Consider the following 144,179-nt stretch of genomic DNA (forward strand, 5'->3'; position numbering starts at 1 on the left):
TAAAAAAACGTGATTATTCCTGCTAATTGGGGGCAGCCATATTGTTTTGTTTTTGTGACTTCCGGTGGTATAGCTTGGGGTGATGTGACGTCAGCTCTATGCACAGTGTAAACAAACGCTCTAATTTACGACAAGGCACTTCGCTTTCATCAACTTGACTTGTAAAACAACATAAATGACTTGATAATATAATAAACTATTTAACTAAATATATTTCAATCTGCATTAATAGAATGAAATGGAGTTATAGTAGTTTACTCTTTTAAAAGATCCAAAGAAAGAAATGCATATTATTAGGCCTATTGGTAGGTTACGTTCGAGCAAAAATGACCACTCAGTACTGTGATAATTTTCTTCTCTTTGGGACTACGTAATTGGTAAGTTTTGTGATTTGAGATGGGAAAGTCTACTTAATCGAGGGTTTTACAGAATTACTTACAGTAATAAAGCAGGACGGCTGATAATGTCTATTATGATTTGAGGGGTGTCTGCGCAATTATCACATGTCTTTTTAGTGTGTCTAGACACAGTGTCTGGAGACCGTCTAAATACACACCTGCCAATCAGGAACCACAGGTACAGGCCACGGAAAGAACAGACCAATTAACCAAGAAAACACTCTGATTATTATTTTAGTACGTGGGTTAATGTATGTACAAAACATAAGACAGTTATTTCAACACTTTGACAATGGTGGTTTATTTTGAATTGAAAAATAATATATACTTGGTGCTGGCTTACTGGGATGGATATTATTACAGAACATTGCGATGCATCTGCAAAAATCAGTTACAAAATGACTGCGCCCGTTATATATAATATTATATTTAGCCTTCACATTTAAGTGTTTTATTAATTAACTATACGATTATACTTGTTGATATTAAGCAATAACGTGCATTATATATCGTTGACTATGTATACCAGACCAAATGCCTTAATTGTCCCCTCCTTTAATATCATAGATATATATATATATACATACATACATAATGCCTGTACAGCATATTGTGATGTTAGTACCATACATACCTGTACATAATGTCAGTACTATACATATCTAATGGCAGTACTAAACATACCTAATGTCAGTACTAAACATACCTAATGTCAGTACTATACATGTCTAATGTCAGTACTATAATGTCAGTACTATAGATATATAATGTCAGTACTATACATGTCTAATGTCAGTACTATACATGTATAATGTCAGTACTATACATGTCTAATGTCAGTACTATACATGTCTAATGTCAGTACTATACATATATAATGTCAGTACTATACATGTCTAATGTCAGTACTATACATGTATAATGTCAGTACTATACATGTCTAATGTCAGTACTATACATATATAATGTATACTAATGTACACGTTTAATGTCAGTACTATACATGTCTAATGTCAGTACTATACATGTCAGTACTATAATGTCAGTACTATACAGTACTATACATATATAATATATAATGTCAGTACTATACATGTCTAATGTCAGTACTATACATGTCTAATGTCAATACTATACATATATAATGTCAGTACTATACATATATAATGTCAGTACTATACATGTCTAATGTCAGTACTATACATGTATAATGTCAGTACTATACATGTCTAATGTCAGTACTATACATGTCTAATGTCAGTACTATACATGTCTAATGTCAGTACTATACATATATAATGTCAGTACTATACATGTCTAATGTCAGTACTATACATGTCTAATGTCAGTAATATACATGCCTAATGTCAGTACTATACATGTCTAATGTCAGTACTATACATATATAATGTCAGTACTATACATGTCTAATGTCAGTACTATACATGTACATGTATAATGTCAGTACTATACATGTCTAATGTCAGTACTATACATATATAATGTCAGTACTATACATGTCTAATGTCAGTACTATACATGTATAATGTCAGTACTATACATGTCTAATGTCAGTACTATACATATACATGTATAATGTCAGTACTATACTTATCTAATGTCAGTACTATACATATATAATGTCAGTACTATATGTCAGTACTATACATGTCTAATGTCAGTACTATACAGTACTATACATGTCTAATGTCAGTACTATACATGTCAGTACTATACATAATGTCAGTACTATACATGTCTAATGTCAGTACTATACATATATAATGTCAGTACTATACATGTCTAATGTCAGTACTATACATCAGTACTATACATAATGTCAGTACTATACATGTCATATATAATGTCAGTACTATACATGTCAGTACTATACATGTATAATGTCAGTACTATACATGTCTAATGTCAGTACTATACATCAGTCTATAATGTCAGTACTATACATGTCTAATGTCAGTACTATACATGTCTAATGTCAGTACTATACATGTCTAATATCAGTACTATACATGTCTAATGTCAGTACTATACATGTCTAATGTCAGTACTATACATATATAATGTCAGTACTATACATGTCTGATGTCAGTACTATACATGTCTGATGTCAGTACTATACATATATAATGTCAGTACTATACATATCTAATGTCAGTACTATACATATATAATGTCAGTACTATACACGTCTAATGTCAGTATTATACATATATAATGTCAGTACTATACACGTTTAATGTCAGTACTATACACGTCTAATGACAGTACTATACATGTCTAATGTCAGTACTATACATATATAATGTCAGTACTATACATGTCTGATGTCAGTACTAGACTTATCTAATGTCAGTATTATACATATATAATGTCAGTAGTATACATATATAATGTCAGTACTATACATATCTAATGCCAGTACTATACATATCTAATGTAAAAAAAAGTCATATATCCCACTTTATTTCAAATTTTCATCAGGGAAATCTGTCGACAAAAATAAAAATATGCACATAAAGCACTAGCACAAACAGAGTTAAAGCTGTAACACACACGCACACACGCACATGCACACACACACACACACAGCCACACTCACACACACAAACACACACGCACACATGCACGTGCACACACACACAGCCACACACACACACACACAGCCACACTCACACACACAAACACACACGCACACACAGACACACAACCACACACACACACACAGACACACACACATGCACAAACACACACGCACACACACAAACACACACATACACACACACACACACACACACACATGAACACACACACACAAACACACGCACACACACACAGACACACACATGCACACACATGCATGCACACGCACAAACACACACGCACAAGCACACGCACAAACACGCACACACACATACACACACACACAGCCACAGCCACACACACACAGCCACACACATGCACACACACAGCCACGCACACACACAGCCACACACACACACATACACACACACACGCACACACACAGACATTCACACACACACACACATAGCCACACACACACACACAGCCACACACACATACACACACATCCACAGCCACACACACACAGCCACACACACACAGCCACACACACACAGCCACACACACACAGACACACACACACACACACACACACACAGCCACACACACACACACACAGCCACACACACACACAAAGTACCTAATGTCAGTAATAAACATATATAATATCAGTATTGTATATACCTAAAGTCAGTTCTGTGTATACTTATGTTAGTACTACACATATCTAATGTCAGTACTGTTCACACCCAAATGAGTATGATACATGGCAGTCAGTATTAAACATACCCAAAACCAGTCCTATTCATGCCTAATGTCAATACTATCCTACTAAACATTAACTTTTCAAATGCTGGCACAAGCTTAAAACTTGGCACAGATAAGCACATTGGATATTCTTAAAATCCAACCAAATGAAATTCCCATATGGAAGTTATTTTTCAAGATGACCACTATATTATTACACCAATATCCATTATTCACATCTGTCATAATAATTAGTTGTCTCATGTTAGTGATCTCAATTTCTCTTTTTTATTTAAAAACGTGCAGAAACTAGCAATAAAATAACAACTGAAACAAAATAATAATCACAATGAGTTTTGTTGTCCTGACAGTGGGTTGACTGTGTTGACAGTGTTGTCCTGACAGTGGGTTGACAGTGTTGTCCTGACGGTGGGTTGACAGTGTTGTCCTGACTGTGGTTTGACAGTTGTACTGACAGTGGTTTGACAGTGTTGTCCTGACGGTGGTTTGACAGTGTTGTCCTGACGGTGGTTTGACAGTGTTGTCCTGACGGTGGTTTGACAGTGTTGTCCTGACTGTGGGTTGACAGTGTTGGAATGACAGTGGGTTGACAGTGTTGGAATGACTGTGGGTTGACAGTGTTGTAATGACAGTGGGTTGACAGTGTTGTCCTGACGGTGGGTTGACAGTGTTGTCCTGACTGTGGTTTGACAGTATTGTCCTGACCGTGGTTTGACAGTGTTGTAATGACAGTGATTTGACAGTGTTGTCCTGACCGTGGTTTGACAGTGTTGTGCTGATGGTGGGTTGACAGTGTTGTCCTGACAGTGGGTTGACAGTGTTGTCCTGACTGTGGGTTGACAGTGGGTTGACAGTGTTGTCCTGACAGTGGATTGACAGTGTTGTAATGACAGTGGGTTGACAGTGTTGTCCCATGACGGTGGTTTGACAGTGTTGTCCTGACTGTGGGTTGACTGTGTTGTACTGACAGTGGGTTGACAGTGTTGTACTGACAGTGGGTTGACTGTGTTGTACTGACAGTGGGTTGACAGTGTTGGAATGACTGTGGTTTGACAGTGTTGTCCTGACAGTGGGTTGACAGTGTTGTCCTGACTGTGGGTTGACAGTGTTGTAATGACAGTGGGTTGACAGTGTTGTCCTGACGGTGGGTTGACAGTGTTGTCCTGACGGTGGGTTGACAGTGTTGTCCTGACTGGTTTGACAGTGTTGTCCTGACTGTGGTTTGACAGTGTTGTAATGACAGTGGTTTGACAGTGTTGTCCTGACAGTGGTTTGACAGTGTCGTCCTGACTGTGGGTTGACAGTGTTGTCCTGACGGTGGGTTGACAGTGTTGTCCTGACTGTGGTTTGACAGTGTTGTCCTGACAGTGGGTTGATAGTGTTGTAATGATAGTGGGTTGACAGTGTTGTAATGACAGTGGTTTGACAGTGTTGTCCTGACTGTGGTTTGACAGTGTTGTCTGACAGTGGGTTGACAGTGTTGTCCTGACAGTGTTGTCCTGACTGTGGTTTGACAGTCTTGTCCTGACTGGGTTGACAGTGTTGTCCTGACTGGGGGTTGACAGTGTTGTCCTGACAGTGGCTTGACAGTGTTGTCCTGACTGTGGGTTGACAGTGTTGTCCTGGGTTGACAGTGTTGTCCTGACTGTGGGTTGACAGTGTTGTCCTGACTGTGGGTTCACAGTGTTGTCCTGTGGGTTGACAGTGTTGTCCTGACTGTGGGTTGACAGTGTTGTCCTGACAATGGGTTGACAGTTTGTAATGTTGTTGTTCTGACAGTAGGGTTACACTGGTTTATTTGTAGTTCGGACAGTAAGGATACACTGTGATGAGTTTGTAGTGTTACTGACAGTAAGGATACACTGTTATGAGTTTGTAGTTGTTCTGACAGTAAGGATACACTGATGAATTTGTAGTTGTTCTGACAGTAAGGGTACACTATGATGAGTTTGTAGTTGTTCTGACAGTAAGGATACACTGTGACGAGTTTGTAGTTGTTCTGACAGTAAGGATACACTGTGATGAGTTTGTAGTTCTTCTGACAGTAAGGATCCACTGTGATGAGTTTGTAGTGTTACTGTCATATTGCAGTGAGAAATGAAAGGAAGCCCAACATATAAGACCATGAGACCTCGATAATCCGGACTCCAGGAGTGTGGAAACCCTGCATTATGGACAGCCCAAATACAAAAATGCTACATTATATAAGTGTGTTCATTAATCCGGATATTCAGCTTCCACAACCGGATGGCCATTATCCAAAGTGTAAAAGAACAATACAGACAACTTGCTGACCATAACCAGATCTATGTATTCTGTTAAAACCGATCATTTAATTAAAAACAGTAGTTAACTTGCTCCATGTTTGTTTAGCCATGGCCAGTAAACACCAGAAGACAACCAACACATGCCAAAATGGCGATAAAAGGTCTCATGCCAGGATTTTGTATTAAAGGGGGGGGGGGGGGGGGGGGGGGGGGCAGTCACAAAATTTTAAAAAGAGCAATTTGAGTTTGTTGAAGGCAAATGAGCCACGGTTGGTAGGGGCGGTAGTTCAGGGGCATGTCCCTGGACAATTTTGAAATAAAAATACCCAGAGATGTGTTTTCAGGTAAATTTTAGTGTCATGTATAAAAAGTATGTCTTCTGTTTTGACGTATAAAAAGTATGTCTTCTGTTTTGACCTATAGAAAGTCTGTCTTCTGTTTTGACCTTTCGAAAGTCTGTCATCTGTTTTGACCTATAGAAAGTCTGTCATCTGTTTTGACCTATAAAAAATGTCTTCTGTTTTGACCTATAAAAAGTATGTCTTCTGTTTTGACCTATATAAAGTCTGTCATATGTGTTTACCTTTAGAAAGTCTGTCATCTGTATTGACCTTTAGAAAGTCTGTCATCTGTTTTGATATATAAAATGTCTGTCATCTGTTTTGACATATAAATAGTCTGTTTTCTGTTTTCAGGCAAATCAACGTGAACGGGTCATCTCTGAAGACATGCTCCACTTCGTGGCTGTCTCGTAACGTCTGTCCGATCTGTCACATGACATTCACACAACGCTGTACGCTACTGCGACATCAGCGAAGCGTGCACCAACGGCTACTAAGGTTTGCTTGCGAGTGCCGTGGCAAGAAATATAGCAGACGAGATGCCCTGAATCAGCATTACAAAAGTCATATTGCTAACCACTGTGGTAATGCAGACAAGATGCCCTGAATCAGCATTACAAGTCACATAGCTAACAACTGTGGTAATGCAGACAAGATGCCTTGAATCAGCATTACAAGTCACATATCTAACCACTGTGGTAATGTAGAAATGATCCCTGAACCAGCATTACACAAGTTACGTAGCTAACCACTGGTAATGCAGACAAGATGTCCTGACCCAGCATTAAAAAAAAAAAAGTTTGTTTTATTTAACGATGCCGCTAGAGCACATTGATTTTTTATCTTATCATCGGCTATTGGACGTCAAACATATGGTCATTCTGACACTGTTTTGAGAGGAAACCCGCTGTCGCCACATAGGCTACTCTTTTTACGACAGGCAGCAAGGGATCTTTTATTTGCGCTTCCCACAGGCAGGATAGCACAAACCATGGCCTTTGTTGAACCAGTTATGGATCACTGGTCGGTGCAAGTGGTTTACACCTACCCACTGAGCCTTGCGGAGCACTCACTCAGGGTTTGGAGTCGGTATCTCGATTAAAAATCTCATGCCTCGACTGGGATCCGAACCCAGTACCTACCAGCCTGTAGACCGATGGCCTGCCACGATGACCCAGCATTACACAAGTTACGTAGCTAACCACTGGTAATGCAGACAAGATGTCCTGAAGCAGCATTACACAAGTTACGTAGCTAACCACTGGTAATGCAGACAAGATGTCCTGACCCAGCATTACACAAGTTACGTAGCTAACCACTGGTAATGCAGACAAGATGTCCTGAAGCAGCATTACACAAGTTACGTAGCTAACCACTGGTAATGCAGACAAGATGTCCTGACCCAGCATTACACAAGTTATGTAGCTAACCACTGGTAATGCAGACAAGATGTCCTGAAGCAGCATTACACAAGTTACGTAGCTAACCACTGGTAATGCAGACAAGATGTCCTGACCCAGCATTACACAAGTTACGTAGCTAACCACTGGTAATGCAGACAAGATGTCCTGAAGCAGCATTACACAAGTTACGTAGCTAACCACTGGTAATGCAGACAAGATGTCCTGAAGCAGCATTACACAAGTTACGTAGCTAACCACTGGTAATGCAGACAAGATGTCCTGACCCAGCATTACACAAGTTACGTAGCTAACCACTGGTAATGCAGACAAGATGTCCTGAAGCAGCATTACACAAGTTACGTAGCTAACCACTGGTAATGCAGACAAGATGTCCTGAAGCAGCATTACACAAGTTACGTAGCTAACCACTGGTAATGCAGACAAGATGTCCTGAAGCAGCATTACACAAGTTACGTAGCTAACCACTGGTAATGCAGACAAGATGTCCTGAAGCAGCATTACACAAGTTACGTAGCTAACCACTGGTAAAGCAGACAAGATGTCCTGAACCAGCATTACAAAAATCACAGAGCTTGGATGACAGTAAATTGTCGTGCAGCTATCTATAATGCAAGTGTCAATCTGGGAAAGAGTTCGACCCGTACCCCTCTATATCAAAGGCTCTAAAGACTAATCCTAACCCTATCCCTAAAACTACACTAACCATTGAAAGGGGGGTACGGGTCAAACTCATGCCTCAATTTGAATCTGTATGCATAAATCAAAGAATGAAATTGGATTCTAGTGTATCAATTCCCCCCAACGTACAATTGTGTATCCCTCTCCCATATTATATAACCAACTCTTTCAACATAATTAAAACAATATGAGGGGTCAGATCCAACAGGCAAAAAACCAGATTCAGAGGCCATAGAAGCAGATCCCAGAGGCCAGAGAACCAGATCCCAGAGGCCAGAGAACCAGATCCCAGAGGCCATATAACCATATCCCAGAGGCTAGAGAACCAGATCCCAGAGGCCAGATCCCTGAGAACCAGATCCAGATCCCAGAGGCCATAGAAGCAGATCCCAGAGGCCAAAGAACCAGATCCCAGAGGCCATAGAACCAGATCCCAGAGGCTAGGAACCAGATCCCAGAGGCCAGAGAACCAGATCCCAGAGGCCATAGAACCAGATCCCAGTGGCCATAGAACCAGATCCCAGAGGCCATAGAACCAGATCCCAGTGGCCATAGAACCAGATCCCAGTGGCCATAGAACCAGATCCCAGTGGCCATAGAACCAGATCCCAGATCCCAGAGGCTATAGAACCAGATCACAGAGGCCATAGAAGCAGATCCCAGTGGCCATAGAACCAGATCCCAGTGGCCATAGAAGCAGATCATAGAGGCCAGAGAACCAGATCCCAGTGGCCAGTGAAGCAGATCCCAGATGCCAGAGAACCAGATCCCAGAGGCCAGAGAACCAGATCCCAGTGGCCATAGAAGCAGATCATAGAGGCCAGAGAACCAGATCCCAGTGGCCAGTGAAGCAGATCCCAGAGGCCAGAGAACCAGATCCCAGAGGCCAGAGAACCAGATCCCAGAGGCCATAGAAGCAGATCCCAGAGGCCATAGAACCAGATCCTAGATCCCAGAGGCCAGAGAACCAGATCCCAGAGGCCATAGAAGCAGATCCCAGATCCTAGAGGTTATAGGGCCAGAGAACCAGATCCCAGAGGCCATAGAACCAGATCCCAGAGGCCATAGAACCAGATCCTAGATCCAGAGGCCATAGAACCAGATCCTAGAGGCTATAGAACCAGATCCTAGAGGCCATAGAACCAGATCCTAGAGGCTATAGAACCTGTATGGATTACCCGAGAGGCTATAGAACCAGATCCTAGAGGCCAGAGAACCTGTATGGATTACCCGAGAGGCTATAGAACCAAATCCCAGAGGCTGTAGAACCAGATCCAAGAGGCTATAGAACCAGATCCCAGGGGCTATAGAAGCAGATCCCATAGGCTATAGAAGCAGATCCCAGAGGCTATAGAACCAGATCCTAGAGGCTATAGAACCTGTATGGATTACCCTAGAGGCTATAGAAGCAGATCCCAGAGGCTATAGAAGCAGATCCCAGAGGCTATAGAACCAGATCCCAGAGGCTATAGAAGCAGAGGCTTTAGAACCAGATCCTAGAGGCTATAAATCCAGATCCCAGAGGCTATAGAACCAGATCCCAGAGGCTATAGAAGCAGATCCCTGAGGCTATAGAACCAGATCCCTGAGGCTATAGAACCAGATCCTAGAGACTATAGAACCTGTATGGATTACCCGAGAGGCTATAGAACCAGATCCTAGAGGCTATAGAACCAGATCCTAGAGGCTATAAAACCAGATCCCAGAGGCTGTAGAACCAGATCCTAGAGGCCAGAGAACCTGTATGGATTACCCGAGAGGCTATATAACCAGATCCCAGAGGCTATAGAACCAGATCCTAGAGGCCAGAGAACCTGTATGGATTACCCGAGAGGCATGTCTGTTCATTCTATCATAAACAGCATACATCTTTAAAATCAACTTGTGTTCATGTTACATGTCTGTTCATTCTGTTATCTTAATATCATAAACAGCAAACATCTTTAAAATCACTGTTCATTCTGCTATCTTAATATCATAAACAGCAAACATCTTTAAAATCACTGTTCATTCTGTTGTCTTAATATCATAAACAGCATACGTCTTTAAAATCAACTTTTGTTCATGTTACAATTCTATTTCATTATCTAATTATTTGTTTAATATCTTAATGTTTGGTCCTACTGGCAAATTATTATTATTATTATTATTTAATTGCCACAAAAGTACTGGCTGATGGGGTGGGGGGATGACCAGGTGAATAACCAGTGAAGGGGGAATTGTCCAGAGACGAAATTTAACCATGTTTGTTGTCCAAATTATCTCAGCAATAAATACAATATGCAATTGTATTTCATCCAGTCCCACTTGAGCTTCAAACATACATGGGTTATCTGTAAAAATAAGTACTACATCTTTGTGAGAAACTAGGGGAGTTGAAAAAAACATACCATTTTATTAAAAATGGCCTACAAAAGGTTTCACTTTTTTCAGTATATTCTTTGGGGGAGGGATTGTAGTATTCATATTTGTGGGTTATAATTTGGTTGATATATTGCATATATTGTTTAACCATGTGCTAAACATTGTTGCCAATGGGACAAACAGCATTGTTTATAACAAAAGGTCACATTTATCACCAATGACAGCACTGGTAGCATTAACTGTGCAATGAACTTTGACTCGGTAAAATACTATTTGGTGTACAGCTATCTTCAGGGTTAGGGCAAATAATGATGCTTTAAAGATGAGCGACAGCAATCTGCAGTAACATTTAGCGTTGCTGTTGCTGCCACTATGTTATAAAAATTAAAACATGGGGATTTTTGTTCATTGACTCAAAGGTCCACAATCATGGCACATTATTAATACACAGTATATACAACAAATACATAAACATTACAGTATTAAAAATAAAAAAACAAAAATACCATCCCAGTTATTAATAAAGTGACTTTTTGTAAACCGCTTGTGGAAAACCCCCACTGCTCAGTCGATTTGACCCGCATCAGACCTGTGACGTAGCATCAGGTGTTCTCTTAGTAGGTCAACATGCCGACAACAGAGAATGCTTGTTCGAAAAACAGCTGATTCTTTACAGACGTTAGTTTGGACATTTTGGTCTTAACACATTTGTACATCTACTCTAATGGTACCTCGATTGGTGAGGAAGTGGTATATAAGCACGTTAACCTAGTTACCTACATGTAGTGTCTTAGAACTTATAGTGAACATTGTGGTATGTCCCGGTACTCCTATGAGACACGCATGCGTAGAGGAAAAACAAACATCCGCCCAAGTAGCGTTGCCTCTATGTTTACGTTTTTTATTCAAAATGAATAAATCTGATGTTTAAACACTAAACGTGTTCCTATATGTAGACAGGACACCATATCTGGCGACAAGGATGAACTTTACGTAATTGGTATGTGAATACAGTATCTACGCTACGAGCTAGCAAACGAACTGTTTTTTGTTTTTTGTTTGTTTTTGTTTTTTTGGTGGGGGGGGGGGGGGGGGGGGGGTTGGTTTTAAAAGTACAGCCACGCTAATTTGTGAATGTGTTTTCGCTGACGTCATGATGGCATCACTACCGCCTTTTGAGAAATTTGTTGTGTATGGTGAAGAAACAACAGCCGCCATCAGATGGCGTAAATGGGTAACAAAATTTGAAAATCTACTGTGTGCTTGAAATTGCAAATGATTCCAGAAAAAAAGCCCTGCTACTCCACTATGCAGGTGACGATGTTTTTTAAATATTTGACGCAATGACCGATGAACAGAAATGGATTGGAGCAATGACTGGCGGAGACAACCCTATTCCTAGGGAATATACCGTGCTACCGAAGTCCCTGGATGAGTATTTCACTCCTAAAAAGAACATTTCTTACCAAACATTTAAGTTTAGGCAAACACACCAGAAGGTAGGTGAGAGCGTTGATGCTTTTCACAGCCGTCTGCAAGGCATGGCAGTCCTTTGTGATTTCCATGATGTCGACAAAGAGATTCTTGGACAAATCATACAAGGCTGCACATCTACCAGAGTGCGCAGGAAAGCTCTGAAGGACAATTTAACTCTCAGGCAAGTGCTAGGTGAAGCTCGCAGTATGGAACTTTCTGAAAGCAGAGCAGCTATCATTTAGAATGTTGCTGCTGCTAATGTTATCTCCAGTGATGCTAGTGCCTACACTGTGAACAGTGAACATCATCGTGGTCGTCGCGGACAACGATATCATCACTCGTGTGGTTCCAATCATTCCGATGGTCGCTCTCTTCACAATGGACACTAACGTAGTACATGTGTGCAAATAGAACCGACTACCCGTGGTCCCAGTCATCGAGCCAACACTTATCGTCGAGGTGGTTCCAGCCGTCGTGGTCGTTCCAATCGTGTTTCCAGTGAGCACTTAACAAGTAATTCCTGTCATTACTGTGGATCTCAGCCTCACTCCAAGAATGACTGCCCAGCCAGAGGCAAGACTTGCTCGAGCTGTGGAAACATAGGACACTATGCACGTGTCTGCATGTCTACACCCATGGTAAGATGTGTCGATTTTTCATCATCTGTGTCTGATGATAAAGAGCATGTATTCTCCATCACTGACAAGATTGTCAACTCGCCAAAGATCACAGCATGCATCATGAACTGTCCCACTGACTTTGTGATTGATACTGGTGCTTCTGTTAATATCATAGGTCATTCTACATACGATGCACTCGCCAACAAACCCAGGCTTCAATCACCAGTGCCAAAGTTATATGCATTTGGCTCTAAAAATCCTCTTTCTGTACAAGGTTTCTTTGATTCAGAAATAAGCTGGTTTGGTTCTCCGAGGAAATCGTCTTGTTACCCCAGCAACTTTGCAACAGAAAGTCGTTGCAATAGCACATCAAGCACACCAAGGAATTGTTAAGACCAAGCAATGCATCGGAGAGAAGGTCTGGTTCCATGGAATTGACAAGTTTGTGGAAGACGCTGTCAAATTCTGTATTCCCTGCCAATCATCACGTCCAGGGCCTGCCCAACGTGAACCTCTTCAACCCACTCCTTTTTCATCTGAACTATGGAGTTCACTTGCCATTGACTTTGCTGGTCCGTTCCTATCAGGCGATTATTTGCTTGTTGTCATAAATGAGTATAGTCGATTTCCCGAGGTTAAAATCGTCCAATCCACCTCTGCCAAAGCTATGTAGAATAGCGTTCCCGTGCTACAAGCGGTAATTTAAGCACGTGTTGGCCATTATTTGCTATTCACGCCACGCTAGTTCGCTTTGTTACTAATGGCCATTATGATAGACTTCTGCCTACCAGATGCGCGCGCATGCTGATACGTGACGTCACTTCCCTAAACACATGGCTTCTCCTATAGTGTATGTACTGAAAACATTAGAATGACATCATGTATTTGTAAGGCGTCCTCGTTTTCTGAAAATATTTGGAACATTTAACGTAGAGTTTGCAGCGCTTGGGTAAAAGCAAAAGTAAGATTACAACTTTTTAGGCCTACTCGTTAGGCCAGTATTTCTTAATTTTTAGGTTTACGAACAAGAACTTTTGTGCACAAAGGTAGGAGGAAGGAAAAAAAAAAACCTGTTTGAGGTGTATCAGTAGGGGTGATTCCATTTTGTCGGTATGCAGTCAAAACGGCCCCATGATGAAACGGCCCTGAACATGCAAGTCAAAGGGCCGTTTTGACTTTTTCACTTTTTTAGGGCCGTTTTGACCAATTATTGTTAAGGCCGTTTAGTACTGGGGCCGTTATGACTACGATCCCATTTTGTCATCCCATCTCTGTATGAAACCGCGCGGTGCATAGAAATCGGAGCGAAATAGCGAATCGGACCGAAAGAAAGCGACCGAAGACGAATTAACAATTCGTATCTACAACGGTATATTTATTGACGAAATAAGTGTTATTTCTCACTGTTACCTTACAAAATGCGCCACAATAGACTAGAATAATAACTCTTTTTTTCTTTAGAGCTATTTGTGGAAGTCGGCGGCAAAAAAAAAAAGAGGTGAAAAAATACGTTTTCTTTTCTTTTCATTTGAGCAAAATATATGTCGGCGGGTTCGTAAACCGAATAATAAAAAAATACTGACCTTATTGGGAATAGCCTATAAGTATATAGTAAAATAACTACATAAATTAATGAATTAATAAATCTTTAATTTAATATTTAAACAAAATTAAAATTCTGTATCTTAATTTAGTATATTTTTAAACTGACCGTCGTATCTTATCAATACAGAAACACAGTTATTCTAATAGGTCTTTAATAGTTGTAGGCTGAAGCAGAAAAAACTGGAAAAAAAGATTTAAGGAAACATTAATTACATAATTTTGCTAATACGTTGTGTAGTGGTAGTCTCAAGAATAATAGTATTTCCAGGATACAGTCTTGAATGTCATTCGTGTTACACATTGTCATTGGTGTTACTTGTTTTGTCATTGGTGTTACGCAAGGATATTTTAGCTGTCATTTCTAAAGAAACTTTATTTTTGAAATTTAAATTGTTTATTTGGGAAAGCATATCTTCTACCTTTATGATTTTGATGAAATTTATTTTGAAGGACTCCATATTTTTAAATAATTAAAACTGCCACATTGTATAATTTAAGTCACGTACAGAATATCCGTGTGGAAATGCACAATTACACACTTGGATAGTTTTTAATTCTAAAGTTATTCCATATATGTTATTTAGGACACCCAAATAACACATACATGTGCTCTTGATCACTATAAACCAATTGGATCAAACTGCTGAAGTACCCCACTTGTCCGGTAATACCAATGACATAATGAGCTTGTTCATGGAGTGACACGTGCCTGCACGTGCAGGCCGATTACAGTTCTGCGTGACCAGATATAATTTTATGTTTCTTTGTTAATCTAGTTTCCAATAGTTAACAAATATTTATATCGTTTAATTGTTTTGTCTTGAATTTGTATTTTTGAAAAAGTGACGGTTTCTGTAGAATTACCCATATATCAGTAATTGCGTTCCATTCCCGGTTCAGAGCAATTTGTAGGTCATCGACATTAAGGATATGAGGATGGTTTTCGCGTACCCTACGGCCCAGTAGGTCCCATGCATGCTCAATTGGTCAGGGGACTTTGGTGGCCAGTTCAACACTTGGATGTGGTTCCGCTCAAGAAGATTAGTGGTTAGCCTATCGGTATGTGGTCTAGCGTTGTCATGTTGAAACAGAAAGCCAGGATGCTGCTGCAGGAATGGAATAACCACTGGTGTAATGATCTCGTCGCAGTAACGTTGAGCAATCATGTTTCCGTGAATGAAAACGAGATCTGTTTTACCTCCACCATGAATGCCGGCCCAGACCATGACGCTGCCACCGCCATATCGGTCATGCTGAATGACGTTGTCTGCGTCATATCGTTCCCCCCGTCGCCTCCATACACGACGCCTACCATCCGCAAACTGAACACAAAACCTGGATTCGTCTGTGAATAATGTCTGATCCCATTGTCTGCGTTGCCAGTGTTGGTGTATTCTGGCCCATCTCAGACGTTCCTGAATGTGACGCGCTGTCAGGGCGACGTGCTTGTAATCCAGCAGCATGGAGACGGTTACGGACAGTTTGAGCATGAATTCTAGTGCCTGTGGTTTGCTGCAAAGTACGGGCTAAACGAGGAGCACTTTCGAACCTGTGACGTCGAGATGACGTCACTAAATACCTATCTTCCCTTGGAGTAGTTAATTGTGGTCTACCAGAACGTGGTTGATGTCGCACTTGCCCAGTTTGGTGTACGCGTTGTCGGACTCGTGATATGGTACTGTCATGAACACGAAAGTACTGAGCGACGTCGTGTACGCGTTGGCCGGCGTTAAGCCGTCCCATTGCTTCATGACGTTGATTTTCCGTTAAGCCTGGACGGCGACCCATTATAACAGGATAAATTCTTCCTTTTGTTTTTGGATAATGTTGGTTCAGTGCATCAAAATGTGATTTCAATACATCCGTATTGCACGCGCTTCTGCGACAGCACGAGCGCACCGCGTTTGCACGTGCAGTACACATAGCTGCGTGCGATATGACAAATGGTGTTCTTTTCATTACCCAAAGCGACAGGGCATATGCAACTAACATATTACCAAGTTTTATCACTTTATTTTAATTTATTTGGAAGTAAGTCATTTACAAAAACTTGCTAAACTTTTTTGGTTAAGTATATATATATAAAGTTTGATGGGGTGGGGGTGGGTTCCCGTAGGCCCCCTCCCTACGCTACTGCAGGGACGGCGCATGGCCTAACAGTTTTCAAAGAGCCACTTTTGTGGGTTATATTTGTTGTATCTGTGAAAATGTCCTCAACTGAATTTGAAAGAAGAGTGTACCACTATATTTTACACTGCCGCCCCTGCTCTGGTACCCTCCCCGCCTCCTCCCCCTTTTGAGCTCTAGTTGAGCTCGTGCTCGTCGTGGTTTCTTGTTTGTTGTATCATGCGCAATCGTAGAACATGTGCCGGTGGAGATACAGGCTTGGACAGATATGTTTAAAAAATGTTTAATAATAATAAAAAATAATTGTCGTAATCCCCAGGGATGAAGTGGTCACTGCAGATCCTATCCCATCGTGATGGTCCTTTCCATTACGCACGGGTTCGGTTTAAAAAACACTTCCATGCAAACCCTGTGATTGTCGGTTTGTTTAAAGTTCGGAAAAACTGCTGCTTTGATACATCCAAACACTAAACAATGGTTCACCATATTTTTCATTTGAAAACTATCTCTAAAAGAATATTCCATCCATTCAATTCAATTCAATATAATAAAATTTTCGCGTTTTAAAAATACACGTGTTCCACCTTCCCAGTAAAATTTTTGAAAGGCTGCGAATCATGCTTTCATGTTATGCCGGTTAGCGCGTCACGGGGTCACGTGACTTGGCTCTTCGAGTCGAAAGGGTTTTGGCAAGCGATGGGAAAAACGCGACAGTTTATTGCGAATATATTAAAAACGGGTAAAATGTTTAAATTTTATTTATTAATACTTCATATATATTGTAAAAGGTATACGTAGATACCAAACAATAGTGAATTACGTTTTTGATAATAGTTGACCTTGAAATATCGCACTTCTGCAACTCGACGCGATCCGTTATAAACTGAAAGATGCGAAATAAAACACACACACACGTGTATGTATGTTTTTGCATGCAGATGTATGCGTGTATAGATGTATCACACACACACATGCTCTCTCTCTCTCCTAATTTAACAATCTTTAACATTTTAATATTCAAAACGACGAACAGGTCTTATATAGTTAAATAAAACAAATTAACCTGCATATATATTAATCAATGGTTTTATATATATATATATATATATATATATATATATATATATATATATAGTGTTGTTCTTTCTCAGTTTCATTTCTTTCACAACTCGTTAAGAGTTTGGCGCTCTCCCTTCTGGGTTATTATTATTAAAAAAAAAAAAAAAAATGAGGGGGGGGGGGGGGGGGGGGGTGGTTAATGGTTGGTACAATTAATGGTTATCACGTTAAGAATTTTTGTTTATATATTATAAATGTGAAATAAGTACTACGTAAAATTACACAGAAAAAAACTATGACCAAGTCTGAAGGGTTATTCTTGTCTACAAGCTTTTGCATGTTTGTTCGGGACCAGTGCAATAATTACGTAAAAAAAACAAAAACCCACGACCATCAACCGAGTACCCGTCATCCATAAAACTAACAGCTCAACCATTACGTCATCAGTGCCAGCTCTCACCAAGAGCGTATTTTTAGACTCAATGGACAGATGTAAAGCCACCACATCTACCTGCTCTCTTACTAAAAATTAATAAACTAGCACTAACCACCGTTCTGGACAGACATCTTATATAGCTGAGATGTCTGCCCGTGATGGCGTGTGTGAACCTCCATTGAATATAAGCATGAAAATAAAGTTGAAATGAATGAGATACCATACATATATTAAATCGGTGAAGGTTCACCATCAGTTATATCAACCAAATGAAATAACCAGTAGTCTTATTCAATTTACTGTACTAGCACAACAATGCTATACAACCCGAATCATCTCCTCCACTGCAGAATTGTCTTCCCTTGCCGGATGTATATCCATATTCGCGCATGGGCAGACTACTCCATTGTGGACGTACTTTTAACAAGCTCTGCAAACTTTTGGTTTTTCGTTGTTTTTTTTGTAACACGTGAAGTGCAATTTTGTTTATTTGTTTTCCATAGCCCTTACCAAAGACATACTTTGTTTTGGGGGATAATTGGGGTTACGAATTTTTTCGGAATGTCTGACACGGCCTCATCGGGCTCAACCGCGAGATTGACCGTGTGTGCCGAAGCCGGCTACGGCAAGCGGCTTCCCCGGTTCGACTCGAACTTGTTGTGTTGGTCCTGTAGGGCCTATTCTTTGGACCAACAGTGCAAGGTCTGCACGACATGGCCTTCGTCCATTTGGACGAAATTTCTATTGCCAGGTCCGGGAGGCGGACAGGAAGACGGATGTTCGGAAAGGAAAGGGAGAGAAGAGCGAGGAGGCAACCTCGGAGGTGCCGATGGCTTCCGAGAAGTCCGTGGGCACTGTTCGTGCAAGGAAGGGTAGTAGGCGTAAGAACGCCTCCTCTTCATACCGCCATTCGGATGGCGTTCCTAGTCGTTCAGTGACGCCGGCCGCCACCACTGGTTCATAAAAGTTCTCTGCTTCGGTTGCAGGGTGAAGCCGTGGGGACTCCCGTCAGTGCCTGTTTCCACCCATGATCGTTTTGGCGATGCAGGGGTGACGCAAGGATGGATGTTTGTTCCCGTCCCTGCCCTTTAGGGTCAGCCGCAGTCTTCGGTGCTGCCAGTTTTGAGGGAAGTCTCTTCTGAGGAAAATTTGCCTTCCAGTTCCGGTTCGGAGTCGGAAGATGTATTGGACGATCCGGATTGCTGAGCGGCGGGACTCGATGCATCTGTCCTGCCTGCAGAAGATTTCGATTATGCAATGGTTTTGCAATTCGTAAGTAACGAAGTCCGACTTGTATGTGCTGACGCTTTCCCAGCGAAGGTGGATGTTCCCACTTTTCAGAGCTTTTCTTTTGGGAATCAATCGCTAGGGATGGAGCTTGGTTTTCCGCTTGCCCAGGAGGCACACGAATCCTTACTGGAGATGGATACTTTGATCGCTGGGACCGATCGTATCATGGGAGCGGTGGTGGAGGAGTTTCCGGTGGCTTTGGCCATCGCAAAACTCTTACCCGATACGTAGCTGATGGGCCCCTCTTCGTATCAGACGTTGGGCGCATCTTTCCTGAACCATGCAGCAGTTGTTTCTGCTTGGGTTAAGACTGATTGTCGTCCGGCGTCTTTTGACACCTAGAGATGATGGAGAAGTTATCAAAACTTCTCTTTCAGTTGAGCAACCATCCAGGTACCTTCCTTTTTGGGATGGATAAGGCTGTGGAGTCTTCCCCTGATGGCTCGAGTTTGTTTTGCGGCTGCCGTGAAGGCGACTGGTATTGTGAAAACGTATTTTCGCAGCCGGTCAGTGAGGGAGACCTTGCTGTCTGGGTCGGACTTCAGTCTTGTCACGGATAAGGAGTCGGTCAAGTTTGTTCCCCTGCCCTAGCCTGGTAACGCTCGTAAGCGCCGTTCCAGTGCTCCTGCGTTTCGCCCGCCTTCCTCCAAGAAACCAGCTTTTCTTGAGGGGGGTTCAGAATCCTAAGGTTTCTGCTCCTACTTGGCAATCTGGGACGGCGCCATCCCCCGTCAAACAGAATCGTGCTCGTCTGAGGGCAGCACGTTTTTGGGCTACCACCAAGTGCTAAGTGCTAAGCCACCGGGCGACTGGCAACTGTTAACAGAGGTGCCCTTAGCAGACATTCCCATGGGCAGCAGGTTATGTCATTTTCTTCCACAATGGCGTCTCCTGCCAGACCTTGACCCATAGGTTCTGTCGGTTGTCAAGGAGGGATATCGGATAACCTTTTCACTTCTCCCCAGATGCTTCCAATGCCGTCGTTTGACAGGTGGGTTCTGGTGGAAACGATGATTTCTCGGCAAGGGTGCCATCCATCAGGTGGATTTGGACTCCCTGGGGTTTGTTCTTTTCCCAAAAGAAAAAGGCGAGTGGAGACCGATTCTCAACCTCAAGCCGCTGAATGCATTCGTGGTCGTTCTTTCCATGACGGTGCAGTCGGTCCGGGCTTTACTCCAGGTTGGGGAGTGGGCGGCGTCAATCGACTTGAAACACGCCTACCTGCATGTTTCGATTCATCAGGATTTTTGGAAGTTCCTGCGCTTCCTATTCGATGGCAAAGCTTACGAGTTTCAAGTGCTGCCGTTAGGATTGGCCACGAGTTATCTAATGAGCCTTACAACACATGGAAGCTTGATATCGCATATACACTTGTACAACAGATAGCTGCAAACAAAAAAGATGGCGGTTCGAAGTCCCTTTTTCAGCTACTACAGATGTCAAACCCTATAACAGATAGCAGCAAGAACTGCAGATCGCTGTTGCTAAAAAAATTACACCAAGCTGACGTAATTCAAGAGATAGGATAGGGTCCTATTGTTTTGTTTACTTAGTTTGGCGATGGAGCCACCACACATTGTTAACAAACCAGACAACAAGGCAGAAATCACACAAAGAATAAGACATACATTTTATTATTTGTTAAGTAAAATTACAATATCATGTACAAACTGTTCACGAACATACTTGAGAGGAATTAATATATGGTACAATATGTCCACAGAAATGACACTGGCAGAAATAATATAAAATTTGCATATATTACCTTTATCTTAATATTCAGTTTAAAAAACAGTAAGAAAATTTCAACTAAACAGCTATAAACAAGGCACAAACCAAATATGTAAGTTTAATCTAAAAGATACATGGCCTGATAAGACTGTTGAGGTGATTTTTCTAAAACACCTCCCTGAACATGTCCATCTACACTTCCCTCAACCCATTCTTCAACATGAACTAAAATATTCTTGTCTGAAGTGGGCATTTACACATTTCATGTTGTAGCCCATTATAACAACACTTAGGTGTGCTTTCCGTTGTGTATTTCCAGATTCTTATGCACAACTTGACATCAGCAGTGTACTAAACAACTTGATGTCATGACATTGTACTAAACAACTTGACATCATGACATTGTACTAAACAACTTGACATCATGATATTGTACTAAACAACATGACGTCATCAGTGTACTAAACAACTTGACATCATCGCGGTGTACTAAACAACGACGTCATGACATTGTACTAAACCAGACACCATCGCAGTGTACTAAAAAACTTGACATCATAACATTGTACTAAACAACCTGACATCATCGTAGTGTACAAAACAACTTGACATCATCGTAGTGTACAAAACAACTTGACATCATCGTAGTGTACAAAACAACTTGATGTCGTCATAGTGTACCAAACAACTTGACATCATCATAGTGTACAAAACAACTTGACATCATCATAGTGTACAAAACAACTTGATGTCATCATAGTGTACCAAACAACTTGATGTCGTCATAGTGTACCAAACAACTTGACATCATCATAGTGTACCAAACAACTTGATGTCATCATAGTGTACAAAACAACTTGACATCATCATAGTGTACAAAACAACTTGATGTCGTCATAGTGTACCAAACAACTTGACATCATCATAGTGTACCAAACAACTTGATGTCGTCATAGTGTACCAAACAACTTGACATCATCATAGTGTACAAAACAACTTGATGTCGTCATAGTGTACCAAACAACTTGACATCATCATAGTGTACCAAACAACTTGACATCATCGTAGTGTACAAAACAACTTGATGTCGTCATAGTGTACCAAACAACTTGACATCATCATAGTGTACAAAACAACTTGATGTCGTCATAGTGTACCAAACAACTTGACATCATGACAGTGTACTAAACTTGACCCCATCAGTGTACTAAACAACTTGACATCACTGCAATGTACTAAACAACTTGATGTCATCTAGTGTACAAAACAACTTGACATCACCAGTGTACTAAACTTGATATCATCATAGTGTACAAAAGAACTTGACATCATCATAGTGTACAAAACAACTTGATGTCGTCAGTGTCCCAAACAACTTGACATCATCATAGTGTACAAAACAACTTGACATCATCATAGTGTACAAAACAATTTGATGTCGTCATAGTGTACCAAACAACTTGACATCATCATAGTGTACCAAACAACTTGACATCATCGTAGTGTACAAAACAACTTGATGTCGTCATAGTGTACCAAACAACTTGACATCATCGTAGTGTACAAAACAACTTGATGTCGTCATAGTGTACCAAACAACTTGACATCATGACAGTGTACTAAACTTGACCCCATCAGTGTACTAAACAACTTGACATCACTGCAATGTACTAAACAACTTGATGTCATCTAGTGTACAAAACAACTTGACATCACCAGTGTACTAAACTTGATATCATCATAGTGTACAAAAGAACTTGACATCATCACAGTGTAGTAAACTTAATGTCATCACAGTGTACTAAACAACTTGACATCATCAGTGTACTAAACAACTTGATGTCATCACAGTGTACTAAACAACTTGATGTCATCACAGTGTACTAAACAACTTGACGTCATCAGTGTACTAAACAACTTGATGTCATTACAGTCTACTAAACAACTTGACGTCATGGCAGTGCACTCACAGTGTACTAGACAACTCAATGTCATCACAGTGTACTAAACAATCTGACATCATCACCGTCGACTAAACAATGCGACGTCATCACAATGGCCGAATCCTGTTACGGGAAAGTGTAGCGAAGAGGCTTACTGTGTGAAGTAGAAAGAACCATAGTGAAAGTTTAACCTGGGAGAGAGACCTCCACTTATTTACAAACAGTCATGATTAAACAGAGAGACCTCCATATAATTACAGACAGTCATGATTAAGCAGAGACCGCCATATAATTATGGACAGTCATGATTATGCAGAGAGACCGCCATATAATTATGGACAGTCATGATTAAGCAGAGAGACCTCCATATAATTACGGACAGTCATGATTAAACAGAGAGACCTCCATATAATTATGAACAGTCATGATTAAGCAGAGAGACCTCTATTTAATTATGGACAGTCATGATTAAGCAGAGAGACCTCTATTTAATTACGGACAGTCATTTTTAAGCAGAGAGACCTCCATATAATTACGAACAGTTATGATTAAACAGGTTGTGTCTTTTCTGACCATCAAACTTCTACTAATTTTGTAATCTATAAAATGAACGTTGGTGTACTTTAAAACCCACAGACTGAGCTTTCTTTTTAAAGCAGCAATGAATGAAATGCAGATACTAAACTGTTTCACACACTGAACAGATACATGTCATTTCCAAACCAATCCATGGTTTTAAATGTACCATTTTGTACACTTGCCGTAATTTGTCTCTGTGTCCACTGAAAAACTAGGCAGACCTCTGACGTGGACTCATTTTCATCTTGTTAAAGCAACATTCACCAAGACAGTTCCCATCACTCTGGCTTAGACCTTTTCTCATGTGGTTCTCCGTCTATAAGAAAAGTGACTGTAATTCATTTTCTCTTATGGTTATGTAAATGTTTTAAATTTATTTTGTTCATATGGTGCCTGTAATTCATTTGATCAAAGATTGACAAATGATTGCCACACAATATGTGTATCGATAATGTCCTTAAATGTAACCACCAATCCAGTTTTATTCATCCAGCACTTGCTTTATCACAAATCAAGTTAAATGCTAATACTTTAAATTTTATAAAACAATTAATTTCTGATTTAAAATTTAGGGTTAATCCAGTTTTTTTAAAAGAGCAGAAACAAATTAAATAAAAGATCATCAACTTACCTCCTCTAACCCTGACTTCATCAATTTAACTCCTCTAACCCTGACTTCATCAATTTAACTCCTCTAACCCTGACTTCATCAACTTACCTCCTCTAACCCTGACTTCATCAATTTACCTCCTCTAACCCTGACTTCATCAACTTACCTCCTCTAACCCTGACTTCATCAACTTACCTCCTCTAACCCTGACTTCATCAACTTACCTCCTCTAACCCTGACTTCATCAATTTAACTCAACTAACCCTGACTTCATCAATTTAACTCCTCTAACCCTGACTTCATCAACTTACCTCCTCTAACCCTGACTTCATCAACTTACCTCCTCTAACCCTGACTTCATCAACTTACCTCCTCTAACCCTGACTTCATCAATTTAACTCCACTAACCCTGACTTCATCAATTTAACTCCACTAACCCTAACCGTTATCATCAAATTTTATCATGTAAACATGACCCTAATTTATCATCAATTTACCTTCTCCAACCTTGAATTTATTATCAATTTACATCCCCTAACCCAGACCCTCATTTATTATCAATTTACCTCCCCTAACCGTGACCATAATTTATTATCAATTTACCTCCTCTAACCCTGACCATGACCATAATTTATCATCAATTTACCTCCCCTAACCATGACCCTAATTTATCATCAATTTACCTCTAACCCTGACTGACGTATCATCAATTTACCTCCTCTAACCCTGACTTATCATCAATTTACCTCCCTTAACCCTGACCCTGACCATAATTTATCATCAATTTACCTCCCTTAACCCTGACCCTCATTTATTATCAATTTACCTCCTCTAACCATGACCCTAATTTATCATCAATTTACCTCCCCTAACCCCCGACTCTAATTTATCATCAATTTACCTCCTCTAACCCTGACACCAACTTATCTTCAATTTACCTCCTCTAACCCTGACCCTAATTTATCATCAATTTACCTCCCCTAACCCTGACCCTAATTTATTATCAATTTACCTCCCCTAACCCTGACCATGACCCTAATTTATTACCAATTTACCTCCCCTAACCATGACCCTAATTTATTATCAATTTACCTCCCCTAAGCCTGACACTAATTTATCATCAATTTACCTCCGCTAACCATGACCCTGATTTATAATTAATTTACCTCCTCTGTGGAACGTCTTGCCATGTCCTCCCTGAAACAAAAGGTAGAGAAATGTTGACAAATGCTAAGTATCACGCAAATGTTACATCTGGTATAAGGTAGGTGTTATAATTGCTAATGAGGCTATCAGCATAACATTCCGAGTACAAACGAGAATTTTACCAATTTATTAGTACTGTATCAAAAAAAAGAATAATTGTGTGGAATTATATGGCTCATTAACTGATCCTGTGAATAAAGAAATAATCTGCTGCTAACATTAATCCTTGGTGCAACATTTCTTTGTGATTTTTCATCTCCAAGTCAGGCAAGGGCCCTATCCCTATCTTCTAATGTCATATTTCCATCTCTGATTCAGGCAAGAGCCCTACCCCTATCTGCTAATGTCATATTTCCATCTCTGAGTCAGGCAAGGGCCATACCCCTATCTTCTAATGTCATATTTCCATCTCTGAGTCAGGCAAGGGCCCTACCCCTATCTTCTAATGTCATATTTCCATCTCCAAGTCAGGCAGGAGCCCTACCCCTATCTTCTAATGTCATATTTCCATCTCAGAGTCAGGCAAGAGCCCTATCCCTAATGTCATATTTCCATCTTAAAGTCCGGCAAGAGCCCTACCCCTATCTTCTAATGTCATGTTTCCATCTTAAAGTCTGGCAAGAGCCCTACCCCTATCTTCTAATGTCATGTTTCCATCTTAAAGTCCGGCAAGAGCCCTACCCCTATCTTCTAATGTCATATTTCCATCTTAAAGTCCGGCAAGAGCCCTACCCCTATCTTCTAATGTCATGTTTCCATCTTAAAGTCCGGCAAGAGCCCTACCCCTATCTTCTAATGTCATATTTCCATCTTAAAGTCCGGCAAGAGCCCTACCCCTAATGTCATATTGCCATCTTAAAGTCCGGCAAGAGCCCTACCCCTATCTTCTAATGTCATATTTTCATCTTAAAGTCCGGCAAGAGCCCTACCCCTAATGTCATATTTCCATCTTAACAAGAGCCCTACCCCTATTTTCTAATGTCATGTTTCCATCTTGGAGTCAGATAAGATGATGAGTTCACCTGTTTGAACTTCCTCTTGGTTGAAAGGAAAACATGATCATTGTTAGCAGATAAGACAAAGAGTTTACCTGTTTGAACTTCCTCTTGCCCTTGTTGAATGGCTGGGTCCACTTCTTATTTCTGCCATGATGTTTTCTGCTGAAAATACTCTGCCAATGTTCTAGCTCTTCCTCACCTTATCAGCAGCCACAGAAAAAAAGAGCAGTTTTTATATCATCATATACACTTCCAATGCATCTCACATATATTGACCAATGTCCACTTCTAATATGTCACATACACTGACCACTTATGTCACAACATTGACCAATGTCCACTTCCAATTCGTCACATTGACCAATGTCCACTTCCAATGAATGTCACATACATGTATACTAACCATTGTCCACTTCCAATACATGCCACATATACTGATCATTGTCCACTTCTAATACATGTCACACATAATGTCCAAAAACGTCCACTTCCAATATGTTACATATACTGACCATTGTAAAATGTTTTATTTAATTTAACTTCTATTATTTCTCGAATGTCTCCAAATTATTGCTGTAACATGAATGCAATTCAAGCTCCTGTTACTTGTATTACTTTTTAACCTGAAAGATCAACGCATGCCCCTACATGGGTGGGGTGGTTGAGTGAGGAACTGGTAATCATCAAACCCTAAACCTGACGAACTTCAATGAAACTGGTCAAAGTTAAAGTGTGTTTTATTAAACGACATTGCACATTTCATCGGCTATTGGATGGCAAACATTTGGTTAATTTTGACATAGTTTTGGAGGAAACCCACTACATTTTTCTATATATTTGATATACCAGTCGTTCATCAAGCGAGAACTTTACCACTGGGCTATGTCCCGCCCCCTGAAACTGGTCAAACTGACCGTTTTCTTTAAAAGAACCACACATCAAGCAAGCCCTTTACCACTGGGCTACACCCTGACCCCTTAAAAGAACCCCTCAAGCAAACCACTGGTGACCCCAAACTGTCAAACTGACCGTTTTCTTTAAAAGAATCACGCATCAAGCAAGCCCTTTACCACTGGGCTACATCCTGACCCCTGAAACTGGTCAAACTGACCGTTTTCTTTAAAAGAATCACGCATCAAGCAAGCCCTTTACCACTGGGCTACATCCTGACCCCTGAAACTGGTCAAACTGACCGTTTTCTTTAAAAGAATCACGCATCAAGCAAGCCCTTTACCACTGGGCTACATCCTGACCCCTGCAACTGGTCAAACTGACCGTTTTCTTTAAAAGAATCACACATCAAGCAAGCCCTTTACCACTGGGCTACATCCTGACCCCTGAAACTGGTCAAACTGACCGTTTTCTTTAAAAGAACCTCACATCAACGAGAACTTTACCACTGGGCTACATCCCGCCTCCTGAAACTGCTCAAATTGACAGTTTCCTTTGAAAGAATTGCCTTAGTGCTTCTGGTCTATTAGATAAACTTTTAACAGTTCCAAATGACTATGACCTTTCCTTGCCATCATGGTACTGTAGGTGTGAATGAATGAATGAACGTATGACGACACCCCATCGGCTATTAGTACTGTAGGTGTGAATGAATGAATGAACGTATGACAACACCCCGGCATGAAAAATACATTGGCTATTAGTACTGTAGGTGTGCAGCTGAAAGACTCATCTGGTGAACCAATCTACGAAACATGAAAAACACCTATTAAGATCTACGAACACCACCCATTAAGATATCTTAAGAGTTAAAACTATTTCATCTACAATGTATTCAGAACGTATTCCCAATTATTAAGATGTATTCAGATCGTATTCCCAATTATTAAAATGTATTCAGAACGTATTCCCAATTATTAAGATGTATTCAGATCGTATTCCCAATTATTAAAGGTAGGGTCAAGTCAAACAAGAGCCTTATGTGTTGGAAAGATGCATACCTGGACCACCAACACATACTGACACTTTAACAAATGAAAAACGCGTAATTCTAGAGTTAATAAAAAAAACATGATTATTCCATCTAACTGGGGGCAGCCATTTTGTTTCGTTTTTATGACGTCCGGTGGTATAACTTGGGGCGAAGTGACGTCAGCTCCGTCCATCTTCTCTATGCACAGTGTAAACAAACGCTCTAATTTACGACAAGGTGCTTCGCTTTCATCAACTTGACTTGTAAAACAATATAAATGACCTGATAGTATATATAATAAACTATTTAACTAAATATATTTCAGGTTACATCAATAGAACGAAATGGAGTTCTAGTATATTTTATTTTTTTTAAATCCAAAGAAAAAAATGCATACTATTAGGCCTATTGGTAGGGCACGTTCGAGCAAAAACTACCACTCACGATACCAAAGTGATACTTTTCTTTTCTTTGGGACGACGTAATTGGTCAGTTTTGTGATTTTAGATGGGAAAGTCTACTTAATCAAGGGTTTTACAGAATTACTTACAGTAATAAAGCAGGGCGGTTGGTAATGTCCATTACGATTTGAAGTGTATCCATGCTGTTATCACACAATACCCTGTGATCTTCATAAAAGAGGCACGTCTTTTTAGTGTGTCTAGACACAGTGTCTGGGGACCGTCTGAATATACACCTGCCAATCAGGAACCACAGAAAGGCCACAGAAAGAAAAGACCAATTAACCAAGAAAACACTGATTATTGTTTCAGTATGTGGGATAATTTATGTACGAAACATAATACAGTTATTTCAACACTTTGACAATGGTGGTTTATTTTGTATTGAAAAATAGTATATAATTGGTGCTGGCTTACTAGGATGGATATAATTACAGAACACTGCGATACATCTGCAAAAATCAGGTATGTTTTGTTTCTTCATTTCGAAGACTAATTCCTGACATGACACATTAGGTATTACGTAACCACCAGCTCGCCAGAGGGCGTATTCACTGGGATGGTACAAAATGGCTGCGCCCGTTATATATAATAGCCGTCACATTTAACCATTTTATTAATTAACTATATGATTATACTTGTTGATATTAAGCAATAATGTGCATTATATATAGTTGAATATGCATACCAGGCCAAATCCCTTAACCTTCTGAGTACTGCAGGCGAGATATCTCGCCCGACGTCACGTCAGTTGATATACTGTACACTGTATACAGTGCATTCCCGAATTCATATTTCCCGCCGTTTTGCACACGACACTCACCGGAAATCGAAATAAAATAAAATAATATTTTTTTTTTTTTAAATGGTGGCTTTTTGTCTTCTTTTTTTCAATTGAAAATACCTTGAAATTTTGAGTTCAAAAAGTGGTTTTCGGCAAATATTTTGGCTTGACAACAATGGCGGCATGTCGCTGTAATTTTCAGGGATCGATAGCTGATTGTGACAGCTAATTTGATAATAAATTTGATCGTTTTACCAACAAATCGTAGTTCGGATTTTAAAATAAATTTTGTCCAGAAAACCAGTTATCGGGAATAATGGACATAAATACTGGACAGCTGGCCACAAATGCCCGTAAGTAAACGCAACTTTTTCGATTTATTGCCTAATTTTAATCACCATTAGCCGATCTAAAAACAATAAAAATTACAAAAAAGACATGAAAATAATACTTACCGATTCATATATGAACTTTATTTCATGTATTTATAAAACATTTAAGTGAATATATGTGAGTAAAAATTATAAACTTGTACCCACTCAATGTGTTTTTTGTTAAAAATTAATCCAGTAGTCTAAAGGTTAATTGTCTTGTCCTTTAAGATGTATTCAGAACATATTCCCAATTATTAAGATGTATTCAGATCGTATTCCCAATTCAGAACATATTCCCAATTATTAAGATGTATTCAGAACATATTCCCAATTATTAAGATGTATTCAGATCGTATTCCCAAATATTAAGATGTATTCAGATCGTATTCCCAATTATTAAGATGTATTCAGAACATATTCCCAATTATTAAGATGTATTCAGAACATATTCCCAATTATTAAGATGTATTCAGATCATATTCCCAATTATTAAGATGTATTCAGATCATATTCCCAATTATTAAGATGTATTCAGATCGTATTCCCAATTATTAAGATGTATTCGGATCGTATTCCCAATTATTAAAATGTATTCAGAACCAGAGTATGACAAATATTTTGAAAAGTCACTAGCCACAGAGCTAGTGGGTTTGTGAAAACCACTAGCCCACCAAGATAAAGCACAAGCCCAAATTCTTGATCAATTATAACTGGATTTTTATCGAATTTTTGTAAGATTACACATTTACGAGTATAACAGTAAAATGAAACAAACACTTAAATTATGTTGTAACTTTTAGTTTTGTTGTGTTGTACGTTTGGTCTTTTGTCAAGTGTGATCCATCGTCATTGTCCCGTTTTTGCTTTTGCCCTCCCCCGGGGAACAATAATTGATTAAACTCATGGTTGGTATCTAAAACCACTATCAAAATAATTAAATTTAAATGAGGGTATGACAGTGTGGTAGTGGGTTATACTTTTAGGGCCTACTATTCATGTCGCCAGGAATGGTACTGCCAATTGCTCAAATACAGGGCATTATCCCAGGTCAGACTGATATCAATGGAATAGAACAGCGACATCTAATCCGTTGTTAATTGGTGAACAAAAAAGGTATTATCTTGTATCGGCAGCTGTGAGACATTATCCAAATGTAATAGGCCAAGCCGAGTCATTGCATGTGTGGTTACCATTAAAGTAAATTGTTTTCCTGGTTGCCGATAACCATATGTAAGCGAAGTGTTAAATTAGAAAACAATAGGTAAATAAAACAAACACTGAAATTCAAAGCATGACTGGGGTTTACTTGATTGAGATTATCCTGTCGTCGCGATTGGTGATTTCCAAGTTCTTAGACTAAAACATAATTATGTGCGAGATTAACTACCACGTGACATGTCCAACCAATCAAAACACGCATGTCATTAGACTTATTTCCTGTGCCAGAAACTTGAAAGGGAAAAGTAAACAATGCATGCTGTAACTGTGACGATGTAGAGATAGCATGTTACTGCAGTTTCCAGACCTAGTTCAAGTGGATTATTATTATATACTGATGGTGTTGTTGATATTATTCTATGACATACGTCACAATCAAATTTATTAAACAAAATTTCAGCCGAGAGAAAAAGAAAGAAAATAAAAACCAAAACACGATCGAGCGATAAGCAGAGGGGGTGGTTTTGCGTTTCTCACTAGCCCGAACTTAAAAACCACTGGCCACGGGCGTCGGGCTAGCGGATTTGTCAAACTCTGTAAGAACGTATTCCCAATTATTAAGATGTATTCAGATCGTATTCCTAATTATTAAGATATATTCAGAATGAATTCCCAATTATTAAGATGTATTCAGAACGTATTCCCAATTAAGATGTAGTCAGAACGTATTCCCAATTAAAATGTATTCAGAGTTCCCAATTATTAAGATGTATTCAGATCGTATTCCCAATTATTAAGATGTATTCAGATCGTATTCCCAATTATTAAGATGTATTCAGATCGTATTCCCAATTATTAAGATGTATTCAGAACGTATTCCCAATTATTAAGATGTATTCAGAACGTATTCCCAATTATTAAGATGTATTCAGATCGTATTCCCAATTATTAAAATATATTCAGAACGTATTCCCAATTAAAATGTATTCAGAACGTATTCCCTATTAAGATGTATTCAGAACCTTTTCCCAATTAAGATATTTTAGAATTTATTATTTTATGACCATCACCTACGATGTATTCAGACTGCATTCCCAATTACTGACATAGTTTAGACTTATTCCCAATTATTAAGATGACATACGATGTATTCAGACTGCATTCCCAATTACTAACATAGTTTAGACTTATTTCCAAGTATTAACATAGATTAGACTTATTCCCAATTATTAAAGGGACATTCCTGAGTTTGCTGCAAATTTTAAAGATGTTATCGACTAACAGATTTTTTAACGACTGTAATTACATACCAAATAAATTTTTCTGCATAAAATATTAGTGGCTGTAAATTAAATGTGTTTCTGATCGTTCTAATATTTGTACTAGGTTAAATTTCATTTTATTTCCTAAAAATAATTTTTTCGTATGTACAAAATTATTTGAAGACAAAATCCAGTTTGGGCTTCTTACAAATATTGAGATGACCACAATAACAATAAACTGGGTAAACGACATTTCCGTTTTGAGAATGCTGGGAAAATCCCAGCATAAAATTGTTATTGAATTTTTTTATTTTTTTTTTAGCATTACTAATGCACCTGAATGTGTTTGAAAAAAATCTTGTGATTAAATAATTGTACCTTTTACGAAATATGGATTTCAAGTGAAATTACGGTAAAATATGCTATATTTATTGTTTACAAAGCCAAAACAAGGGTGCGAAAAGTGACTGTCGTCGACCTTAACGTAGCAGGGGAAAAAACCTAGCGGCCCCACTAAAAGGGGTGGGCGAATTTTGTAGATCCTCCCTGGCTATCAGGGGGTGCTGCTGACTTGGGTCCATATCTGAAAATGTTTGTAATGGGTCAAGGTGTATATGTATCAAATGCTATGCTTTTAACCCACTGGGGTACATTTGTAGATCCTCCCTGGCCACCAGTGGGGTGCTGCTGACTCGGATCCATATCAAAAAATGCTTGTAATGGGTTATTATGGAACACATTGAATATACAGACACTGATATTCTAAACAAAAAAAAGTATTTAATATGTAAGTTTAATCACAGAAATATTTTATTAGTCGGAAACATCTTACAATGCAGCAAAATCAGGAATGACCTATGATGTATTCAAACTGCATTCCCAATTATGGAGATATTGTAGACTTAAATATTGACTTCAATCTTATCATCGTTGGCCATTTTAGTTACCTTCTAGAACACGAAGCATGAGAAGACTATTATTGATTTCAATCTTATCATCATTGGCTTCGTTAGCCTTCTCCAGTGCCAGTGTGGCACCATTCTCTCCTTCAAACCGGACACGAGCCTGAAAAACATGCACCGAGATGAACATTTATAAACTCAATAAAATGAATTAAAGGCTAATAAATATCTCTGCCATTTTTCTTAAATATATATATACAGCTTCTTCCATTATTAGGTGTCAATGTTGTGGCAGTGTTCTTAAACATAATGATTTAATCAACAATTAATAGCAAACAAAATGACAAGTATCGTTAGAAAGTTACATAAGTGAATGTATATTTGAGCAGTTTTCATAAATGCTATGAAAACCCATCATTACTAAGACAATATTTGAAAGTCATCTGTGTGACAAGTTACTAAAACCATAGGACATTAGCAATGAATTACTAAAACCATAGGACATTAGCAATGAATTACTAAAACCATATGACACTAGCAATGAATTACTAAAACCATATGACACTAGCAATGAATTACTAAAACCATATGACACTAGCAATGAATTACTAAAATATATGACACTAGCAATGAATTACTAAAATATATGACACTAGCAATAAATTACTAAAACCATATGTCACTAGCAATGAATTACTAAAACCATATGACACTAGCAATGAATTACTAAAACCATATGACACTAGCAATGAATTACTAAAACCAGATGACACTAGCAATGAATTACTAAAACCACATGACACTAGCAAGGAATTACTAAAACCATATGACACTAGCAATGTACTAAGACCACATGACACTAGCAATGAATTACTAAGACCATATGACACTAGCAATGAATTACTAAGACCATATGACACTAGCAATGAATTACTAACACCAGATGACACTAGCAATGAATTACTAACACCACGTGACACTAGCAATGAATTACTAAAACCACGTGATACTAGCAATGAATTACTAAAACCACGTGACACTAGCAATGAATGACTAAAACCACATCACACTAGCAATGAATCATTAAAACCACATCACACTAGCAATGAATCATTAAAACCACATGACACTAGCAATGAATTACTAAAACCATATCACACTAGCAATGAATTACTAAAACCATATCACACTAGCAATGAATTACTAAAACCACATGTCACTAGCAATGAATTACTAAAACCACATGTCACTAGCAATGAATTACTAAAACCATATGTCACTAGCAATGAATTATTAAAACCATATGACACTAGCAATGAATTACTAAAACCATATGTCACTAGCAATGAATTACTAAAACCATATCACACTAGCAATGAATTACTAAAACCAGATGACACTAGCAAGGAATTACTAAAACCATATGACACTAGCAAGGAATTACTGAACAGTCTAAAACATTTGGGTATATAGATGAACCATAAAGCTTCTGATGCAAACTTATATAGTTTGTGAGATATGATCCAAAACACACACACACACACACACTTAATAATATTGAGTTAAACAATTATAAATATTTTAATTAAAAAAATTAAACTTAAAAAATTAATAGCAAAATTTAAAATGCACTGAGATAAACATTCAAACAAGCGAAGATGGGGGCTAGACTGTGGCAAGCGAAGAAGCGGGCTAGACTATGGCAAGTGAAGGAGGGGGGCTAGACTAGCAAGCGAAGGAGGGGGGCTAGACTGGCAAGCGAAGGAGGGGGGCTAGACTGTGGCAAGTGAAGGAGGGGGCTAGACTGGCAAGCGAAGGAGGGGGCTAGACTGTGGCAAGCGAAGGAGGGGGGCTAGACTGTGGTAAGTGAAGGAGGGGGCTAGACTGTGGCAAATGAAGGATGGGACTAGACTGTGGTAAGTGAAGGAGGGGGCTAGACTGTGGTAAGTGAAGGAGGGGGACTAGACTGTGGTAAGTGAAGGAGGGGGACTAGATTGTGGCAAGCAAAGGAGGAAAGCTAGACTGTGGTAAGTGAAGGAGGGGGCTAGACTGTGGCAAATGAAGGATGGGACTAGACTGTGGTAAGTGAAGGAGGGGGCTAGACTGTGGTAAGTGAAGGAGGGGGACTAGACTGTGGTAAGTGAAGGAGGGGGACTAGATTGTGGCAAGCAAAGGAGGAAAGCTAGACTGTGGCAAGCGAAGGATGGGACTAGACTGTGGCAAGTGAAGGAGGGGGACTAGACTGTGGCAAATGAAGGAGGGGGCTAGACTGTGGTAAGTGAAGGAGGGGGACTAGACTGTGGCAAGTGAAGGAGGGGGCTAGACTGTGGTAAGTGAAGGAGGGGGACTAGACTGTGGCAAATGAAGGATGGGACTAGACTGTGGTAAGTGAAGGAGGGGGCTAGACTGTGGTAAGTGAAGGAGGGGGCTAGACTGTGGTAAGTGAAGGAGGGGGCTAGACTGTGGTAAGTGAAGGAGGGGACTAGACTGTGGTAAGTGAAGAATGGGGCTAGACTGTGGTAAGTGAAGGAGGGGGCTAGACTGTGGCAAATGAAGGATGGGACTAGACTGTGGTAAGTGAAGGAGGGGGCTAGACTGTGGTAAGTGAAGGAGGGGGACTAGACTGTGGTAAGTGAAGGAGGGGGACTAGATTGTGGCAAGCAAAGGAGGAAAGCTAGACTGTGGCAAGCGAAGGATGGGACTAGACTGTGGCAAGTGAAGGAGGGGGACTAGACTGTGGCAAATGAAGGATGGGACTAGACTGTGGCAAGTGAAGGAGGGGGACTAGACTGTGGCAAATGAAGGATGGGACTAGACTGTGGCAAGTGAAGGAGGGGACTAGACTGTGGCAAATGAAGGATGGGACTAGACTGTGGTAAGTGAAGGAGGGGGACTAGACTGTGGCAAATGAAGGATGGGACTAGACTGTGGTAAGTGAAGGAGGGGGCTAGACTGTGGTAAGTGAAGGAGGGGGACTAGACTGTGGTAAGTGAAGGAGGGGGACTAGATTGTGGCAAGCAAAGGAGGAAAGCTAGACTGTGGCAAGCGAAGGATGGGACTAGACTGTGGCAAGTGAAGGAGGGGGACTAGACTGTGGCAAATGAAGGATGGGACTAGACTGTGGCAAGTGAAGGAGGGGGACTAGACTGTGGCAAATGAAGGATGGGACTAGACTGTGGTAAGTGAAGGAGGGGACTAGACTGTGGTAAGTGAAGGAGGGGGACTAGACTGTGGTAAGTGAAGGAGGGGGACTAGACTGTGGCAAATGAAGGATGGGACTAGACTGTGGTAAGTGAAGGAGGGGACTAGACTGTGGTAAGTGAAGGAGGGGGACTAGACTGTGGTAAGTGAAGGAGGGGGACTAGACTGTGGCAAATGAAGGATGGGACTAGACTGTGGTAAGTGAAGGAGGGGACTAGACTGTGGTAAGTGAAGGAGGGGGACTAGACTGTGGTAAGTGAAGGAGGGGGACTAGACTGTGGCAAATGAAGGATGGGACTAGACTGTGGTAAGTGAAGGAGGGGGACTAGACTGTGGCAAATGAAGGATGGGACTAGACTGTGGTAAGTGAAGGAGGGGGACTAGATTGTGGCAAGCAAAAGAGGAAAGTTAGACTGTGGCAAGCGAAGGAGGGGGCTAGACTGTGGCAAGTGAAGGAGGGGGACTAGACTGTGGCAAATGAAGGATGGGACTAGACTGTGGTAAGTGAAGGAGGGGACTAGACTGTGGTAAGTGAAGGAGGGGGACTAGACTGTGGTAAGTGAAGGAGGGGGACTAGACTGTGGCAAATGAAGGATGGGACTAGACTGTGGTAAGTGAAGGAGGGGGACTAGACTGTGGTAAGTGAAGGAGGGGGACTAGACTGTGGTAAGTGAAGGAGGGGGACTAGACTGTGGCAAATGAATGATGGGACTAGACTGTGGTAAGTGAAGGAGGGGACTAGACTGTGGTAAGTGAAGGAGGGGGACTAGACTGTGGTAAGTGAAGGAGGGGGACTAGACTGTGGCAAATGAAGGATGGGACTAGACTGTGGTAAGTGAAGGAGGGGGACTAGACTGTGGCAAATGAAGGATGGGACTAGACTGTGGTAAGTGAAGGAGGGGGACTAGATTGTGGCAAGCAAAAGAGGAAAGTTAGACTGTGGCAAGCGAAGGAGGGGGCTAGACTGTGGCAAGCGAAGGAGGGGGCTAGATTATGGCAAGCAAAGTTTATATAGTTGTCAAGTCATGCTCCTTCAGAAAATAAAAAAAATTTAAAAGGAGAAAATTTGCTTCAGCAGGGAGAACTTTCGACCAATGAAACCCTCCCCCTCCACATGTGCCTGAACTATATACCAAATATCAGTAATGTCAGTAACGTAAGACTTTTGTAGGTTGTGAGAAATGGACCTAATCCAAAAACGTAACCTTGAACTAAATGCCAATTAAATTTTAAAGAGATAAACATTCATAGGTGCAACTGGATACCAAGTTTCACTGATCTACGACTTATAGTTTGGGAGAAACCCGAGCCAAATGTGAAACCTTCATATTGGAACTAAACCCACAAGTAAATACCATTGCCAAAAAATTAAAACCCAGTTATTTGGATATGCCTCGTGCAACAAAAATATATTCAAGTAAGTGGTTTATACAATAAACCAAATTTACAATTTCATAAAGATAAACCCATTTAGGACTTCTTGATAATATATGCAAACCTGAATTTATCATTCTTCCAATTCTGCATATTTCAAGAAGATAAACCCATTTAGGACATCTTTATGATATACTAGTTAGTATGCAAACCTGAATTACTAAAATTAATTCAGTAGTCTAAAGGTTAAATACATTTTCATGCATGTTTGAAACCGTAGTGGTATATGAGCATGTTAATTTGTTTGAAAAAAACCCACGTTGAGTGGGTACAAGTTTATAATTTCTACTCACATATATTCACTTAAATGTTTTATAAATACATAAAATAAAATTGATATTTGAATCGTTACGTATTATTTTCATGGATTTTTTTAAGTTTTATGATATTTAAATCAGTTAATGTTGATTAAAATTAGGCCAAAAACTTTTAAAATAGCATTTACTTACGACATTTGTGGCCAGCTGTCCAGTATTTATGTCCATTATTCCCAATAACAGTGGTTTTCTGACTACAATTCATATCCCAATATTTTATGATTTTCGTTGTTGGTAAAACAATCAAATTTATTATCAAATTAGCTGTCACGATCAGCTATCGATCCCTGAAAATGCACCATGACGTGCTACCATTGTTGTTAAGCAAACATACTTGCCAAAAACCAATTTTTCAACTCAAAATTCCAAGATATTTTCCATTAAAAAAACAAAATTTAAAGATACAAGAAAAAGAGTTGTCTTCCGTTTCCTGTTAATAGATCGATTCAGGTGAGTGTCGTGTGCAAAATGGTGGGAAATATGAATTGGGGAATGCACTGTATACAGTGTACAGTATGTCAACTGGTGTGACAGGGAATGCACTGTATACAGTGTACAGTATGTCGACTAGTGTGACAGGGAATGCACTGTATACAGTGTACAGTATGTCGACTGGTGTGACAGGGAATGCACTGTATACAGTGTACAGTATGTCGACTGGTGTGACGTTGGGCGAGATATCTCGCCTGCAGTAGTCAGAAGGTAAATGTGTAATTTTACACACCAAAAAGGCTCTGTTGGGCAGAAATATCTTACAATTATTTAAAGACAATTACCACTTGCATAATGTATTTATTTAACAATTACCACTTGTATAATGTATTTATTTAAAGACAATTAGCACTTGTATAATGTAGTTATTTAACAATTACGACTTGTGTAATATATTTATTTAACAATTACCACTTGTGCAATGTATTTATTTAAAGACAATTACCACTTGCATAATATATTTATTTAATAACATTTATCACTTGTATAATGTTGCCTATTTATTTAACAAAATTCACCACTTGTATAATTTAGCCTATTTATTTAACATTTACCACTTGTATAATGTAGCCTATTTATTTAACATTTACCACTTGTATAATGTAGCCTAGTTATTTAACAGCATTTACCACTTGTATAATGTAGCCAATTTATTTAACAACATTTACCACTTGTATAATGTAGCCTATTTATTTAACAACAATTACCACTTGTATAATGTAGCCTATTTATTTAACAACATTTACCACTTGTATAATGTAGCCTATTTATTTAACAACCTTTACCACTTGTATAATGTAGCCTATTTATTTAACATTTACCACTTGTATAATGTAGCCTATTTATTTAACAACATTTACCACTTGTATAATGTAGCCTATTTATTTAAGAGCATTTACCACTTGTATAATGTAGCCTATTTATTTAACAACAATTACCACTTGTATAATGTAGCCTATTTATTTAACAGCATTTACCACTTGTATAATGTAGCCTATTTATTTAACAACATTTACCACTTGTATAATGTAGCCTATTTATTTAAGAGCATTTACCACTTGTATATATTTCTCGTTCCAGCCAGTGCACCACGACTGGTATATCAAAGGCTGTGGTATGTACTGTCCTGTCTGTGGGATGGTGCATATAAAAGATCCCTTGCTGCTAATTGAAAAGAGTAGCCCATGAAGTGGCGACAGCGGGTTTCCTCTCTCAATATCTGTGTGGTCTGACACCATATAACCGTAAATAAAATGTGTTGAGTGAGTCGTTAAATAAAACATTTATTTTTATTTTTTTACCACTTGTATAATGTAGCCTATGTATTTAACAGCATTTACCACTTGTATAATGTAGCCTATTTATTTAACAACAATTACCACTTGTGCAACCCCTGCAATGGATAATGCCATTGAGATTGCTGCAGTTTTTTTAATTATCTGCGGCATATTTTTTGCCATGGACTATATTGGATTTTTTTTCCAAGATGTATTTTTTCCTTACTGTTAAAAATAAAATATAATTTGTGAACTGAAAACAGATTAAAAGTAAATATTAAAACAGTAACTGCACTGTTATTATTAAGTATCTAAATCTCAAAAATGCATGTAAATTACTAGCAACGAGTTCCAACTAGATCATTGAACTCTGTTGACTGTTCACAACATGTGCATTGCAGGGACCACTAGATTGCATGGGGGTGACAGCTTGTATTTTGTTGAACAGTGGCTACGGCGTAGTATGGATGTCTTATTTTCAGTACAATGTTCAACATATACTTCTACTAGTCACTTGAAGTGTTACGGTCGGCCTGATGATGAGATATTTGTAGAGATACATATACATGTATAAAGAGAGATCACTCTGATAGTTTAATCAAATTTTCTCTGTAATTTATATTGACAAAATATACTAACCTTTTCTGGTGCTGAGTGGCCTAACCCAAAAGAAAAAAACTATACCAATTTACTTGGGTTTGGAAATGTTTTTTTATTTATTTAACAACGCACTCAACACATTTTATTTATGGTCATATGGCATCAGACATATGGTAAAGGACCACACAGATATTGAGACGGGAAACCCACTGTCGCCACTTCATGGGCAACTCTTTTTCAATTAGCAGCAAGGGATCTTTTATATGCACCATCCCACTTGGGTTTGAAGCGAGGGCATTCGGTCTTGGTGACAAATTTCCTAAATCAAATTATGTTATTAAAGCGGCAATATCCAGAATATTTTTATTATTTAAGCATATAGAACAGAAAATCCAATTACGTTTGGTGCATATATGACGCGGCACTCCGCACTGATTTCACTACGCTGGCTTATCCAGGTCAAAAACAAAGCCAGTATTTTGAAAGTGGGACACTTTTGACGGGCTTGTACCGACCTCGGTTTTCATTGGCTTATCACAAGTATAGAATTCCCCAACAAGAGATCACGTGAGATTTCGCAATTTTTGAACAAATTTAACTGTCTTGATTGAGGGGTCGTCTCATATCTCCAAAACATATTTATATCCATAGAGGTATGGTACAACGCCTTTCCAGGGATCGGTGGGTGGGGGATTTGCCTTGAAATTTTGACAGTGGCCAGCTGTTGGCATACGCGTTACATGTAAGGGGGTGTTACTAATTATGTAACGCTGTAGGGGTAGAGGAAGAGGGTACTGTGTTCGACTTACGTAACATTTTTCAAGACTATATGTTATTTTTATTCACTACTTTAACCATCGGCGGGTATATAAAATACCATGGTATGTGATATCCTGTCTGTGGGATGGTACATATAAACGATCCCTAGCTAAAAAAAATGGTGCGGGTTTCCAAGGCGCATGTGCAGGGATTTCAGCGGGGTTGGGGTTATAGACTGTGTTGAGCGAAATTTATATGGGGCCATGCTCCCCCCAAAACTACATTTCAATTTTTGTTTAAGCTTGGGCAAGTAAGAGTTTCGACCTCCAATACCCTCCCACTGCACATGCACTCGATTCCTCTCTAGATAAGATTATATGTAAAAATTACCAAATGTTAGACATCCAACAGCAGATGGAAGGAAGAATACAATGTTTTATTTAACGATGCACTCAACACATTTTATTTACGGTTGTATGGGGTCGGATGATTATTAAATCAATATGCTTTATCTTTGATGTCGTTAACCCCCCCCCCCCCATACTTTATCCTTTGCAAACAAAATAATATTTATTTGAATTTGTCGATTTTAACACGTAAAATTAAGAAGTGAAAACGTTCATTGTCTACTTTAGTATATTTTATTTTAAAAATATATACATGATTAATGTGTTACTAGTATACAAATTAAACTTTGAAAGTTCTACTAACACTTTATAAAATATCAATTCTGAAATAGGAAGGTACGATATCGATAATACATAGTCAAAATCAAACCGGTTTTAACTAAAGACTCTAGTACCGTATCCACAACCGAACGTTCTTCGTACAGCGCAAGATTTCTCTTTTAATTTTTTTAGACGAACCCTACAATTTGAAATCAGCACAATTTGAAACTGACAACAGGCTGTCGTTTGTGCTTTGCCGAGCTATGGCAGCACAGGCGACGAATCAAGCGTATACGTTTGACGATATCCGTTCATAGCGAACACACATGACTTTTTAAAAAGTGCATTTGAGCTTGTATTTCACATTTGTACATGTTATAATATGGTAACCAGAGAATGTAACTTTAAATAAAATGATTTTATATCGCATTAAATATATTCTTACATTTTGATGTAATATAATTAAAAATCAAGACTGAACTGGCACGTCACTGCGGACTAACTACGCTGTAGATAAATATATATACTCTTCAAAAAAAGAAACTTGACATTGGAAAATAATGCTATCGGCTTAATTTTACAGAATCAAAGACACTGCAAAGACAATCAAGTTAGTGAGTGAATGGTGATGTAAAAACACTATAAAACACGTTCGATTCGCATAAACGTAGCCATAGTCAACGTTTGTTGTACTGAAATGCACAAGTGCAATCCTCAGAGAAGCATGTGCATTATGAAGTTCTGTAACTTTGCATGCCGAACCCTCCGTTGGTGGGGTATAAAAGGCCGCATCAGCAGTGATTCAAACAGACTGCATAACAACACTGTAGGTAACACAATAATGCCAAGATTGACATCAGCTCAACGCAATAATGCCATTGGGAGACTGCAAGCAGGGGCAACTCAACAAGCTGTGGCAAGGCACTTTGGCGTCTCCAGACAGACCATCTCTGCTTTATGGGCATGGTACAACACCACTCAAAGTGTTAATGACAGGCCAAGGTCAGGCTGTCCTAGAGTAACCACCGCCACTCAAGATCAATAAATCCGGGTATGTCATCTTCAAAATCGAACCACAACAGCGACACAAATCCCTGGACTACGCAAAATTTCTGACCAGACAGTTTGTAATTGGCTGAGGGAGGCAGGAATTTTCCCTAGAAGACCTGTGTGACATAATATTTTGACCCCACATCACTTAGCGGAGTTAGTCAGGAGTTTCTGCAGCACCACAACGTCCAGACATTACCTTGGCCCGTTTGCCAGATTTAAACCCAACAGAACATCTATAAGATGCACTTGATCTGGGTGTGTGATGGAGGAACCCACCACCCCAGACACTTCCACAACTTCTTACGGCCCTGCAGCATGAGTGGCAGAACATTCCACAATGTGTTGTGCAATGTTTGATTGCTTCCATGCATCGCCATTGTCAAGCTGTCATCAGGACTCATGGTGGTCATAACCTATACTGACATTTTGCCCACCCCTATGTCACACATATGCCTGTGTACATGTTTCAGGTGGATTCCCAGAGATACTGTTTCAGACATATACAGAGTAATCCCCTTCCCATGGCGTCTTGATCTTTGGTTGCTTGTATCATGTCTACCAGGTGTTTTTTTATATTAAACTTTGAAAATCAATGTCAAGTTTCTTTTATTGAAGAGTATATAAAGTGTCATCCCCTTACAACCCTATTGTTGTTGACCGTGCATGTGTCATTCGCATGTTAACTGTTATGTCACTTTCAGTCGAGGAGTACCACCACTGGTATAAATGAATCTTACAGCATATTGACAAACGAAACAAATAACAAACTCATCATTCAGATTTACTTACAATCCAGACTTGCAAACATGTTAATGGTAAAACTGCAGTGGAAACTATTTTTCCACTGTATTTTGTTTACTGTGGTAATTTACTTAATTGTAGGGGTTGCTTGTGTAATGTATTTATTTAACAACTTTTACCACTTGCATAATGTATTTATTTAACAACAATTACCACTTGCATAAAGTATCTATTTAACAGCAAATACTCCAACCTTTTTGTCTCCCAAGTTGAAGTCAACCCACGCGACTTGGCCGAAGTCCGAGAAGAAGTTTCTGATGTCTTCTCGAGATGTGTTGTCTGCAATATTTTCAAGATCCAAAATTGCCCCTTTTGTTATTCGACCAAGAAGTTTCTAAAAATTGCAAAAACACAAACAGCCATAAACACCTGTGTTGGTATAAATAAACATCTGTCAGTATATATAAACACTTCTGTCAGTATATACATGTGTATAAACACTTCTGTCAGTATATATAACACTTCTGTCATTATATATAAACACTTCTGTCAGTATATATAAATACTTCTGTCAGTATATACAGTCAAATCCGCTTATTTGGATGTGCCTCGTGCAACAAAAATATATTCAAATAAGCGGCATATTCAATAAACCGAAGGTACAGTTTCGACATACGATATACCCAATTAAGACCTCGTTGATTTATGCAAACCCTAATTACGATTCTCCCAATTTGGGCCTCATGACATGTGGAATTTTCGTCAAAAACCGATAAGTATTTTGTGTTAATAAAATACCGATTCCAAGTTCCATATTGTGACTCTGTTGCCATTATCAAGTTTGTCTATAAACTTGATAAATACAAGAGACAACAGTTAATGCCGTTTGTACGCCTAGAAGCAGAAGTGACTAAACATCTAATGACCCAGATAAAACCACCGGAAGCTCAATTAGACTGGCCACAGTCAAATAATTAAAAGGCCGTTATTAACTTCTTGATAATTAAATGGCCATTATTAACTTCTTTGTACATTTGTAAATCAAGTGCAACAAAGACCCCACCCCAACCACCCAATATAATCTTGAATAAGTAGTCATTTCCATGTTCTGTATTTTACCAGGACGTCTATCTGACTATTATCTGTGTGCATTTGTAACTGATTTGACAGGTAAACTAGACTGGCCAAAGTCAAATAAGTGAAAGGCCGTTATTCAATGTAACAGAAGGAAAAACACAAACACAAACGCTAATATTGGGCCCGATATTGGAATGTCTTTTTGTCTGGCGACGGAAAACCATTCTGATAAGGCCTTCTCCACATTGGCTGCTTTTCCTGTTCTCTGTCTTTTTCGTTCTGGGTTAGCATTGGCTAGATACTGGGCACATATCTCGTCGTATTTCTGAGCCAAAGATAATCGTTTCCTTTCCGTTTATTTGCCATGTTGACATTGTGAAAAAAAAAGAGTTCTTGTCAATATTTATAGCCAAAAGATGATTAATCCAACTTGCTAAGAAAATCTCCTACAACTTACCTTTTGTCGGCATTTAACAATTTAAACAATAATCACCATAATCGGTCACCCCAAATGGGGCCTCACATTGTGAGCTGCAGAGGAAAAATCACGTGATCAAAAGATCCCGCTAAAAATAACACTAGTAGCAAACGGCTTTTGTTTGTTACTGTCACCGACAATTCATAGAGAAAAATATCTGACAAGTGTTTATTTATGGATTAAACATACACTGCTTCAAAAGTGGCCGACATGAGATTAAGGGATGCCTGCTTACGAAACGCACATGGCCGCCAACAAGGTGGGAATGACCGACTTTAATCCTTGATTGTCCTGCATTGTCTCGGCCATTGGGTCACATTTGAGATGAATCTCAGAGTTCATGGATTAATTACGATGTAATTAGGAAATGTATTGATTAATAACGAGTCATCCGAAATAATTTAAGAAACAAGAAAACAAGTTTGTTGTAAGTCTTTTTCCTTTTTTTAAACAATGAAATTAAATAAAATTAAAAGTATTCATTTTTGCATGTACGATAGTATGGTATTACGTACGATCATAAATTAAAAAAAAACACATCAAGTAACACAAACTTTCCTATGTTTTACGTGCAATTGCCATTCGGCAAGGATAATTTTATATTCAAATATCCGAAAACACGTTAAAAAAACACATCCAATTAACCGTTGGATTTTGTATTGTCATAATGGCAAATGGTTCCGTGCAGGACAAACATATTCAAATATCCGAAATATTCAATAATCCGACATCCAATTAAGTGGATTTGACTGTATATAAACACCTGTCAGTAAATATAAATACCTGTCAGTATATATATATAAACACCTGTCAGTGACTCAATATATATATAAACACCTGTCAGTATATATAAACACCTGTTAGTAAATAGGGAATAACTGATTACTGTCTTAAGATATCGGCTTTATCCTGCGATGGTTAGAATGGCAAATGCAGCGAGGCTCTACCGAGCTGTATTCGCCATTTGACCTGAGGTCTCGGCATTAGGTTTATTGACATTTAAGCAAACGTACTTGGGTGACACTCCATGATTGACGTATGTATTCATAGTCATCAGATAAAAACATTTCAATGGCAATTTGACACTGAAAGCTGTCCAGCGTTCAGAAAACAAAAAACATTAGGCATAACTTTATTTTGATGTAAGGACATCCATAATGATGTCATTCGAGTTTGACGTCATTTCCATTCAAAAATACACCACGCCACATATTCTTACGTCTTGAATATCTAGTAATGGTGGACTGGAATTAAAGTTGCGTGTACAGTTTACAAAAACATGTTGCATTAAGGTTGAGCTTATATGATAAAGAGATTATTACCCTCGTGTATTTTGTTATCGTTAATATCATATATTAGGAATAAAAATAATGTATTATGCGGGCCTCTGGCGTGTAAACTGTACACGCAACTTTAGTCACACCTATATAAACACCTGTCAGTATATATAAACACTTCTGTCAGTATATATAAACACTTCTGTCAGTGTATATAAACACTTCTGTCAGTATATATAAACACCTGTCAGTATATATAAACACCTGTCAGTGACCCAATATATATAAACACCTACCAGTATATATAAACACCTGTTGGTATATATAAACACCTGTCAGTATATATATATATAATTACAAACTTTCCGAATTTATACGATTTACTGTATTCTGATTGGCTGACGTCACTAAAAAAACCCAAGCGTTATCCTTCCATAAACCTCATAAAAATATGTCATCACGGAAGACCCAGTTCGGTGATCGTTTTAAAAATAGAACAAGGAAGTGACCTGTTTTCTCGATTAAAAAAATAAGGGAAACTGGATGAGATATTCATGTTATAAAAACAAAACAAATTACAATATATTTTGTATTTGTTTTTAGTCTGTTAAAAAAAAACCCCAAAACATCCAATAGTGAATCCAGGTGAAAACCCCCTTCGGTCAAAACCCCCTCGGTCAAAACCCCCTCGGTCAAAACCCCCTCCAGTCAAAACCCCCTGCAATAAATAGTCAGACGGTCAAAACCCCCTCTTATTATTATTGTTTGGTATTTATAGTGGTAAAGTTGGTATAATATTAACATAGATGAATAATTGTTTTAATCTCTTTTGAATAATTATCTGAAATATATTTATTTATGTTGTTATTTAGTGTATGTTACACTACATAGACTTTAGGCTTTCAGTGAAGCTACTCATAGACTTAGAATTGTAGTTTTTACAAAATGTTTGATCTTAGAGATAGATGTAATTGGGAAGCCTAGGAAAACTACTTATATAATATAATAGTATAATGAAAGAACTTGATAGTAATTTGCAATATAAGGAAAGAACATCATAGTAATTAGCAACAACAACAACAACAACAGCTTGATCTTGGCTAGCTGCTGCAGGGATTAATGTAATTGGGAAGCCTTGAGAAATCCTTTAAATAATATAATGAAAGAATTTGATAGTAATTAGCAATCTCTGTTACTTATGTGATCTTAGCTATTGAAGGGATCTTAGCTATTGATGGGATTAATGATTGAGCAGTTATTTTTGAACATGAAAGTAGAGTACATGCAGCAAATGTCACATGGGATGCTACAAGAAAATGGTTAGGGTCTGGTCTATTAATCATTCATTCTGTGAACAACCATGGAAGTGATACAAAATCACAAGGGTGGTCAAAAGCTTCTGCATGAAGGATATATGTATACCAAAAAGAACAAGTCTAAGTCTACAGTGCGATGGGAATGCTCCAACAGGGCTTCCTTTTCTTGCAAGGGAGCAGTGACCACAGATATTGAGATCCAGACAGTGATACACACTGTCCAACACACTCATGATCCCAATCCCGACTCTGTTGCAGCTAGTAGGCTGAAAAACACCATGAAGAACGTAAGTGGTACATCGCGGGGTACGCCAACCCAGATAGTCGTGGATACTACAGCAACTGCTACAACTGATATTTGTGCTGCTCTAGGCAACCCAGAAGTTGTGAAACGTACACTACGTCGGGAGCGTGCCAAGCATCTTCCTAAAAATCCACAATCACTTAATCATTGAGGATCAGTGGATTACGACTGGAGGTGATGATCCACAAATGTTTTTGATCTATGACAATGGTGTGGATTCGCCCAGCCGTATGTTAGTGTTTGCGACTGAAGAGGGACTAACGCATCTGGCTCGTTCGGATGTCTGGTACATGGATGGAACATTTAACTCTGCTCCGCTCCTGTTCCATCAACTGTTTGTCATTCGTGCGCCGCTCGGAGATTCATCGATCAGCTGTGTCTATGCATTTCTCTCAAACAAGAGCCAATCCACATATGAAGAACTGTTACAATCCATCGAGAATAAGTGTCAGGTGCTTGGTTTTCAATTAGATCCATCAACTGTGATCACCGACTACGAGTTAGCCATCATCAACACTGTCAGTTCAACGTTCGGCCCACACACTAGAAGTCATGGCTGCTTTTATCACCTGACACAGAGCACGTGGAGGAAGATTCAGAGTCTGGGACTTGTACATTTGTATCGGGAGAACAGTGACGTAAAACTTTTCTGTGGCATGTTGGATGGTTTGGCATTTTTGCCAACAGGTGATGTTGTGTCCGGTATCCAATACTTGAGGGAAAACACACCAGAAGGACTTGAACCACTAATCGACTACTTCGATAACACATACGTCTCTGGTCAGTTTCGCCGTATCCAGCTACCAACACAACCAAACGGCATTGTTCCACCCATCAGGATGCGTCGATCGCCTCCAACATTTTCTCCAGAACTCTGGAATGTCCATGACATCACACTAACTAATGGATCTCGAACCAACAACGTGTGTGAAGGCTGGAATAATGCCTTTGCCAAGCTTATCGGACATGCTCACCCAACCATCTGGCGTGCCATAGACAGTCTGCGAAAAGACCAGGCAATGGCATCCACACTGTTACTGCGAGACAACAGGGGTGAGCCCCCAGCAAAACGTGTTCACCGTAAAACAGTCAAATTGCAGTCTAAGCTCTTGAATTTGTGCACAGCCCGCCGAGATGGTGCTAAGTCAATGGAGGATACTCTCAAAGGCATCGGACACTGCATCAGATGGAAATAGATCTAAATGCGATCTAATGGATTATGACTTATACAAAAGTCTATGCAATCAAATGTTATAATATGCAAGTGTGAATAAATATTTTGGGTATTAATTATTTTGTCATTTCTTATAATTATTTCCTAAATAAGGGGGTTTTGACTGGAGGGGGTTTTGACTGGAGGGGGTTTTGACTGGAGGGGGTTTTGACTGGAGGGGGTTTTGACCGAGGGGGTTTTGACCGGAGGGGGTTTTGACCGGTCACCTCCAATAGTATGTATACATATATTCCTACGCTTATTTACAGAACATGGTTGACGGTAAGAACGAAAGAAATTATTTTTGAGTGTTTTAAGGTACACTTCTTGTACTGTTTGTAATTATAAGAATTGTTTCTCATTTTTTAGGAATTTATCGATGTATAAAAGTCACAACTGTAGTATAAAATTTCGTAGCGTATATAAAGATCTGTCAGTATACACAAACACCTGTCAGTATATGCAAACACTTGTCAGCCCTCTATATATATATGCACAATAATATATGTAAATTCTTGGGTCTAATACAGCGATTTAATACTATTATACTAATTTATAGTATTTATCTAGCTTGCTATCCATAATATGATAATAATCTACCAGTCAATTATTCCATTTACTAGAATAATAAATGCTTGTTCATTGAAGTTTATTTGTACATACCAAAAAAATTACCTTGCTGCAAAAGTCAGTTTTAAAATATTGCCATCAGCAGACTTAATATTGCCATCAGTTTGTTGTGGGGTTTTTTTTAATTGCTGTTGGTAAAACATACTTAAGTTCGAGCCCTGTTATGTACTGAATAATGAAACAGCTACTGGTTATGTGTTGTATAATTAACAGCTACTGGTTATGTTGTATAATTAACAGCTACTGGTTATGTGGTATAATTAACCGCTCCTGGTTATGTGTTGTATAATTAACAGCTGCTGGCTATGTGTTGTATAATTAACAGCTACTGGCTATGTGTTGTATAATTAACAGCTACTGGCTATGTGTTGTATAATTAACAGCTACTGGTTATGTGTTGTATAATTAACAGCTACTGGTTATGTGTTGTATAATTAACAGCTACTGGTTATGTGTTGTATAATTAACAGCTGCTGGCTATGTGTTGTATAATTAACAGCTACTGGCTATGTGTTGTATAATTAACAGCTACTGGCTATGTGTTGTATAATTAACAGCTACTGGCTATGTGTTGTATAATTAACAGCTACTGGCTATGTGTTGTATAATTAACAGCTACTGGTTATGTGTTGTATAATTAACAGCTACTGGTTATGTGTTGTATAATTAACAGCTACTGGTTATGTCGTATAATTAATAGCTGCTGGCTATGTGTTGTATAATTAACAGCTGCTGGCTATGTGTTGTATAATTAACAGCTGCTGGTTATGTACTGAATAATGAAACAATTGTTATTGTTATCTTACCTTTTTTTCCTCTTCTTTGGTCTCCTCTTCTCTGAAAACAAGTGTAAAATCAATGGGTGTATATTCTGAACTACCCAACTAAAATAATAAAAATGATACTGAATAGTTTTTGCTTAATATTACACTAGTGTAGTTGTAGGAACAGACAATTTGGAGGTCTGAAAATAATATTTTGTCTATCAAAATGACCTGTCAATCAATTTGAACATCTCATAATGAAAATGAGTGCCAGCTAATGTTGAACTAAAGTTATTGTCATCCATTATTAATCAAATAATCATGAGCTATTACATAACACTGACAGATCTAGAAAATCCATTTAGGGTGCCCCAATGACATGAGGCAGTATGCCAATGGAACTTTGGGGGAGGTCTGGGGGAGGATCGTAAACAAAGAGAAAATTAATAGATAATAAAATTATAACTGATGCGAATGTTGGGGGGGGGGGGGGGGGTCCCCTAGATCTGCCTCTGCATATACACATAATTAATAGATAATAAAACTTAGTGGGGAGGGGTCCCCTAGATCCGCCTCTGCATATACACATAATTATTTGATGCAGTGAAGCCCCTCTACACCCATGGGCCAAATTGAACCTCACTTAGTCGGCTATTGATGGGCATTCAGCGTAACGGGGTTTGGATTGGTTTAAACAAAATCTATTTCTGTTTATATTAACAGATGATATTGGTCAGCAGGCATAGCCTCTATAAAGATCTTTTCCTACATTATACAACTGAAATATTAGCTGGTCAACATGGACATTTTAGAAAGTATAAGATATGCATTTTGTGTTGAAGAATGTAAAACTATTGTATATTTAATCTGTCAAAATATAAATAATTGTATATAGATTACCACAGAAACAAGAAGCATAAAGGAGAAGGTAAACAGCTTTATCAGTCAAAACATTTGCTTTCAGCAATGAAATTATGAATTGCTTTGCAGATGAGACTGTTTTCTTGTAGTGTTAAGTTGGGATCGCCATATATTAATGTGTTGACATTTAAATTTAAATGATTTAACTTGGATAAGTATGACTGGTGCTCTCTATTATATAGAGGGAAGAATAACCGGAAAAGTCTTCAACGTGATGACCACAGGTACAATGTGAATTTTCTCCAAAGAAGCGTAACAATTTGTGGCTGTTTAGATCACTTATTCCCAATCAAAGTCTGCATTGCAGTATTTGTAGCTTCCTTTTGCCCTTTATTAATCCAATAATCATGAGGGTTTGGAATGATGTAAAACTTATGTCATTTATGCATTCTGTTCGTTATTGAATACAACAAAGTAATAAGACTGCCAAACAACTACAAACAAATGTGGGTAAACATGATGCAGTTTATCAGCACTTGGATGGGTGAGTGTTTTCTTCTATACTGTCATGGTTATCTGTACTGTCTCTCACTACACTATCATGAGTATCTGGTACCGTCTCACTATACTGTTATGGTTATCTGGTACTGTGTCTTACTGTACTGTCATGATTATCTGTACTGTGTCTCACCATACTGTCATGGTTATCTGGTACTGTGTACTCATCATACTGTCATGGTTATCTGGTACTGGGTCTCACTATATTGTCATGGTTATCAGTACTGTGTCTCATTATACTATCATGGCCATCTGGTATCATATCTCACTATATTGTCATGGTTATCTGTACTATGTCTCACCATACTGTCATGGTTATCTGGTACTGTGTCTCACTATATTGTCATGGTTATCTGTACTGTGTCTCACTATATTGTCATGGTTATCTGTACTGTGTCTCACTATATTGTTATGATCATCTGGTACTGTCTCGCTATATTGTTATGGTTATCTGGTACAGTGTGTCACTATACTGTAATAATCATCTGGTGCGGTGTCTCACTATACTGTCATGATCATCTGGTACTGTGTCTCACTATATGGTCATGATCATCTGGCACTTTCTCCCTATTTTGTCATGGTCATCTGGCATTGTGTCTCACTACATGTATATTGTCATGGGTATCTGCTAGTTTCTCACTATACCGTCATGATCATCTGGCACTGTGTCTTACTATATCGTCATGGTCATCTGGTACCGTGTCTCACTATACCATCATGATCATCTGGCACTGTCTCCTTATTTTGTCATGGGTATCTGGTACTGTGTCTTAGTATACTGTCATGGTCATCTGGTACTGTGTCTCACTATATTGTCATGGGTATCTGCTAGTTTCTCACTATAGGGTCATGGGTATCTGCTAGTTTCTCACTATATTGTCATGGGTATCTGCTAGTTTCTCACTATACCGTCATGCTTATCTGGCCCTTTGTCTCACTATACTGTCATGGTCATCTGGTACTGTGTCTCACTATACCGTCATGGTTATCTGGCACTGTGTCTTACTATATCGTCATGGTCCTCTGGCACTGTGTCTCATTATACCAACATCATCATCTGGCACTGTCTCCCTATTTTATCATGGGTATCTGGTACTGTGTCTTAGTATATTTTTATGGTCATCTGGTACTGTGTCTCACTATATTGTCATGGGTATCTGCTAGTTTCTCACTATAGGGTCATGGGTATCTGCTAGTTTCTCACAACCCGTCATGATTATCTGGCACTTTGTCTCACTATACCGTCATGATTATCTGGTACTGTGTCTCACTATACCGTCATGATCACCTGGCACTGTGTCTTAGTATACTGTCATGGTCATCTGGTACTGTATCTTACTATATTGTCATGGGTATCTGCTAGTTTCTCACTATATTGTCATGGGTATCTGCTAGTTTCTCACTATAGGGTCATGGGTATCTGCTAGTTTCTCACTATATTGTCATGGGTATCTGCTTGTTTCTCACTATAGAGTCATGGGTCTCTGCTATTTTCTCACTATATTGTCATGGGTATCTGCTAGTTTCTCACTATAGGGTCACGGATATCTGCTAGTTTCTCACTATACCGTCATGATTATCTGGCACTTTGTCTCACTATACCGTCATGATTATCTGGTACTGTGTCTCACTATACCGTCATGATCACCTGGCACTGTGTCTTAGTATACTGTCATGATCACCTGGCACTGTGTCTTAGAATACTGTCATGGTTATCTGGTACTGTGTCTCACCATACTGTCATGGTTATTTGGTACTGTGTCTCACTATATTGTTATGATCATCTGGTACTGTCTCGCTATATTGTTATGGTTATCTGGTACGGTGTGTCACTATACTGTAATAATCATCTGGTATGGTGTCTCACTATACTGTCATGATCATCTGGTACTGTGTCTCACTATATGGTCATGATCATCTGGCACTTTCTCCCTATTTTGTCATGGTCATCTGGCATTGTGTCTCACTACATGTATATTGTCATGGGTATCTGCTAGTTTCTCACTATACCGTCATGATCATCTGGCACTGTGTCTTACTATATCGTCATGGTCATCTGGTACTGTGTCTCACTATACCATCATCATCATCTGGCACTGTCTCCTTATTTTGTCATGGGTATCTGGTACTGTGTCTTAGTATACTGTCATGGTCATCTGGTACTGTGTCTCACTATATTGTCATGGGTATCTGCTAGTTTCTCACTATACCGTCATGATTATCTGGCACTTTGTCTCACTATACCGTCATGGTCATCTGGTACTGTGTACCGGCCTCGGTGACATCGTGGTTAGGCCATCGGTCTACAGGCTGGTAGGTACTGGTTTCGGATCCCAGTCGAGGCATGGGAATTTTAATCCAGATACCGACTCTAAAGCCTGAGTGAGTGCTCCGCAAGGCTCAATAGGTAGGTGTAAACCACTTGCACCGACCAGTGATCCATAACTGGTTCAACAAAGGCCATGGTTTGTGCTATCCTGGGTGTGGGAAGCGCAAATAAAAGATCCCTTGCTGTCTGTCGTAAAAGAGTAGCCTATGTGGCAACAGCGGGTTTCCTCTTAAAAACAGTGTCAGAATGACCATATGTTTGACGTCCTGGTACTGTCTCGCTATATTGTTATGGTTATCTGGTACAGTGTCTCACTACACTGTAATGATCATCTGGTACCGTGTCTCACTATACTGTCATGATCATCTGGTACTGTGTCTTACTATACTGTCATGGTTATCATGTTTCATTATACTGTCATGATCATGTGTTTCATTATACTGTCATGATCATGTGTTTCATTATACTGTCATGATCATCTGGTACTGTGTCTCATTATACAGTCATGATAATCTGGTACTGTATCTCGCTATACCATCATGATCATCTGGTAATGTGTCTCATTATACTGTCATCATCATCTGGTACTCTCTCACTATACTGTAATGGTTATCTGTTCAGTGTCTCACTATACCATCATGATCATCTGGTACTGTGTCTCACTATACTGTAATGATCATCTGGTACTGTCTCTCATTATACTGTCATGATCATCTGGTACTCTCTCACTATACGGTAATGGTTATCTGTACTGTGTCTCACTATACTGTCATGGTTATTTGGTAGTGTCTCACTATACTGTCATGTTCATCTGGTACTGTGTCTCATGATATTGTCATGGTTATTTGGTACTGTCTCTCACTAAACCGGCATGATCATCTGGTACTGTGCCTCACTATACTGTAATGGTTATCTGTACTGTGTATCACTATACTGTCATGGTTATTTGGTAGTGTCTCACTATATTGTCATGGTTATCTAGTACTGTGTCTCACTATACCGGCATGATCATTTGGTACTGTGCCTCACTATACTGTCATGGTTATCTAGTACTGTGTCTCACTATATTGTCATGGTTATGTGGTACTGTGTCTCACTATACTGTCATGGTTATCTGGTACTCTCTCAGTATACTGTCATGATCATCTGGTACCGTGTGTCACTATACTGTCATGGTTATCTGGTACTGTATCAGTATACTGTCATGATCATCTGGTCCTCTCTCACTATACTATCATGGTTATTTGGTACTGTGTCTCACTATACCGTCATGATCATCTGTTACTGTGTCTAACTATACTGTCATGGTTATCTAGTACTGTGTCTAACTATACTGTCATGGTTATCTGGTACTGTCTCTCACTATACCGTCATGATCATCTGTTACTGTGTCTAACTATACTGTCATGGTTATCCGGTACTGTGTCTCACTATACTGTCATGGTTATCTGGTACTGTCTCGGTATACTGTCATGATCATCTGGTCCTCTCTCACTATACTGTCATGGTTATCTAGTACTGTGTCATTATACTGTAATGGTTATCTGGTACTGTGTCTCACTATACTGTCATGGTGATCTTGTATTGTGTCACAGTATACTGTCATGGTTATCTGGTACTGTGTCCCACTATACCGTCATGATCATCTGGCACTTTCTCCCTATTTTGTCATGGGTATCTGGTACTGTGCTTAGTATACTGTCATGATCACCTGGCACTGTCTCTCAATATATTGTCATGGGTATCTGCTAGTTTCTCACTATAAAGTCATGATCATCTGGCACTGTGTCTCACTATACCGTCATGGTCATCTGTCATTGTGTCTCACTATATTGTCAAAGATATCTGCTAGTTTCTCAATATACCGTCATGATCATCTGGCACTTTCTCACTATATTGTCATGGGTATCTGGTAGTGTGTTTCACTATACTTTCATGGGTATCTGGTACTGTGTCTCACTATATTGTTATGATCAGCTGGTATTGTCTCGCTATATTGTTATGGTTATCTGGTACAGTGTCTCACTATACTGCAATGATCATCTGGTACCATGACTCACTATACTGTCATGATCATCTGGTACTGTGTCTCACTATATTGTCATGGTTATCTGTACTGTGTCTCACTATATTGTTATGGTTATCTGGTAGTGTCTCACTATACTGTAATGATCATCTGGTACAGTGCCTCACTATACTGTCAAGATCATCTGGTACTGTGTCTCACTATATTGTCATGGTTATCTGTACGGTGTCTCACTATACTGTAATGATCATCTGGTATCGTGTCTCACTATACCGTCATGATCATCTGGTACTGTGTCTCACTATATTGTCATGGTTATCTGTACTGTGTCTCACTATATTGTTATGGTTATCTGGTAGTGTCTCACTATACTGTAATGATCATCTGGTACAGTGTCTCACTATACTGTCAAGATCATCTCGTACTGTGTCTCACTATATTGTCATGGTTATCTGTACGGTGTCTCACTATACTGTAATGATCATCTGGTATCGTGTCTCACTATACTGTCATGATCATCTGGTACTGTGTTTCACTATATTGTCATGGTTATCTGTACTGTGTCTCACTATATTGTCATGGTTATCTGTACTGTGTCTTATTATATTGTTATGATCATCTGGTACTGTCTCACTATATTGTTATGGTTATCTGGTACTGTGTCTCACTATATGGTCATGATCATCTGGCACTTTCTCCCTATTTTGTCATGGTCATCTGGCATTGTGTCTCACTACATGTATATTGTCATGGGTATCTGCTAGTTTCTCAGTATACCGTCATGATCATCTGGCACTGTGTCTTACTATATCGTCATGGTCATCTGGTACTGTGTCTTACTATATCGTCATCTGGTACCGTGTCTCACTATACCATCATCATCATCTGGCACTGTCTCCTTATTTTATCATGGGTATCTGGTACTGTGTCTTAGTATACTGTCATGGTCATCTGGTACTGCGTCTCACTATATTGTCATGGGTATCTGCTAGTTTCTCACTATAGGGTCATGGGTATCTGCTAGTTTCTCACTATATTGTCCTGGTTATCTGCTAGTTTCTCACTATAGGGTCATGGGTATCTGCTAGTTTCTCACAATATTGTCATGGGTATCTGCTAGTTTCTCACTATACCGTCATGCTTATCTGGCCCTTTGTCTCACTATACTGTCATGGTCATCTGGTACTGTGTCTCACTATACAGTCATGGTTATCTGGCACTGTGTCTTACTATATCGTCATGGTCATCTGGCACTGCGTCTCACTATACCATCATCATCATCTGGCACTGTCTCCCTATTTTATCATGGGTATCTGGTACTGTGTCTTAGTATATTTTTATGGTCATCTGGTACTGTGTCTCACTATATTGTCATGGGTATCTGCTAGTTTCTCACTATAGGGTCATGGGTATCTGCTAGTTTCTCACTATACCGTCATGATTATCTGGCACTTTGTCTCACTATACCGTCATGATTATCTGGTACTGTGTCTCACTATACCGTCATGATCACCTGGCACTGTGTCTTAGTATACTGTCATGGTCATCTGGTACTGTGTCTTACTATATTGTCATGGGTATCTGCTAGTTTCTCACTATATTGTCATGGGTATCTGCTAGTTTCTCACTATAGGGTCATGGGTATCTGCTAGTTTCTCACTATACCGTCATGATTATCTGGCACTTTGTCTCACTATACCGTCATGATTATCTGGTACTGTGTCTCACTATACCGTCATGATTATCTGGTACTGTGTCTCACTATACCGTCATGATCACCTGGCACTGTGTCTTAGTATACTGTCATGGTCATCTGGTACTGTGTCTTACTATATTGTCATGGGTATCTGCTTGTTTCTCACTATAGAGTCATGGGTCTCTGCTATTTTCTCACTATATTGTCATGGGTATCTACTAGTTTCTCACTATAGGGTCATGGGTATCTGCTAGTTTCTCACTATAGGGTCATGGGTATCTGGCAGTTTGTCTCACTATACTGTCATGGTCATCTGGCACTGTGACTTACTATATCGTCATGGTCATCTGGCACTGTGTCTCACTATACCATCATGATCATCTGGCACTGTCTCCCTATTTTGTCATGGGTATCTGGTACTATGTCTTAGTATATGTGTCTCACTATACCATCATGATCATCTGGTACTGTGTCTCACTATACCGTCATGGTCATCTGGTACTGTGTCTCACTATACCATCATGATCATCTGGCACTATCTTAGTATACTGTCATGGTCATCTGGTACTGTGTCTCACTATACCGTCATGGTTATCTGGCACTGTGTCTTACTATATCATCATGGTCATCTGGTACTGTGTCTCACTATACCATCATCATCATCTGGCACTGTCTCCCTATTTTATCATGGGTATCTGGTACTGTGTCTTAGTATATTTTTATGGTCATCTGGTACTGTGTCTCACTATATTGTCATGGGTATCTGCTAGTTTCTCACTATATTGTCATGGGTATCTGCTAGTTTCTCACTATATTGTCATGGGTATCTGCTAGTTTCTCACTATACCGTCATGATATCTGGCACTTTGTCTCACTATACCGTCATGGTCATCTAGTACTGTGTCTCACTATACCATCATGATCATCTGGCACCGTCTCCCTATTTTATCATGGGTATCTGGTACTGTGTCTTAGTATACTGTCATGGTCATCTGGTACTGTCTCGCACTATACCATCATGATCATCTGGCACTGTCTCCCTATTTTATCATGGGTATCTGGTACTGTGTCTTAGTATACTGTCATGGTCATCTGGTACTGTCTCGCACTATACCATCATGATCATCTGGCACTGTCTCCCTATTTTATCATGGGTATCTGGTACTGTGTCTTAGTATACCGTCATGGTCATTTGGTACTGTGTCTCACTATACCATCATGATCATCTGGCACTGTCTCCTTATTTTGTCATGGGTATCTGGTACTGTGTCTTAGTATACTGTCATGGTCATCTGGTACTGTGTCTCACTATATTGCCATGGGTATCTGCTAGTTTCTGACTATATTGTCATGGGTATCTGCTAGTTTCTGACTATATTGTCATGGGTATCTGCTAGTTTCTCACTATAGGGTCATGGGTATCTGCTAGTTTCTCACTATAGGGTCATGGGTATATGCTAGTTTCTCACTATACCGTCATGGTCATCTGGTACTGTGTCTCACTATACCATCATGATCATCTGGCACTGTGTCTCACTATACCATCATGGTCATCTGGTACTGTGTACCAGCCTCGGTGGCATCGTGGTTAGGCCATCGGTTTACAGGCTGGTAGGTACTGGTTTCGGATCCCAGTCGAGGCATGGGAATTTTAATCCAGATACCGACTCTAAAGCCTGAGTGAGTGCTCCGCAAGGCTCAATAGGTAGGTGTAAACCACTTGCACCGACCAGTGATCCATAACTGGTTCAACAAAGGCCATGGTTTGTGCTATCCTGCGTGTGGGAAGCGCAAATAAAAGATCCCTTGCTGCCTGTCGTAAAAGAGTAGCCTATGTGGCAACAGCGGGTTTCCTCTTAAAAACAGTGTCAGAATGACCATATGTTTAACGTCCAATAGCCGATGATAAGATAAAAAAATCAATGTGCTCTAGTGGCGTCGTTAAATAAAACAAACTTTTTTTACTGGTACTGTGTCTCACTATATTGTCATGATTATCTGGTAGTGTCTCACTATACTTTCATGGGTATCTGGTACTGTGTCTCACTATATTGTTATGATTATCTGGTACTGTCTCGCTATACTGTTATGGTTATCTGGTACGGAGTCTCACTATACTGTAATGATCATCTGGTACCGTGTCTCACTATACTGTCATGGTTATCATGTTTCATTATACTGTCATGATCATGTGTTTCATTATACTGTCATGATCATGTGTTTCATTACTGTAGAATACTTTATTTTCGCGGGATCAAATTTTCGCGATTTAATGAAAATGGGTCAATTCGCGAACATTTATTTTCGCGAATCTCCCAACCCCCATCAATAAAAAACGAAGTACAGATGTCAATAATTTTGTTTTAAAAACGGAACTTAGTTTTGCTGGTTGTTATGCTAATCTGTAGAACTAATCCTACATGTACACATGAGTGCTATACACATAAAACAATAGTTTTCCTGCTTTAACCAATCAAGTCTTTATTGTTTACAGAAAGTGCTTACCGCATAGTTTTTTTTAATCCTTATAATTGTTATAAAAACAAAAACCGAAAACAAACAAAACGAAATTTGAAGGCACAAGCTACTAGTACTCAGTAACTTAAGTTTGATTGAAACAATATTTATTGCCGTCAAAATACTAGTTCAAAACGGTTTGTGATTGGCTAACAGGCCAAAAATTAAAATAAAATTATGAAACATCTGAACATAGCCCAGTCCGAATTTTTTCACTTCCACATTTTTAATATACTGTGACAATGCATGTTTACTTCCATCGTTGAACACGTGTAGACTCTGTCCGATGAACTGATCGCTAGCACATTGCGAAGGAAAACAGTATAAAACTTTTTGTGTTTTGTAGTTTGTTCCGTGACAGAAGGGAGCACCGCTTTGTTACTACTAGCCTCGTACATCGGAAACTAATGTGGTATAGTTGAACGAGACTACATTTTTTTTTTTTTTTGTCAGCCTTTATAAAAAGTTTATCTTCGCGTGGAATATATTTTCACGAATTTCATTCACACGTGAAAAACGCGAAAATAAATTCCACGCGAAAATAAAGTATTATACAGTATACTATCATGATCATCTGGTACTGTGTCTCATTATACTGTCATGATAATCTGGTACTGTATCTCACTATACCATCATGATCATCTGGTAATGTGTCTCATTATACTGTCATGATCATCTGGTACTCTCTCACTATACTGTAATGGTTATCTGTACTGTGTCTCACTATACTGTCATGGTTATCTGGTACTGTGTCTCACTATACCATCATGATCATCTGGTACTGTGTCTCACTATACTGTAATGATCATCTGGTACGGTCTCTCATTATACTGGCATGATCATCTGGTACTCTCACTATACTGTAATGGTTATCTGTACTGTGTCTCACTATACTGTCATGGTTATCTGGTACTGTGTCTCACTATACTGTCATGTTCACCTGGTACTGTGTCTCACTATATTTTCATGGTTATCTGTTCGGTGTCTCACTATACCATCATGATCATCTGGTACTGTGTGTCATTATACTGTCAAGATAATCTGGTACTGTGTCTCACTATACCATCATGATCATCTGGTATTGTGCCTCACTATACTGTCATGATCATCTGGTTCTGTGTCTCACTATACTGTAATGGTTATCTGTACTGTGTCTCACTATACTGTCATGGTTATTTGGTAGTGTCTCACTATACTGTCATGTTCATCTGGTACTGTGTCTCACTATACCATCATGATCATCTGGTGATCATCTGTAATGATCATCTGGTACGGTCTCTCATTATACTGTCATGATCATCTGGTACTCTCACTATACTGTAATGGTTATCTGTACTGTGTCTCACTATACTGTCATGGTTATCTGGTACGGTCTCATTATACTGTCATGATTATCTGGTACTCTCTCATTATACTGTAATGGTTATCTGGTACTGTATCTCACTATACTGTCATGTTCATCTGGTACTGTGTCTCACTATATTGTCATGGTTATCTGGTACTGTGTCTCACTATACTATCATGGTTATCTGGTACTGTCTCGGTATACTGTCATGATCATCTGGTCCTCTCTCACTACACTGTCATGGTTATCTAGTACTGTGTCACTATACTGTCATGGTTATCTGGTAGTCTCAGTATACTGTCATGATCATCTGGTCCTCTCTCACTATACTGTCATGGTTATCTGGTACTGTGTCTCATTATACTGTCATGTTCATCTGGTACTGTGTCTCACTATATTGTCATGGTTATCTGGTACTGTGTCTCACTATACTGTCATGATGATCTGGTACTGTGTCTCACTATACTGTCATGGTTATCTGGTATCGTGTCGCACTATACTGTAATGGTTATCTGTACTGTATCTCACTAATGTCATGATCATCTGGTACTGTCTCTCACTATACCGACATGATCATCTGGCACTGTCTCCCTATTTTGTCACTGGTATTTGGTACTGTGTCTCACTATATTGTCATGGTATCTGGTACTGTTTCTCACTATACCATCACGATCATCTGGCACTGTGTCTCACACTATTGTCATGGGTATCTGGTATTGTGTCTCACTCTACTTTCATGGGTATCTGGTACTGTGTCTCACTATATTGTTATGATCATCTGGTATTGTCTCGCTATATTGTTATGGTCATCTGGTACGTTGTCTCACTACACTGTAATGATCATCTGGTACTGTGTCTCACTATACTGTCATGATCATCTGGTACTGTGTCTCACTATATTGTCATGGTTATCTGTACGGTGTCTCACTATACTATCATGATCATCTGGTACTGTGTCTCACTATATTGTCATGGTTATCTGGTACCGTGTCTCACTATACCGTCATGGTCATCTGGTACTGTGTCTCATTATACTGTCACGGTCATCTTGTACCGTGTCTCACTATATTGTCATAATCATCTGGTACGGTGTTTCACTATACCGTCATGGTTATGTGGTACCGTGTCTCCTTATACTGTATTGATTATCTGTACTGTCATAGTTATATGATGGTGTATTTCAGTATAATATCATGGTTAGCTGGTGTCTAAAAATTAACTAGTTAATTTAGTTTGTAACAAAATCCCCAGCACCCATATGAAATTAGACAATTATACTCTAGAAATGTCACTGGAATATATACTAGGTAGTTTAATATTTTATGTTAAATAAAAACAACATACTCCTTCTTTCTTTCTTCCTCATCGTTCCTCAGTTGTGCCTTCTGCTGCTGTTTAGTCGTATAATAATCATCTCTGAAATTACAAGTCATAGCCGTTAGCATTTTCCACATGTTTGTGAGTTAATTACAAGTCATAGTCGTTAGCATTTTCCACATGCTTGTGAGTTAATTACAAGTCATAATCGTTAGCATTTTCCACATGCTTGTGAGTTAATTACAAGTCATAGCCGTTAGCACTTTCCACACGTTTGTGATTTAATAACAAGTCATAGCCTTGAGCAGTTCACACATGTTTGTAAATGGCGGCCACAGGATCAGGTATAGCAGTGATAAGCAGGTTAAGGGCTGCAACTCTAAGCAGGTTAAGGGCTGCAACTCTAAGCAGGTTAAGGGCTGCAACTCTAAGCAGGTTAAGGGCTGCAACTCTAAGCAGGTTAAGGGCTGCAACTCTAAGCAGGTTAAGGGCTGCAACATGTCTTCATCACATTTATTCATCTGATTAAAACAATAATCCAATTTGCATGTATTTGTCTTATTTTATGGTGTCATGTACTTTTACAGTAGGGGTAACAATGGGCAACTAATCATTTTAGCAAACTAGACTGGACAGCAGAGGTCAACATGAAATTTTTGCTTTTTTGGCGATAGTAAAAACAAATTAATCAAAGGCACTAGTATATAAAGCCCTGTCTATGTGAAGTGCATAAAAAATGTATTTTATTCGTAGAGTAGCCCATGTGGCAGCAGTGGATTGCCTCTCTTCCCTGTCTATGTGAAGTGCATACAAAATGTATTTTATTCGTAGAGTAGCCCATGTGGCAGCAGTGGATTGCCTCTCTTCCCTGTCTATGTGAAGTGCATACAAAATGTATTTTATTCGTAGAGTAGCCCATGTGGCAGCAGTGGATTGCCTCTCTTCCCTGTCTATGTGAAGTGCATACAAAATGTATTTTATTCGTAGAGTAGCCCATGTGGCAGCAGTGGATTGCCTCTCTTCCCTGTCTATGTGAAGTGCATACAAAATGTATTTTATTCGTAGAGTAGCCCATGTGGCAGCAGTGGATTGCCTCTCTTCCCTGTCTATGTGAAGTGCATACAAAATGTATTTTATTCGTAGAGTAGCCCATGTGGCAGCAGTGGATTGCCTCTCTTCCCTGTCTATGTGAAGTGCATACAAAATGTATTTTATTCGTAGAGTAGCCCATGTGGCAGCAGTGGATTGCCTCTCTTCCCTGTCTATGTGAAGTGCATACAAAATGTATTTTATTCGTAGAGTAGCCCATGTGGCAGCAGTGGATTTCCTCTCTTCCTCGGGACCAAGTGTAAAAAAAAACATACTACAGACATAGTTTAACATGTGTTGAAAGAAGGATTCTTTTAAAATTATATTTTCAACGTTAAACATAAGTTTTAATTTTTTTTATGTTACAATAAAAATTAACATTTTAAATATGTAACTCTACTAGTTTGTAGATACTGCCTCAGTGAATCTCCATATGACATTTGAGAATGTTTCAATCAACATTCTAGGAGAGACAATTCAAGAAAAAACTTCTCATACTGCCAGATGCTCAACAAATCAGTAGCAGGAAGGCTCCGCTTGGGTCATATTGAAAAAATGTAGAGGGTTTCCTCTGATGACTACATGATAAACTTAGGACTGGAGAAAATTTTCTCTTTTATAGATACATCACCTATCCTCAAACTAGTGCATATTCCCCTAAGGATAGTAATCTGGTTCGAACATCCCAACAGACAATGGGATGGCCTAAGATTCTTCTACTGTGCACCCCTTCCTGTCCCGGTCACGCGACTAACTTCCTTCTTTTTCCTAAGCGAGTCACATGGAGAACTGGGAGGGTATAAACCCTTGAGGACAGGTGATGTATCTATAAAAGAGAAACCAAACCAAGTTTTCTCCATTTCTTTTCAACATCACCTGTCCTCAAAATAGTGCAGCATTCAAAAGATGGCGGCGGGTTCTGTACTCCGAAGATGCAGACGTCTTCTTCCCATGGATCGGCAGGAAGCTGACACAGTGGAAGCATAGGCCAGCCATGATTAGCCCATCCTTCATGGGATGCCCGGAACAGACCATAACCGTGCTGTTAGTATCTACAGTGGTGATGGTGGCATCTATCAGCAGTGTGGAGGAACGATCCCGCGGATTACGTATAGAATGTGGGTTTTGACAGGATGAGCAAGCATAGCCACCAGTTATGCAGGTGTTAGGTAACCTCTCATGCAATTCTTGTGTTAGTAGCAGCAATCTTATGGATGCATCCATCAGAACATTGAACTAAAACATCTGTTAGCTCAGTTAGGTGAAAACATGTCACAAATGTGCAGTATATTTTGACTAATGTTATCCTGACAAAGGTCCTGTCACCAACCAGTGCATTAACTTCAGAATAGTGCAACAAACAATTGTCAAAGTCGAGTCCTCACCTGTCGATTCGTTGGACATCTCGAGGTGCAGTTCGTGAATCTAATAGACACCGGCAGCAACGAGGATGACCAGTGTTAACCAGAGGTTGTGCTGCTCCCTCAGCTTGGTAAGAGCACAGGATCGTAGACCGAATCCAGGTAACACTGTGTTCTTAGTGATGTGTTTCAAGTGGCTCTGTCTGCATGAGAGGAACAGGCACTTTCGATGATTGCGAAAATACTTATTTCTCTCGAGCTTGAGGGCTCAGACAGGACATAATAAAAGACCCACAATGAAAGAGAGTGCTTGGACAGCATAGGTGCGAGGCATTTGATCAGGAAGCTCGTTCTTGGCCATAAAATTCATCAGGAGGCCCAGTGTATATTAGGTGTTGTCTCTGTGGAACTGCATCATGTCCACATCCAGCACATAGATCTGTGACACTCTCGGCGCTGTAGCGAATCCCAGCGGGAACACCAGTCTTCCTTGTGAAAACCTCTAAGGAAGTCTCGTAAGGTGCTTTGGACAAGGCCCTCAGATCAAGGTTCAGGTCCCATTTCGGTGGACGTAAATGTTGGACCTGGTCGTCGTGTTTGAAACTCTTGATCGCCACAGTGGTCTTACAAGAGAAACCTTTCCTCTTGAAACCGTCGCAGATACGGTCCATGTGTGTAGCTAGAACAAGCGTGGATTGGGATGGCACTGTCTTGACGTGGGATGAAGCAGGAGGCGATCCCAATCGGGAAGTGGTAGAGGATTTGGATCCGTGAGACATGAGGACATAATACCAGACTGTCTGGTCTCATCGGAGTGATGAGTAGTAGTTGACAGCGTAACTTTTGAAACTGCTGGAGTACTCATGGGAGCAGTACTGGTGGAGGGAATGTCTAAGCGTCCAGACTGTCCCAACTGATGGCTAGTGCATCGAGATTGACAGCTTTCAGATCCGGAACCGGTGAGACATACAACCTCAGCTGACGATTGAAGCGTATAGCGAACAGGTCAATGTTTGGTGCCCAAAACCTGTGGCACACCCACCGGAAGGCTTCTGGGTTAAGTGTCCACTCGATGGCTTTGCAGAGGCCAGAGCGGATGGACCTGGCGTATCTGCCAGAACATTCAACACCCCTGGGATATGACAGGCTCTGAGTTGCAGTGGAAGGGCATCTACCAGCTCAAACAGGTGATAGGTGATCTGGAGCAGGCTGCTGGAATGTGTCCCACTCTGCTGATTGATGTACGCTGCCACTGTTACGTTGTTGGTGGCTACCATGAGAGTCGCATGGATCAACCGTTGGCACCAATGACGGACTGCATTGAACACTGCCAGAAGCTCTTAACATGTTGATGTGGAAACTTGCCTCTATGGAACACCACAGCCCCGAGGTTGTCTGACTGTCGAGATGAGCTCCCCAACCTTCCAGTGATGTATCAACAAACACATAGTGAGTCACTTGAAATGGCAGCAAGGAGACTCCAACATTCAGCGAAATCAGCCACCATTGGAGACTGGGCCAGAGGTCGTTGGGAAGGTTTATCATCAACCTGGGGTCGTCCAACATGATAAACAAATTCAGGAAGACTTGTAGGTGACGTAACTGTAAATGGTCTCTGAGTGTCATGTATTGTGCTTGTCAAAAGACCCAGCAGGCTCTGCCAAAAATGGAATGTCACAGGTTCTGCCAGGACTGTGGATACCGCAGACTGAATCTAGTCCCACATCGGTACGCAGCAGGACTCCAATGAACTGAAGATTCTGTGTTGGTTACAACTGAGACTTTTCTAGGTTCACAATCCAGCTGAGGCGATGCAAGAACTGAAGTATGAAGTCAATGTGCACTGCTAACTTCGTCTTGCTCTGGCACTTCATAAGGCAGTCGACCAAGTAAGGATAGAAGGATATACCCTGGTGATGGAGGAACCATGACATCGGGACTGTTATCTGAGTGAACAGCCAAGGAACTACTGATATACAAAAAGGCACGGCCATCCACTCGTAGTGCACTCCCTGCAGCACGCACCTCAGATACTTGTGATAATCTGGGTGTATTGGTACATGGAGGTATGCATACTTGATATCCAGAGAAGCCTGCCAGTCGCCCGGTTGTATGATGGTCCTCATATCGCGGATGGTAAACATCTGGAACTTTGGTGGTGGATGACGATGATGCTTGTTAAAGTACACCAGATTGTGGATCATACTCAGATCACCTGAATCTTTCTTTAGTAAGAGAAAGATGTCTGACTAAAATCCCGGAGTGATGTGATGCAACCGTATCTTCCCAAACGCTCCCTTCTCTACCCATTTTTAACTGTCTTGCAGGACCTGAATGTGAGATGGAGTGGCAGTCTTACCTTGGTGATGTTGTCAAGGATGGGAGTGAAGATTTTGATTTTGAGTGTATAAATTGTGTTCATTAAGAATCAATTCATGAAATGTTTTATATTTTACAAACTATTTACTAGTGTTAACATAATGCCTATCAGTATTGACATCAAGTGTTAGCGATGGGTGTTGGTAAAACATGGACCGGACTAGAATGCTTGACAAACTTAAAAAATAAATATTAAACAAAGTGTCTGTCAACTGTGAATAGTTAAGAAATATACTTAACTCCAAAAGAAACGCGAATACGTAGATTGGAGGTTTTGAGTGCACTCATTGAAATACGTCCCAAAGTTCTTAAAATAATCGTTTCTATGAAAAACTTAAACAATTCGTAAAGATGAGATTTCATGTTATTGACATGTTAAAAATCGAGGTCGCATTGTCATTTGAAATGTCAAGGCCATGGCGCTTCTTCAATGGCGTCACATGCCACTCAAACATGTCCACTAATAGCGGGTGTGTCCGCCATTGCTGGCCATGACCGCCGCACACCTCCTACCCATGGAGAGGAAGAGGTTCCTGATGAAGGCCCTGGGCACGTTGTTGTAGGTGTCCACGATGGCCTGGCGGAGCTGCTGCTGTGTCACCACGGGAGCAGGGCGTTGGTTCATCATGCGCTGAACCTCGTCCCACAAGTGCTCGATGGGGTTCAGATCCAGGCTTAAAGCTGGCCAGTCCATTGTGATGATGTTGTGCTGTGCCAGGAATGCCTGGGTGGCCCGTGCCGTGTGTGGCCTGGCGTTGTCGTGCTGGTAAACCATCTGACGGTGACCCGCGAAAAAAGGCACCACCACAGGCGTGAGCACTTCGTCGATGTAGCGCTGTGCTGTGACGCCCCTGCCGCGTCCTCGGCCGTTGTTGTCGAAGATGACAGGTTGTACACGACGTCCCCAGGATATGGCACCCCACAGCATGACGGAAGGCCCTCCCCAACGGTCCCTCTCCATAACACACGCATCTGTGAAGCGCTCACCTCGACGCCTCCACACCCTCATACGACCGTCGGCCCTATCTAAGCAGTAGCAGGCTTTCGTCGGAGAAGACGATGTTCTGCCACTGTCGGTTCCGCCACTGTCGATGCAGAACAGCCCAGATGTGTCGTGCAAGGCGGTAGTAGCTGTGTGAGACGTTGTCCAATGTACGGTCGACGACAGTTCAGATGGATGGCGATCAGACGACGTCGTACCGTGGTGTAGGTAGTAACTGGGCAGTTGTGAGGTTCCCACTGTCTGCCGGGCTGTTGGTGGTGGCTGGTACAACCGATCACGCTGCTGTGAGTTCGGACGATGTAACGGTCCTGGCGCTGTGAGTCACTCTGGACGGCCGCTACGTGGACGGTCGACGACGGTGTTGTCAGCTGTAGAAATCGGTCTATGAGACGGTAGTATGGTCGAGACTGGACACCGAAAGCATGTGCAACCTGCCTGGCATCCATTCCGGCCTCCAAATTCCCCAAAGCTCTAGTCTGGAATCAGCGTTAAGTCGTGGCATCGTTGTATCGCTACTCGTAAAATGCAGTTGAACAGCTGCTGTCTGGCAGTCTTTTATACCCGTCGGTAGGAGTGGTCAGCTGCAATTCGCATCTTTCATGATCCACCCGTTTGCAGAGCATTCCAGATCGATTTTGGTCGTCAATTTCAGCATGTGCGTGACGTCACACTGTACTCGGAGACAGTAGCATGAGTTATGTAGGAGCTGGTACGCTGCAAGATGGCTATTGGTCAACTTAATCGATTTGTACATCGTTTAGTCAGCTGTGGGTTTGCAGATACAGTAGCCGTCGGTAGTAGCGCGTTTCAGAGACAGGAGTTAAGTATATCTATTTTTTCATGTAGTGGCCTTAAAAATGGAAAATGACAAACCGTGCATGCACGGTACGATACTTTTTGCAAACGCATGCACCTGAACGCAGTTAGAAACATACTTTTTTCTGTTTACTGGAGGGTGTTTCACTTGTTTACTAGAATGGATGTTTTACATGCACATTACTGATATTTTATTTTAACCGATTGCAATCTATTTTATTTCACCCATCATAGCTGAAAAATGTAGAATAGTATTTCCGTAAATATTGCATTTGCGTTTTTGTCGTTAAGTGAATGCAGTTTGGGATGTTGATGGTATATTTTGTAAATATGAATATCCTGCCCCCCACCTCTGTCCCCCAATCTTAGTGTTTTTCAGCTCTATCTCCTTCTTTAGGCGACATTATTAGTATTAGTAAAATTGTATTAATTAATTTTTAATTGTGGCTGGTAAATATTCAAAATCACTGATCCCATGGCTAGTAGATTTTATAAAACTTCTAGAAGCCCTGTTAGAGGACGACCAGGGTCTTCTTGTGGCCTTCATCCAGTATTGACTGCTTAAGGCACGCCTGGCACCGTTGTTGTGTGAGGATAGTCGACATCGTATAAGCAATCACCTTTCCCGACTGCTGGAGAAGGGCATAGCCTTTCACATCCTTCACCTGGGAAGCTATGGTCGCCAAGAACAAATCAAAATATAATAAAGGTTACAAGAGACATCATTGAGTGGTGTTTACTGCCATGGATGTGCGTTTTGGAACCTCGACCGTAGCAGGGTGCTTGCCAAGACGTTCCAAGTCACCGTCGAGTTCGAGTGCCTGATCACTGACTGGCATACTAAAGACTGGGTATGAGTGGGTATGAGTACCACAGCAGAAATGCCAACAGCAAAGTAGTCTCCTTAAAGTTGGAGTAGCGGAAGCCGTCGGTAGTAGCGTCAGCTGCAGAGACAGTAGCGGGAGCTGTCGGTAGTAGCTGGTCAACTGCAGAGACAGTAGCGGAAGCCGTCGGTAGTAGCTGGTCAGCTGCAGAGATAGTAGCGGTAGCCGTCGGTAGTAGCTGGTCAGCTGCAGAGACAGTCGCAGGTGCTGTCAGTAGTAGCTGGTCAGCTGCAGAGACACTGCAGAGACAGTCGCGGGAGCCGTCGGTAGTAGCTGGTCAGCTGCAGACACACTGCTGAGACAGTCGCGGGAGCCATCGGTAGTAGAGTCAGCTGCAGAGACACTGCAGAAACAGTAGCAGGAGCCATCAGTAGTAGCTGGTCAGCTGCAGAGACACTGCAGAGACAGTTGTGGCAGCCGTCGGTAGTAGCTGGTCAGCTGCAGAGACAGTAGCGGGAGCCGTCGGTAGTAGCTGGTCAGCTGCAGAGACAGTAGCAGGAGCAATCGGTAGTAGCTGTCAGCTGTAGAGACAGTAGCGGGAGCCGTCGGTAGTAGCTGGTCAGCTGCAGAGACAGTAGCGGGAGCCGTCGATAGGAGCTGGTCAGCTGCAGAGACAGTCGCAGGTGCTGTCGGTAGTAGCTGGTCAGCTGCAGAGACACTGCAGAGACAGTCGCGGGAGCCGTCGGTAGTAGCTGTTCAGCTGCAGACACACTGGAGACAGTAGCAGGAGCCATCGGTAGTAGCTGGTCAGCTGCAGAGACAGTCGCAGGAGCCGTCGGTAGTAGCTGGTCAGCTGCAGAGCCGGAGCCGTTGGTAGTAGCTGGTCAGCTGCAGAGACACTGCTGAGACAGTTGCGGGAGCCGTCGGTAGTAGCTGGTCAGCTGCAGAGACAGAGCCGTTGGTAGTAGCTGGTCAGCTGCAGAGACACTGCTGAGACAGTCGCGGGAGCCGTCGGTAGTAGAGTCAGCTGCAGAGACACTGCAGAAACAGTAGCAGGAGCCATCGGTAGTAGCTGGTCAGCTGCAGACACACTGCAGAGACAGTTGCGGCAGCCGTCGGTAGTAGCTGGTCAGCTGCAGAGACACTTCAGAGACAGTAGCAGGAGCCATCGGTAGTAGCTGTCAGCTGTAGAGACAGTAGCGGGAGCCGTCGGTAGCAGCTGGTCAGCTGCAGAGACAGTAGCGGGAGCCGTCGATAGGAGCTGGTCAGCTGCAGAGACAGTAGCGGGAGTCGTCGGTAGTAGCTGGTCAGTTGCAGAGACAGTAGCGGAAGCAGTCGGAAGAAGCTGGTCAGCTGCAGAGACAGTAGCGGAAGCCGTCGGTTGTAGCTGGTCAGCTACAGAGACAGTAGCGTGAGCCGTCGATAGGAGCTGGTCGGCTGCAGAGACAGTAGCGAGAGCCTTCGATAGGAGCTGGTCAGCTGCAGAGACAGTAGCGTGAGCCGTCGGTAGTAGCTGGTCAGCTGCAGAGACAGTAGCGGGAGCCGTCGGTAGTAGCTGGTCAGCTGCAGAGACAGTAGCGGAAGCCGTCGGTAGTAGCTGGTCAGCTGTAGAGACAGTCGCAGGAGCTGTCGGTAGGACCTGGTCAGCTGCAGAGACACTGCAGAGACAGTAGCGGGAGCCGTCGGTAGTAGCTGGTCAGCTGCAGAGACACTGTAGAGACAGTAGCGGAAGCCGTCGGTAGTAGCTGGTCAGCTGCAGAGACAGTCGCAGGAGCTGTCGGTAGGACCTGGTCAGCTGCAGAGAGACTGCAGAGACAGTAGCAGGAGCCATCGGTAGTAGCTGGTCAGCTGCAGAGACAGTCGCGGGAGCCGTCGGTAGTAGCTGGTCAGCTGCAGAGACGGAGCCGTTGGTAGTAGCTGGTCAGCTGCATAGACACTGCTGAGACAGTCGCGGGAGCCGTCGGTAGTAGAGTCAGCTGCAGAGACACTGCAGAAACAGTAGCAGGAGCCATCGGTAGTAGCTGGTCAGCTGCAGAGACACTGCAGAGACAGTTGCGGCAGCCGTCGGTAGTAGCTGGTCAGCTGCAGAGACACTTCAGAGACAGTAGCAGGAGCCATCGCTAGTAGCTGTCAGCTGTAGAGACAGTAGCGGGAGCCGTCAGTAGTAGCTGGTCAGCTGCAGAGACACTTCAGAGACAGTAGCAGGAGCCATCGCTAGTAGCTGTCAGCTGTAGAGACAGTAGCGGGAGCCGTCAGTAGTAGCTGGTCAGCTGCAGAGACACTTCAGAGACAGTAGCAGGAGCCATCGGTAGTAGCTGGTCAGCTGCAGAGACAGTAGCGGGAGCCGTCGATAGGAGCTGGTCAGCTGCAGAGACAGTAGCGGGAGTCGTCGGTAGTAGCTGGTCAGTTGCAGAGACAGTAGCGGAAGCAGCTGGTCAGCTGCAGAGACAGTAGCGGAAGCCGTCGGTATTAGCTGGTCAGCTACAGAGACAGTAGCGGGAGCCGTCGGTAGTAGCTGGTCAGCTGCAGAGACAGTAGCGGGAGCCTTTGATAGGAGCTGGTCAGCTGCAGAGACAGTAGCGAGAGCCTTTGATAGGAGCTGGTCAGCTGCAGAGACAGTAGCGTGAGCCGTCGGTAGTAGCTGGTCAGCTGCAGAGACAGTAGCAGGAGCCGTCGGTAGTAGCTGGTCAGCTGCAGAGACAGTAGCGGAAGCCATCGGTAGTAGCTGGTCAGCTGTAGAGACAGTAGCGGGAGCCGTCGGTAGTAGCTGGTCAGCTGCAGAGACACTGTAGAGACAGTAGCGGAAGCCGTCGGTAGTAGCTGGTCAGCTGCAGAGACACTGCAGAGACTTTTAGCAGGAGCCATCGGTAGTAGCTGGTCAGCTGCAGAGACAGTAGCGTGAGCCATCGGTAGTAGCTGGTCAGCTGCAGAGACAGCAGAGACAGTCGCGGGAGCCGTCGGTAGTAGCTGGTCAGCTGCAGACACTGCAGAGACAGTAGCAGGAGCCATCGGTAGTAGCTGGTCAGCTGTAGAGACAGTAGCGGGAGACGTCGGTAGTAGCTGGTCAGCTACAGAGACAGTAGCGGCAGCCGTCGATAGGAGCTGGTCAGCTGCAGAGACAGTAGCGTGAGCCGTCGATAGGAGCTGGTGAGCTGCAGAGACAGTAGCGGGAGCCGTCGGTAGTAGCTGGTCAGCTGCAGAGACAGTAGCGGGAGCCGTCGGTAGTAGCTGGTCAGCTGCAGAGACAGTAGCGGGAGCCGTCGATAGTAGCTGGTCAGCTGCAGAGACAGTAGCGGGTGCCGTCGATAGTAGCTGGTCAGCTGCAGAGACAGTAGCGTGAGCCGTCGGTAGTAGCTGGTCAGCTGCAGAGACAGTAGCGGGAGCCGTCGGTAGTAGCTGGTCAGCTGCAGAGACAGTAGCGGGAGCCGTCGATAGTAGCTGGTCAGCTGCAGAGACAGTAGCGGGAGCCGTCGGTAGTAGCTGGTCAGCTGCAGCCGTCGGTAGTAGCTGGTCAGCTGCAGAGACAGTAGCGGGAGCCGTCGGTAGTAGCTGATCAGCTGCAGAGACAGTAGCGGGAGCCGTCAGTAGTAGCTGGTCAGCTGCAGAGACAGTAGCGGGAGCCGTCGGTAGTAGCTGGTCAGCTGCAGCCGTCGGTAGTAGCTGGTGAGCTGCAGACAGTAGCGGCAGCCGTCGATAGGAGCTGGTCAGCTGCAGAGACAGTAGCGTGAGCCGTTGATAGGAGCTGGTGAGCTGCAGAGACAGTAGCGGGAGCCTTCGATAGGAGCTGGTCAGCTGCAGAGACAGTAGCGTGAGCCGTCGGTAGTAGCTGGTCAGCTGCAGAGACAGTAGCGGGAGCCGTCGGTATGTAGCTGGTCAGCTGCAGAGACAGTAGCGGGAGCCGTCAATAGTAGCTGGTCAGCTGCAGAGACAGTAGCGGGAGCCGTCGGTAGTAGCTGGTCAGCTGCAGAGACAGTAGCGGGAGCCGTCGGTAGTAGCTGGTCAGCTGCAGACACTGCAGAGACAGTAGCGGGAGCCGTCGGTAGTAGCTGGTCAGCTGCAGACACTGAAGAGAGAGTAGCGTGAGCCGTCGGTAGTAGCTGGTCAGCTGCAGACACTGCAGAGACAGTAGCGGGAGCCGTCGGTAGTAGCTGGTCAGCTGCAGAGACAGTAGCGGGAGCCGTCGATAGGAGCTGGTTAGCTGCAGAGACAGTAGCGGGAGCCGTCGGTAGTAGCTGGTCAGCTGCAGATACACTGTAGAGACAGTAGCAGAACAGAGACAGTAGAGGGAGCCGTCAGTAGTAGCTGGTCAGCTGCTGAGACACTGCAGAGACAGTAGCGGGAGCTGTCGGTAGTAGCTTGTCAGCTGCAGAGACAGTAGCGGAAGCCATAGGTAGTAGCTGGTCAGCTGCAGAGACAGTCGCAGGAGCTGTCGGTAGGACCTGGTCAGCTGCAGAGACACTGCAGAGACAGTAGCAGGAGCCATCGGTAGTAGCTGGTCAGCTGCAGAGACAGTAGCGTGAGCCGTCAGTAGTAGCTGGTCAGATGCAGAGACAGTAGCGTGAGCCGTCAGTAGTAGCTGGTCAGCTATAGAGACAGTAGCGGGAGCCGTCGGTAGTAGCTGGTCAGCTGCAGAGACAGTAGCAGAAGCCATCAGTAGTAGCTGGTCAGCTGCAGAGACAGTAGCGGGAGCCGTCGGTAGTAGCTGGTCAGCTGCAGACACTGAAGAGAGAGTAGCGGGAGCCGTCGGTAGTATCTGGTCAGCTGCAGACACTGCAGAGACAGTAGCGGGAGCTGTCGGTAGTAGCTGGTCAGCTGCAGACACTGAAGAGAGAGTAGCGTGAGCCGTCGGTAGTAGCTGGTCAGCTGCAGACACTGCAGAGACAGTAGCGGGAGCCGTCGGTAGTAGCTGGTCAGCTGCAGAGACAGTAGCGGGAGCCGTCGATAGGAGCTGGTTAGCTGCAGAGACAGTAGCGGGAGCCGTCGGTAGTAGCTGGTCAGCTGCAGATACACTGTAGAGACAGTAGCAGAACAGAGACAGTAGAGGGAGCCGTCAGTAGTAGCTGGTCAGCTGCTGAGACACTGCAGAGACAGTAGCGGGAGCTGTCGGTAGTAGCTTGTCAGCTGCAGAGACAGTAGTGGAAGCCATCGGTAGTAGCTGGTCAGCTGCAGAGACAGTCGCAGGAGCTGTCGGTAGGACCTGGTCAGCTGCTGAGACACTGCAGAGACAGTAGCGGGAGCTGTCGGTAGTAGCTTGTCAGCTGCAGAGACAGTAGTGGAAGCCATCGGTAGTAGCTGGTCAGCTGCAGAGACAGTCGCAGGAGCTGTCGGTAGGACCTGGTCAGCTGCAGAGACACTGCAGAGACAGTAGCAGGAGCCATCGGTAGTAGCTGGTCAGCTGCAGAGACAGTAGCGTGAGCCGTCAGTAGTAGCTGGTCAGATGCAGAGACAGTAGCGTGAGCCGTCAGTAGTAGCTGGTCAGCTATAGAGACAGTAGCGGGAGCCGTCGGTAGTAGCTGGTCAGCTGCAGAGACAGTAGCGGAAGCCATCGGTAGTAGCTGGTCAGCTGCAGAGACAGTCGCAGGAGCTGTCGGTAGGACCTGGTCAGCTGCAGAGACACTGCAGAGACAGTAGCAGGAGCCGTCGGTAGTAGCTGGTCAGCTGCAGAGACAGTAGCGTGAGCCGCGGTAGTAGCTGGTCAGCTGCAGAGACAGTAGTGGGAGCTGTCCGTAGTACATGTAGCTGGTCAGCTGCAGAGACAGTAGTGGGAGCTGTTCATAGTACATGTAGCTGGTCAGCTGCAGAGACAGTAGCGGGAGCCGTCGGTAGTAGCTGGTCAGCTGCAGAGACAGTAGCGGGAGCTATCGGTAGTAGCTGTTCAACTGCAGAGACAGTCGCGGGAGCCGTCGGTAGTAGCTGGTCAGCTGCAGAGACAGTCACGGGAGCCGTCGGTAGTAGCTGGTCAGCTGCAGACACTGCAGAGACAGTAGCAGGAGCCATCGGTAGTAGCTGGTCAGCTGTAGGACAGGTGGGAACAGCTGGACAGGCGACCATATTGGCAGACACTGCAGCAAAATTATCTTGCACCATGCTAGGCAAAAGTGACTTCAGCACTTCTGCGACAGGAAGAAAGGAAATGTTTTATTGGCAGACACTGCAGCAAAATTATCTTGCACCATGCTAGGCAAAAGTGACTTCAGCACTTCTGCGACAGGAAGAAAGGAAATGTTTTATTTAACGATGAACTCAACACATTTTATTTACAGTTATATGGTGTCGGAGATATGGTTAAGGACCACACAGGTATTAAGAGAGGAAACCTGCTGTCACCACTCCCTGGGCTACTGTTTTCAATTAGCAGCAAGGGATCATTTATATGCACCATCCCGCAGACAGAATAACACATACCACGGCCTTTCATATACCAGTCGTGGTGCACTGGCTGGAGGGAGAAATAGCCCAATGGGCCCACCAACGGGGAACAATCCCAGACCAACCGTGCACCAAGTGAACGCTTTACCACTGGGCTATGTCTCGCCCTTTTTGTGACAGATTCCATGATGGAAGACTGCGAAGGTGAGGGAGCCGGGGCCGGCTCAGTCTTCTTAGCCCACCGAGTGATGACTCAGACGTAGCTGTTAAACTCCGCCGGGCCCAGTGGAATGCAGAGTTAGACAAATCCGCTAGCCCGACGCCCGTGGCTAGTGGTTTTTAAGTTCGGGCTAGTGAGAAAGGCGGGCTAGTGGTTTCCCCCCTCCTCTCGTCATCGCGGTTTTTTGTTTTTTTTCTTTCTTTTTCTCTCGGCTGAAATTTCGTTGAATAAATTTGATTGTGACGTTTGTCATCGAATAATATCAATAACGCAATCAGTATATAATAATAATCCACTTGAGCTAGGTCTGCAAACTGCAGTAACATGCTATCTCTACATCGTCACAGTTACAGCATGCATTGTTTACCTTTCCCTTTCAAGTTTCTGGCACAGGAAATAAAGTCTAATGACATGCGTGTTTTGATTGGTTAGACACGTCACTTGGTAGTTAATCTCGCACATATGTTTTAGGCTAAGAACTTGGAAATCACCAATCGCGACGACAGGTTAATCTCAATCAAGTAAACCCCAGCCATGCTTTGAATTTCAGTGTTTGTTTTATTTACCTATTGTTTTCTAATTTAACACTTTGCTAGCATGTGGTTATCGGCAATCAGGAAAACAATTTACTTTAATGGTAACCGCATATGCAATGACTCGGCTTGGCCTATTACGTATAGCGGTTTGGATAATACGTCACAGCTGCCGATACAAGATAATACCTTTTTTGTTCATCAATTAACAATGGATTAGATGTCGCCGTTATATTCTTTTGATATCGGTCTGACACGGAATAATGCCCTGTATTTGGCATCACCGTTCCTGGCGACATAAATAGTAGGCCCTAAATATATAACCAACTACCAAATACACTGAACCATCTATTACCGTGTGTCACACTGTCGTACCCTCATTTAAATTTAATTATTTTGATAGTGCTTTTAGATACCAACCAAGAGTTTGCTCAATTATATTTCCCCGGGGGGAGGGCAAAAACGAAAACGGGACAATGACGATGGATCACACTTGACAAAAGACAAAACGTACGACACGACAAAAAACTGAAAGTTATAACATGATTTAAGTGTTTGTTTTATTTTACTGTTATACTCGTAAATGTGTAATCTTACAAAAATTATATAAAAATCCAGTTATAATTGATCAGGAATTTGGGCTAGTGCTTTATCTGGGTGGGCTAGTGGTTTTCACAAACCCACTAGCCCTGTGGCTAGTGACTTTTCAAAATATTTGTCATACTCTGGGAATGTATAAAGTCATCTTAAGTCCATGTCAGTGTTTCTGCCAGAAAGAAATTTTTGCAACCACAGTCAACAAGGGGCATGGGGGGCCTCTCCCAAAAGGAAAATGGGTTAAGTTTAGGGTTAGGGTTAAGAAAACCATACAGTAATGATAAGGGTAATTAATTTTGTCAAAAGGTTAATTTAAAAAAAAAAATCTTCAACAATTTTTGGGTATGACGCATGTCGCAAGGCGGGCGACATCCTGGACACTCATCATGCGGGTCTCCTGCCATAAACTTCTTGCACTTAATTCAAGATTGCACAACTCGAGAAGAACTAGTGTCTGACATATTGAATTATCTCTAACGAAAAAGCAAACACCTAAGTGTAGAATTCTGGTAAACAAGAAGCCTCCATTTATAAATGGTGACCGAAACTGTTGACCAGCACACATGAGAATTAATAATTTGGAAAGAACACTTTAAATAAAGTGATTACAACCAAAATACTTGAACAACAATGAAGTACCAACATTTGTGTTACAGACATTAAAGACTCAAATAAACCAAGTAAAAGGATAGATGGCTCAGATTAAGACAGAGCGAAAGACCGACGTCCGAACCACAAGAGCGAAGGGAAAAGAAGGAAATTAGTCATGTGACCGGAGCAGGAAGGGGTGCACAGTAGAAGAATCTTAGGCCATCCCATTGGCTGTTGGGATGTTCGAACCAGACTACTATCCTCAGGGGAATATGCACTAGTTTGAGGACAGGTCAAGTTGAAAAGAAACACAAAATGTTTTACATCCAATGATCTTCTTTTTTTTTAAATGTTCTATGCAATAATTTTTTTTTTAGGAAACCAATGCTTAATCAATGTACTCTAGTGGTGTCAATAAAAAAAATCAAACTTTAAATGTTTAATATATACTGAGTGAAATAATTAAATGTCCATGACTTACTTCAACATTTTCTCAAGTTCATTTTCATCTGTGTCTTTGTATTTGACACATTCTATCTTAAGGAATTTTTCAGTGTCATCTTTTGAAGTAAACGTTACAATTACAGAACCCTGAAACAAAGAGAAATCTTAAACAAAGAACCCTGAACACAGAATTAAGTTGTCTGACGGGCAACTGGTATCATAGAATTAAGTTGTCCGACGGGCAACTGGCATCATAGAATTAAGTTGTCCGACGGTCAACTGGTATCATAGAATTAAGTTGTCCGAGGGGCAACTGGTATCATAGAATTAAGTTGTCCGACGGGCAACTGGTACCATAGAATTAAGTTGTCCGACGGGCAACTGGTATCATAGAATTAAGTTGTCCGACGGGCAACTGGTATCATAGAATTAAGTTGTCCGATGGGCAACTGGTATCATAGAATTAAGTTGTCCGACGGGCAACTGCAGGGCATAAATTTTTTTTTCAGACAAACGATATGTCATTCGTGTGGTTTTAGTGTTTGCATGAACGATTTTCTCCAGTGGTTCAGATACAAATGAAAAGGTTAACTGACAACGGTAATCAAATGAGAATATAAGATGGGTGATTTTTGTAGCTTTTCTCCAAATTCTTATCGTAAATACTACATTATTATTATTATTTGGTATGCTGGAACTAACTTGAAAGCTGCCATTTACATTTCAGCACACTACCCCATCGGTTCTGTTACAGGGCAGTATTTGTTGGCACCAAACAATAGTCTGCACGAAACAGGGATTTCCCGGAAGCTTTGAGCTTCCGGCTCTGAACGGAAAGACCCGAAGTTCTGCGAACCCTTATTAAACGTACTATTTTCTTCGCCGTGTATGTCATACGTTTTTTTCGCTTCCTATTTATTGCACGAGTTTATTGTGCACAAGAATATTTACCACGAGACTTTACATACGTTGCCATTCTCATTTGTATTAACTGTGAAATCGTCGGAAAACCACAATTTCTTCCTCTTTTTTTTTCATTAACGGTGTCCTTTTTGCGTTTTTTCGCATTAGGTCCTGACATTTTACAACTCTATAACTAAATGCCGGGCTAAGGTGATGTCACATTTAATAAATACTCATAAACCGCTTTAATTTCTAAACCGCGTATTGTTTTCCGCACGTAGCAAAATTATCAAAGGGAACGTGTGACTATGTTACTAAATGTTATTGACACTTCTAATGACAGTGCCGACTTTGTAATTGACCAAGTTCAAACGGATACATTGTTTTTTTCTCACACCTGCAATGCTAGGCCCGTTTTCTTACGAGCGATTATAGTTTTTGCACGAACGATCCGTCGTTCGTGTCGATATTGGTTTTGCATAACCGATAGACGAATGACAAAATCATTCGTCCCACATTTTATGCCCTGCAACTGGTATCATAGAATTAAGTTGTCCGATAAGCAACTGGTATCATAGAATTAAGTTGTCCAATGAGAAACTAGTATCATAGAATTAAGTTGTCCAACTGAATATTAGGTCCTCACAAACAACCGGACGAGTGTAAAAACTGACTGCTGAATAATAATACCTATGTCTCACCTTTTAATAATACCTACATCTCACCTTTTAATAATACCTATATCTCACCTTTAACAATACCTACATCTCGCCTTTTAATAATACCTACATCTTGCCTTTTAATAATAGATATATCCCGCCTTTTAATAATACCTACATCTCGCCTTTTAATAATACCTATATCTCACCTTTTAATAATAGATATATCCCGCCTTTTAATAATACCTATATCTCACCTTTTAATAATAGATATATCCCGCCTTTTAATAATACCTACATCTCGCCTTTTAATAATAGATATATCCCGCCTTTTAATAATACCTATATTTCACCTTTTAATAATACCTATATCTCACCTTTTAATAATACCTACATCTCGCCTTTTAATAATACCTATATTTCACCTTTTAATAATACCTACATCTCGCCTTTTAATAATAGATATATCTCGCCTTTTAATAATACCTATATCTCACCTTTTAATAATACCTATATCTCGCATTTTAATAATACCTATATATTTATTAACGTTTGTAATAAGGTTGGGGATGGACCAACAGGTGATGCCTATATTAAGGTCCCGCTCATTATTTTACAATTACACATTTTACATAGTAGCCAAATAATAAAATTGGGTTAAAAACATCAAGAAGACAGATCTCTTTACTTTGTAAAGACGAGAGAAAAAATCAAATGTTTTAATTAGTAAACTTTGATCTGGATTGAAACCTGGCAATACATAGAAGTGCATCCTTCATAGTTTCCACGCCAAATTAAAAGTACTGAATGTTAAATATCTTGACATGCTTTACCATCAAATTTAACAATGCTAAACAGTATAAAAATACCTTGAATGTTTTTTTTTCTTTTAGAAATCTTTTCATGAAGATAGAATCAACAGGCCCATATGTTTGGAAAAACTCTTCTAATTCATCTATCCCACAGTTCAAGGGAAAACCTTTCTAAAGATTCAAGAATAGGGACAAAATAAAAACATTGCAAAATACATCACTTAAACACCAATCTGTTACAATCTGTATAATAATGTACTACACTCAAACACCATAATGTACTACACTCAAACATCCATCTGTTACAATCTGTATAATAATGTATTACACTTAAACACTGTTATAGTGTGTATGTGTGTGTGTTATAAGTGTGTATGTGTACATGTCTGTGTTATCAGTGTGTGTTATTAGTGTGTATGTATGTTATTAGTGTGTATGTGTGTGTTATTAGTGTATATGTATGTGTATGTGTGTTATTAGTGTATATGTGTGTGTTATTAGTGTGTATGTGTGTGTATGTGTGTGTTATTAGTGTATGTGTGTTAGGGTTATTAGTATGTGTGTTATTAGTGTGTATGTGTGTTATTAGTGTGTACATGTGTTACCAGTGTGTATGTGTGTTATTAGTGTGTGTGTTATTAGTGTGTGTGTGTTATTAGTGTGTGTGTGTTATTAGTGTGTGTGTATGTGTGTGTGTGTTATTAGTGTGTATATGTGTGTTATTAGTGTGTATGTGTGTTATTAGTGTGTGTTATTAGTGTGTATGTGTGTGTGTGTGTGTGTATGTGTTATTAGTGTGTATGTGTGTTATTAGTGCGTATGTGTTATTAGTGTGTGTGTGTATATATGTGTGTTATTAATGTGTGTGTGTGTGTGTGTGTGTGTGTTATTAGTGTGTGTGTATGTGTTTAGACATGTCCAGTCACTCCACAATCAGCAAGACAGTCATCAGTGTCTGAAATGTGCATGCATGTGTGTGTTATTAGCATATTAATTTTGTATTTATTATACAAAACAAATAATGCTGGCATGCATGGGGGTAGGGAGGGGGTAATCTTAGTGTAGACCTGGAAGTGGTCTTAGTGACATTTGTACAAGAAAAAGTTTTTCAGATGTATTGCCTCTTGCTTGTGTATCTTTCAAATAGATTTCATACAGGATAAAAAACCTTTCATTCATATTTATTTTCTGTAAGTCACTTTCTAACAACTGATATATGCAGGCTTAAACCTGCCATTGATGGGCCATTTAAACACTAATATCAGAATGTGTAATAATTTATGACACACCATGTAAATGACCTCAGAATGTACAATTTACCACACACCACGTAAACACTGATTTCAAAATGTATAATTTACCACACACCACGTAAACACTGATTTCAAAATGTATAATTTACCACCCCATGTAAACATTGATCTCAGAATGTATAATTTACCACCCCATGTAAACACTAATCTCAAAATGTATAATTTACCACACCATGTAAACACTCATCTCAGAATGTATAATTTACCATGTAAACACAGATCTCAGAAAGTATAATTTACCATGTAAACACTGATCTCAGAATGCATAATTTACCACGTAAACACTGATCTCAGAATGTATAATGTACCATGTAAACACAGATCTCAGAATGTATAATTTACCATGTAAACACTGATCTCAGAATGTATAATTTACCACGTGAACACTGATCTCAGAATGTATAATTTACCACGTAAACACTGCGTGCACTGATATCAGTCCTTCGTTCTTTCGTGTTCTCCGGTATCGGCTTCTGTGGTGAACGTCTTACTTTTGTCAGGCAGTCACTGATCTGTGGAAAATAACAATCAATTAAAAACCAACTAAACTACAAATTACAAAGAAGAAAAACATGAAAAAATAAGTTTTGAAAAATGTAAAAGCATTAAAAGTGTAGAGAAGAAGTAATTGCATTACAGTAAACTGAACCATTGTGTTTAGGTAGATACAGGAGTTATACGACATGCATCATGTATGTATAATTATATGCTACTATACTTCTATTTTGTGTTTCTAAAGCAGCTGGCTAATCATTTGAACTGGTCCCAAAATATATCAGTATATAAGTTTTGTATATATCATGTATGGGCTTATGGCCTTACATACAATAAAAGAATTGATTGATTGATCATAGGCGTACAGGCTCCCTTTTTGGTAGGGGGCAGGCTGGTTTATGTCTGAATCTGGATAGCAACATTTATTCGTATTAGCAATGCTACCAAACAGGGTTGCAAAGGAATCAATACACATTTTTATATGGATTACAACTAATTTTGAGGATAGAATGATGGAAATACATGGTAAAAAGTACTCAGGTTAGCATATTTTGCCGTAATATCTTAATTTTTTTTGCCCGAATTTGAGGTTTTGCTCCAGCACTAGTGGGTGGGGCCAATTACTCCCCACCCTCCTGCCCCCCCCCCCCCCGCCCCCATCTCGTAGGCTTATGTGGGCTATAATAAACACACATGGGCTACAAACCTCCAGTACTAGTGGATGGGGCCAATTACTCCCCACCGCCCTGCCCCCCCCCCCCATCTCGTAGGCTATAGTAAATACACATGGGCTACAAACCTCCAGCACTAGTGGGTGGGGCCAATTACTCCCCACCCTTCTGCCCCCCCCCCCCAATCTCGTAGGCTTATATGGGCTATAGTAAACACACTAGTGGGTGGGGCCAATTACTCTCCACCCCCCTGCCTACCCATCTTGTAGGCTTATGTGGGCTATAGTAAATACACATGGGCTACAAACCTCCAACACTAGTGGGTGGGGCCAATTACTCCCCACCCACCTGCCCCACATCGTGTAGGCTTATGTGGGCTATAGTAAACACACATGGGCTACAAACCTCCAGTACTAGTGGGTGGGGCCAATTACTCCCCACCCTTCTGCCCCCCCATCTCGTAGGCTTATGTGGGCTATAGTAAACACACATGGGCTACAAACCTCCAGTACTTCTGATGTAGACTTCTTCACAGAATGAGCAATTGACTTGATGTTATCACAGATTTTTTTCAGTCTATTGAAGGTAAGTAACGTCTCTATTTTGATCCCTGTTAAGTTGTTAAGAAAAGTAAGCAAACATATCTTCATTTGTTATAAAGCCCTGATGGCAGAGAGCTGGTCAGAGGCAGGGATGGGTGGGGGCCAGTCAGAGGCATGAATGGGAGGAGACTGGTCAGAGGCAGGGATGGGTGGGGGCCAGTCAGAGGCAGGGATGGGAGGAGGCTGGTCAGAGGCAGGGATGGATGGGGGCCGGTCAGAGGTAAAGATGGGAAGAGGCTGGTCAGAGACATGGATGGGTGGGGGCCAGTCAGAGGCAGGGATGGGAGGAGGCTGGTCAGAGGCAGGGATGGATGGGGGCCGGTCAGAGGTAAAGATGGGAAGAGGCTGGTCAGAGACATGGATGGGAGGAGGCTGGTCAGAGGCAGGGATGGATGGGGTCCGGTCAGAGGTAGAGATGGGAAGAGGCTGGTCAGAGACATGGATGGGTGGGGCTGGCCAGAGGCAGGGATGGGTGGGGCTGGCCAGAGGCAGGGATGGATGCAGGCTGGTCAGAGATGGGAGTAGGCTGGACAGAGGCATGGATGGGTGGGGATGGGAGGATGCTGGTCAGAAGCAGGGATGGGAGGATGCTGGTCAGAGGCAGGGATGGGAGGATGCTGGTCAGAAGCAGGAATGGGACGAGGCTGATCAGAGGTAGGATTGGGAGGAGGCTAGTCAGAGGCAGGGATGGGAGGATGCTGATCCAAGGACAGGGGTGGGAGGATGCTGGTCAGAGGCAGGACTGGGAGGTGGCTGATCTGAGGTAGGATTGGGATGAGGATGGTCAGAGGCAGGAATGGGAGTAGGCTGATCAGAGGCAGGATTGGGATGAGGCTGATCAGAGGTAGGAATGGGAGGATGCTGGTCAGAGGCAGGGATGGGAGGAGGCTGATCAGAGGTAGGGATGGGAGGAGGATAATCAGAGGCAGAGATGGGATGATGATGATCAGAGGTAGGATTGGGAGGAGGCTGATCAGAGGCTAGGATTGGGATGAGGCTGGTCAAAGGCATGGGTGGGAGGATGCTGGTCAGAGGCAGGACTGGGAGGTGGCTGATCAGAGGCAGGATTGGGATGAGGCTGATCAGAGGTAGGAATGGGAGGATGCTGGTCAGAGGCAGGGATGGGAGGAGGCTGATCAGAGGTAGGGATGGGAGGAGGATAATCAGAGGCAGAGATGGGATGATGATGATCAGAGGTAGGATTGGGAGGAGGCTGATCAGAGGCTAGGATTGGGATGAGGCTGGTCAAAGGCATGGGTGGGAGGATGCTGGTCAGAGGTAGGGTTGGCATGAGGCTGGTCAGAGGCAGGAATGGGAGGAAGCTGATAAGAGGTAGGATTGGGATGAGGCTGGTCAGAGGCAGGGGTGGGAGGATGCTGGTCAGAGGCTAATCAGAGGTAGGATTGGGATGAGGCTGGTCAGAGGCAGGATTGGGATGAGGCTTATCAGAGGCAGGGATGGGAGGAGGCTAATCAGAGGTAGGATTGGGAGGATGCTGGTCAGAGGCAGGGATGAGAGGAGGCTGATCAGAGGCAGGAATGGGAGGAGGCTGATCAGAGGTGGGATTGGGATGAGGCTGGTCAGAGGCAGGTATGGGAGGATGCTGGCCAGAGGCAGGGATGGGAGGATGCTGATCAAGGGCAGGGATGGGAGGATGCTGGTCAGAGGCAGCGATGAGAGGAGGCTGATCAGAGGTACAATTGGGAGGTGGCTGGTCAGAGGCAGCGATGAGAGGAGGCTGGTCAGAGGAAGGGATGGGAGGATACTGGTCAGAGGCAGCGATGAGAGGAGGCTGATCAGAGGTACGATTGGGAGGATGCTGGTCAGAGGCAGCGATGAGAGGAGGCTGGTCAGAGCAAGGGATGGGAGGATGCTGGCCAGAGGCAGAGATGGGAGGATGCTGATCAAGGGCAGGGATGGGAGGATGCTGGTCAGAGGCAGCGATGAGAGGATGATGATCAGAGGTACGATTGGGAGGTGGCTGGTCAGATGCAGCGATGAGAGGAGGCTGGTCACCTGAGCAAGGGATGGGAGGATGCTGGTCAGAGGTAGGATTTGGAGGTGGCTGGTCAGAGGAAGAGATGGGAGGATGCTGGTCAGAGGTAGGATTGGGAGGTGGCTGGTCAGAGAAAGGGATAAAAGGATGCTAGTCAGAGGTAGGATTGGGAGGTGGCTGGTCGAGGCAGCGATGAGAGGAGGCTGGTCAGAGGAAGGGATGGGAAGATGCTGGTCAGAGGTAGGATTGGGAGGTGGCTGGTCAGAGGCAGAGATGGGAGGAAGCTGGTCAGAGGTAGGATTGGGAGGTGGTTGGTCAGAGGTAGGATTGGGAGGAGGCTGGTCAGAGGGATGGGAGGATGCTGGTCAGAGGTAGGATTGGGAGGTGGCTGGTCAGAGGAAGGGATGGAAGGATGCTAGTCAGAGGTAGGATTGGGAGGTGGCCGGTCAGAGGAAGGGATGGGAGGATGCTGGTCAGAGGTACGATTGGGAGGTGGCTGGTCGAGGCAGCGATGAGAGGAGACTGGTCAGAGGAAGGGATGGGAGGATGCTGGTCAGAGGTAGGATTGGGAGGTGGCTGGTCAGAGGCTGGTTGGGAGGAAGCTGGTCAGAGGTAGGATTGGGAGGAGGCTGGTCAGAGGCAGGAATGGGAGGATACTGATCAGAGGCAGGGATGGGAGGATGCTGATCAGAGGTAGGATAGGGAGGTGGCTGGTCAGAGGTAGGATTGGGAAGAGGCTGATCAGAAGCAGAATGGGATGAGGCTGGTCAGAGGTAGGATTGGGAGGATGCTGGTCAGAGGTAGGGTTGGGAGGATGCTGGTCAGAGGCAGGAGTGGGAGGAGGCTGGTCAGAGGCAGGGATGGGAGGAGGCTGATCAGAGGTAGGGATGGGAGGATGCTGATCCAAGGACAGGGGTGGGAGGATGCTGGTCAGAGGCAGGACTGGGAGGTGGCTGATCTGAGATAGGATTGGGATGAGGATGGTCAGAGGCAGGAATGGGAGTAGGCTGATCAGAGGCAGGATTGGGAGGATGCTGGTCAGAGGCAGGGATGGGAGGAGGCTGATCAGAGGTAGGGATGGGAGGAGGATAATCAGAGGCAGAGATGGGATGATGATGATCAGAGGTAGGATTGGGAGGAGGCTTATCAGAGGCAGGATTGGGATGAGGCTGGTCAGAGGCAGGGATGGGAGGAGTCTGATCAGAGGTAGGATTGGGAGGAGGCTGATCAGAGGCAGCGATGGGAGGATGCTGATCAGAGGCTAGGATTGGGATGAGGCTGGTCAGAGGCATGGGTGGGAGGATGCTGGTCAGAGGTAGGGATGGGAGGAGGATAATCAGAGGCAGAGATGGGATGATGATGATCAGAGGTAGGATTGGGAGGAGGCTTATCAGAGGCAGGATTGGGATGAGGCTGGTCAGAGGCAGGGATGGGAGGAGTCTGATCAGAGGTAGGATTGGGAGGAGGCTGGTCAGAGGCAGAGATGGGAGGAAGCTGGTCAGAGGTAGGATTGGGAGGTGGTTGGTCAGAGGTAGGATTGGGAGGAGGCTGGTCAGAGGGATGGGAGGATGCTGGTCAGAGGTAGGATTGGGAGGTGGCTGGTCAGAGGAAGGGATGGAAGGATGCTAGTCAGAGGTAGGATTGGGAGGTGGCCGGTCAGAGGAAGGGATGGGAGGATGCTGGTCAGAGGTACGATTGGGAGGTGGCTGGTCGAGGCAGCGATGAGAGGAGACTGGTCAGAGGAAGGGATGGGAGGATGCTGGTCAGAGGTAGGATTGGGAGGTGGCTGGTCAGAGGCTGGTTGGGAGGAAGCTGGTCAGAGGTAGGATTGGGAGGAGGCTGGTCAGAGGCAGGAATGGGAGGAGGATGATCAGAGGCAGGGATGGGAGGATGCTGATCAGAGGTAGGATAGGGAGGTGGCTGGTCAGAGGTAGGATTGGGAAGAGGCTGATCAGAAGCAGAATGGGATGAGGCTGGTCAGAGGTAGGATTGGGAGGATGCTGGTCAGAGGCAGGGATGGGAGGATGCTGGTCAGAAGCAGGAATGGGACGAGGCTGATCAGAGGTAGGATTGGGAGGAGGCTAGTCAGAGGCAGGGATGGGAGGATGCTGATCCAAGGACAGGGGTGGGAGGATGCTGGTCAGAGGCAGGACTGGGAGGTGGCTGATCTGAGATAGGATTGGGATGAGGATGGTCAGAGGCAGGAATGGGAGTAGGCTGATCAGAGGCAGGATTGGGAGGATGCTGGTCAGAGGCAGGGATGGGAGGAGGCTGATCAGAGGTAGGGATGGGAGGAGGATAATCAGAGGCAGAGATGGGATGATGATGATCAGAGGTAGGATTGGGAGGAGGCTTATCAGAGGCAGGATTGGGATGAGGCTGGTCAGAGGCAGGGATGGGAGGAGTCTGATCAGAGGTAGGATTGGGAGGAGGCTGATCAGAGGCAGCGATGGGAGGATGCTGATCAGAGGCTAGGATTGGGATGAGGCTGGTCAGAGGCATGGGTGGGAGGATGCTGGTCAGAGGTAGGGATGGGAGGAGGATAATCAGAGGCAGAGATGGGATGATGATGATCAGAGGTAGGATTGGGAGGAGGCTTATCAGAGGCAGGATTGGGATGAGGCTGGTCAGAGGCAGGGATGGGAGGAGTCTGATCAGAGGTAGGATTGGGAGGAGGCTGGTCAGAGGCAGAGATGGGAGGAAGCTGGTCAGAGGTAGGATTGGGAGGTGGTTGGTCAGAGGTAGGATTGGGAGGAGGCTGGTCAGAGGCAGCGATGGGAGGATGCTGATCAGAGGCTAGGATTGGGATGAGGCTGGTCAGAGGCATGGGTGGGAGGATGCTGGTCAGAGGTAGGGTTGGCATGAGGCTGGTCAGAGGCAGGAATGGGAGGAAGCTGATAAGAGGTAGGATTGGGATGAGGCTGGTCAGAGGCAGGGGTGGGAGGATGCTGGTCAGAGGCTGATCAGAGGTAAGATTGGGATGAGGCTGGTCAGAGGCAGGATTGGGATGAGGCTTGTCAGAGGCAGGGATGGGAGGAGGCTAATCAGAGGTAGGATTGGGAGGATGCTGGTCAGAGGCAGGGATGAGAGGAGGCTGATCAGAGGCAGGAATGGGAGGAGGCTGATTAGAGGTGGGATTGGGATGAGGCTGGTCAGAGGCAGGTATGGGAGGATGCTGGCCAGAGGCAGGGATGGGAGGATGCTGATCAAGGGCAGGGATGGGAGGATGCCGGTCAGAGGCAGCGATGAGAGGTTGATCAGAGGTACGATTGGGAGGTGGCTGGTCAGAGGCAGCGATGAGAGGAGGCTGGTCAGAGCAAGGGATGGGGGGATGGGAGGATGCTGGCCAGAGGCAGAGATGGGAGGATGCTGATCAAGGGCAGGGATGGGAGGATGCTGGTCAGAGGCAGCGATGAGAGGAGGCTGATCAGAGGTACGATTGGGAGGTGGCTGGTCAGAGGCAGCGATGAGAGGAGGCTGGTCAGAGGAAGGGATGAGAGGATACTGGTCAGAGGCAGTGATGAGAGGAGGCTGATCAGAGGTATGATTGGGAGGATGCTGGTCAGAGGCAGCGATGAGAGGAGGCTGGTCAGAGCAAGGGATGGGAGGATGCTGTTCAGAGGTAGGATTTGGAGGTGGCTGGTCAGAGGAAGGGATGGAAGGATGCTGGTCAGAGGTATGATTGGGAGGATGCTGGTCAGAGGAAGGGATGGGAGGATGCTGGTCAGAGGTATGATTGGGAGGATGCTGGTCAGAGGCAGCAATGAGAGGAGGCTGGTCAGAGCAAGGGATGGGAGGATGCTGGTCAGAGGTAGGATTTGGAGGTGGCTGGTCAGAGGAAGGGATGGGAGGATGCTGGTCAGAGGTAGGATTGGGAGGTGGCTGGTCAGAGAAAGGGATAGAAGGATGCTAGTCAGAGGTAGGATTGGGAGGTGGCTGGTCGAGGCAGCGATGAGAGGAGGCTGGTCAGAGGAAGGGATGGGAAGATGCTGGTCAGAGGTAGGATTGGGAGGTGGCTGGTCAGAGGCAGGGATGGAAGGAAGCTGGTCAGAGGTAGGATTGGGAGGTGGTTGGTCAGAGGTAGGATTGGGAGGAGGCTGGTCAGAGGAAGGGATGGAAGGATGCTAGTCAGAGGTAGGATTGGGAGGTGGCCGGTCAGAGGAAGGGATGGGAGGATGCTGGTCAGAGGTACGATTGGGAGGTGGCTGGTCAAGGTAGCGATGAGAGGAGGCTGGTCAGAGGAAGGGATGGGAGGATGCTGGTCAGAGGAAGGGATGGGAGGATGCTGGTCAGAGGTACGATTGGGAGGTGGCTGGTCGAGGCAGCGATGAGAGGAGGCTGGTCAGAGGAAGGGATGGGAGGATGCTGGTCAGAGGTAGGATTGGGAGGTAGCTGGTCAGAGGCTGGGATGGGAGGAAGCTGGTCAGAGGTAGGATTGGGAGGAGGCTGGCCAGAGGCAGGGATGGGAGGATGCTGATCAGAGGTAGGATTGGGAGGTGTCTGGTCAGAGGTAGGATTGGGAAGAGGCTGATCAGAAGCAGAATGGGATGAGGCTGGTCAGAGGTAGGATTGGGAGGATGCTGGTCAGAGGCGGGGATGGGAGGAGGCTGGTCAGAGGCAGGGATGGGAGGAGGCTGGTCAGAGGCAGGGATGGGTGGAGACTGGTCAAGGGCAGGGATAGGTGGGGGCTGGTCAAGGGCAGGGATAGGTGGGAGCTGGTCAGAGGCAGGGAAGGGAGGATGCTGATGAAGAGCAGGGATGGGGCTGGCCAGGGGTAGGGATAGGAGACTGGTCAAGGGCAGGGATGAATGGGGCTGGTCAGAGGCAGGGATGGGTGGGGCTGGTCTGGCAGGGATGGTTGGGGGTGGCAAAGGGCTGGCCAGAGGCAGGAATGGGTGGGGGCTGGTCAGAGGCAGGGAAGGGAGGATGCTGATGAAGAGCAGGGATGGGGCTGACCAGGGGTAGGGATAGGAGGCTGGTCAAGGGCAGGGATGGATGGGGCTGGTCTGGCAGGGATGAGTGGGGGGATGAACAGGGACAGGGATGGATGGGGCTGGTCTGGCAGGGATGAGTGGGGGGATGGTCATGGGCAGGGATGGATGGGGCTGGTCAGAGGCAGGGATGAGTGGGGAGCTGGTCAATGGCAGGGATGGGTGGAGCTGGTCTGGCAGGGATGAGTGGGGGTCTGGTCAAGGGTAAGAATGGATGGGGCTGGTCAGAGGCAGGGATGGGTGGGGCTGGCCTGGCTGGGATGAGTGGGGGGTGGTCAAGGGCAGGGATGGATGGGGCTGGTCAAAGCCAGGGATGGGTGGGGCTGGTCTGGCAGGGATGAGTGGGGGCTGAACAGGGACAGGGGTGGTGGGGGCTAGTCAGAGGCAGGGATGGGAGGGATGGCTGTAGATTAGTGCTACCTGGTCATACTACTCTAGTGGTGTCGTTAAACAAAACAAACTTTTCATCTTCAATGCATCAGTCATTATCAATGTAAAGAAAGATAACTCTGTTGTGGAAAATATACTGGTTTTCGTGCCATACTTAGAATTGGTCTAAGCAATTATTAGTGAAAGCTGATTAATGTCCATGAAGCTAATAATGAACATGTTGATGTATACATATTTTGTTGATGTACACATATTTCGTACGAAAGATTGTTTGAACAACGATTGATTCCAGTGACCAGATTACAGAATAAACAGAATAAACAGAAGTGGTTACCACCGTTTACTGGTTTGCGATTTGTGACAGTTGTTATATTAATTAAGTGGACTATTATTGTAGCATATGAGATCAGTTCATCTTTCACAATACATTTTGTAACCAAAACCGATATAATGACAACAAAAAAACCTATAGTAACTTAAATTAACACATTTAAGTATAAACACTTGGATAATTCAACAAAAAACACCTTGTAATGTATTCCCAAAAATTCTAAAACAAATAATAATGATAACAATTTGTTAACCCTCTTATAAGTCGACTCTCCAAGTCGATTTAAATAATGATTTAATATAACTATTTGATTTACAGGCAAAGATAAAGAAAATTTCTGCATATTTCTATCACTGGATTCAAAACACCCTAACACACACACATAATGCATGACAATATATAGCATTTCAAAAAGGATACAGCCATCATCAGCTTTAATTTGGTCTTGAAGAAATCTATCTCTTGGAAGATTGACATCACCAAAGTAATACTGAAAGGACAAATAAACAAAAGTGTGTACCTACAGCAGAGTGAAATCTCTCAAGTGTGTACCTACAGCAGAGTGAAATCTCTCATCAAGTGTGTACCTACAGCAGAGTGAAATCTCTCAAGTGTGTACCTACAGCAGAGTGAAATCTCTCAAGTGTGTACCTACAGCAGAGTGAAATCTCTCAAGTGTGTACCTACAGCAGAGTGAAATCTCTCATCAAGTGTGTACCTACAGCAGAGTGAAATCTCTCAAGTGTGTACCTACAGCAGAGTGAAATCTCTCATCAAGTGTGTACCTACAGCAGAGTGAAATCTCTCATCAAGTGTGTACCTACAGCAGAGTGAAATCTCTCATCAAGTGTGTACCTACAGCAGAGTGAAATCTCTCAAGTGTGTACCTACAGCAGAGTGAAATCTCATCAAGTGTGTACCTACAGCAGAGTGAAATCTCTCATCAAGTGTGTACCTACAGCAGAGTGAAATCTCTCAAGTGTGTACCTACAGCAGAGTGAAATCTCATCAAGTGTGTACCTACAGCAGAGTGAAATCTCTCATCAAGTGTGTACCTACAGCAGAGTGAAATCTCTCATCAAGTGTGTACCTACAGCAGAGTGAAATCTCTCAAGTGTGTACCTACAGCAGAGTGAAATCTCATCAAGTGTGTACCTACAGCAGAGTGAAATCTCTCATCAAGTGTGTACCTACAGCAGAGTGAAATCTCTCATCAAGTGTGTACCTACAGCAACTGGCAATTTTGGTGAGTGCTAGAGCTAGGCCTGCTTCCAACTGCTTGACGATCTATTTCCAGTCATTAAAGAACAAACTTATTTTTACTTCCAACTGCTTGACAATATATTTCCAGTTATTAAAGTAGTTTACAGTTATTAAAGAACAAACTTATTTTTACTTCCAACTGCTTGACGATCTATTTCCAGTTATTAAAGTAGTTTACAGTTGTTAAAGAACAAACTTATTTTTACTTCCAACTGCTTGACGATATATTTCCAGTTATTAAAGTAGTTTACAGTTATTAAAGAACAAACTTATTTTTACTTACAACTGCTTGATGATCTATTTACAGTAATGAAGATAGATTATAGTTATTAAAGAACAAACTTATTTTTACTTCCAACTGCTTGACAATCTTTTTGCAGACTTCTTCCGATACAGAGACATCACCGATTTCCACAGACTCAGTCTGTTTGCTCTTGGTGTCAGACTCAGTCTGTCTAGTATCTTTGTCCAATTCATTATTTCCAGCTTCTTTAGTAGTGTCATTCCGTGTAGATTGGTCGTCTAATTCATTTTGTGCAGACTTCTTGACAGTATCATTTTGTGCAGACTTCTTGACAGTATCATTTTGTGTAGGCGTGTGGTTAGATTCATCTTGCACAACAGTTTTCTCAGTGCTTCCATTTGTGTCATCCATTCTTGATCTGAAGAGAGATCACAAGTAATAAATGTATGTATCAATAATAAAAGAAGATGTTTTGAACACAATATTTAGCTTCAATATGTTTTAACACCAACTATCTCACTGAACAGAATATAATGTTCAAAAACAGGACAAGTGTACTACACCCCCGTTAATATGGACCACCACACATTTCCAGTTGTTTGGAGTTAATTGTTACTATATCACACATTACTAACAACCAGTTTACTACACCCCCATCAACATGGACCATCAGAAATTTCCAGTTGTTTGGAGTTATTGTTCTTCAATATGGGTCCTTCGGAAATTATCCGGCCTAAGTTAAGCAATTTGTTTTTCATTAAACATCTGCAAACTATTTTGACTGGTTCATGAAATTGTCATTCTATATTTAATGTGTAGCATAAAAATCAGTTTAGCAACTTGCAAGAATTAGTATACACTTCCAACACTAAATAATTGTCCTGCTGTATATCATGAACATAATATTGAATTTAATCAACTAGATTTTAGAATTTAGAACAATATAATTTACACTAAACAGAGGTCACGAGTCATTCAGAAGATGTTACCAAATACAAAATGAGTAACATACGTTCCATATTTACCTGAGACAACTGTCTGACCATTAATTTAATTACAATTTCATAAAAATCCAGCAAGTTATATTGAAGACATTGTCACAGATTTAGTGGGCCTTATTTCTCTAAATATGGATTATAAATGGAAATTACATTCATTTGGAATAACAAACCTCGCTGCTCTATCACCCAAAACATTTGAATTAAACCATGATTGACAAAATCCCATAACAACCAGTGAGTAGCTTCATTTTATAAAATTGGAACTCTTTTATGAGGAGTCTAAAACGTACAACAAAACAGAGTATTGATGAGGCTATATATACACACGACTGCCGTGTAATGTACGAATGCCTGACGTTTGCCCCCAAGCATGTTCACCCCAAAACATCTGCCAATAAATTACCAGTTTGCCCCCGCAAAAAAAGCAACGTATGGTTTGGCGCTATGAGTCAAAATCCCTATTATTTAGGCTGATCAAAATGTTGTGTATTTCGTCATGGTAGGGACAGTGAATACAACTTACACAAACAAGAAAGAGGCCACTATCTAAAAAGGAAAGAGTTTTATAACAGGTATTAATACATTAACTGTAATCACTATGTGCATTATAGGCTATTAAAGTCTTGATGCTTAAGTACTAACTATAGGACAATCTGCTCATTCGTTAATTCGTATCATGCAAAGGACAATGAATACCACTTAGGCTACAACATACACGTGTAAGAAGAGGCCACATCGTCTGTGGTTCAAAGCATTCTTCAGCAGGGAACATTTTGTTCAGGATCCACACACTAATTTTAAAACATTGAACAGTATTCGCTAATCAATTTTCAATTGACTACAAATATTGCTAATCAAGATTTTGAAAACAAAATGTTCCCTGTTCGGTGTTAGCTGACATCATAATAGGTAATAGTTATACACACACTTTACGAAGTGTATCGGTGAATATCCCTACAGTTTTGGTCAAAACCAAAACTTGGGATATTCACCGATACACCGAGTAAGTGTGGATATAACTTACTTTATATCCCACTTAAGGTCAAGTTAATTATTATATTAGTTCTATGGCAAATAAAATCAATAACTAGAAAGTAGTAAATAATGAAACGAAAATACCATGGACCAGACGTGAGCCTCACATTTTGTTTTGGAGCAGTGAAACTGTCTATTTCAGATGTTCATGTCGCACGTGCAAATGCATTTTGAGGTAGTTTTACCAGTGTGTGTGTTATTGCTGTACTGGTATCGGAAAATACTAAAACTCAGGGATTAGTTTATATTTCTCGGGATGGGAATAGTATGGAGAATTAAGTACTAAAATGCTATTTCCGAGAACATTTCTATATTTAGATAGTCTAAAAAAAATCTTTTCCCTCTGTTTCCAAATTGTTCGTAAAGTGCAGAACATTTATGAAACATCAAATGTGAGTAGACCAAAATAAAATACAAACGGATATTATTTTATCAACTAGATTTATGCACCGTTAGGTCTACTCATATTCATGTTTCATAAACTCTAAAACCACAATAGGTATTCAGTTCCGCATTTTACCCCCCCCTTCCCCATTTACCGCAAGGCAGAAACGGACAGATGTGCATGTTTAGGCCCGACAACATTATTATGACTATATTTGTGCTTGGTGTAAATCATATGATATTGATACTGTGAAAAAAGTTAAAAAAAACACTTATTGAATACGATTTTGACAGAATTATTTTCTTAGTGAGGTTTTTTGATTGGGAAAAAGTTTTTGGATTGTAAATATGCCAAAAACCCAGTTTTTGGCATATTTCGGGTGACCGTTTTAATTACTTTTTAAATATGACAAGAATGATATTGATTGTTTGTTATACTGAAGAAATACTTTTAAAAGAATAAAAAATAAAAAAAATTCAATTGGCCCTGACCCCCCCCCCAAAATTTTTTAATCAGGGTAGGTAACTCCATTTTGCCAAAAAAATTAAAATCCAAAAGTTTGGCACACTCATAATTTTAGGAATGTATTCATTATTTTTAAATATTTAAAATACCTTCAATACCATTAAAGTGCTGTTCCAGATGTATGATGTATTGAGCTATATCAATCAGGATATTATTTAATATGATTAGAAAATTATTTTAAAAAATGTAAAAAAATTATATACCGATATATTTTCCATTTAAAAATATTCTCCTGAAAAACAGAACCAGCTGAATTCGTTTCGGGAATTTCCGTAAGATTTGGTCCGTGACGTCACGAAGGGAACTCCTTTCGATAGTCAGCGCCATTGTTCATTGCTTCTTTTGTGTTTATTATGGTTAAGTGGTGTGTTGTTGGCGGCTGTAGCAATACAAAAGCCGATAAATTTAGTCTTCACGCATTTTCTAGTAATGTTGCTGTGAGAAAGCTGTGTGTGAATTTGATTAAAACAACGTGGAAATACTGGACAGGAAGAAAATGCCCGAGTACCATGTGTTATGGCTTTTAAAAAAAGATGCCGTACCAACAATTTTTCTGTGACACAAAACAAATGACAACAAGCCGACGCCATCCACACCGAAACGACCTTGGGGTGCATATCGTTAATGTCCCAAATTGCGTTATGCTTTCAACTCCGGTCAGTTTGTTTTCTCATGCACGGTTCGTACAATCATCGAGATCCGATTTGTTGTCGTTTGCATCTCGTTCATTTGTGAAATTTTTCTTTACAGTTCGAGAACATTAAAACAATAAAGTACAGACAAGTAAGTATCTATAGCCTAGTCCGTCCCATCCTACAAAAATGTAGGTTTTTTTTGTAAAAAAGATAAAAAAGCAGCTAATTTTGTATGCATCTTAGAAAACAATCTGCTCAGAAATAAATGACTTGTAAATTCCATAGTATGAAAAAAGGCATTCCCTGTAAAACAGACTATAAATACATTAAATTAATTTTACTATACCTTCCCACAGAGAAAACCTATTTTCATACTATGGAATGTGCTATAAGTTCTTTATTTCTGAGCAGACTGTTTTCACAACTGCACACAAAAAAATAGTATTGTTTTGTTATTTCCAAAACACTTACTTTTTTTTTTACGTCAAACTAAACTGAAATTATTCACATAAAAACCCATCTTCATAGATGGATGGGACAGACTAAAAGTCGTTTTTGTTTATTTCTTAAAATTACCGATATCGGGTCCACTTGACTCATAGAATTCAAGAGTTATTTATCGTCTTTTCTACTACATCACAAGAATTAGAACATACAGTGTAGCAAAATAATTCGCACGAAATGCTAAAGAACAAAACAAGAATAAAAGTTGTAAATTAGTGGTAAGCTGTCTCCACGACCATTTTCATCATCATCTGTCAGGCCGGTGGTTCGTCGGAAGATGTTCCAGGTTCAAACTGATAAGGCATTATTTGTTGTGTTGCACAAATATTAGTCCAGTCGTCATTACTACACTATTCATCATTGAAAGAAGAATCGCATGATCAATGAGCTTGGCAGTCGCTGTCGGTCCCACTTTTGCTTGCGCTGAAAGTTATCTCGTGGTAGGTTTCTGTGAAGCGCCTTCCCTTCGTGACGTCACGGTTATTTACAGGCAAATGTTTTTACCGAGAATTTTACTCGGTCGTTTCAGGCAGTGTTCTACGGGAGTGATGTTTTAATACTTTTATGGGGCATTTTCGTAATTATTGATTTACATATCGGTATAAAATATTATTGCAATGAATTAAGAAAGCATTTAATTGTGGAATTTGAAATTTTAGTGTATGGTCTGGCACAGCACTTTAATATAATCAGTATAATTGACTAATTGGTCATTATAATACCCATCCACCCCCCAAAAGGGTTCAACATAAGAAAATGGCCATTTTTGTCGCATAAGCATATATCATACATGTGGAATGTAATAAAACTCATTTGTGCATTACAAATGAACATTAGCATAATGGTCATGTACTAAATGTAGTAATCAGCAACTCCTCAATCGTTACTCACATTATCACAGCATGCTTAATTGTACAGAGTAAAGAGCATCAGTCGGCCATGGAAAAAGTGATATACAGGTCAATAGTCAATATGTAAGAGGACGAAATGTGTGCCATCTCTGTCAAAATGTCAGCGTGTGTGTGTGTGTGTCATATGAGAGATAGAGAAAAGTGAGACAGAGAGACAGTGAGAGAGGGCAGTGTTCTACGCTCGGTTTTATAACTTACTTTTCTTTGGCTAGTGGACAAAAAAAACAACTCACCAAGCTTAAAATGTTACTAGCCACACTACTCTTTTTGTATCATTTATGCATGTGTTGTAACCATCTAAACATTATACATGACTTATGCTGCTGGATCAAATAAATAGTTTGAAACAATGAATTGTTTAGTTTTCACTCAGTCATGAATTTGAAATAAGGGCCATTTCCAGGGCTTCTGGAATTTCTATAAAATCCACTAGCCATGGGATCAGTGATTTAAAAAATGTACTAGCCATGATTACAAATTCACTAGCCCAACTTTACTTTAAGTTAATACAATTTTACTACGTAATAATAATAATCGGATATGTCACCTAAAGAGGGAGATAGAGCTTAAAAACACTAACATTGGGGGGGGTGAATGCAGGATATTGATATTTACAAAATAGACTATACTGCAACAGTTGACCAATTTTTTTCACTAGCCATTGGGCATGGCAATAGTAGTTATTCACTAGCCCTACATTGAATATCACTAGCCATGGGAGTGGGCTACCATAATCTAGAAGCCCTGCCATCTCAGAATTGATCACATGAGGGAGGTGGGAAGGACTGTAATTATAATTTTATGCCTCATATGACTGCTATTTTATGCCTCATATGACTGCTATTTTTCCCCTACGTATCCTACCATTTAAATAAAATATTATTTTGTGGGTGGTGGGTATCCAAAAAAAACTAATCTCCCCTCATTTGATTTGTGCCAGCAACATGCTTTCTAATTTTTCTACAATAGGTATAACCATAAATAAAATGTGTTGAGTGCGTCGTTAAATAAAACATTTCCTTCCTTCCTTCCACTTTAATTATTTAATAGTTAATATTTTGACTTGACATTTTTTCCAGTGACATTTTGTCTTACATCCATTAATAATAAAGATGTGGGTATAGGGGTTATTTTTATGTGATTCCCTAACAACAGATGTGTCAGGGCCACAATAAATGTATTCATAATAACAAATCATTGAAAATGTAAACATCTTGGATTGTAGTAAACACACAAACAGGATGATGTTGTTAACTGGCGATCACAGTTATACAATAAATCAAAACATCTAAATTTTGTCATGTAAAGCAAGAGTAGTAAATTAAATATAATTACCTCACAAAAATAAATACTTGAAATAATGACAACACTATTTTTCAATAATTAAATGTGGTATCGTTACTTTTTCACTTTGCCACTGAATAAACCGTAAAGTGGCAAGTAACATGAGTTCTATATTTGTTATAAAGTTTTATCAATGTATTTTATACCTGTTACAAGTACTGGTATTCTTCCAATATTAAACCATAAATGTTTTATAGACGTTGACTAAAATTGCATATGGCAACAGGCATCGAAATAAGCATTGTGTCTGGTAACCCATTTACACGTTACCACAAAAAATAGCCTGGTAACCTATAGGTTACCACAACTATATGAAAGTTAAAATTGAATTCCTGTTACTACTACTTTTAACGCGAACGTTCTGATATTGTATCAATGCGTGCAAACATGAGAAACGAAATCCGGAAGTAAATTTATCTAGTAGGCACTATTTAAACACGGATTGCCGAAATTACTTTGCAACTGCACAAGTGTGCACGAACATCGATGCAATTCCTTACGAGAAAATGGAACGTGGAAGTTCGGAATGCATTGCCTGGTTTACGTTCGGAAAAGAAACTACTGTTAACGTTGAAACTTTTGTCGAGAACGAAACACCGTTCTCGACTTTTCTTACATGTGGTAACTTCCCGGTAACCCGAACTACCGTTCTCAACTTATTTCGATGCCTGTGGCAATAATGTAACAGATCTGAATGGCGCTACTAGTCTTCCAGTGCAGTCTCTACTTTTATCAGAATTTTGTGAGTACTGTAGGTTATACATTTTTGGTTTGTGTGTAATTTTTTGCACTATTTCGGTTAAGAAACGGTTGAATACAGGCTACTCTCTGATTCGTGTTGCACGTCACATCCGCTGACCTTCACCCTAACATGCCTAGCAACCAGTGAACTGGGTGAAAACAAATGGCTCATTTACACTGAATCGCCCATCAGTGTTAGGCATTTTTGTCCATTGAGAAGCATAGCACTTCTATTTTGGATTCTGTCAGTATCCTTGTTATACTATAACTACACCTGAACATGATATGTTGCGAAATAAAAATATTTTTTGTTAATTTTACTTAAAGTTGCCATACGCAGATTCATGATATTGCACATGCGTGTGCATGTTATTGCATTCACGTACTTCCGATGTTTTGTTTTAGTCGGTAGTCCCAAGTGTTAATCTGTTGCCAACCAAAACATCGAAAGTTACTATAGGCACCCCTCCCCCCACCCCCCCAAAAAAAAAATGAAAAAAAGAAAAAAAGAAAGAAAGAATAAAATAATAATAACAAGTATTTATCAAGACGTTGTGTGGGTCCGAACATAGGCCCCTTCCCAAAAAAAAGTGACACTGAAAATTCCCCAATTTCTGTTAAAAAAGTCCCAGTATAGGGGCCTATATACATATTTAATTTGTTATGTCTGTTCAGTGTTTCTGCCAGAAATTATTTGAAATGTTTGGGTATGGCGCTATGGAATTGAATGCAACCACAGTCAACAGGGGATGGGGGGAGGGGGATTTTAATTTTAGAAATAGGGTTAAGAAAATCATACAGTAATGATAAGAGTAATTATTATTATGTCAAAAAGTTAACGTTAAAAAAATAATCTGCAAAACAATTTGGGTATAGCGCCAGGTACCGGTTTCACTCTCTGGCAGAAACTCTGTTGTTCTAATAAATTAATTTAACAGTGGTGTACTAGTATTGCATCATTCAGTGGCCTGAACAAAATCTCAGATATGATTTACTACCGCTAGTTTTCCCAATCCCATCAGACATGGAACACTGGCAAAAAAAACCCCAACACACCCCCCCCCCCCCCCCAAAAAAAAACAAAAAACAAACAAACAAAAAAACCCACCTGGAGTTTGGGTTTTGGGTTTTGTCTTCTTTTTTTTAAAAGCATGGATTGGACAGAAAAGGTGGGTATATACTTTTTCGTTTTTTTAAATGTCCTCTGCCTCTGCTTTGGTTCCTTCTCTTGTGCTGTCGGCATGTGCTTTGCGTGAATGTCTATTATAAACTGCCCGAGCATTTATAAATTAATGACCATTCCTCGTGGCCTAATGTTGAGTGTGATATATATGAATATCTTACAAATATTCCTGAGGAGTACCTGTAGTAGGGAAACCATGACAAATCGCAAGTCGCTCGAAGCGTACAACCAGTTGTGTGTGTATGTGCGTGTGTGTGTGTTAAACAAATATATATAAAAGGTAAAATATATATAACTGGTGCATCTCCCCCCCCCCCCCCCCACTCACTAGAGGAAGGGAACCCCAAGAGATTGTGCCCACTACACAGAGACACTCCAGATACCGTTCCCACGGGCATGCACTGCTAAATTACGAAACCCACAATGCTGACGTTATCATCTTCACAGCTGAAGTAATGACATTACAAAAGTTAAAAAATGCCCCACATCGTCCCAGGGTTACAGTGGATGAGAAAACTAGATATAGTATTGCCTTTTTTGTAAACTGTCCGTTTTTATGTGGATCTTCGTTTTAATTTGTTCCAGCATGCTCAGTTATGTTGTAAATTTTGTTTATGTTTTACCTAATTTAGAGAAGTTATGAATTTTAATGTCAGAGCCTAACCTTGCATTTGTAACAGCCAAAACCTGGGGTTTTTTAAATATTATACATCGTATTATACACAACGGTATTATTTTAATTGTACATACTTCTATTATTTAACTATACTGTCTTTCATAATCCCATAAGGAATGGCTTATGTATTTTTATGTTTGTTTTACTTAGTAAATATGTGATGTACATTAGGTGAGACGTTAATAAATTACCTGATAATAAAGTATCTGTTTGTCTATATTGTGACAGCACACTGCTGCCTGCACCTGTATGGCTGGGTTAAATTAATACCAACAACTTTAAGCTATATATTTACTACATTACAATAAGCATGAAATTTAAGCACCGTATTTTAACCGATTCTGTATTAATATGGCGACAATTATAGATCTATGGCTTTTATATTGTTCTGAAAATTATCAATGTTTTGCAAATGCTTTACCTAGGTAGACTAAATAAAACTATTGGGATACTTTCCGAGTGTACGTTTGTATTTAGCTATTGACAAACTGATTAGTATTTTACATAATCACCTAAACACATTACAAAAGAAGAAAAACACAAAGAAAAGAAAATGCGCTAATTCAGTACATTTTATTTTTTTAAAATTTACAAAATATATAATCACATTTTATTTACAAAAATGTAGAAAATATATAAGTAAAAAGTGTGACATGTTAATGCAATAGAAAATGTTTTACATGTATAGCCCTTCCCACAGGGAACGTGTATTTTTAATACTATGAAATTTACTACAAATCATTTATTTCACACAATTGCACACAAACATAGGTTTGGTTTTGTTATTTCCGAAACAATTTTACTTTTCTTCTTAAACCAAACTGAATTTATTTACAAAATAGGAGGATGTGACGACGGACTATAGGCCTATGACCTGGCCCTATGTTAAGTCAAATGTGCTACTGATAAGTAATCACCGATTTCTTACAAATCCATGTTCATATTCACACCAGCATGTCAAATGTCTGTTTGTTTTATTTACACTCCTACATCCTCACTGATATGAACTGTTGAGTACAGAGGTGGGTAAAGTTGTATCGTTGCACCCGTGATTTCCCCCGTCCTTTGCAAGCATTGGCCCACAGACGTTTTTTAACCTCATCTACGGGAAATATTAAAACTTTTAACTTGCTGTCTATCATTATAATATGATGTGTATTGCCAAAGGCTGCTCAGGTTTTCGGCATTTTCGATTTGCGCGGACAGAAGTCCGGTAATTAACGATATTCCTCTAGTGCTCCCATTAACTCCCATACAAATAACGGTTTGTTTTCACCCAGTCCCGTAGTCGTCATGGTAACTGCGGCCTGCCACCATGCGGTTTGTCAGGATGCGTGCACAACTCGAATCGGAGAATAGGGCCTATATAGTGATGTTACAAGATCCAGACCTAGTAAGAACCACACTTACTATGTCCCTTGGACTACCTGTTCAAGGGGTAGGCCCATTTGGCATTTCACGACATGTATTTTTGATTGCATCAGTTCTGTAATACTAATTGTAAATTTGTTTACATTGTTTCTTCAGGTAACATGAAAAAGTTTCTTCAACAAATAATTATAATTGCAAAGCAGTTTTAAAATATATGGATATAATTATTTACGTAAGTTGTGTGAAACAACAGGGCCCATGCTGTATTTCCACACCTATGCCAGGCTATGGGCCATGCCTAGTATGGTCCTGGACCATGTGCGGCTAGCCTACACTACAGGCTACAGTGAATGTATTTTGAGGACTCATTCAATAATACCTCAGTCATTGCTATCGATTTTAAAATACACGGAGACGGTGTATAACAATGTATAATATTAATTTGCTACTTGCCGCCTCTCACTACCAAAGCTTACCGATGTCTTGCAGTCACACGTGAAATAATACAAAATGTTTACTTCACGAACCACGTTTTTTTTTTTTAATAGTTTTACTTTGGGCTTACTCGATTGACAATGCCAAAAATCGGAATAACCCTAAATATGGCGGATATTAGTGTTTGTATATGCATGCAGTATTCACACAATTTAACATTCATAAATGTAGATGTTTGTATTTTATAGCTTTAAAGTATTTAGCCGAGTTACTGTGAACGTATCGTAAAAAGCAACCCTCCACAATTACATTTGAACCAACCTACCGGGTATCTAAGGCTTCAGTTATAGTTTTGTTCTGTTCTCAGTGAATTCCGACAGCTCAATCAAACACTCCCATCATCATATACATTTGCTTATTTTCGAAAAATATAAATTGTATTTATTCAAAGAAACGAAACGCAATCTCTTAGATGAGGTAATGCAATACTAAGATTTGGTTTCCAACAAGTAATGTAATTTTTATTTATTATCCATTTTTAGAGAAATAAGATATTTAAATCCGTCACAACTACACAACAAACATGCTTAAGAAAAACTGCATCGACATAACAGCTATTGACACTACACCAAAAAACAAGAAAACTCTCAACAAACTAGTAACTGAAAAACTACAACACAACTACAGGTAATACTTTAAACAAAAATTAAAAGACTCCGAAAAACTGTTATATTATAAACACATAGTACGACCATATCAACTTGCCCTATACCTCGAAACATTAAATAATTGTAACCTAAGAAGACATGTAACTAAACTTAGAATATGTGCACACCGCCTAGAAATCGAAAGAGGCAGGTATCACAATATTCTCAGAAAAGACCGACTCTGCAAGCTTTGCAAAGAGGCAGTGGAAGATGAGGCAAATTTTCTCGTGGACTGCAAACAGCTAGAAACGAACAGAAGAAAATCTTTTATTACACTCGCACAAGAATTCCCAATATTCCAAACACTAAATAAATACGAAAAATGTTATTATATCATCAACTGCCCTAAAACACAACTCATTACAGTCGCACAACTCTGCTCAGATTTGGACACAGCACGAACTAGCCTTCTAACTAGACCCCTGCCACTTAATAATATTTATTTATTTTAATTAACCAAATATCGAAGAACAGACAAAAGACAATAGAACCTGTTACACTACATGTACTTTATTAAACAAGAGTTGTAGTTTAGTTTTTTTGATGTTAGCGTTTAATTTTATGTACTTTATTTTTGCTGGTCAACCAGACTATGTTTTTATTATACATATATGAACATGGAAATAAAGTTATTGTATTGTATTGTATTGTATTGTATTGTATTGTATTGTATTGTATTGTATGCCTTTAAGGGCATCTTCCCATGGACAAGTTTACAAATCTATTTGCAACCCCAGGTCTACCAAGGGTTATAAATAAAAGTAACCTAGATTATTACCGAGATGGGAGAAAAGGTGGGTTATTTCTATAGTCACTTGACAACCTGGGGGGGGGGGGGGGGCTATATGCCTTTAAGAGTGAAAAACAAAATATAAAATCTCAATCATACATCATAGATGTTGTAGAGGGAAATTGACCAAATTGTGAGACCCCCCAGTACGGCAGTGAACAAATATAATTTGGCATTTAGCATTGACAACCAGCCTTGGTGGTGTCGTGGTTAAAGGGATAGTAAACTCAAACATGAACCTAATTATGTGTTGGAAAGATGCATAATCGGACCACCAACACATACTGACACTTTAAGAAATGAAAAACACGTAATTTTAGAGTTAAAAAAAAACCGTGAGTATTCCTGCCATTTTCTTTTGTTTTCGTTGCGTCCAGAATTCTAGCTTGGGGAGAAGTGACGTCAGCTCCGACCAACTCCTGTATACACAGTGTAAACAAACGCAGTCATTTACAACAAGGCGCTTCGCTTTCATCAACCTGACTTGTAAAACAACATAAATAACTTGATAATATAATAATATATTTCAATTTGCATTAATGGAACGAAATGGGATTATAGTATTTTTCTCTCTTAAGAATTCCAAAGAAAAAATGCATACTATTAAGCCTATTGGTAGGCTACGTTGGAGCAAAAACGACCCAGGTGATAATGTTCTTTTCTTTGGGACTACGTAACAATTAAATGTGTACCGCAGTTTGTTACTGATGATATTGCCGAACGCCATGGACACCTATGCCTAAGACTGCCGCCAAGACATTCGGAACTGAATCCAATAGAACTGATTTGGAGTCAAGTAAAAGGGCACGGGATGCAGATGATTCGTCCTCTGGACTTTTCGTCCACAGACGATTCATCCACTAAAAATTCGTCCACTGTTGAACTAGAGACGATTCGTCCACAACCAAAAATTGTTCTTGGACAATTCGTCCACTATAATTTTTTTCTATTAGTTATTTACCGTAGACCTATATTTTGTCCACGATCTAAATAAATGTGTGGACACTTTTTCATTTTAGTGGAATATCGACACAGAGAATTGCCAGAGAAGTGCAGATTGTAACCTAACCTAACAGCTTTGCCATGCCTATATTTCTGACATCGCCAGTGGCTTTGCCCACAGCAGAAGGGGGGTTACCAAGTATGATGGGGGAAAATTTGATAGATATACTCTATTATTGTTATAATATTGTAATTATAATAGGGTATGGTATTTTTCACATAAATGACGAAATTTTCATCCGATGCGCATTGACTATTATCTTCCGACGCAAACTTCCCAGTAGAAACAACAAAAATAATGTCGAAAAAATGAATACGGTATTACAGCCATCGCAATGTAGAAATGGTAATTTAGCAAGAGTTGTTACTAGCTTTGTTTTCTAAATAGTATGTCAGAATTATAGGTGTAATTGAAGAACAATTTGAATAACAACATATCAATAAAGTACTATAAATAATGGACACAGACCGACAATAACAATGTTGTAAGCGACCCCCGCCCCTCAACACATGTTTTCACCTTCCTACGCAGTGACAGTGCTATGGATCTGGACCCCCCACCCCCAACGGCGTCTCTAGGATATATATATATATATATATATATATATATATATATATATATATATATATATATATATATATATATATATATATATATATGACACATATTTTTATTGTTACTGGCTGGAACGAGACAAAATATCAAATGGGTCTATATATATTTTTAGTTGATTCCACATTATACTTGTTCCCATATTTTAATAATTTTCGAAATGATGACCTTGGATAATTTCCGGTTCGCTTCTATCCATGCTGGTTTCATCACGTATTTGCTAAGAATTAGTCTTGAACAAGAACTGGGACATGGCACAGACTTTTTTAAACACACTTGGCAAAATTGGATTGGGCCTAGCTGTTACCGGTGGTGTTATTCAAACAGCTCTGTATAATGGTGGGTTGTGTACATGTACTTGATGTAGTTTGTAGAACCAGGGCTTTATACTTAAATAGATCGCACGTTCAGTGACGTTGGGCACAACGGTGAACTTTTGTTTTTTCTGAGCGCAGGGACTCGAGGAAGGTCGTTTTTAGTTTAGTACTGTCATTAACATCTGCTGTAGAGTTGTCAATATTCAGAAATGCTTTTCAGGTTATTTTAATTTCATTGGTTTTGAGGTAAAATGGTTTGAGGTCAGCATGTTTGCACGTAATTTGAGTTTGATTATTTTGGGCAAAACGTTCATAATCTTGACTTTGATGCAATCTAAAGCCCTGACTCTCAGGGTTAGGATGCAGTCGATTCGTCCACAGATGATTCGTCCACTGAAAATTCGTCCACTGAGGAACTCGAGACGATTCGTCCACTACACAAAATCAGTTCCGGACGATTTGTCCACTGGGTTTTTATTTCCCCAGTACATTTCGTCCACAGCCTAAATAATGTGTACTACATGTACGTGGGGGCTGAATAACATGATATATACCTAGGAATTGCTACAGGTTGACAGCTCTGCTGTGAATTGCCAAAAGTTTTAACGTGTCATACAGTTATGAAAAAAACCTGTGAATTGCTGAAACAGATTCCCACGGCTCAATTTTGTTTCCAAATCAAAAATGCCTACAAGAAAACGAAGGCTGAAAGAATAGGAAGAACAACGGAAGGAAGAGGGAGAAATATTGTCAAAACTCTTTCAGTTATTTTAATATGTTTATTATCGGAGGGACCCATGCTAAAATCACCCAAATTAGTTTATTCACAATAAATTGAAACAGTAGTTTTTTTCCCTTGAATATTCCATTTATTACCCATTCTCATTAGTTCATATATACATTAACAAATGCTATATATACTTGGTACTTGTTAGAGCAGTAGCTAACAACAAAAACTGTACACAGCTTCTTTAAATGACCATCACCTTTTCATGTAGTAAAAACCCCTGCAATAACCTGCTGCTATGTGACATTCGAGAAATCCTTGATTGTTTTGTTGAGATTGCACGTGTTGTTGTTTTTGGAAAATAAACTGACAATGTATCAGATAACTTGTTATGATACATTCGGTCTACCATAGTTGGTAACACACGTCTATGACGTACTTCCGGTCTTGTTTGATTTTTCCACTAGTGTGCAGTAAAGGTTGATGTAATAAAAACGTGTAATTGCAACAAACATGTTACCATACCTCATGCGATCTCGTGGGTCACCAGTTACCGTGGTACTTAATAAGTGCACGGGTTGATGATTCCAGTTTCATAGTCATTCAACATTAGGCATGTCTAGTCTGGGTTCAGTCTCTGACATTGCCAGTGATTGAGTCCAGGGCTTATGGTGACAAGTATTAAGTGATATCAAGCGGCGGTACAAATACAAAACAACCATTTGTTACAATTTCAAACGATCATTTGAAAAATCAAAGCACCCAAAATAATAATGCAAATTGTTTATTTTGTATACCAGTATTCATCCCACTCCCAACTCCCATTTAGCATATTTTTTATTGTTTTAAATACTCCATAAATGCTGAAAACATACTTCAGAAAATAGGCCAACTTTACCTCTGACGTTTCCGTTTTTGTGGATATGGTGACATCACAGAATGGGTTTTCCCACTTTTTAAAAATTCTATAATTAAATGGGTCATTTGGGTAATCCTCTTAGAATCTGGTCAGATGGTCCGAAGCAAGTGGACTTTGATCCATTACCTGCTGTGATGAGATGGCAGAGCAGCAGTCTTTGTTCAAGGAGACTGTCTTAATCTCTCTCCACCAGTTGGCTTTAATGACACCACTAAAAAGTTGAAGTTTGTTTTGTTTCACAACACCACTAGAACACATTGCTTTATTGATCAATAACCAATTTAACAGAATTACAGTAAAAAGTTTTCTGGTGAAATAGATTTCCTAAATATAACTGCCTCAGTACCCTTTAAAAATGTATGAAATTAGCCTTTGTGCCTTTCAGATTAGCCTCGGTGCCACTCATTTCCTAGATTTTTAAAGGCTATCAAAACCTGCCCTTTCTAACACCGAATTTCGAGGCGTACATGTTTATTATTTATATGTACCTGTACTTTATTATTTTTACCCGTAAGTTATTTCTAGTGGGCTTTTTAATATTGGCTATGTTCCCTGTTAACACTGCAATCAGAATTTTTTTTTATTTGTATCAAAATGAAAATTAAGATAATTTTTTTGTTAATGTTAATCCGAATTACAAACGAACATAATTACCATGATGTCGGCCGTTCTTATCATATTATGTGACATTACCCGAGGACTTCCGATATTGACTCGTTTGAAACAACTAAGCCATTTGATTCTTACTTACACTTTGACTGAGGTTTTCTGATTGAGTTTGTTTTGTTTTATGTAGTTGCAACATAAATCCATGCTGACAAATAGTTTATTTTATATATATAAAAAAAGCTATTTCACAAAGTTTGAGGGAAAGAATCTCGGGCTAGTTATAATATCTGTAGGCTAATGTATTTTTATATTTACTAACCCAACTGGCTAGTATTTAAAATATTTTTTTTAATAGACCTCAGGGGTAGGAATTCTCCTCAGATCAGCTGTTTTTCTCATGGAATATTGCGTTTCCTCGCATTTTAATCAGCTTTTAGATTCCTCTTTTTTTACAGTTCACGAATTCCCACCCCTAATACCTATAAGATTTAAGTAGATACACTACCGGTACTTCCCTTGGTAGACATACTAGTCTGTTTATATCTTAGAGTGTATCTGGAGAATGTAGGAGGGTTGTAGATTTGTGAAAAATAATTCAGATTATGTTAGGTTGTTGTTTTTTTTTGTTGTTTTTTTAAGAAGATACCTTGAAAAGTAATTTACATGAATTGTGCAGAATTGTTGTTTAGTGAATATGATTGTAGAATTACAATGTGCAGACTTGTTGTTTAGTGAATATTATTGTAGAATTATAATTTGAGACTTGTTGTTTAGTGAATATGATTGTAGAATTATAATTTAAGACTTGTTATTTAGTGAATATAATTGTAGAATTTGGTTTTGTCGTTGTAGTGGATGGTGGTCACCGAGCGGTGATATTTGACCGTTTTCGTGGAGTCCAGGATCTGGTGTCAGGGGAGGGAACTCATTTCCTCATCCCGTGGGTGCAGAGGCCAATTATCTTTGACATCCGTTCCCGTCCACGCAATGTTCCAGTCATCACAGGAAGCAAAGGTTTTAATTTTTACTGGCTTTTCATATTCTCTTTGTTAAAAACTTGAGCTTATGTTTTATATTTAATAAATGTTTATTTAGCACTGATAGCAAACTTGACGAATGACCTTGTGATGCTTCATTATTTCTAGAAATCCATATTCTGTGTAACAGGCACAGGCCTACATGTGTATATATTGGGTTAATGTATTTCTCTCTTCAGGCCAATCTGTTAAAGTGTTAAGTAGATAGAGATCCCTAGTAAAACAAACTACATTTGAAGAAAAGGTTTTTAGTAAATGCATCTGGAACCACAGGTTCTAATCCAGCTAGCTGAATGCTGCCTTTTTTCGCATAAAGTCAGTTGCCAGGTTATTACCAGTACCGAAAAGTCAAACTTAATATTGTGGAATCCAATATTCTGTCCGATTTCAGAAACAATGTTGCACAACACACCAGTGTTGAAAATTAACATGAAAACCATGGTCGCCAGCAGGGCCAGTTAAAGAATAATCTTACTGGCCCTTCTGAAATTCAACTAGCCTTCCAATTATCACATTGAAATTTAACTGTGCAGCCAAAATAAAAACTAGACTGTTATTTGTTGAACAATAACCATGTGCTCGCCGTATGTAGTCCGTTTGTGAACAATAACCATGTGCTCGCCGTATGTAGTCCGTTTGTTGAACAATAACCATGTGCTCGCCGTATGTAGTCCGTTTGTTGAACAATAACCACGTGCTCGCCGTATGTAGTCCGTTTGTTGAACAATAACCATGTGCTCGCCGTATGTAGTCCGTTTGTGAACAATAACCATGTGCTCGCCGTATGTAGTCCGTTTGTTGAACAATAACCATGTGCTCGCCGTATGTAGTCCGTTTGCTGAACAATAACCACGTGCTCGCCGTATGTAGTCCATTTGCTTCGAAGGAAACCGGGGGCGAGATGTGGCAAAGTGCTCGCTAGATGCACGGTCGGTTTGGGATCGATCCCTGTCAGTGGGCCCATTCGGCTATTTCTCGCTCCAGCCAGTGTACCACGACTGGTACATTAAAGGCCGTGTCTGTAGGATGGTGCATATAAAAGAACCTTTGTTGCTAATCGAAAAGAGTAGCCCATGAAGTTGCGACAGCGTGTTTCCTCTCAATATCTACTGGATTAATTTTTAACAAAAACCATGTTGTGTGGGTACAAGTTTATAATTTTCGTGGGTTTTTGTAATTTTTATTATTTTTAAATCAGTTAATGGTGATTAAAATTAGGCAAAAAATCTAAAAAGTAGCATTTAGTTACGGGCATTTGTGGCCAGCTGTCCAGTATTTATGTCCAGTATTCCCGATAAGTATTTTTCTGACCAGAATAATAAAAAAAAAGAACTACGATCCATATCCCAATATTTGGTGATTTTTGTTGACGAAACGATCAAATTTATTATCAAATTAGCTGTCACAATCAGTTATCAATCCCTGAAAATGACCGTGACGTGCCGCCATTGTTGTCAAGTGAAAATACTTGCCGAAAACAACTTTTTAAACTCAAAATTTCAAGGTATATTTGCAATTGAAAACTCAAAATAAAAGCCACCATTTTGAAAAGAAATCTTTTTTCTTTTATTATATTTCTGTTTCCGGTGAGTTCCATGTGCAAAACGGCGGGAAATATGAATGGGGGAATGCACTGTATACAGTGTACAGTATGTCAACTGACGTGACGTTGGACGAGATATTTCGCCTGCAGTAGTCAGAAGATTAACCATATGTTTGAAGCCATATAACCGTACATAAAATGTGTTGAGTGCGTTGTTTCAAAAGGAAACCGATAAATTGGCATGTAACTTCATAATGAATAAAGTTAATTACCATTAAATTATACAAATTAATTTTCATTTTTAACACGGTGAAAAAAAAAGAGTAAAGTTTGTTTTATTTAATGACGCCACTAGAGCACATTGATTTTTTTATCTTATTGGACGTCAAACATATGGTTATTCTGACACCGTTTTTTTAGAGGAAACCCGCTGTCGCCACATAGGCAACTCTTTTACGGCAGGCAGCAAGGGATCTTTTATTTGTGCTTCCCACAGGCAGGATAGCACAAACCATGGCCTTTGTTGAACCAGTTATGGATCACTGGTCGGTGCAAGTGGTTTACACCTGCCCATTGAGCCTTGCGGAGCACTCACTCGGGGTTTTGAGTCGGTATCAGGATTAAAAATCCCATGCCTCGACTGGAAAGAAAGAAAGAAGTGTTTTATTTAACGATGCACTCAACACATTTTATTTACGGTTATATGGCGTCAGACATATGGTTACGGACCACACAGATTTTGAGAGGAAACCCTCTGTCGCCACTACATGGGCTACTCTTCCGATTGGCAGCAAGGAATCTTTTATTTGCGCTTCCCACAGGCAGGATAGCACAAACCATGGCCTTTGTTGAACCACTTATGGAACACTGGTCGGTGCATTGCGGTTTTGAGAGAAAAGAAGTGAAATCGACAAATAAATGTGCATGTGGCTTGCCTACGTGACGTTTGTCACAAGCGGCTAACAAAAACTTCGTTTTATTTGTATTATTATTACATGTATTATTATTTAGGGTGTTTTTTCAAATTTGTTTCTTTTTTTCTTTTTCTGTTTTTGCCAATGCAGGTGCATATAAAATAATGTTAGCAAGTGGGGGGGGGGGGTCTAGACTGGCGAGCTACGTTTATGGGGGGTGGGGGTTACAAAACAATGTACACAGGCGCATGTGCAGAAAATTGAGTACGGGTGTCTAGACTGGTGAGAGATGTCTTTAAGGAATATCGGGTCATGCTTCGCAAAAACAATATTTTTAAAAAGAAAATTCGGGAAGGGGGAGGAGGGTACACCCTGAAGCACACCCCTGTGCACACGTGCCTTCAATATCATTATGTTTGCGGCTGAATTTACCAGTGGCCCAAACGATCGCGGGTCTGCAAGCTGCTTTGCTAATAGATGTCCAAAAGGAACTTGGGTACAGGTTTTATTTGAGGCTGTTTTTATTGTTGATATATTCCCTCTAGCCCCCATTTACATTTTCTTCACTATCTGTACCAATATCATTATACATGTATGTTTACCGCCGATTTGACAAATGATCGTTAGTCGTTTCATCTGCGAACTCCTTTGTTAATATAAAAATGTGTTGGGAGTGATTTTCGATAGGAACTGGTACGCAGGCACGTGGTAACAATATCCGCGTGTGGGGGTTTGGAGCACAATTTGTAATGGAGGGGGCTCAGTCTCTAGTGGGGGAAGGGACACAAGGCAATTTTAAAAAATCTTTATTTATATATAGGACAAAAAAATTAAACAAAAACCCGTACATATTCGTCCACAAGTGAGAGGGATGTGTGCTACACGTGCCTGGAAGAGGTTTTATATGGAGATGTTTTTGCTGCAAATATGTTATATCTAACCCCATTTATCTTTTCACTAGCTGTACCAATATCATTCTGTTTCTGTTTACCGTCCATTTGACCAACGATCCCAACGATCGCTGGTTGTTTGTGTGCTGATTTGTCAATATGAGAGTTGGCGTGATTTCCAAAAGGAACTTCGGTAAAGGTTGTATCTGGGGCTGTTGTTGTTGTTGTTGTTGCAGGAGTATTCTCTCTAGCCACCATTTACCCTTTCTCCTCTAGCTGTACCAATATCATGTTTACCGCCGATTTGTCCAACGATCCGAACCATCGTTTCGTCTGCGAGCTGTTGTGTTTAATTAATGTGAGTTAGCATCATTTCCTAAAGGATCTTGGATACAGGTGTTATCTGGTGCTGTTGTTATAGGCCCGGTATATTATCTCTAGCCCCCAATTACATTTTCTCTAATAGCTGTATCAATAACATTGTATACTTGTTTACCGCCGATTTGACCAACGATCACCGATTGTTTGTGCGCTGCTTTGTTAATATGTGAGCTGGCCTATTTTGAAAAAGGAACTTGGGTACAGGTTTTATCTGGGGCTGTTGTTGTTACTGGTGTATTCTCTCTATCAGTTTTGACTTTGATTTGTATTGACAATATTGTGACAATTTAAAAAAAAACCCCCAAAACAACAAAAAACCCACATTTTTATTCAAATTTTGTCTCGCAGCTGTTCCTTTTTAAGCACATAAAATTGACAGTGCAGCCGGAGTGGAGAAACAACAGCAGTCTGAAGATTGGATTCATCCACGCTATATTTATTGTTTTATATTTTCACTTTCTGGACACACACACACCCCCCCCCCCCCCCCCCCAAGGTGTTTAATACAGTAACTTCAAAAATAAAATAATAAGGCAGATGAAATAAGACCTTTATAACTTAGTATCTAGTATATTTTGTGTATTTCAGTTTGTAAAATAAAATATAATTATCAAAAGATATATTTGGTAACATGTAATTTAACCCTCAACCCTGCCTAAAACGACACGTTTTAAACATTTATGCTCCCCACAACCTAACTACAATCCGAAGTATGCAAAACATTTCTCTTTTACGGTCTTGTTTCGCCTGCTTTACAGCAAAGCACCAGAGGTCTCGAATACACAGACTCTCAAAGGAAGCAAATCACCACACCGTACATGAGTGTTAATTCCCTCTTTTCCACATGTTATATGGGATGACCGGTAATTGTAAAAGGGGGGGGGGGGGGGATAGGTGTCATTGGGCAGGCGATGGGGCACAGCTAGGCCAGTTGGTTCTATCACATAAAGAAAGTACTATTATATCAGGCCCGTACGCGGGCTTTTTAATGGGGTTGGGGGGGGGGGGGTTGGATGTGCGAATTCCTCGTGCTGGGACAGACAATGGGTAAGACTCGATAAGAATAACGTTACCTAAATTTGATAGAAAAAAAAAACCTGTGGATCTTTGGTAAAAAATAAATAATTAAAAAACAATGTTAAAAAATCTACACCATATGCGCACGGTATCAACCGAAGGTAAATATATACATGACGCTACGGTACTACATATAGCAACTGAAATTTTAGATGTATACTCTGCTTTTATAAAGTATAGGCACAGATTTAGATTGCCCCTATCCCCTTAATAAAAAAAAAAAAAACTATTTATATCCGCACCTGGATGTTATTTATTGTTGCGATCTACATGTATCAGCAGTGATGATAGTAAATTGTCCTATCTTCCTAGAAAAATCAATCAATCAATTAATAAAGTAAAAAATAAATGAGATGACGAAGATTGGTTTCATCCACACTTAATTTACTTTTTTTTATAATTTATGATATTTGGACTGTTTTGGATTTCTTTCTCTTTTTCATGTATTTAATACAGTAAGTTCAAAGCCAAATAATAAGAAGACAAAGAAGAAAGACCGTTATAGTAGTGTCTGATATATTTTATGTATTTGTAGAATAAAATAAAATTATCAAGATATATTAACCAAAAACGCATTTAATGGTTAAATAATTTAACCCCACCCCAATAATGAATAATGAAATTAAATATCCCAGAATGCAACCACAGACATCTTGAATTAACCAAAAAAAAAGAGAGAAGAAAGAGACATCATTTATGTGGCATGTAATCGGAGGGGACTTTTGTTTTTACCAAAGTAAGTTACAGGCTCTATTCCTACCCTCACCCCGAAAAAAAACAGAGACTCCACCCAATAATTATTTACTGTTATACTACCCACAACTGATACTGCCCCCCACCCCTTTTTTATATATATATATATCTATATCTATATATATAGGTGTGTGTGTGTCCCCCGCCCTTTTGGCAGCTTCCTACGCCACTGCTGGGTTAGCCTAATATATTTTTAATTTTAATATATTTTTCAATTGTTCTTTGAAGTCATTTAATATTTGGTTTTAATAATTTCTCTTAAAGGGACATTCCTGAGTTTGCTGCAATTTTTAAGATGTTATCGACAAACAGACTTTTGTAACTATTGTAATTACATATTAAATATATTTTTTTGCATAAAATATTACTGGGTGTATATTAAACGTGTTTCTGATATTTCTAATATTTGTATTAGCTTAAATTTCATTTTATTTCCTAAAAAATCCAATTTGGGCTTCTTACAAATATTAAGACAACCAGAAACACATTGAATATACAGACACTGATATATCATATACGTTAAATCGTAGAAATGTTTTATTAGTCGGAAACATTTTACAATGCAGCAAACTCAGGAATGTTTCTTTAATTAATGGTTACACAGTGATTAATTTTTGAACAACTGGCCCGATTTGCGTGCTTGGCAACGGTCGATTCAACCGATTGTCACATACAATGAAGGTGGCATGCTGCAACAGTGTGACGTCATCTGATCTCTCTCTCTCAAACACACACACACACGATTAGACCATACTGCTCGGGGAGATCAAACATCAAAGAAACGGAGCCCATGATTTTGTTTATTCAAATTATTGCATTGCCTTTTTAAAATCACCCCTAAAAATGTAGTTAGTATTATTTAGCACAATTAATTTATTAATTTATATCCAAAAGATAATAATTATTGCGAAGACTAATCGTGGAACAGCACACTGGCTAGTACTTAATCCATTATGGTGACCCAGACAATCTTGTTAGAAGTGTCCCTGATACAAGATGCACGAGCTGCTTGAGAAATAGACATTGTTTTAGTTTTGACTTGGGCTTGTAGGTCAAAGAAAAAGCCAACATGAAATTGAGAACGTTTTATCATCTAAGCCAAATCGCAGTTATTTTCGTGTTACTACATAATATTTGTAAAGTTTGTTTTATTTAACGACGCCACTAGAGCACATTGATTTTTTATCTTATCATTGGCTATTGGATGTCAAACATATGGTCATTCTGACACTATTTGTTTTACGATAGGCAGCAAGGGATCTTTTATTTGCGCTTCCCACAGACAGGATAGCACAAACGATGGCCTTTGTTGAACTAGTCATGGATCACTGGTCGGTGCAAGTGGTTTACATTGAGCCTTGCGGAGCACTCACTCATGGTTTGGAGTCGGTATCTGGATTAAAAATCCCATGCCTCAACTGGGATCCGAACCCAGTACCTACCAGCCTGTAGACCGATGGCCTAACCACGACGCCACCGAAGCCGGTACATAATATTTGTTTATATTACTCGTTTTTACTGTGGTGTTCTTTAAAAATTTACCTTTTATGAACATTTATCTGTACTTTAATATTGTTAGAAGTTAAAGTGTATTGTTTAATGACACCACTAGAATACATTGATCATAGGCTATTGGATGTCAAACACCACGTTGTCATCAGGAAAAACCCTGCTACTTTTTTTTTTCTAATGCAAAGAAAATGATATTCTAAACAAGAAAATATATTTAATATGTAAGTTTAATTGTAGAAATATTTTATTAATCGGAAACATCTTACAATGCAGCAAACTCAGGAATGTCCCTTAAGTCTAGAATCGTGGTCGATCCCCGCCAGTGGGATTATGTCTCGTTCCAGCTACTAAGGGATGGGTATGTACTGTCATGGGGGGGGGGGGGGGGGGGGTGCATATTTATAAATAATAAAATTGAAGTGGAGATATTTTATTTAGATTTTTTGGGGGGTGGGGTTGGGGAGGTATATAGCCTATAACATGACCACAGAGTGTATTTGGAAGGGGTGGATAGGGTGGGAGGCATGGTGTCGGTTCATTGGCCTGGGAGATGAAAATAAATGTATTTCATGGTCTTAACCTGCTTCCCTGAGCAACGTTTGAATTTCAGGTGTTAAAATGTCACATTCCCGGCCTTCTGAACAGAGTAACTGGAAAAGTGGGAGAATGAGGACTATTATGTTGGTACCTTTTAGGATATTAACATTTATTCCATTGATAGTAATATAGCGTTGGATAAAAATGGGAATGACATGGAATTTTACCCAAAATATACCAGATTCTTCTTTGTAGTCTTTTATTATTTAGTTTTTGTATTTATTGTAACGCCTGAAAAAAAGAAGAAAATAAATCAAAATATTATAAACCAGTAAAAGATTTAGCGTGGATGGAATAAATCTTAAGAAGTTTCCAAAAATAAAATTGAATGGATCAAATTAACGGGGGGACTATACCGGGTCTGCAACAATAACAGCACTAGCACTAGATACAACCTATATCAAAGTTCCTTTTAGAAATCACACCAACACACATTTACATATTAACAAAGCAGCTCACAGACGAAACGACTCGTGATCGTTGGTCAAATCAGCGGTAAACATACATGTATAATGATATTGGTACAACTAGTGGAGAATACACATACAAAAGAAAAGCTCCAGATAAAACATGTAACCAAAGATCCTTTTGCAAATCACGTAAACACATTTCTGTAACTAAGCATATCGCAGACCGGCGATCGTTTGTAAAGTTGGCTGTAAAAACACACACTAGTGTGTGCATGTATGGCTACTGGTGAAAAAAAGGCATATTTCATTATGGGGTGTTTTCCCAAATCAAATTGAATGGATAAAATTAGCATATAAATATATTTGACATAAAAAAAATAATAATAATAATTAAAAAAAATAATAGTAATGAAAAAAACCCGGAATATTTTCCCCAAATCAAATTGTATGGATTAACATTGAAAATTTTTTATACACACACAAAAATCAAACAACAGTAGAGAGAGATATCTACAAAGACAGTCCTAGGAAAAGAAAATATGTATATAGCTGTAATACAAATAGCCCCTGTACCGAAGTTCTTTTTAGAAATCACTCCTACACACATTTATTTAACAAAGTTCGTAAATGACATGTCACCCGCGATCGTTGTGATCGTTGGTCAAATCGGCGGTACACGTTTACAGGTAATATTGGTACAGTTATTGGAGGAAAAGGTAAATGGGTGTTAGAGAGAATACATCTGCAACAACAACAACTCCAGATAAAACCTGTAACCATGTTCCTTTTGGAAATCACGCCAACACACATTTATTTAACAAAGTTCGTAAACGACATATAACCCGCGATCGTTGTGATCGTTGGTCAAATCGGCGGTACACGTTTACAGGTAATATTGGTATAGTTCGTGGAGGAAAAGGTAAATGGGTGCTAGAGAGAATACATCTGCAACAACAACAACTCCAGATAAAACCTGTAACCATGTTCCTTTTGGAAATCATGCCAACACACATTTATTTAATAAAGCAGCTCGCAGACGAAAGGATCAACGATTAGCGATAGTTGGGATTGTTGGTAGATTCGGCGATGAACATACAATAAAACTTAGTTTTGTAGGCACATTTTATTATTATTGACCGATTTAACGAATGAATGAATGAATGTTTAACGACGCCCCAGCATAAAAATACACATCGGCTATTGGGTGTCACAAATGTTAAGTATATGAAAACATTTATATATTTACGTAAAACCACTGTTTAAGGAGCTGTGGGGGGGGGGGGGGGAAGTACAATATAATACAAAAATCAAGGTAAGTATATTTTAAAACTTTGTATAGAAGTGTTTTAAAAACTTTACAATTAATTCTGGATGGAGTTTAAAAGATTCTAAAACATTTCTGTTGCCAAATATATCATTTCTTGTCAGCTTGAGATGATCACACTCCACCAAAGTGTGGCGCACAGTCAGTGTACACTGACAGTGTTCACACTGAGGAAGAGGGGGGGTGGGGGTGTCGTTCTTTAAAATACACGAATGTGTCAAATATGTATGGCCCATGCGGACTTTCACTTTGTAACAGCCATCCAACTACAAAGTGGCATGGGAGACAGTCTAGCATAATGCGGTACTTCATACCGGAACTATTACAGTTAACACATGTCACATGCAGTTGGATATATATAAATGTAAAAAAATATATCTATCGATATATATAATTAGCATGGCGTTTTTGTTTTAATCTGCCAGACCAGAAATCATTTTCTAAAAAACCAACAACGTCCGTCACTGGGCGTCGTTTTCTAAAAACACAAACTGGCGTCGTTTTCTAAAAACACAAACTTTGTGCATTAAAAAAAACCCCACTGACCATCCACTAGTGTAAACAAAGTGTATTAGCCATGTAGTTAATGAGATAAACTTGAAACAACAGAACCATCAAAAAGTTCACGTTTCATCGGTGCACGTGTTTACAAAATGACGTCAGTTTCCGGAATTACCGGGCTGTTGATTGACCGAATAGAATTACGTGAACTTGTATGCATTTGCTGGTATGGTGTTCTTTCCATCCCAAAAGATACGGCAAGCTTTGGTATTATTTGTGATCCCCAAATAATGACTTTGCTATTGTTAAGCAATTAAAGTTAAGCTCGGCTAGTGAGTCGTTATCAGTTCCAGCAGTCTGCATTGCATGCATGACCGGTCTAACACAATTGACTGACCTTCATGGTGAGGTCCGACTGATTGGTGTCTAACAATATAGCAGAAACTTAGGGACGATCCATAAATAACGGTCTTTGTTATGTTTGTTTTTTTTGACGACCTCCCCCACCAGTCTTTTTTTTTTTTTTTTTTCCGCTACATTTTCCGGGAAGCAAGTGATAAATCGTTTCTTTTGCGTTTAACAGATATAGCGTACACTGCATCTAATGAATAAGTGAACAACAACCCTTTCTCGGTCACATTTATTAAAAACATAACCGCCTAGGACGATTGATCTGTAATCTTTTAATTATTAACAAGGCTTCTCAACATAACGTAATAATTGATACAGAACAATGATTGCCCTGAACACGTCAATCGAATAGGGCCTCAATAGTTGAGTGCGCATGCGTACAAGCGCACAGGCGGTACTTCTAAAAATAATAGTCGGAGAGTTACTTGTTATTGAGATGGCCTCTGATTAACAGCAATATATTGCAAACAAAACATTAGGTCTTAGGTTTATTCAACTTAATTATGTCATTCTTAAATCTTGTAGTCGGGTATTGTGATTCACCAGTAGTAACGTGCACACCATCTCATTTGCATGTCACACGTCGACTCTGTAAACAGCGATTACACTTGCAGTCGGCTTACCACACAGTGAGCTCAAACAAAACAGATTAATCGGTGATTTATTTGAGTTTTTTTGCCAAAGTTTGATAGACATTCTCAGTCATTTGTGACATTAATTTAGCACCCAAAAAAAAAAAATCGTTATTTATATGTGCAAATAACCGATATATAGCCTGTAGTCTGTGCAATTAACCGGATGTTTTGTAGTGTTATAAGGGCAAATGGTTCCGTGTTGGGTGAAAATAGTCGATTAACCGAATTATGCTATAAACCGATGTGCAAATAAGTGGAGTTGACTGTACTACAATATACATAAAACATACTAATAGACTTAGCGTGGATCAAATAGCATATATATATAATGTCGTATTTTATTGGCCAAACAAAAAAATTAATAAAAATGTTAAAATTATAACACCGGTGAACAGATTCGACATCACAGGCCCGTGGGAAATGAGGTGGACCGGTGTGTGTATGTATGTGTGTGTGTGTGTGTGTTACAGCCCTTGTACACGAGGACAAAAATGAATAAAGGTAAAAATATTACTTGTGTCCCGTCTCCACACTATGGACGCTGAAATCACCTGCTAGAAGTTGTGCACCTTCCCCCAGATATTGTTCCTACGGACCTGGAAACCTGCTCCCCTCCGACAAATAAGACAACATCCATAGCTGCCCGTGACAATCGTTATGTAGGCAAAAGCAAACATTATTATTTTAAAATATTTATATATTTTTTTAATTTCCCATCTAACTCACAGTATTCCCCCCCCCCCCATCCTTTTAAAAACATTTTTATTTTATTGTTTTCACTTTCTGTTTTCATTATTATTTATTTTACTTTTTTAAATACAGTAAACTTAAAACAGATTCGACCTCCCCTCAAATGAAATGAACTTTCCTGCTGTGCCAAATATCACATACCAAAACCAAGCTTATTCTTTCTCTTCCCTCTTTTTCTCTCGATTTCACTTCTTTTGTTAGTAAAACGAAGAACTCTCCTTTTTTCTTTGCTTATTATAATCGTTTCCCTTTGAATGATTTACAAGGGTTAATGGTCAATATAAATGTATTATTTAGTTATTATTGTCAGTGTAGTGCGAATGCCTTGTAAACACGTATATCGCGATTTTGAAAATTTTGTCAAATAAATATATAATTTTTTTTTTTAATTCATAAGTAGTGTAACTGACAACATAGTGGCAGTTGACAAGAAAAAGGTCAGAGGCTCAAATCAAGTAGCTCGTGCACGTTCGCAGTGACCGCCGATCAACCGTCTAACAAGAATTTTTCCCGACTTCTAGACCCTGTCTAGCTTGGTCGGAGTCGCCGTCTAGACGCAATTATGTTTGGTTCGCGTACTGTATATATATAGTCTGGTGTGGCAGTCCTCTTTGTGATGATGCAAGACGGATGAAATAAACTTTGTGACGATGCAAGAGGGGTAAAATATCCAGTACGGGATTTTCTTGGGAGTGGCTGTCCTATAGATGAAACACGCGCACGTATACGTTTAATTTGGATATTGTAAATGCTACAGTAGTAGGCTACTAATAAAATAAAAATCGAAAGAAAAATTAATGTGTGGGAAAATAACCCCTGAAACCCCAAAACATTTTACCAAAATATAAGATGTTCTTAGTTAATACTAGTATATTACAAAGCATAAAAACATACTTATTGTTTATCTCAGTAATATTTGGGCGGTTGTCATCATGTAAGTCTTGGTGTCACTTTAGAATCTAATCTGTTCTTATGTCATGCAAATCACTTAAACTTAAAACAATACCAACAACGACAATCAATTAACTGACCTTTGGAATAAGCCCTGTAGTAATGGAAATTTCATTGTTATTTTTTACATGCATGCATGCGCTCGTGTTAGTGTGAGTTAGAACTACAAGATAGATTTTGATTCTGTCAGCACCTTAAATCAATTTCCACTACACTTTGATTTCAAGTACTTTACCATGAGTACGAGCATGGCAAACCAAGGCGTGTCAGCGCCTTAAATCAATTTCCACTACGCTTTGATTTCAAGTACTTTACCACAAGTACGAGCATGGCAAACAAATTGTGTAACAGTATCTCAAGCACATCTAATCACCGTGATAGGTAAAACACTTCCTCAATACCTAACAATGGACCAGTCTTTTATTTATGATAGGAAATTTGATGGAGAAAAGACATAAAAATCGTTAATATCAGATTCTTGTTTGATTACCATGGCCCATAAACATTTTTATTTGTATCAGAACTACGGTACTGAAGAAAATCGTTTGTGTAAACACTAAAACCACACGAACGACGATACAATACACCACTTTATGGCAGCGGTATATATGTGTGGGGTGCACAATACAGTACACCACTTTATGGCAGCTGTATACATGTGTGGGGTGCACAATACAGTACACCACTTTATGGCAGCTGTATACATGTGTGGGGTGCACAATACAGTACACCACTTTATGGCAGCTGTATACATGTGTGGGGTGCACAATACAATACACCACTTTATGGCAGCTGTATACATGTGTGGGGTGCACAATACAATACACCACTTTATGACAGCTGTATACATGTGTGGGGTGCACAATACAATACACCACTTTATGGCAGCTGTATACATGTGTGGGGTGCACAATACAATACACCACTTTATGGCAGCTGTATACATGTGTGGGGTGCACAATACAATACACCACTTTATGGCAGCTGTATACATGTGTGGGGTGCACAATACAATACACCACTTTATGGCAGCTGTATACATGTGTGGGGTGCACAATACAATACACCACTTTATGGCAGCTGTATACATGTGTGGGGTGCACAATACAATACACCACTTTATGGCAGCTGTATACATGTGTGGGGTGCACAATACAATACACCACTTTATGGCAGCTGTATACATGTGTGGGGTGCACAATACAATACACCACTTTATGGCAGCTGTATACATGTGTGGGGTGCACAATACAATACACCACTTTATGGCAGCTGTATACATGTGTGGGGTGCACAATACAATACACCACTTTATGGCAGCTGTATACATGTGTGGGGTGCACAATACAATACACCACTTTATGGCAGCTGTATACATGTGTGGGGTGCACAATACAATACACCACTTTATGGCAGCTGTATACATGTGTGGGGTGCACAATACAATACACCACTTTATGGCAGCTGTATACATGTGTGGGGTACACAATACACTATACCACTTTATGGCCGCTGTATACATGTGTGGGGTGCACAATACAGTACACCACTTTATGGCAGCTGTATGTACAAAGTAAAGTTTGTTTTGTTTAATTACACCACTAGAGCACATTGATATATTAATCATCGCCTATTGGATGTCAAACATTTGGTAATTCTGACTCATTGTCAATAGAGGAAACCCGCTACATTTTCTTAATGCAGAAAGAGATCTTTTATATGCATTTTCCCACAGACAGGAAAGCACATACCACAGCCTTTGACCAGTTATGGTGCACTGGTTGGAATGAGAAAAACCTCAATCTTTGAGAATGAAAACAGCCGGGCAGTTTAAATGGTTCCCAAGATACATTTCCAATGGCAGGCCGTGAAATGTAGTGTTAGAAGGGCAGACTATGATAGCCTTTAAAAATCTAGGAAATGAAGGGCACCAAGGCTAACCTAAAAGACACAAAGGCTACTTTCATATTATATATTTTTAAAGGGCACGAAGGCAGTTTTAATTAGTACATGAAATTTGTTCGCCAAATCAAAATATAATTCACCAGTTGTTCCTAAAATTTGTAATTGGCGAATTGGTAAGTGGCAGAGCTAGCCGTGAAGATAATGAGAGAGAAAACCCGCTGTCGCCACTTCATGGTCTACTCTTTTTGATTAACAGCAAGGGATCTTTTATATGCACCATCCCATAGACAGGATAGCACATACCACAGATTTTGATGTACCAGAACGAGAAATAGCCCAATATACCACTGATGGGGAGCAATCCCAACAGCTCGCTAGATTCATCTCCTATATTTAACACATGGTCCATTATAACAAAATGCAATTTCATCAACTTAATTTTTACCTGTATCATTCTTTATTTTAAAGCATAGGTGGGGACATTTATGATGTCGGGGGCTGGCATGCATAAATCTCAGCTGAAGATTCACAAACAACTGTGGTCATCGGCCATTCTTGCTGTTACCGGGACGCGCCTGAACTGGAGAGCAGTTACAGGATGTAACTCTGCCTAATTTTTGTCGCTAATTTCTAATAGAGGCTATGGCATCAAACTCAGGATAATCCATTTAATTAATCAATGACCTCTAGTGGTGGTGTTAAACAAAATAAACTAACAGAAAAGAAAGAAAGAAATGTTTTATTTAACGACGCACTCAACACATTTTATTTACGGTTATTATGGCGTCAGGCATATGGTTAAGGACCACACAGATTTTGAGAGGAAACCTGCTGTCGCCACTACATGGGCTACTCTTTCTGATTAAAAGCAAGGGATCTTTTATTTCGCTTTCCACAGGCAGGATAGCACAAACCATGGCCTTAGTTGAACCAGTTATGGATCACTGGTCGTAGCAAGTGATTTACACCTACCCATTGAGCCTTGCGGAGCACTCACTCAGAGTTTGGAGTTGGTATCTTGATTAAAAATCCCATGCCTCGACTGGGATCCGAACTGGAACTAAAGTAAACATTTAATTAACATAAGTAGTCATATATTAAATAATAGCAGTTAATCTCGTGTGGCTGTCCATGACCGGCTATATCTTAGTCCCCCTCCGCGGGAGTAATTAATTAAACTTTAGACATATTAATTTAATTATTGGTAATTTATTATAAGACATACCTGGTTCGTCTCTCCATTTGTGTATTATCCTCATGGTGGATAACGAACCAGGGAGTCATAGGTTAATATAAAGGGAGGAGCCTCCACCCCGGATGGTTTTATCCATTGGGGGGGGGGGGGTTGTAAATAATTAAAATGGGGAATAAATATAATAAAGAAATACTAATTCTCTCAACTAAGTAATTATAATATAGCTCTCTTTCCGATCGCACCTGGCGAGCTTATGGACGAGGGGACACTTTAATCATACATAATTTATATAACATACCGGTTTTTAACTTTATAAAATATAATGTATATTAATTTTAATTAATAATTTTACAAGAATATCTAATTTTAACCAATAAGGTAGGTGGCTTTTTCTCCTCCTTATTAAATTTAGGAAAGAATGTGATAAATGAATGGAGTGAATGAAAGATCAGCTTGGGTGTTTAATATTGAGGTGTCTAACCTGGCAGTTAGACATTTCGTGATTACTCACCGGCTACTGTATATTTATATGTAAATTTTTAATCCATTTGTTAATTTCCTTTTTTTAATTATATTTGTATAAATGTTTACAAGCGTGCTCTGTATTTTATTATTATGATATTTTATTTTATTATATATTTTTAACCATTTGTTTAATAAACTAAGAGAGGGAGAAAGAAATTTCTTCCTTCTCTAATTAAATGGGACTTTGTACCCATACCGTCTAGAGGTCCTTGGTAATATTGCCCTGGACCTCTCTTCGGTTTTTACAGATTAAAGGGTGATGGTGTCTGTGAACGACATAACTTTCAGATTCTCTTGGACTGCTGAGAGCCGCCCGGAACCAAGTTATCACCAGAGATGCGTTTCCGCTCCGCCGACGGGCCAGACACAAAACTTATTCTTCAGTGATTGCAGACCTGATTCTGTCACTCTAAAAGTGACATCCACTCTCCTAGTGGATTTATTAAAATAACTAAATTAAAGAATTTAGGAAATAAATAAATAACCATATGAGGGCCGCGCTGGTGGAGGGCATCGCGGTTGGGGGGTGGGGGGGGGGGAGACCACCGGAAGATAGTAGGTAGGCGTAGGCGTAGGCGGTTTGGCAGTAGGGGAGCTAGGTTTGTCCGGGGGGCTCCGGCCCCCCCTCCCCTGGGCCTCGGCCCCCTCCTGTCTGCCACACTTAGATTCCCAATACCGACGTGGGACCTCCCATAAACAACGAAACTTCCTGTGAGGCGGACTCGCCCAGTATAAGAACCTCACCCCCAATTCCCCTAGGGTTAAATGAGTATATATAGACCTAGAGATATTTTAAGTTTAGATCACCCGGTCAAAATTGTGCAAAAAAAATTTCTTTAAGAAATAGGTATTTTATATTTGGAGAGCACAAATAAATTTTGTAATGCCCCCTAATAATTTTGGCTTAATTTCAAAATTGCCCCTATATTTCTGTCCCGGACCACTCCTGCTGGCTATCCAGAGGATGGGCCCGTGACAGACATGCTTGAAACCTTAGTGGTATATGAGCATGTAAATAAATATTGGAATGGAATGGGATCCGAACCCATTTCCTACCAGCCTGTAGACTGATGGCCTAACCATGACGCCACCGAGGCCGGTCTAAACAAACAGAAAACACCCTCCAGCTGTTTTGAATGATGGCCCCGGTTAAAGAAATAGAATAACTAATTTTAATGAAAGTTGGTTAGTCATTATTTTTTGGAGTTGGCCCTTTTTTGTAGATTGGTTGGGTTCTCGGAAACACAATAGTTTGTATGTGTGCTGAAAGTATGACCCTGATCAGGCACGTAGGAACGATATGTGAAGTGGGAAGGATGTACATGCTATAGGGGATGTCAAGTAAGGCATTCAACCCATGCCTCCCCCAACCTCTACACCTCATTTGTCCTGTTCCTATGGGCCTGCTACTTCTATTGAAATGATGGGTTAGTGTGAGGTGGAGATATTGATGTTCAATTTTATGTAAAAGTTGTTATTTTAATATGTATGCAATATTCTTGTTCAGATTGATCAGTGTCGAAATATGTGTTCTGTTCTAATGATGAAAATTATCACAGCATGCAAGATGACTTGCTACAGCCATGTTGAAACAGCGTGCACTGGCTCATCTTGCAATAGCAAACAGCAGTTACAGGAACTCCATGTTGAGACAGTGTGCACATGCTCATCTTGCAGTAGCAAACAGCAGTTACAGGAACTCCATGTTGAGACAGCGTGCACTGGCTCATCTTGCAATAGCAAACAGCAGTTACAGGAACTCCATGTTGAGACAGCGTGCTCTGGCTCATCTTGCAATAGCAAACATCAGTTACAGGAACTCCATGTTGGGACAGCGTGCACTGGCTCATCTTGCAGTAGCAAACATCAGTTACAGGTACTCCATGTTGAGACAGCGTGCACTGGCTCATCTTCCAATGGCAAACATCAGTTACAGGTACTCCATGTTGAGACAGCGTGCACTGGCTCATCTTGCAATAGTAAACATCAGTTACAGGAACTCCATGTTGAGACAGCGTGCACTGGCTCATCTTGCAATAGTAAACATCAGTTACAGGTACTCCATGTTGAGACAGCGTGCACTGGCTCATCTTGCAGTAGTAAACATCAGTTACAGGAACTCCATGTTGAGACAGCGTGCACTGGCTCATCTTGCAGTAGCAAACAGCAGTTACAGGTACTCCATGTTGAGACAGCGTGCACATGCTCATCTTGCAATAGCAAACATCAGTTACAGGTACTCCATGTTGAGACAGCGTGCACATGCTCATCTTGCAATAGCAAACATCAGTTACAGGAACTCCATGTTGAGACAGCGTGCACTGGCTCATCTTGCAGTAGTAAACAGCAGTTACAGGTACTCCATGTTGAGACAGCGTGCACATGCTCATCTTGCAGTAGCAAACATCAGTTACAGGAACTCCATGTTGAGACAGCGTGCTCTGGCTCATCTTGCAGTAGTAAACAGCAGTTACAGGTACTCCATGTTGAGACAGCGTGCACTGGCTCATCTTGCAGTAGTAAATCTTGCAGTAGTTAAACTCCAGCAGTTACAGGTACTCCATGTTGAGACAGCGTGCACATGGCTCATCTTGCAATAGCAAACAGCAGTTACAGGAACTCCATGTTGAGACAGCGTGCACATGCTCATCTTGCAATAGCAAACATCAGTTACAGGTACTCCATGTTGAGACAGCGTGCACATGCTCATCTTGCAGTAGTAAACAGCAGTTACAGGAACTCCATGTTGAGACAGCGTGCACATGCTCATCTTGCAGTAGTAAACAGCAGTTACAGGTACTCCATGTTGAGACAGCGTGCACTGGCTCATCTTGCAGTAGTAAACAGCAGTTACATGTACTTGTGGTGGCAAAGGTGTTATAAAAAACAACCACTACTGTGCTGTCAGTTTCTGGTGTAACTGCTTCATTGGCATCAAACATTGCAGTTTATCTGGACATAGTATATTATGGCTAGCGATCTTGTAAGTAGCAGCGTTATAAGAGCTCCATTAAAACAGGCCCAGGTAGTAATGAATGTTTGGGGTGGGGGGGGGGGTGGGGGGTGGGGGGGGGATGTCTTTGCCATGCTCCTTTGACTAAATGTCAAAATTTCCAAATGTTTGACTTCCAACAGCTGTTGATTAATAAATCAATGTACTCTAGTGGTGGTGTCAGAAATATTTGGTGACCCAAATACTATATGTATGCAAAGTGCACAATGTTCATTCTTATCCACCTCACTAAAAGTAGTCGCTGGTTCACTTGTCCCATTTTTATCAAACTTCTTAAATGTCGTAAGCAGTTGCTGATTCACTTCTCCCAATCTATCAAACTTCTCCCCTTTCTTTCAGGAGGCGAGAAGTTAAGTTTGTGGGGGTTTTCAGCTCTAGATTAGTGTGTCAACTATTGTGATTGTGTTTTCTTTCAGTTCTAGATTAGTGTGTTTTCTTTCAGTTCTAGATTAGTGCCTCAGCTATTGTGATTGTGTTTTCTTTCAGTTCTAGATATTACCTCAACTATTGTGATTGTGTTTTCTTTCAGTTCTAGATAGTGCCTCAGCTATTGTGATTGTGTTTTCTTTCAGTTCTAGATTAGTGCCTCAACTATTGTGATTGTGTTTTCTTTCAGTTCTAGATTAGTGCCTCAACTATTGTGATTGTGTTTTCTTTCAGTTCTAGATAGTGCCTCAGCTATTGCGATTGTGTTTTCTTTCAGTTCCAAATTAGTGCCTCAGCTATTGTGATTGTGTTTTCTTTCAGTTCTAGATTAGTGCCTCAACTATTGTGATTGTGTTTTCTTTCAGTTCTAGATTAGTGCCTCAACTATTGTGATTGACATTTTTCTTTGTTCACAGATCTGCAGAATGTGAATATCACTTTAAGGATTTTATTCCGACCAATGGCAGATAAGCTACCCAAAATTTACACCAACCTTGGCCAAGACTATGATGATCGTGTTCTGCCATCCATTACAAATGAAGTCCTCAAATCAGTAGTGGTGAGTAGGTCAACTGTGTATAGACTCTTGGTCTATAGTGGTGAGTAGGTCAACAGACTCTTGGTCTATAGTGGTGAGTAGGTCAACTGTGTATAGAGTCTTGGTCTATAGTGGTGAGTAGGTCAACTATGTATCGACTCTGGTCTATAGTGGTGAGTAGGTCAACTGTGTATAATCATTCCCGTACCCTTCATTACTAGTCTCGTCAAGGGAATCATTCCCGTACCCTTCATTACTAGGAATCATTCCTGTACCCCTCATGACTAGTCTCGTCAAGGGAATCATTCCCATACCCTTCATTACTAGGAATCATTCCCGTACCCCTCATGACTAGTCTCGTCAAGGGAATCATTCTCGTACCCTTCATTACTAGAAATCATTCCCGTACCCCTCATGACTAGTCTCGTCAAGGGAATCATTCCCGTACCCCTCATGACTAGTCTCGTCAAGGGAATCATTCCCGTATCCGTCATTACTAGTCTCGTCAAGGGAATCATTCCCATACCCTTCATTACTAGTCTCGTCAAGGGAATCATTCCCGTACCCCTCATCACTAGTCTCGGCAAGGGAATCATTCCCGTACCCCTCATTACTAGTCTCGTCAAGGGAATCATTCCCGTACCCTTCATTACTAGGAATCATTCCCGTACCCTTCATTACTAGGAATCATTCCCATACCCGTCATTACTAGTCTCGTCAAGGGAATCATTCCCGTACCCTTCATTACTAGGAATCATTCCCGTACCCCTCATTACTAGTCTCGTCAAGGGAATCATTCCCGTACCCCTCATCACTAGTCTCGTCAAGGGAATCATTCCCGTACCCCTCATTACTAGTCTCGTCAAGGGAATCATTCCCGTACCCCTCATTACTAGTCTGGTCAAGGGAATCATTCCCGTACCCTTCATTACTAGTCTCGTCAAGGGAATCATTCCCGTACCCCTCATTACTAGTCTCGTCAAGGGAATCATTCCCGTACCCCTCATTACTAGTCTGGTCAAGGTAATCATTCCCGTACCCTTCATTAGTAGTCTCGTCAAGGGAATCATTCCCGTACCCTTCATTACTAGGAATCATTCCCGTACCCCTCATGACTAGTCTCGTCAAGGGAATCATTCCCGTACCCTTCATTACTAGGAATCATTCCCGTACCCCTCATGTCTAGTCTCGTCAAGGGAATCATTCCCGTACCCCTCATGACTAGTCTCGTCAAGGGAATCATTCCCGTACCCGTCATTACTAGTCTCGTCAAGGGAATCATTCCCGTACCCCTCATCACTAGTCTCGTCAAGGGAATCATTCCCGTACCCCTCATGACTAGTCTCGTCAAGGGAATCATTCCCGTACCCGTCATTACTAGTCTCGTCAAGGGAATCATTCCCGTACCCCTCATTACTAGTCTCGTCAAGGGAATCATTCCCGTACCCCTCATTACTAGTCTCGTCAAGGGAATCATTCCCGTACCCTTCATTACTAGTCTCGTCAAGGGAATCATTCCCATACCCTTCATTACTAGGAATCATTCCCGTACCCCTCATGACTAGTCTCGTCAAGGGAATCATTCCCGTACCCCTTATGAGTAGTCTCGTCAAGGGAATCATTCCCGTATCCGTCATTACTAGTCTCGTCAAGGGAATCATTCCCGTACCCTTCATTACTAGTCTCGTCAAGGGAATCATTCCCGTACCCTTCATTACTAGGAATCATTCCCGTACCCCTCATTACTAGTCTCGTCAAGGGAATCATTCCCGTACCCTTCATTACTAGGAATCATTCCCGTACCCTTCATTACTAGGAATCATTCCCGTACCCGTCATTACTAGTCTCGTCAAGGGAATCATTCCCGTACCCTTCATTACTAGGAATCATTCCCGTACCCCTCATTACTAGTCTCGTCAAGGGAATCATTCCCGTACCCCTCATCACTAGTCTCGTCAAGGGAATCATTCCCGTACCCCTCATCACTAGTCTCGTCAAGGGAATCATTCCCGTACCCCTCATTACTAGTCTGGTCAAGGGAATCATTCCCGTACCCTTCATTACTCCCGTACCCTTCATTACTACTCGTCAAGGGAATCATTCCCGTACCCCTCATTACTAGTCTCGTCAAGGGAATCATTCCCGTACCCTTCATTAGTAGTCTCGTCAAGGGAATCATTCCCGTACCCTTCATTACTAGGAATCATTCCTGTACCCCTCATGACTAGTCTCATCAAGGGAATCATTCCCGTACCCGTCATTACTAGTCTCGTCAAGGGAATCATTCCCGTACCCCTCATGACTAGTCTCGTCAAGGGAATCATTCCCGTACCCCTCATTACTAGTCTCGTCAAGGGAATCATTCCCGTACCCCTCATTACTAGTCTCGTCAAGGGAATCATTCCCGTACCCTTCATTACTAGGAATCATTCCCGTACCCTTCATTACTAGGAATCATTCCCGTACCCGTCATTACTAGTCTCGTCAAGGGAATCATTCCCGTACCCTTCATTACTAGGAATCATTCCCGTACCCCTCATTACTAGTCTCGTCAAGGGAATCATTCCCGTACCCCTCATCACTAGTCTCGTCAAGGGAATCATTCCCGTACCCCTCATCACTAGTCTCGTCAAGGGAATCATTCCCGTACCCCTCATTATTAGTCTCGTCAAGGCGAGTCCAGCAGATTTCCAGTTCCTTTTATTGGAATCTATGTCAGACATATTGATATATTAGTACAAATGGATTTACTTGACATTAAGAATCATGCTTTGCAGCAATCGTGGGTAATGTTTCATGTATATGTGACATCATTTGTAAAGCATATATCATGTAAGTAATAAAAAGGTACTAACTCCAGTAATCATAAAAAGGGGATTTCTCATTTAAAAGTTCCAGGTCAGGGCCCCTTTTTATGAAGCGATCTAAGCACTAAGATCACCTTAAGTGCATGGCTAGCTCAGTCACTGGAGGTGATTTTGGTGCTAAGAATGCTTCTTAAAACAGGGCCCAGATCACCTACTGTTCTCTGTGTGTTGTGCATCTTTCTGTTTTACATGTGTTGATGTTTGACTGTTTTCAGGCTCAGTTTGATGCCAGTGAATTGATCACCCAGAGAGAGCTTGTTTCACAGAAAGTCAATGAATCACTTACAGAGCGAGCTTTCGGCTTTGGTCTCATCTTGGATGACATTTCATTGGTAGGTTTCTTTGATTTCATCTTGGATGACTTTTCATTGGTAGGTTTCTTTGATTACATCTTAGACGACATTTCATTGGTAGGTTTCTTTGATCACTTCTTAGACGACATTTCATTGATAGGTTTCTTTGATCACATCTTAGACGACATTTCATTGGTAGGTTTCTTTGATCACATTTTACGTGACATTTCATTGGTAGGTTTCTTCAATCACATCTTAGACGACATTTCATTGATAGGTTTCTTTGATCACATTTTAGGTGACATTTCATTGGTAGGTTTCTTTAATCTCATCTCACACGACATCGCATTTGTTGGTTTCTTTGATCTCATCTCTCACATTTCATTGGGTTTTTTTTATATCATCTTCGATGACTTTTCATTGGTAGGTTTCTTTGTCTTATCTTAGACAACATTTCATTGGTAGGTTTCTTTGATTTCATCTTAGACAACATTTCATTGGTAGGTTTTTTTATTTCATCTTGGACAACATTTCATTGGTAGGTTTCTTTGATCTCATTTTGGACAACATTTCATTGATAGATATCTTTGATCTCATCTTGGACGACATTTCATTGATAGATATCTTTGATCTCATTTTGGACAACATTTCATTGTCAGTTTGGGATCGATCCCAGTCAGAGGGCCCATTGGGCTATATCTTGTGACAACCAGTGTACTACAACTGGTATATCAAAGACTGTGGTATGTGCTGTCCTGTCTGTGGAATGGTGCATATAAAAGATCCCTTGCTTCTGATGGATGATCTATTTCTATTGTTTAAAGAAAACAAACATTGATCATCTATTCCAAATGTTTAGAGAAGACAAACGTTGATGATTTCTTCCATGTGTTTAAATATCAATAATGTATATACAAGATTTGCAGCTCAGGGTTAGAGTTAGGGTTAGGGTCAATGTGTTTGTCGTCCTAAGGTTAGTACTAGCTAAAACTGGATTTTACGTCACATTAATTTTGGATGTACAAAAATAATATTTTACGAATAAAAGGAAAAATAACTGCTGCAAACGTTAGTACTCAATCACAACTACAGTTGAATTCTGTTGGATCGAACTCCGTCGGTGCTCAAGAAAGTGTGTGACCCATCGGGTTGTTCGACCCAACCAGTCGGTCAACATCGTGTAAATGTAACTCGAGACTTTGTTTTTGGTTCGAGTGTTGCAGTGTATTCAACCCATCCAAGTTCGACCCAACACGATTCTACTGTACATTGTATATACAGAGACTGGTATTCTAAACAAGAAAACATATTTACTGTGTAATTTTAGTCACTGATAAGACTGTTAGTTGAAACTTTTCACAATAAGACTGTTAGTTGAAACGTTTCACAATAAGACTGTTAGTTGAAATGTTTCACAATAAGACTGTTAGTTGGAAACGTTTCACAATAAGACTCAGTTGAAATGTTTCACAATAAGACTGTTAGTTGGAAACGTTTCACAACAGCTGCAATCTTGGGGTAGTCCCTTTAATTTAATACATAAATGAAAAACACGCTCTGCAAAATTATATTTACACGAGTGATACGCAAGTGAAACGATTGCAATTTTCAAAGGCCTGTTACAGGCTACATAAAAAAATATGCACGGAGTGTACATACAAACTTATTATACAGCTGTAGATACAAATATATTGCACAGAGTGTACATACAAACTTATTATACAGCTTTAGATATAAATATATTGCACAGAGTGTACATACAAACTTATACAGCTGTAGATACAAATATATTGCACAGTGTATATACAAACTTATTATACAGCTGTAGATACAAATATATTGCACAGAGTGTACATACAAACTTATTATACAGCTGGAGATACAAATATATTGCACGAAGTGTACATACAAACATACTACACAGACTGTACTTACAAACATACTACACAGACTGTACTTACAAACATATTACACAGACTGTATACACAAACATATTACACAGACTGTATTTACAAACATATTACAGACTGTAGATACAAATATATTACACAAACTGTAGATACAAATATATTACACAGTGTACATACAAACTTATTATACAGCTGTAGATACAAATATATTGCACAGAGTGTACATACAAATATATTACACAGTGTACATACAAACTTATTATACAGCTGTAGATACAAATATATTGCACCGTGTACATAACAAACTTATTATACGGCTGTAGATACAAATATATTGCACAGAGTGTACATACAAACTTATTATACAGCTGTATATACAAATATATTACACAGTGTACATACACACTTATTATACGGCTGTAGATACAAATATATTGCACAGTGTACATACATACTTATTATACAGCTGTAGATACAAATATATTACACAGTGTACATACAAACTTATTATACAGCTGTAGATACAAATATATTGCACCGTGTACATAACAAACTTATTATACAGCTGGAGATACAAATATATTGCACAGAGTGTACTTACATACTACACAGACTACTTAAAAACATATTACACAGACTGTATGTACAAACATATTAAACAGACTGTACATACAAATATATTACACAGACTGTACATACAAATATATTACACAGACTGTACATACAAACGTATTACACAGACTGTACTTACAAACGTATTACACAGACTGTACTTACAAACGTATTACACAGACTGTACATACAAACATATTACATAGACTGTACATACAAACGTATTACACAGACTGTACATACAAACATATTACACAGACTGTACATACAAACGTATTACACAGACTGTACTTACAAACGTATTACACAGACTGCACTTACAAACGTATTACACAGACTGTACATACAAACATATTACATAGACTGTACATACAAACGTATTACACAGACTGTACATACAAACATATTACACAGACTGCACTTACAAACGTATTACACAGACTGTACATACAAACATATTACACAGACTGTACATACAAACGTATTACACAGACTGTACATACAAACATATTACACAGACTGCACTTACAAACGTATTACACAGACTGTACATACAAACATATTACACAGACTGTACATACAAACGTATTACACAGACTGTACATACAAACATATTACACAGACTGCACTTACAAACGTATTACACAGACTGTACATACAAACATATTACACAGACTGTACATACAAACGTATTACACAGACTGTACATACAAACATATTACACAGACTGCACTTACAAACGTATTACACAGACTGTACATACAAACATATTACACAGACTATACTTACAAACGTATTACACAGACTGTACTTACAAACATATTACACAGACTGTATTTACAAACATATTACACAGACTGTACTTACAAACATATTACACAGACTGTACTTACAAACGTATTACACAGACTGTATTTACAAACATATTACACAGACTGTACTTACAAACGTATTACACAGACTGTATTTACAAACTTACAAACATATTACACAGACTGTACTTACAAACATATTACACAGACTGTATTTACAAACATATTACACAGACTGTACTTAAACATATTACAGACTACTTACAAACATATTACACAGACTGTATGTACAAACATATTACACAGACTGTACATACAGACATATTACACAGACTGTACATACAGACATATTACACAGACTGTACATACAAACATATTACACAGACTGTATACACAAACATATTACACATACTGTACATAAACATATTACACAGACTACATACAAACACATTACACATACTGTACATACAAACATGTTACACAGACTGTACTTAGAAACCCAGGGTATGACAGATTGTTTTAAAAGTCACCAGCCACAGGGCTAGTGGGTTTGTAAAGTCACCAGTCACGGGGCTAGTGGGTTTGTAAAGTCACCAGTCACGGGGCTAGTGGGTTTGTAAAGTCACCAGTCACGGGGCTAGTGGGTTTGTAAAGTCACCAGTCACGGGGCTAGTGGGTTTGTAAAGTCACCAGTCACGGGGCTAGTGGGTTTGTAAAGTCACCAGTCACGGGGCTAGTGGGTTTGTAATGTCACCAGCCACGGGGCTAGTGGGTTTGTAAAGTCACCAGCCACGGGGCTAGTGGGTTTGTAAAGTCACCAGTCACGGGGCTAGTGGGTTTGTAAAGTCACCAGTCACGGGGCTAGTGGGTTTGTAATGTCACCAGCCACGGGGCTAGTGGGTTTGTAAAGTCACCAGCCACAGGGCTAGTGGGTTTGTAAAGTCACCAGTCACAGGGCTAGTGGGTTTGTAACGTCACCAGCCACAGGGCTAGTGGGTTTGTAAATTCCACTAGCCTGCCAAAATAAAGCACTAGCCCAAATTTGTGATCCATTACAACACACTTTATATAAGACTGAAAAATAGTGTTTGAAGGACCTATAGTAGGCCTACCTAAAAAAAACCCGGCTGACCTGTTTTCTTCTCGTTTTATGTACATGCGTATAATTTTGTATTTTTTTTTAGTATGTATTATTAGTATTATTTAGTGAATATTTATCTCGACCTGTAGAGGTGAATGAAGTTTCAAAAATAAATTAATAATATAGGTTTTTGTTTTTTTAAACTGCATGACCTACCCTATTTTGTAATGTTTGATCCTAAACCATTATTCCGTTTTCGCTTTTGCACTCTCCCCCCCCCCCCCCCAATCCCCGCCCCTTCATCCGGAGTGGGTAAGTAATTTAATCAACTCTCTCTCTAACCACCCAAAACAAAAGAATTTAATGATAATGCATGGTCTTATTCAGTGTATTCGGTAGTGAATTGTCACCAGGAACGGTGATGTCAGTTGATCAAGTAGCCTACAGGGCAATATATTCATTGTCAGACAGATATCAACAAATATATTGGCAAGATTTAACTCGTTAATTGATAGACAAAAAAAAGAGTATTATCTTGTACAACATGAAACATTATCCAAACTGCTACACAAATTAAACAGATCAAGCCGGCTCAGTTATTGCGTTCCCTGATTGCCAACATCCCTATCGCAAGTAAGCGTGGCATTAAATTAGAAAACAATAGCTACATAAGACAAACACAGTAATTCTAAACATGACTGGAGTTGTACTTCAGTTATACTAGCCTGTTAATTAATTGGGACTGGCCATTCACATCTTTGTTACCATATTGACATGATTGTGTCAGATTTTACTACCACGTGACTTGTACAACCAATCAAAACATGCATTTCATTACGGTTGTTTCCTGTCCATGAAACTTTAAAGTGAAAAGGAAACAAAGTCTGTATCGTATGTATTGTTGTAATTGGCGATGTAGAAACTTCATGTTACTTCATTTTATAGAAATTTAGTTCAAGTTGAATATTAATATATTCTTATTGATTTGTTGACATTATGCGATGGCCAATATCAGAATAACATTTATCCAACGTACGTTAGTGGTGGAAAAACATTGTGAGCTAGCTGTGTTTTTTTTGTTTTTTTTAAAGCCACTAGCCCATCGGGCGTCAGGCTAGCGGATTTGTCAAACTCTGAAACCTATTACACAGACTGCACATAGAAACATATTACACAGACTGTACACACAAACATATTACACAGACTGTACATACAAACATATTACATAGACTGTACATAAAGATATATTACACATGTATTTTCATAGATATTACAGAATCCACATAAATATATGATATTGATTTATTTCAGACTCACTTGACATTTGGTCGGGAATTCACAGAAGCTGTGGAGCTCAAACAGGTTGCACAGCAAGATGCAGAAAGAGCAAGATTTGTTGTTGAAAAAGTAAGTAGCTCATTAATTGTTTGGTAGGTATTAACATGTTTATATTCTGAGGGTTCAAATACGCTTACTGTGGGCACAGCCTCTGATTAAAATCCTTAACTGTGGTCCTGTTGGTTATATATGGTTGTCTAAGGCTTTATTTATCTTTTTTGGAGGGGGGAGATTGTTTGTTCTATACAGTGTTTGTTTTTAATGAATGAGTGGACTATATTAATGAGTGTTTAACCACTGTTTGTGTACATCAGGCGGAGCAGCAGAAGATCGCAGCCATCACGATGGCGGAGGGTGACTCGACGGCGGCGATCCTGATGGCGAAGGCGTTTGCTGCCACAGGGGAGGGGCTGGTGGAGCTGAGGAAGATCGAGGCGGCCGAGGACATCGCCTACCAGCTGTCGCGGGCACGTAACGTCGTCTACCTGCCCAAGGGACAGCAAACCCTGCTCTCACTGCCGCAGTAGGGGTACACTGCATGGAGGGACACGAGACAATAGCACTTGTAAAAGACTTGAACTACCCAGTGTGAGAATGTTTCTTTGTAGTCTTCATGTAAAGTAGATGGTGCAGCTGCTGGTCAGTCAGTGACAGGTCACCTTAGACATGCTCCATACACTTTTTGATAAGAGAGTAAGTAAGCAGTGTGAGATCACTTTCCATTAGATTGCCGAGCTGCTGTGTTGTCATCAACAATTCATTACAGACTACAGGAAATGACCTGACATTACGAATTCCCTCTACAGTGTGCATAAGATGTGTTGTGTTTTATATAAATACATAAAAACTGTTGATACAATATATTTACTAAAATCGTGTATGCATTAAGATGTGTTGTGTTTTATATAAACAAATGAAAACTATTGATACAGTTTATCCTATAACTTACCCATGATATCCATGTCATAAACCCATGTGATAATTTACTATATTAACCTAGTTAATAATGGTATGCAAATTTCAAGGTATATGCAAAGTTTCATGGTCTTCAGGTAATGATGTGTTGCTGTGAATGGGTCATTTGTTAAAAGCCATCAAGACTTACCTGAGCGTAACATTTTCATAAAATTTAGTTAAAGAGTGATATCAAAGTAATTTGTGCTAATCATGATGACTATTACCGATAAAGGTGACTTTAATACTGTAATTTACTAACTATCAAATGAAAATGTTATTTTAGAAGTGTTATGGTATAATTAGAATTAGCTACTCATATTTTTTAATAAGTAAAATATCAGCCTCATCTAGTTAATGGAATTTGTCTCGGCAGAGCCACAACAAATACCAATTACCATAGACTTGGTTGATATTTTACATATTAACAAGCGTACAGGTGAGGATTTGATTTGATACACCCATCAGGAATTTGATTGAAAGCCATAGATATTAATGAATATGTTATGGGTGTGATTCAATTCTAATTATGTGAAATGTTTGCAATGGGATGGATAAACAGTTGGTTTTTGACTAACTACTTATGATACTGTATCCATTGGAGAAGGTGCTGTCTGATTAATGAAGTTATTGTTCTTTATTAGAAATTGAAATTTTGTTTAGCGTTTTCTTCAAAGGCTAAACAAGATTTTCCTGTGATGTTCAGAATATAGACAAATTATTTAATTTATTTGTATCACAGTGACCTAGTAATCATACATGGTACACCGCCATCCCAAGTTGTTCTTACATGTTAGGTTTGATGGTCCTGTATGGATCTGTATGCAAGATATGGTCTGGACAAGAAAAAGTTAACGTATGGACGGAGGGACGGACGTACAAGGCCATACCATAAAACAACACATCATACACAGGTGTATTAAAACACTTGTGACGAATCCTCTATATAGTTAACAAAATAAATGATATATTAATCTGCATGATTTTTTACATTTATTCTGGTGCCCCCATCCCCCCCTGATATCCTGAGGTCTTAAACACAACAAACATGAACAGATGCATGTTTGTGAAGGACTGGCAGATCAAAAATAATAAACATGAACAGGTGTCTGTTTTGGGGTTTTATCTTGAAAAATATTTGAGATAGAACTTTAAATGTTGTAATTGCTTTCATATATCTACCTGTAGTGTGTGTCTGTATATATGATTTCGCTTAATATTGCAAGAATCGTGCGCTTCACTGCATACCTCTAAACTTTGAAAACTCTGCATCCCCAGTTGAAAGGCGAATTAATATATAACTGTCACCCCACCCCTTTTGTTGGCATCTTCCGACACCTGTGAAACATTTATTTTGCATATATTATAAAAGTAAGTAAATAACAAACAAAAAAGATAACCATATGAATGAAATGAATGTTGATGTATTTTGCAGATGACAAAATATGGCACAATGTAACTAACAAATAAAACACTGAATGCCGAATAACAGTACATTTGTTTTTCACACAATTATTTTTAATTATTTTAAATAGGAAAAAGTATTAAAAAGCACTAATTTATATTTAAAAAAGAAAAGAAACAGCGCTAACAATTATTACAAGTGCTCTTTAAGTTAACCAGACTGTAATTATGTATTATGTAGCGAGGCTCTCCACCATATGCCTTGCCATGGCCAATTTTAGCAATGGAAACTTGAGAGACACCAACTTCAAAATGTAATACCTTTATCAAATTTTGGAATTTCTTCATACAATGAGCAGCTATTTTTTCTTCTACTTATGTTCTATCTGCACACTGTTGTCTTGGAAAGATTTTGAAATATTTAAAGGAAAAAAAATCAATCATTAGATTTTACTTCATTTTTAATTAAATATTAAACTTAAATTTAAATTTTTGAAAAAAATTAAAATCTAAAACTGTAAAATTTTGCATTTTAGATATGATAAGTGGAGGCTTATTAAAGATATGGTGACTGAATTCATGGTACATTATTAGAAATGTGTCGGAGGGATGGTGAAAGTCACAAAATTGGGACCATTTGCAACAAATTCTTACACAC

The 144,179-nt window shown here is 40.4% G+C and overlaps 2 protein-coding genes across 2 annotated transcripts; one reads left to right on the plus strand and one right to left on the minus strand.

The window, feature by feature from the left end:
- Nucleotides 1–21,067: 21,067 nt before the first annotated feature.
- Nucleotides 21,068–105,387, minus strand: LOC121382831 (lupus La protein homolog). The gene is made up of 14 exons (XM_041512457.1): nt 105,320–105,387; nt 94,641–94,950; nt 93,446–93,515; nt 85,219–85,325; nt 83,960–84,061; nt 82,294–82,407; nt 79,900–80,009; nt 63,664–63,735; nt 51,030–51,060; nt 44,182–44,322; nt 33,432–33,549; nt 26,614–26,720; nt 25,484–25,514; nt 21,068–24,023 (listed from the first exon to the last, which is right to left on the minus strand). Exons 2-14 carry the CDS (start codon nt 94,941–94,943, stop codon nt 23,986–23,988), a joined length of 1,344 nt encoding a protein of 447 aa, XP_041368391.1. The 5' UTR covers nt 94,944–94,950; nt 105,320–105,387; the 3' UTR covers nt 21,068–23,985.
- Nucleotides 105,388–108,561: 3,174 nt separating this feature from the next.
- On the plus strand, nt 108,562–142,051 carry LOC121382913 (prohibitin-like). Its single transcript, XM_041512594.1, has 6 exons — nt 108,562–108,729; nt 111,815–111,976; nt 132,129–132,271; nt 135,333–135,449; nt 141,137–141,232; nt 141,478–142,051. Exons 1-6 carry the CDS (start codon nt 108,642–108,644, stop codon nt 141,688–141,690), a joined length of 819 nt encoding a protein of 272 aa, XP_041368528.1. The 5' UTR covers nt 108,562–108,641; the 3' UTR covers nt 141,691–142,051.
- The last annotated feature ends 2,128 nt before the right edge of the window (nt 142,052–144,179 follow it).

Source organism: Gigantopelta aegis, chromosome 10 (assembly GCF_016097555.1).
Source record: "Gigantopelta aegis isolate Gae_Host chromosome 10, Gae_host_genome, whole genome shotgun sequence".
Taxonomy (NCBI): domain Eukaryota; kingdom Metazoa; phylum Mollusca; class Gastropoda; order Neomphalida; family Peltospiridae; genus Gigantopelta; species Gigantopelta aegis.

What these genes read in the sequence shown, in the direction of transcription:
- LOC121382831 (XM_041512457.1), bottom strand. Translation starts at nt 94,943, where the DNA reads ATGGATGACACAAATGGAAGCACTGAGAAAACTGTTGTGCAAGATGAA. An exon ending in AAGAAAAAAAAACATTCAAG is followed by an intron (nt 80,010 to 82,293) that starts GTATTTTTATAC and finishes TCTTTGTTTCAG; the next exon opens with GGTTCTGTAATTGTAACGTT. An exon ending in GCAAGAGGAAGTTCAAACAG is followed by an intron (nt 25,515 to 26,613) that starts GTAAACTCTTTG and finishes CTTTTGTTTCAG; the next exon opens with GGAGGACATGGCAAGACGTT.
- LOC121382913 (XM_041512594.1), top strand. Translation starts at nt 108,642, where the DNA reads ATGGCACAGACTTTTTTAAACACACTTGGCAAAATTGGATTGGGCCTA. An exon ending in TCAAACAGCTCTGTATAATG is followed by an intron (nt 108,730 to 111,814) that starts GTGGGTTGTGTA and finishes TTGTCGTTGTAG; the next exon opens with TGGATGGTGGTCACCGAGCG. An exon ending in TCTTGGATGACATTTCATTG is followed by an intron (nt 135,450 to 141,136) that starts GTAGGTTTCTTT and finishes GATTTATTTCAG; the next exon opens with ACTCACTTGACATTTGGTCG.